Here is a 144179-nt window from a genome sequence, read left to right on the forward strand (position 1 = left end):
TGGCCAGGGAGCCAGAGGCCAGCTTGGACGGGGGTGCTTCAAACTCCGTCTGGGAAGGGAGTGGCAGTTTGAGCGGGGTGTGGGGTTCCTTAGCCCAGGAACCCACAGCTGCCCGCCCTGTCCCAGATGGTGGGCAACCTGGACACCTTGGCACCCCACCCCGCCAGGGAGGCCCGCGCCGCCGTGGCAGCAGGGACCTTACCTTGGCCGTCCTCTGGGCCCCGAGCTCCCTGCTGCAGGCCGGTGCTTGCCTCTAGCCCAGGAAGCGGCACTCCCTTTGGGCAAAAAAGAAAAAAAAAAAGGAACAGAAAAAGAAAACCTCAGTGCTTTTCTAGCCCAGCCGCTTCTCCCGAAGGCTCCTGGTTGGTGTCGTCTTGCCTCTGTGGGCACATAGCCTTCTCCCTCTAGCAGCTTACTCACTGGTGTGGAGGCGGGGGACCCACACCAGAGCACGTCCTGTGGGGTCAGGGGTCCGAGGCGCTGGCTTGAGCACCAGCCTGATCAGAGGCCCCGCTGTGTCCTGAGTATGGGCGAGCAGAGCCCTGGGCAGCATCCTTCCCAGAGATGCACCCGTGAGAGCTCGGCGGAGGACACACGTAGGTGCTGACGGGCACTGCACCGAGAGGGACAGAATTCCTGGTAGGAAGCTGTTTCCTTAGTGCCTTAGTGATTAGGGCTGTCAGAAGAGGAGGCAGCCCAAGCACCATCCGGTGCCCCCGGCGGGTTGGCTTCCATCCTTGGACCACCCCCTACCCTGGCACCCTGCCGTATCTCTGTCCCGTGGACTCAGTGGGGCCTGGGTCTGTCTGAGCTGGAGCTGCTCCTCACCTGCTCAGGCCAGGCGCCTGATGTCCTTTTCCATAGCACCCATCTTGGGGCCTGGGCGGGCCCAGCATCAGTCAGGATGAACTGCTGCCAAATCCCTCATCCCCAGTCTCTGCCATCTCCCCTGCGGTCCACTCTCACACACACACCTGCTCCTCTCACACACACATGGGGCCACACCCGGCGCAGAGCCACCTACCTGCCCAGGCCAGCCTAAGCCAATCCAGCCTCGTTCTCCAAATGCCACTCTGACCCTAGGAGCTGCTCATTTACAGAAATATCCCTTAGGAGGTGAGTTCAAAGCCAGCCCGGGAGGACGCCAGTCAGCATGGACCAGACTCCCCTTCTCCCGACACCTCCAGAGGACAGGCAGCCTCATCACCATATCTGCTGTTGCACTTTGCCGGCTGACATCTCTCCCCGGCCCCTCAGGCCCCCACAGCGTCTTCCATATCCTTAGCGGGTGGCGGCAGACTCGTGGCGGGTCCCATCTTCCTTGGAGCCCCAGGTAGGGAGGGGAGAGCTAGAAGGGGCGGGACTCAGGTGCAGCTCCAAGTTTCCAGTTCCCCAAATAATCAGTTGCAAAAGGGAAGGAAGAAACCTCCAGGCCAGCGGTGACTCAGTGCCCGTGGGCCGGCTTAGTCACCTGGATGGCTGCTCCTGGCTCCTGGCACATCAGGCAGGGAGCGATGTCCTCCCCCCTGCTGCCGGCAGCAGGCTGTCAAAGGGAGCATGGCCAAGGAGCCCCAGCTGGCCCAGGGCTCCTGGCGAGCGGCACTGGCAGGCTCTGGCCTCCACCCCAGCCGCACACGCCTCCTCCACGGAACACCTTGGCTCACTTTGGGATTTCTCCATTAAATTCTCAGGCATCAACCCGCTCTCGTTTGGGGCGCCGAGCTGCTCCAACGTTGCTTGGCAATTTTGATATCGTCGGAGGTTGCCATGGGGAGGAGGGTGATGTCATTGACACAAAAAACCCACTGAATTTACAAATCAGCTGGGGCTGGAGCTATTTATAAAAAACACGTTTTTTTCCTGCCTTCCTTTACTGAGGGGGAGGTGGGGGGAAGGGCTGCCTGCCCAGCTCAGTGCAAGCCTACCTCAGCCCCTGGGAAGCCAGACCTCCCAGGCTTCCCACCCCCACCGCTGCAGGATTCGGAATTCGGGGTTGGGACCTGGCTGCCCGGCCACAGCTGGCTGAGCTCGCCTTTAGGGGTCTCGGCTGGTTTTGCTGTGAAGGGTGAGAGAGCGGCACGCAGGGGGTGGCAGGCAGCATGGGCCCCGGCCTCCGGGGTCGGCAGGGACCCTTTGTTTCCCAGACCCTGATCAGAAACAGGGGCCTTTGCAGGTGGGAACTTGAGCTCCCCAGGGGCCAGGCAGAGCTCAGCCTTCTACAGGCAGAGTGCCCTCCCGGTCCCTGGACCCACCTGTCCCCTCACTGGCTCCTTTTCTTCTCCCAGTGCCCAAACCCAGTCTCGGCCCCTGCTCCCCTCCCCTACACTTGCCCACACTCCCGCTGGAACACCATCCTCTCCATGGCTTTGACCATCAAGCTGGAAATGCTCACTCCAGAGCCCAAGTCACAGCTGCCCCAGTGTAGGCACCACCCTGACCTGCCAGTTCCCGTCCCAGTGCCCACTGCTGCTGAAGATGGAAACCCACCGTTCCCCTTGACGCTTCTCACCCCCCAGCCCAATGTGGCACTAAGCTGTTCGTGTTATTTTTGAAAACTCTTTCATGAATTTTCTTCCATAGGGAAACAACGTGGTGTTTGGTTAAAAGCCCAGGTTCTGAGTTTTTTCTCCTAAGTTCACATCCCAGCTTTACCATTCATCAGCTGAGTGACCTTTAACGTGTTATTCAACCACCTGGACCTCTATTTCCTCATCCATAAAATGGGGATGATTTCACCTGCCTACAGCGTTGTGGGAAATAAATGAACAAAGCTCCTGGCACAGGAACTGCTCATCCGGAGAGCTCAGAAAACATCAATGTTCTCAGCTTTCAGCTTCATGGCTGTGCTCGTTTTGTCGCTCATTCTTATCCACACACCAAACAGCAGCAGGTCAATCTTCCAAACCATGACTCCAGTCACCTCCCATGTAACAGTCTCAGGTTGCACACACAGACATTTTGATTGGACTGCACAGCATTGGACCATGTAGCATTAATCATAAAAACTCAGTTAGGTTTTCTAATGACCAGCCATCTTGAGCAGGAAAGGGCTTTTTTTTTTTTTTTTTTTTGCGGTACGCGGGCCTCTCACTGCTGTGGCCTCTCCCACCGCGGAGCACAGGCTCCAGACGCGCAGGCTCAGCGGCCATGGCTCACGGGCCCAGCCGCTCCGCGGCATGTGGGATCTTCCTGGACCGGGCATGAACCCATGTCCCCTGCACCGGCAGGCGGACTCTCAACCACTGCGCCACCAGGGAAGTACCTGGAAAGGGATTTTTTGACAGCCATCAGGTAACTAACTCCCAGCACTGATGAGAAGTCTGGAGAATGAAGTCCAGGACAGAAGCCAGGCAGCCCTGAGGTCTCTAGATATCGGACCTAACTCCACAGTCTCCACGCTTCCCCCACCTGGACGGAAGGTGCTCCCACCACGCGCTCCACCTGATGCACCTCGGCACCTGGTCCAAGAGCAGGGGGAGTCTGGTTGGAGGCTCAGGTCACATGTCCACCTCTGGCCTGGCGGAGGGGAGGGTAGCCTGGTCAAGTGTTCCCATTACCCACATGAGGTGGGGAAGAAGATTAGGGTGCTGGAGGCCAAAAACCAGCCAAGGGTCACCATGGGTCTTGGCTACTTTTTCTCATCCTTTAAAATTCCTGAGCATGATAATCCGTCATTGTCTATTCTGTTAGTCTTGTCTTCAGGGACTTCTGAAAGCTGATGCCTGCACAGACTGGAACTCGTTCCTCTACCATCATGTTGCATGGCTTCTTGATTTGGTGAGGACACCTGCCAACCTAGATCCCTTTCCTCACAGCTTGTAGAAAAGGGGGATCTGCCAGCCAATGGAAGAAATCCTGCAAAGCCTTGGCTGCCTGTTGTAGAAGGCAGTTGGCCAGATGCCTGTGTTCTTGGGCCAGTGGTATGCCCTGCGCCCTTCCTTATCCCAGCAGAGTCACTTCTGCTAATCCCAGCAGGCTGCGTTCTCGAGGGCAGGAAACCCAGCATGGTGCCCGCTACATAGTAGATGACTTTGCAAACTTTGTTCAATGAGTGAATGCATGAAGCGGTTCTGTGCTCTGGTCACCCTTACTTGGAATACAGTGAATCACGGCTGAAAGGGACTCTAGAATCATCAGCCCTGCCCCGCCTTCTGCAGGTGAGAAAACTGCAGCCCCCAGAGATTAAGTGACTCAGCAAAGCCACAGAGGAAATTAGAGGCAGAGTCAGGACTGCAACTCTGCTTTCCTCCTCACAGGCCCGTTGTTCCCTTTGCGGCCCACGCAGCCCGTTCTAGGTCAAGCCCCGAGTGTGACATATCTGTAATTTAGTCCAAGGCAGCAGCGGTGCTGTCACTGTGGGCATTTCTGCCTTTTACTCTTGGCTCCCAGAAAGTGGCAGCATGTGAATCAGCCAAAATGGTGTTTTGACAATTACTTAAAGTCTTTCACTTTACTCTCCATTTTGCTTTTGAAAATAGAGATATACTTAAAGCCTCAAAAGCAACTTGCCTCGTCTGTACCATTTTGGTGAGTCAGGTTCCTGCTTACACCGAAATGTCCCACTGCATGGTTTAAACAAATCGTCTGGGGATGGGTTTGGAAAGGCCCTCTAACAGCGAAGTCCTCACATTTTCGTAGACGCATGCTTCCCCGGCTTTCCTTAAGAATAACAAGTTTCAGAAACAAAGTCTAGGGTTCCAGCGTGTGGGAAAAATGCCTTTTTACTGCCAACTTTTGCTCGATCTTTAGATTCTTCCCCACACTTCCCGCCCCCCTTGTGCTGTGTGTATAGAGGGTGCTTCACGCGGGCCTTTCTGACGGCTGTGTGGGCCTGTCTCCACCTGCCCACACTCTTCAGCATCTCTCGCCGCAGGGCCAGGAAGGGAGGAACAGGTCTGCCTGCCTTCACCCCCTACCATCCCAAGCTGAGGCAAGCTCCAGAAGGGCAGGGCTGGTATTAAGGGGCAGGTATTGTCACTGGGGCCTGTGTCCTGCGTTCCAGGGCTGGTATTACCTCAGAGGTGCCCCTCAGCCCTGGGCCTCCAGGTAAGAGGCAGGGGCCCCACCTTCAAGAGGTTTTTCCAAATGGCTTCCCGCAGGGCAGGTGGGGTTCCCAGGGAGCAGATGCCTCCAGAGAACCCACCCACCCTCCAAGGTGGTGGTAGCAAAAGGGAGAGTGACCAATCGAGTCCTGGGGGTGGTCCTCAGTGGGAAGGAAGCATCAGGGCCTTGTCAGACAGGGATGCTTGGGCCCCTTCTGTGCCTCTCCTCCTGCCCTGCCCTTTCTCCCTCCTGTGGGTGTGGAGGGGGCAGGGAGGCCAGGGTAATCGGGTATTCTGGTAGGGGGCAAGGTATGTGGAAGACTCCTGACAGGGGGCTAAGAGTGTGACTGGCAGAATTCTCTCCACCACGCTCCATGGAGTAGGAGTGCCTGCCGGGCTGCGTATTCGGGAATTTCTCCAGGAACTCTTCTTCAACAAAAGCAAATTGGAAAAGCCCAGGAGTTATTACTGCTGCCGGCCAACGGCCTTGCTGCCCCGCCACTGTCCCGCTGGCCTTGATCAGAAGGCCCAACGCTGGCCCTCTGCCTAGAAGCAAAGAGGGAATGATGAGGCCTTCCGGTAGCCCAGGCTGGGCTGCGGAACCTGCCTGCACGCTGATGGGCAGGGGAGGTGGGGAGGAAGCCAAGGGGCCGCGGCACAGGCTGAGGGAAGACAGGTTGTTCCCTGAGAAGCTGGTCTAGCGTCCCCCGTGCTTCCACCCCACAGTGCCCCGGCTTCTGGGGCAACTGGGGGAAGCAAGAAGAAAGGGTAATAGGGTCGTGACCAACGGGGAGACAGACCCAGAGAAGATGGCGGAGTTAGCAGATGGCCTGGGAAGCAGAAGGTGGGCACCGCTTCGTATGGTCTTCCCTTCTTGCCCCGTTTGTCACAATGCTGCTGGGGACATGAGGGAGGGAAGCGTAGACCTGAATCTCATCAGGATTCAGAGTGATCCTGGCTAGGGTGTCTGCTGTTAACCTCCAGGGTTTCCTCTCTGGAGAAACAGGATTTTTCAAGTAAGTGAATAGGGAATGGAATTCTTTTTCCAGAATCAGGTCTATGGAATTGTGAAAATTCCTGGTTTCGTGAGACGGAGGTGGCCACAGAAGAAAACATTTTTATCAAGTATTCACCATGTTCCTGGCATAGAATGGCTAGGCTCTTTCCACCTGTTAGTTCACTGAATCCTCAAAACACCATGGGTTTTTAAATTTTATTTTATTATTATTATCCCAAATCGTATAGATGAGGAGTCTGAGGCTCAGAGTGTTTAAATAACTTTCCCCAAATCAGCTAGGAAGTGGCAAAGCCAGGATCTGTGCCGAGGCAGGAACTCCCTGGGGAGCTTTGGCATGACTGTTTCTGGGAGACACTGCACAGACGGCTGAAGGGAGCCACTCAGTTGGGGTCTGGCCACAACATGCTCTGACGGGGCTGAGTGCTGCCTCTGGCTGGCTTTCACTGCTGTGCCACAAGGACAAGGCCTTTAGACTTCAGGGGGGGAGTCAGCCCTCAACGCCCAGAAGTTCAGCTGCTGGCAGCAGGCCCAGCAGCAGCATTTCCCATAAATGAGCCTTCCTGGGAGCTGCCTCAATGGGAGGGGCTGGCCCCCCCTCTGTCAGAGCAGGGAAAAGGAGGGACTAGCAGAAACTGGCTGGGACAGTTCAAACTTCACATGAGACACAGTGAAAAAGAAAAGCCTTCTGTCAGGGAAATGGGTGCTCCCTCTTCACTGTGGCACATAGAGCCTTAGAAGTGAATTAGGCTGGTCTCCGGGGGGCTTTAGGGGGTTGACCCTGAGGGGTTAATGGTAACATGAGGGCTGGCTCAGAGACTGGTCAGAGCAGAGTTACAAACTGCAGAGTTCCAAGTACACAGGCCTTTGCAAGTCCAGGCCCAGTCCCCCAGGAGCAGAGACTTCCTGCCACACCTGAGCTTCAGCTGCAATGAGCAAAGGCTAGTGATAAATCTGGCAGCACATGTGATGGCAAAGCAGCAAAAGGACATATATGGAGGATTCCCACTGTGTCAATGACTGGCTAAAAACTCATTTTCTTGAGCACATATTATAGGCTATGCACTGTGCTAGGCCTATGCCACAATAACTCATTAAATCCTCACAACAATCCAATTAATGAATCCATTCAATAAATATCTACTGAGTGCTTGCTGGGTATGAAGCTCTGTGCTAGGTGCTGGGGATAACTTCATGAAAAAGACAAGTCTCTGTCCTCATGAAATTTACAATCTATGTGAGAATTATTACTATCCCATTTCAGAGGTGAAGAAACGAAGACCTCCTGAAGTTAACTTACTTGCTCAGGTCACTAAGTGACAGGGCAGGGGTCTGAACCCAGGCAATCTGTTTCAGAGTCCAGGATGCTATTTTCCTATCAAGTTCTGCCTTCTTTCTTCCCAGCACCACCCATGCAGCAGACACTACTGGTTGCCTCTCTAAATCCATCTCATGTCCCTTCTTACTTGCTGGAAGAAACCCAACTTATTTGGATGTATACTCTTCTCCTTCCTGTGTGCTCAGGGAAGGGCCCCTCCCCAGCACCAGCCCTAGGGGTGAATCTTGATTAGTTTAAACCAATCTTGCTAATTCCCTTCCTTTTGCCAGGGATTGGTTTAGGCCCTAGGCATGTGACAACCGAGACAGGAGTGCAAGTTTGCTGGGAGAGTTTTTGGGAAAAATTTCCTTGTGCTGTTCCAAGTTGTAGAGCTTGCTGTGGTAGCCAACTGGGTTCTAGAAGGGGACCAACCTGAGGACAAAAGCCAACATGCTGGGGATGGCAGAATAGGTGGAAACAACATGGGTCTTCCATGAATTGCTGGGTTCAGGCTGTTATGTGAGATAACAGATATTCTTACCTTTTATGCTAGTTTCGATTTTCTGATTTTTGCAGCTGAAAACTACCTGATACAGACCAGCTCCAATCCCTGCCATGCCCTGATGGCTCCCAGGACACCCTAACCCATGCTGACCCTCACTTCTTCAGTGTTCTAACACATCTGCTCCATTTGCCTTACCTTGAGATGTCCTTTGACTTCTCTCGATATTCTCTTGGCTTTTAACCTGTAATATCCTGTTCTGCTAACTAAATTATAAACTCCCTGAAGGGAGAGAGCATGTCTTACATTTCTTTATATCCTTCATGGTGTCTGTCATTAAATGTGGAGCCCCAGTAGAGTTTAAAAACATTCATTGGCTAAACATCTTTGCCACATTCCAAGAGATTATTTGCTGTCCTGAAGTGGGTAAATGAACATGTATCAACAGAGTAAAACAGGAGTCAATAGGTTGCAGCTGGAGGCCTGAGTGAATGTCAGGCATCTCCATTGTAGCTTAGATTCCACGATGGATTACACCAGCTCCGGCTGCCTCCTGTGCCCGGCTCTGGGTTGGCTGCTGGGCAGACAGAGACAAATCCACCGCTTGCCAGGAGCCATGAAATTTTCATGTTTAGCAACTATACTGTGTTATTAATTCTCACAACAGCCCTTTGGGGTAGAAGCCTCAGCACTAATTTATAGATGGTAGATTTGCCCTGATCAAGAAGCCAGTATGGAGCAGAACTGGGGTTGGAGCCCAGGTTTTCCAGTTAATGAATCGAATTTATAGGGCTTCCTATGTTCTGTCTTTCATTTTTCCTACTAAGCAAGTGGTCACTTTTTATCCATTGGCTCAGGAGAGGGATGTAGCAGAGGATAATACAGAAATAGTTCTGAAAGCCTAAGCTCTAGCAGCAAGTCTCAGGAAGAGACTAAATGTCTTGGCCTTAAATGGGGTGAGTAGACCCTGCTCCCTAAGTCAGAAAGTGCTTCCCCTGGTGGGGGAGAGGAGTGAGATACATCTGCAGGTGGCTAGAGGGAAGGGATCTGCATCTTGCTTCCCACTAATGTGGGCAGCAAGACCTGCCTGTTACGTACTGTCAGAGCAAACAGGACCAGAGGCAGCATTTAAGATTCCTGTGCTCTGAACATGGCACAGAAGCAGCAGAGAGCTGTGAGCCAGAGACCACCTTCGGACTAAAACAGCCTTGTGGGCCGAAGACGGGACTAGACGGACCTTCCTGATAGCTTGGCTTATCTTGAGACTGTCTTCTTGAAGTACAAATACTTGGTTCCCTGAAGGTCACTCCCAGTAGAACCTCATTTCCCCTTTAGATTAGAGAACACCATGTTTCTTTCACCTACCTTTATTATATTATAGATTTAGCTGTACTCTGTACTGTAAATTAATTCAAAAGACAGTAAGGCTCCAATCTAGCTGGGATTCTAATCTGCTCAAGAGCTTTCTAGAGAACTTTAGACCACATTAGAACTAAATCAATACAAACATCTACAAGCATCTGTACTAAAAGCTTTATTTAGTTCTCAAAACTTTGTAAAGTAGGCACTCGGGTTATCCTCATTTCATAGAGGACAATACTGGCTCAAAGAGGATAAGTAACTTGTTCATTGTCACACAGCCAGGATTCAAACCCAGGCATTCTGGCTGTAGAGGTAGCATCTCTAACCATGTTATTAGCATTTGGTTTGGCACCATAGGCAAGGGGCCATCTCAATACTGAGGAGGTTCTAGCAGGCCCTGGGCCTGTGAAGTTGACCCCCTATAATGTGAGCACCACATGCAAGATGTAACTAGAGTATAAAAAGACAGTTCCTGTCCCAAAGAGCTCAACTGAATTAGAGAGGTAAGGCATGTACATGTACCTGTCCAAGGCAACTGATGATACAATGCAGGCAGGTGTTATGGGGCTGCCCCACTGGCCTACACCACTGGTCCACAAGCTAGGTAGGGTTCTGGATGTGCCTGCTTGGGCGAGTTCTGAGCAAGTGGCTTCCTTATCTGTTCAGTGACAGGGTAGTTGATCAGGAAGGTCTCTCCCAGCAATGCTAGTTAACGTCTGTCTGCTCTGCCTAGCTCCTATTTCTGTCTGCCTGATCCCCTAGATTCACTGGGACTCGTTGACTTACTGTACCACACATGTACTCACCCTTAGCTGTCTCATTTCCTGGAATGAGCCAGTCTCACTGAAACTTCATGTGTCATCCTTGTCAATATTTTTATCACTTTATTCTAGCATTACCAGATTTATTTTTCAATTTTATTTTAAAATGCAAAAGCAAATGTATGTTCGTCTTTTCATTCACAGATTTTAATGGGTATTTGTTTTTATGAAAGCCATCCTTAATTTGTTAATTGCAGGACTGAAGCAATTAAATAAAACGCATCACATGACCAGGCCAGGAAGATTAAACTACTTTGAAACTGCAGCATACACTGACTCACGTAACTGTTTCGAATGAATGTGAGGCTGAATTATACACACACGGAAAATAAAGTACACATTTTGATGGAATAATCATACCTGTGAAAATAACATTTAATTTTGAAAAGAGTAAACAGTACAATGAAGTGTATCGTGATGTAAGGTCAGCAGTCGATTACAAGAGAAGGTTAAAGAAACATACACAAAGTGACACACTAGAAATGAAAGTGAGATTATGATTCCAGGCATATCTACAGCCTAGGATAGATTGTTCCCCCCTCACCAAGACACTAATACAGCTAGTTTTTGAACTTGTGGCCGCTATTTTCCAACATTTTAATTCACTACTTATTTTTTTAACTCACTACGTATTTATTAATTCACCACTAATTTCTAGGACTATATAAAATTAATAGACATACAGTCCTTTGTTCACAAGGGGTTTGAGAACTAGCAGTGTGACTGGACAACCACTGCTCCCCATGGAGAAACCAATTTGAATTTAGTGGACAACACTGCTAGGCAGCTGAAAGTCTGACACAGGAGCCTCTAAAGAGCAAGACTACTGGAAGTAGTATGTTTTGATGGGAAAAAAGTATGTTTATAGACATTTAGCCTGAGTTCATCATTGTTTGTTCCTTTCTTAATCATACAATGTCAGTTTGTGGAAACTCAAGTTTTTATACGAAAGCCATAAAATGTATTTTGTTTTGAAAAAAGTCAAGTTTTATGTAATTTAATCCCTTGTTCACAGACATAGGAAGTTGTAACAGTAGGAAGATGATAATTTTAGAAAGCGTACCTTGAATAGAAACATTATAAAACATTTGAACATGTATGAATTTTTAGCATACTAAAAATAGAAGTTTAGATATATTATCTTCAATAATTTAAAACTGTTTTCACGCTCTCATTTTAATTCCAAATTAATCTTGCTTTTATATTTGGATGATAAAGTCTCCCAAATTTCCCACTATAAAAACACCTAACACATATTAGGCTTTTTGTTTTCTTAATGTAGAGAAGGGAAAAGATGACAAAACCATAGCCCATAATTTCTTAGCCTAGATTATCCCATAGACATAAAAAAAAGTGATCAGAATGTTCAAAATGCTCAGAGATGCACAAATTGAAAAGTAAAAGCCTTTATTCGTTCCCTTCTCCACCCTACTCTCCTCAAAGGCAACCACTTTTTCCCCTCAGCTTTTTTTTTTTTTTTTAAACATAAGCTGAAATGTCTGGAATTCAACTTTCAAAGCCTAACTCAGGTTCTGCCATCTTTACGGGCTCATGCCAGATTGGAAGATTGGGCACCAATCTTCTTGGCACCAATGCCAAGGCATCCCTGCCATCTACAGAAATTGTCTGACTTCACCTCTGCATTAGTTCCAGGACTCCTCTTTTCGCAGGGTCTGTCACGTGGATTATCCCTCTGGGACTAATGAGCCTTGGAAGCAGGGAGGACAACTGTTACAAACAGTGCTTTATCTTTGAGCAACTGTGCCAATGCTTCTTTAAGATAAATTCTTAGGAAAAATTTCTCAGCTGAAGGAAATGAATATTTAAATTAAATAAACATTGCCAAATCACCTCCTAATAGTGTGCCAATTTGCACTCCCACTAATAACATGAGTACTTCTTTCCCCTCACCCTCACAAACACAATTTTCAACCATTTACTATCTGAATGATGAAAATGTCAGGTTTATTTTGCATTTTATTTAATTAGGAATGAGAGTGAACAACTCACATGCTGGCCACCAAAATGTTTTTAGTGGATTGTTCATGCCCTTTGTCTATTTCTACTGGTTTTCAATTTTTTAAGAGAATTCTTTGTACCTTAGGTAAAATAGTGCTTTGACAGTGCTCTAGGCACTGGGGTTAAAACAAGAAACAAAGTAAATCCCCGCCCTTAAGGAGCTTAAATTCTAGTAGTGGGATACAGGGGAGAAGAACAATATATATATATATATATATGCTATGGAAAAAATAGGTGATAGGTGCTATGGAAAAAATAAAGCAGGGTAAAGAGGGATAGAAAGTAACAGCAGAACATCAGTGTGTGTATGGGATGCTATTTTGTACAGAATAGCCAGAGAAGGCCTCTGATAAGGTGGAGACCTGAGAAGACATCTGAAGGGGAGTAGGGGAGTAATCCGTGTGAAGTTATGGGAAAGAACATTCCAGGCAGAAGAAACAAAGCGAGACGTTCATAAAGAGGGAAACTAGTTGGCATGTTTAAGGACCAGGAAGGAGGCAGGCAGGCTACAGTGGAGTGAGAAAGGAAAAGAGGAATCAGGCAAGAGGTGAGGGAATAGCAGGGTTAGACCTGGTAGGGTCTTGCAGGCTGTGAGAAGTCTTCCGATTTTGTGCTGTGTGAGATGGGAAGCCATTGGAGGGTTCTGATTTGACTGGAGGTGGGTAGGGGAAGCAGAGAGACTAGTTATGAGACCTTGAGATAATGCAAGTGAAAAATGATGCAAACATGTGGCAAGTAATTTTTCTTAGTTTGCATTTAGGGTTTTTCTTGGGGGGGGAGGGGAGAGACAGGTGACTTTGTTAGGTTTTATTTTTTTATCTATTATAGTAATAAATAGCAATCTTCCTGGATAAATCTTGGTGTTATGTCACAGACAAAAAATTACAAAGTCATCTACTATTTTATATTTTCAGTTTTTTGCATTAACATTTTTGATCTAAAGTTTTTTTGCAGGTAAGCTGTGAAACAGGAAAGACCACTACATATGGCTGTGCAATTTACTTACAAGGGTACCAGGTTGAGAGGGTAAGTGGGGACTGAAATCCAGTGAAGCTATGGTGCACAGGGAGGTACTGAATCCGCTAGAGGAAGGGGCCTTTTTCTAATTTGTACAAAGGTGCTGTATGAACTAGTGGTGGCGCTGGTGAGAGTTCAAACTCTAATCCATTATTTCAATACCAGTTTTCTGAAATGCCACCTTTACCCTATTAAATATTCATAGGTTCTTGTGTCTTTGGTGGAAACAAGAACCTCATTAAGGTCGAAGTTTGCCATATTAAAAAATTTTTTAAAAACGCATCTTCCTCACTAGGGAAATCTTACTTTTATGAGCCAGACTGGAAGTGAATTTGGTATAAGAGTTGGTGCAGCTGGAGGAAGAATTCCTCTTTTCCAAATGCAACAGACAAGAAGCATTTCTTTGCTGTCTTTGCTTAAAGATTTTAGCCTGAACACAAGAGTCATTTCAAAGTGCTTTGTGCTAACCCTCTGAAAGGCTTTCTTATCTACCTTGAGATAATAGCCCAACTAATAGTCTAAAGTCCTAATGAAAAAGGAAATCTTTTTATCTCCAGATTCAGGTTTGGCATCAGTTAGAGCACTCTGACTTGGGTGGAAGGTTTCTTGTACAGCTGTCACAGGGGGATGAAGGTTCTAACAGTGGTAGAAGATTAGTGGATGTACACTTTGTGAATGGTGAGGCACTATATATTCCATGGTCTCTTTTCAAACAAAAGTGAAGATTCTGTCTTTTCAGCTATGTTCTTTTTCTCAGGTCTATCATTAGGCTATTTCTACCTTAGTGAGACAAGAAATAAGAACCATTTGAAGCTTCAGCCAACAAATAGAGGCTTCCGCTTCCTTCTCCCAAGACAAACAACATAAAATATAAGGAAAACGGAAATGTGCCTGCTTTGTGGTTTTATGCTCAGGCAAAGAGAAAACAAAGTCATCATAGGTCCTAACTGGTCAGGTATTATTTTCTCCCCTCTACAAAGAAAGGTCAGGATTGGAGGGGATGGGGAAAGGAGGAAGAGGTAGCAAAATAGTTGCAAGTTCTCTAATAAATTAGCTTCCTCAGATTTTCCTCCCTCTCCTCAGAGTGGACTTTCAGAATCAAAGCTTTATCTATAAAGCAGTGGTTTGTCAGTCTTGCCGTCAAGGTTGCTGAAAAATTCACTAGATGGTAGCTAAGCCTATGTTGAGAAAGAATCTAAATTTACCATCCAGCCTCAAATGACTTTATGTGTCAAAGAGGTGGATTGAGAAATGAGGAGAGCAGAGGGGTAGATGGGTTCGATTACATAAAAGATACAGATTTATAATTTCATATCCTTAGTTGTACGAGAAACAAACATGAAAATGTTTGAAAAATCATATTTTGGTTAAGAGCAAAAAATTTCTAAGTTGCTTATCCTTCAGAGCCAAGTCATGTTTCAGTGCTTCAACTATATATGCTTAAATATTTTTAGCTGAGATATACTTAGAATCTTCTGCTTTCCAGCAATCTTAGAGCAGTAACAGTGACAACTAGAGTGAAAAAAAAAATCAGGCAACAGCATAGAGGCACATTTGGTAATTTTGATATTTTGATATGAAATAGTTAATTTTCATTGCCCTTTTCTACTAATTTCCTTCCCTATACCCAAGACCTGGTGTAATTCATGCTTCTGTTTAGCAGTCTAATACTTCATTTAGACCTATTCTCTCCCAAATGATTCCATGCTTCAAAGTCATCTTTTTATTCTAAAATTCTGCCTCTTCAAATCTTCCAAACAACAAAATCTCCTTCTATTCCTTCATTAACTGTGCCCCCACCAAGTCATTTTGCATGTAACAGAATGGTAATTATTCCATTTCTGAAAGGTTGCTAAAGCCCATTCAAAACCTTTTCTTTTCTAACTTGCACAGCCCTAATCAAGAGACCAAGTAGCAGCAGCACTGCTAGATTATACAAGTAGACCAAGGGGCTTGGTGGATAAAAAATGAAAACATTAAATATAATAAAAACAAATAATTTTGCCCCTTGAAATTTAAGAAAATTTGGCCTTGTGGAAACCATTTTACCTGCTTTTCAATCTAGACCATTTAGTGGAAGGTCAGGAACACCTAAAGGAATGGTTGGCTATTCTGTCTCGTTACAATCCTATCATAACAGTTCCAAGTCTAGAATATATACATTTCCATGGTAAAGTAGCTCCTGTCTGCAAAATCAGGCCTTTATTACCTTAGTCAGCAAAAAGTAGATGAGATGTTAGAAGCACAAATTTAACAAATACTATTTTATTATTTACAAAATACCTAGTGATCATAAGGGTACAGGTCACAAATTACAAACAGGAAAAGCACAGGGAAAAGTTGAGACAAATGCATTAAATGACAACAAAGTACCCATTAATATGGAATCCATTTAGAATAAAACAGTTCTTTGTTAAAGTTAGACAAGGCCAAGAGGAGGTACCTTGTTGAGTAGAAAATGCCAGTTACCTAGAAATATACTTCTACCAAAAAGCAGAAAAGTGTTAGTAGTGTACCTTAATTAAATCATAGCATATACAGGTCCAGTGTTCCACAGTACCACCATTAGTTTTAGGCAGGAATCTGCGAGAGACTTGACTGCCTATCTTGCTGTAAGTGGAAAGCCCCAGGACTGATTAACTTCCCTACCTTCCATAAAGCTTTGTTCAGGTGACTTTGGAATGTGGTGTCAAACACCCCATTCATTTCTGCTGCAAGTTCCCTCAGAACAGACACTGTGGACTCATCACTGGCATTCAGAATCCGCACAAAGAATTTATTCCACAGTTCACCACCTTTTAGCCTAAAAATATATAAAACCATTTTCATCAAGATTAGGCATATAGGAGTTAGAATTCTTTCTGTGTTTAACTCAGTGGTACATTTATGCACCAACATGATTTAAGGTAATACCTAACTCTAGGGTTAGAGATCATTCAAGTAGTGTCCTTTGAAAACCCAAGGTGAAACTACAAAAAAAAAAAAAAAAAAAAAAAGAAGAAGAAGAAAGACTACCATAGTGGGAAAAGCCATAATATAATGCACATAGAGGGAAAGAAAATCTTTCATCTGAATCTATAAATTTCCTCCATGTACTAAGATGCAGCATTTCTCTTCTACAAATAGAAGAAAGACAAATTTTGACTCCTCTCTTCTGACTTTCCTAAAGTCTAGGTCATTAGAAAGACTACAGCTTCCTCTCTCCCCTCGCCCAGTGGTTTATTATCTTCACAACCTTCTCAGAATCCTAAGCTCAAGTGAAGAAACAACTGCTTAAGTCTATGATGTTCGCACCTTTTTTTTTTTTTTTAAAGATCAGAGAAGCTTCTATTATTGTATAAGGCAAGGCTGTTAGGCAACCCCACCTGACTCCACTTGCTTCTGTTTGTGTAAGACCCACCTAGGACCATAACCAACTGGAGATAACCTGAATCTATCCTATATGCCTTACATTATATTTCAAACCTATTTTGAAAGTACATGTTAGAGACAAATAAGACTGGCCAAATTCTGAATTAAATAAAGAAAAAAATACAATTCAATTGTTGGGAGGGGAAAATGGAGGTGAAGGGGTGTTAAATTTTCAACACTGATTTTTCTTTTAACCAAAGAACGTATCAGTAAGTGATAGATTGGTAAGCTTATTCTGCGAAGTTAATAGCTATGATAAGGTAAGGGAGAACATGGGATATTTAATAAGTATTATGAGCAGGCTTGAGGGAGTACCAATGTTCTGAGACCAAGCAGCTGTTATTAAGAGAGCATTTACTTCCTCACCAAGGAGATTCAGTTCTCTGCTTTGGTTTCACCCATTCATTAAATAAATAATAGCCTAAAATTAGTATGTAATTTAGAAATTTAACTTTCTTCAAGAGATGCTTATTAACTTTTGAAAAAAGCTATTAAAAAGGGCCATAAGACTAACACCAACTGGTTAGAAAATTATTCTCATAAAATGTTTCTATTAAGCCTTCTAAATTGAGAGGCTTCCATACTCTAGTCACGGTTTATATGTCTATGATACATCTAGGTCCAGAATGATGTCCTGAAGTCCAAATAGCTTGATTCCCATTTTTAATTAACAATTCCTTTGTCCTGCACAAGGTGCTCCACTGATACTCTAATGAAAACTGGTTAAAATTAATGAAATCATGGCATTTGGACTAAGAAATCAAGGCTGTCAAAGCAGAGAGAGCACCCAAGATAAAGAGAACATTATTTGGACAGGCAAAGACCCTGAAATCACCAATACTTACTCAGAAATATTTTGGCTAAGTCTCCAGAGGGACCCATCCCAGAAGACCTGCAGGTGTTCCTTGAACAATAGTAAATGTGCTAAATCTGCTATACCAAACAGATCTACCTGAAATCACAAAAAGCACCATCAGCTAAAATCATTCTCTGCTACTATCATGGCAATTTATTTATGTAGGAAGTTGACAGGTATCATAGTGCTTAGCTAAGTTTATTTTATGATGTACATTTTAGTATACTGTTCCTTATCCTTACAGTAAAGAGAGAAACTCCCCAAAGAAGTGATCAGTAGAGCCAACTCTAGGAATTATCCTAGAAGAAAAGATGACAAATATATCTGGACTGTCAAATTCAAATTTGTACACCTACTAAATTTGCATGGCCTCTAGCTGTGATCTAAATGTGTTCTAAATGACTAGTTCAGGGCTATGTACATATTCAATCAGCAAAATGCCATATATCCAGAGCTGAGTCAGAAGGGATTTCTGAATATAATGCCACCATATAAAACACTTTATATTTGTCCTAATGTCTTTTTTATATACATTATTTCATTTAATCCTCCTAAGAATTCTGATGTAAACAGAGCTGATTATTATCTTTATTTTACAGAGAAGATCACAGAAAATGATTTACAAAAGACAACACAGGTAAGTGGTAGAAATGGCCCTGACACTTGAGTTACTGAGTTAGTCATGTGTCTGCACGTGTATGTGTAAATTCTTCAGTGTTGTGACAGAAAAATGGTACATTTTACTTGAGTTGGTGATATTTGAAAACTAGGTCATCTGTTCCAGGAGAGACAATATCAGTAAACACTAGCTTTCATGGCTTATTTAAGTAAGAAAGAGATTAAGAAACCCTCTCCATATTTGCTCAAGCTTGTTTTACACTTACCTGGTAGGGAGAAGAACAGTTAGCCAGGATCTTTTGTCCTTCCAGGATCTGTACAGTCCGAAAGCCGCTGAGGTTAAAAACATCTAGCTGTGCCCTAAGGTCAACACTGTAGGAAAAGTCCACTATCTTCAAAGCTTGATTGTTCTTATTACAATCATAGGGATCGTGGATTCTAAGCCCAGATGTAAGAGAAGGAGATAATAAAAATAGGCCATGAAAGAAGCTGCATAGCTGGTCTTAAAAAAAAAAAAAAAAAAAAAGAAAGAAAGAAAAAAAAAGGTACTGCAGGTGTGCCTTAGCTATGCCAATAGCTCCCTCCAGTGGTTAGTTATGAAAATGCACCTGTAAGAGCAGTGGCAGTATCCACCCAACTGCGGAATGTTAAGCTGAGTTTAGTGACCCAAGCTATATCTAAGCCACAGTGCATGGCCACCACAGAACATTTATCAAGTTTCCATATTATATAAACTAAATACTGGAAGTAGACTTCAGGCCTCTGTCTTGCACTGTACATATTAACATGTATAACAGCAATGATTTATACACTGACAAGAATTATGATGGAGGAAATTAAGCTTTGATAGATGTCACAGTCTTTCTTGTTTACTATTAGATTAGGCTTTCCGAGTGTCATTCAGATCCCTCCTTCCCAGAGTTTAACTGAAAACAACATAAGGCTGTTTTGTGGTAAAGTGATACCTTTACAAAATACTGTAAACCATCCTGTTTATATTAAATTAATACCATACTCTGTCTTCCTCTTATATGTAATTCCAATCCTGTTTCCTTACAAAAAAAAAAAAAGAGAAAAGAACTTTATAGCACTAATTCACTATTGATTTTCCTCAGGCTTATCTATTCCACGTAATAAAGCTATTCTCCAAAGAGATATAGGAACTATTTATGTGAGGAAAAAATGGATTATTTTTGTGTTCCTTCTGTTTCTCTGCTTTCTCAGTTGGTTTTTTCAAATCCCTGATTGATATCAGTGGCAGGTCTTATATTCCTAAATACAGGCTTTGATTAATCCTATCACATATACCTCCAGAGCACAGAATGATCTATTTTACTTTAAAATTTATGATTCCTTACTACAACTTGTTTTTGGCCATCATAAAACTATAATTCCCAAATATTTTCAAAACTTGGGAGAGGTAGGAAAAATGTTTCTGAGAATAATAAAAAGAAGCAGGAAGGTCTCCTAGCTCTCTAATCATCCATTCACTGTTACCCTGGGCAAGACATTCCACTTTTCTGGATCTCATTTTACACACACACACACAATGTAGAAACTGCATTAAATGATTTCAAAAGGCTCTTTCACACAGACATAGAGAATAGACTTGAGGACATGGGGAGGAGGAAGGGTAAGCTGGGATGAAGTGAGAGAGTAACATTGACATATATACACTACCAAATGTAAAATGTAAAATAGATAGGTAGTGGGAAGCAGCCGCATAGCACAGGGAGATCAGCTCGCAGCTTTGCGACCACCTAGAGTGGTGGGATAAGGAGGGTGGGAGGGAGATGCAAGAGGGAGGGGATATGGAGATATATGAATACATGTAGCTGATTCACTTTGTTATACAGCAGAAACTAACACAACATTGTAAAGCAATTATACTCCAATAGAGATGCTAAAAAAAAAAAAGGCTCTTTCAATTCCTTGTGAATCTATATGAAATTTCCTATCAAATTTGAAAAGTTGTGACAAAGTAAAAGGCAATGTCTCTTCAACACTATGTGTTTTCCTGGAGTCCTCTAGTGACTGAGAGAAGGATATTTGAATACACAGCATACAAATGCCTAATCCCAAAAAGGCTTAGAAAATCTCTTTGCTTACAATTTCCATGAAAAGTCCTGAGAACTCTAGCACTATCCTCTGAAATTTCAGTGCTGTGAAATAGAACGAAAATAAAAACTATACCAGGGGTTCTCACATTTGGAAACATATGGGGAGATATTTGGTGATCACAATGGCTGGGGGATTGTAACTTGTGTTTGGGCGAGAGGTAGTTACGGGGAAATAGATATAAAACATCCTGACATGCTTGGACCAGACCTGCACAAAGAATTATCTCATCCAAAGTACCTGTGGTGCCCTGGATGAGAAATGCTGCTGTATTATGCCTGGGGAAGCCTTTAGGACTCTGCCATCTCAGGAAAGAAGGTAGGATGCTCTAGTTTTTTTGGTTATAATTGCAGAAATACATTGAAGGTTCTTTTAATTTCCATGCCAACTATGATTTAGAGTCTAATTCAGTTTCTTCTTACAGAATAAGTAGTCAGGAGAAATGTAAAGAATGATTCCAGCTTTTAGTGTACACCAATGACCTCAGAGAGAAAGTTAACTGCTTACCCAAGTCACAGGCTTGGGGCAGACAAAGCGTCTTTAAACCAGACTGCTTCACTCAAATACCATGAGATCAATGCCCATTATTAGACGGGTGTGTTGGTCCTCTAGTCCTTTCCATAAAACAAAAATTGTTGAGCATCTTTGCCTTGTTTATGCCTCAATGTTGTCTGTATTTTCTCAGTTCTTAGTATTTGGGCTTCATTTCTTATTTCCTGCTCTGTGCTCACCCCTTGAACCTGATGGCTAAACTGGATTTAATTTGAACACTAAGCCCCTTTTCTCAGCATGGTTTGCATTTGTACTCTGGTTTTACCTACTTCTCTTGGCAATTACCTCAATTTGGTGTGACTTAAGCTTTGGTCTTTGAAACTGAGCAGCGCCTCAGTTTTGTTAGCATCCTTGCTAGCTCTGCACTGGCCCCACACAAAGAAAGACTAGACAATCTACTTCACATTTCCCCAAATATTCACATTTTACATCTCTTCTTGACAGGAATCATCACGATAGAGTTGTTAATTCTTTTTTTCTGAATTTTTTCCTCAACGTGTTTTTTTGTTTGAATTCTTTTAAACTATTCCCAGTGACTATTGACTTTTTAGGTAGCAAATATTCTCTTAATGTACTGTGTTCATTAATATGGCATTTATCAAAAGGCAAAAGAGAATGGCAACTATCCATGTTTTACGACAAAGCTGATAGAATTATAAGAGAATGAAAAGGACCAACCTGTTTCTAAGAATCAGACTCCTTGGACTCAAGTCACCATGGACTATTTCTGCTTTGTGTAGTTTCTCCATCATTGTCAAGAGGTTATAAATAATCAACACTGTCATTTCATGGGTAATAAATTCACTGTATTGAAGAAGATCCTGGAAATAGAAGGATAGAAAACTATTTCTTAATTTGGGGTGACTTATACTCAATACCTTGCTTACCGCTGCCCTGTACTCTTCCTTGTTGTTCTCTATTAGAATGTCGGCTCCTTTGTAGGTTGGGTTTTTGTCCCATTTTTAATAATGCTGCTCTCCAGTTAGATTGTTTATAAGGATTTAATGAAATAATGGATGAAAAGCATCAAGGGTGAGCCTGGCCCATAATAGGTGCTCTATAAATGGTAGTTTTAAAATACCATCATTCCAACCATTTTGGAGAATTTGTATTATCATCAAAATTGCAGCAAAACCATCACTATGTTGTACACCTGAAACTAATATAACATTGTCTATCAACTATACTTCAATTTAAAAAGAGAGGTGACAAATAAAAACCTCAGAAACACTAAACTAAAAAAAGGCAGTAAAACTTTCTTAAGAACATTCCAAAGAATAAAATGATATATTGTGGGGAGTTCCCTGGTGGCCTAGTGGTTAGGATTCTGGGCTTTCACTGCCAAGGGCCTGGGTTCAATCCCTGGTTGGGGTACTGAGATCCCGCAAGCCGTGTGGTGTGGCCAAAAAAGATATAATGTGTTTGGGTTCCAAAAATGATCCAGGGGGAAAGTATAGATAAGACAAGAGTGGCAAAAATAGACCTCTGGTTTCCATTCCTCACATAAGGAGCTTGGAAGTTACCACTGTCCTAACATGTAAAAAGCTGAGCCAACTGAAAAATCAACAACCTTTTAGGATCTGTAAGCATAGGGGGGCCCCACATTTTTGTGAACTTTACCTCTAGGAGCCAGACCAGGTTCTCACAGTAAATATCACAGAAAAATTCCCCTAGTGCTTCCAGCAGCGGGAAGGGAAAAAAGAACCATTTGAAATAGGCCACAGCACTCTGTTCTTTTTAACAAGGCCTGCCTTCAGGGGAAACTAGTTAACCAGAGCCTAACCTGCTGGGGCATTATCAGAGCCTACCTGACCTGGGGAAGGGAAATAAACAATTCCAGCCCACTCCAGCCATCTTGTCCTACCTAAGCCGGGTGGTGGGGGGTATGGGGGTAGGAAACTGAGAAACTTGTGAAGTTCACAGTCCAAAGGCATAGGCTCGCTGCAAAAGACGATGAATCATAGCACTGTACAACACCTTCCCTCCCCTCACACCTTATGATCATATTACTGAAGGCCTATTTACAGTAGTTCCTTTTACCCAGTACATCATGCCTGGCTATCAAGAAAAAATTACAAGGCATACCAAAAAGCAAAAAATGCAATTTGAACAAGCATCAAAACCAGATATGGCAGCGATGTTGGAATTATCAGACCAGGAATTTAAAACAAAAGTGGACATGAGCTGGTGATTGATGGTCACAGTTAGATGACCAGGTCATTACACAATTCTGTCTACTTTCATATGTTTGAAAATTGACATAATAAAAAGTTAAAGGAGGTTCTTGGTCAAAATAACTTGGAAAAAGAAAACAATGCTTTTAACTCATAATTTAATTGGTCTATTTCTAGAAGATTAACAAGAATTCTGTACTAAATTCCTTTGCTAAATGGAGCACAAATCTCTCTACTTGAGGACTTTAAATGATATGTTTTCCTATTATTGCAAACCTGAAGGGTGAAGCAGTTTATATATTGGTGCCAAACAATACAGCCATCTTGGTATTGATAACAGATACACAAATTATCACACTCCTCATTCAAACGTTCCTTTAATTTGAAGTTGATATAAAAGTCCCATGGGACAGGTTGAGAAGATACCTGTAAGAAAATATATTTTAAAAATAAGAGTCATTAGAATCTATGGTTATCATTGGCAGAATGAAAACATTCCCTCCAGCCCTTCCTATATCCCAACAGAAATAACAGTAACGGGATATTTTAAAAGGTAGAAATCTATAATAAAGGATGGAGCAGCAGGAAATTCTGAAAGCTGGAAAGAGAATAGTAAGAGGTAACAATCCACTTAACAGACCCAAGAAAGCTGATTCTAGCAATGGAGAAAGCTGAAAGCAACCATATTTATACTACAAGACCATCTCCCTATAATATAAAACTGGTGGTACTAATTACCTATAGAAGTAAGGGTGAAGGTGGAGCTAAAACAGGAGTGGTTGAACTCCGTAAAGAGAACATCAGTCCCCAGATTCCCCTCCTGCTCCTGTAGCCCAGCCTAGCAACTGCCTCTCTCTCATTCTTGAAGACCAGAAGTTTATTTCTAGAGAATATAAAACAGAAGGGCTCTGGACTAGAGGACACCACGCATTGAGGGTGGGAATACCATATGGAGAAGAGGAAAAAGTTTATTATATGTCAAATGTTAACATGCATCTTCCTGCCCCTCTACTCTCCAGACTAACTTCCCCATGCAGCTTTCAGGAGGCTAGCAGCCAGGATTACATGTTCTAGGCAGAAAACCAGAAGTTTTCTCTGAGGAATCTGCTAAGCTCAAAAGACCCAAAGATCGAGGATTTTCCAACAAAATGACCAAGTGAGATCACTGTACAGCGAAGCCTACAGCTGTCAAGGTCCCACCATATAACAGAGCTTTCAAACTGGCTTTCTAGCAACCCACACTTAAATATGAAGAGACAGCCAAAGACTTGAAGAAAGCCTCTAATATGAAAGACAGAGATCAAAACAGACAAAAGGAGGGCTTCCCTGTTGGCGCAGTGGTTGAGAGTCTGCCTGCTGATGCAGGGGACACGGGTTCGTGCCCCGGTCCGGGAAGATCCCACATGCCGCGGAGCGGCTGGGCCCATGAGCCATGGCCGCTGAGCCTGCGCGTCCGGAGCCTGTGCTCCGCAACGGGAGAGGCCACAACAGTGAGAGGCCCGCGTACCGCAAAAAACAAACAAACAAAAAAAACAAACAAACAGACAAAAGGAAACAGATGATGCAGGGAGAAAAAAAAATTAAAGTATCATTAATATACTCAGAGATAAGGAATATTTCATCTTTGAAATGAAGAACAGAATGCTACAAAGAAAGAACTCTTAAATACATGATAAAAGAAATGAAAAACCCAGTAAAAAGACTGGAAATAAAGTTGACAAAACATTCAGAAAGTAAAGCAAAAAGACAGAGAAAATAGGAGAAAAAAAGATAAGGTTTTTAAAGAATCTGTCCAGGAGACCCCAAATCCTAATAAAAGGAATTCTAGAATAAGAGAACAGAAAAGACTGGGGGGAAGAAATAATTTTTTTCTTTGAAGATAATTTCTCAGAACTGAAGGAGTCTCCAGATTGAAATGGCCATCAAGTGCCTAGCATATGGGTGAAAATACACTTTTACCAAAGCATGTAATTGTGAAATTTCAGAATGCTGGGGACAAACATAAGATCCTACAAGGATCCAGAGAGAGGGGAAAAAAAAAAATCACACAGAGAATGGCAAAAGATTTTAAAAGTAAGGTTAGAAGCCAAAAGCTAATGGAGCTTATCTTCAAAATTCTAAAGAAAAAAAGTTTTGAACCTAGAATTCTAATATCCAGCCAACCTACCAATCAAATAAAGATGTGGAATAAGAAACTTTTTGACATGCAAGGTTTCAAAATATTTACATCCTATGCATCCTTTCTCAGGAAGCTACTAAAATATGAGGACTTAAACCAAGAAAGAAGAAGAAAATGGGATCCAATGTAACTAGGCATTCAATATAAAAAAGAGGTCATGTGAATCCCTGGGATATTGGTGAATGGAAATTTCAAGGTAATATAGTGTGTGTGTGTGTGTACACGTGTCAAGCCTAGAATGTAACTTGTCCAGACTGGAGTGAGCCAGAAAATTTCAGATGTCCTCAAAAAGATAAAAATTGATGTAACACCTGACATGTTTGGACACATTGAGAGATTTACACAATACCCTCTCATTTCTGATATCTCATCTTGGCATATAATGGTGAGTGATTTCTTTATGTATCACTGACTTTCCTATAAGGAAGCTTATAGGCTATGAAAAGGATCTTATAGTACCATGGGGTCACAGTTACTACTTCAACCAACATTATTTACAAAGAAATTGAAATGACAGAGAATCAGTCCCACCTTTATTATGGTTAACTCTGCAGAGTTTCTTGGCGTCACCCAGAATAATTTGTAGTCTTCACATATCAGGTATTGTTGTTTAATGCAATAATCCTCATTATCTGTTGAGAAGGTTTGATTCCATTTCAAAATCACTGTGAATATGTATAGCCCCCCTAGCTTTTACTTCCTGGCTTAAGGGCTAAAGGCACTCACTTTATATTTGCCAGTTAGTAGCATCTAGAATACTTTTCAAAATCATTTGTTAAAAACTGAAAGAGGGGATAAAAAAATTGAAAGAGGGGAAGACAGAATTCCTATTGTTACTGGGACATGAACTTATCAATGTGTCAACTTCTATAATGTTGTTTCTTACATTCTAGAAATATTGATTGTACTTAAGCATCAAATTCAAGTACAAATAATCACTTATTTGTATACTGTCATACACAAAAGGACATGCATTCAATGATACTTACCTAATTCAATTTCCTTCTCTATTTCCAAATTAGGCATTGGTCTATCTTCTACAATAAACTCTGTAGAGGTACTCAGCTCTGGTAGGGATTTTAGTAGTTGTCTGCGATACTGTGAACACCAGGGTGACTGAGTAGGGCTGTCTGGGGGGAAAAAATGTTGAAAAAAAATTATCCCAAAGCTTAAAATGGGTATTATAACAGAGGAGGGGGGGAAAAAAACCATGATCGCATGATCAATACTGCTAACCTAACAACACTCATCTATCTCAGGTCTTTATGGTACCGAATTCAGTTAGTACTCACTTATTCTAGAGATTTCACAATTTATGGCAACTTTTCTAGAGAAGAAATACTTATACCTCGGTTTGCTCTGATAAATAAGTGTTCACTGGACATAGATATAGATATTTGTTTACAAATGGTATATATGAACCTACCTGCAGTCTCACTAGTGAGCTCCAGTTTCTCAGGAATTTGAAGACATTTGATGGAGGAGGTGCTTGTAACTGAGGCAGAAGATCCAGAGAACCCAGAGGAGTGTGTGGCTTCACGGCTGTCTTCAATAATTGGGCTGAAAGAACCACAGATGAGTCAATCCTCAAGGGGGTAATTTATATCAACTTATCTTTATTATACTTTTATTTGCTATTCAATAGTCTCAATTTTAAAGTCCATTATTTTCCTGAAAAAAAAAAAGATTCATAATCAGAATCTAGGTTACTTTATCTACTCTGGTTGAAAAGCAATGCCAAGCATTAAATTTATGTTTTATTAACCTAATCTATAGGAAATGCCTTATTCTACGTCTATTCTAAACTGACTGAGAAAAACTAAGACACTAACTTCCTTCCTCTTTATCCATTCTTTGGACTTTTTAACTCTTCAATAAGCAAAGGTCAAGAAAGAAAAAGGGAAATTATTCAAGGTGAATACATGCTAGAAAATGTGAAAAAAGTTTGAAAATACAGTTTTAAAAGCACAAAATGGCAAATTAAAGAACATTCCTGGGCTTCCCTGGTGGCACAGTGGTTAAGAATCTGCCTGCCAATGCAGGGGACACGGGATCGAGCCCTGGTCCAGGAAGATCCCACATGCCGCGGAGCAACTAAGTCCGTGCGCCACAACTACTGAGCCTGCACTCTAGAGCCTGCGAGCCACAACTACTGAAGCCCGTCCTGGAGCCCGTGCTCCGCAACAAGAGAAGCCACTGCAATGAGAAGCCACGCATCGCAATGAAGAGTACCCCCACTCGCCACAACTAGAGAAAGCCCGCACACAGCAATGAAGACCCAATTCAGCCAAAAATAAATAAATAAAATAAAAAAATTTAAAAAGCAGCTTGCTCCTTAAAAAAAAAAAAAAAAGACTATTCCTAAAACTGGAATAAGTTTGTTTAAATCAGGTGGCTTTTAAATATGGGGAGATCACAAGCCTTAGTCCCTCTCTATGCCATTCCCCTCTCTTCTTTATTCATTTCCATCTCTCTATCAAAAGATACTTAAAAAAACATGTCTCCAGTGGAGTCAAGATGGCTACCAGGAGGACGTGAAATTCGTGTCTCCTCACAACTACGGCACCTACCAGGAACTGGTGGGGGACCACAGACATCTAAGGGGACGGGAGGAACCCCCAGCCACCGGGTAGGATGTGGGGCATGGGCAGAGTGAAGGGGGAAGAGAAGTGGATGGGGACCGGACTGGTGCCCCTGAGGGGCAGCTGGGGGAGGGTAAGGGATCCCACCCTGAAAGGGGGGAACTGGGGAACCATTAGGAGGGCAGAGGATCAAAAGGGAGCATGGCCAGGTTTCCACTGCCCACTTGGACCCCCAGGAACCTGCTGAGATCCTGGGCCTGATCCTCTGCCCACTGAGGCCCTCTCCACACGTGCGGGTCCTGAGGGAGTGGGAGGGAGGGAAGGGGGAGCAAAAGTAAAGGTCGGACTTCAGGGACCAGCACCCCTGAGGGGTGTCTGGGGGAGGAGGAGTTCCTACACCCAGCAGGACCCACCCATGGTTAGGGATCCAGTGGCCCAGTGGGGGGCGGGTGGGGGACACCCTGGCAGAGACCGTGGGGGAGGGGCATGAAGAAACAGAAGGTAACACGGCCAGTGCCTTCCCTGTCCACTTAGGCACTGGGAAGCCTGTTGGACTCCAGGGCCTAATCCTCTGCCCTCAGAACCTCCCTCCTGCCCCGCAGAGCCCAAGCCCTGCCCCTACACCCTCACTCAGGGCCCTACCTCCAAACTCCCGAACGCCACACTCTAGAGGTCCTTCTTTCCACGTGCTGCCTACCCCCTTCTGTGCAGGTCCTAAGCAGAGGACCCGCCCCACGCCTGAACGTCGCCCCGCCTAGGCCCCACCCCATGCTCAAACGTCACCCCCATGCCCTAGGTCCTGCCCTACCCTAAACCCCACCCCCGCCTAAACTCCTCCCCCATAGTCAAGGCTTTTTTTCTTTTCTCTTCTCCTCTTTTAGATTGGGTTCTGTTTTACCTTGTTGATTCACTGTTGTTGATTCTTTTATATTTTTATTTTTCCTAATAAACCTTTTATTATTCTAATTTTATTTTATTCTTTATACTTTGTTAGTGATCTCTCCTTTTGGCTTCTTCCCCACCCCACCCCACCCCTTTTTTCCTTTTTTCTGCTGCGGTTTTATTTTACCTTGTTGCAGTTGCTTCAATTATAGTTTATTTTTCCTAATATATTTTTTATCTTTCTAATTTTATTTTTTTTTATTCTTTGATATTGTACTGCTCCTTCTTTTCTTTCTTTCTTCCTTTTTTTTTTTTTTTACCGTGCCACAAAGCTTGCGGGATCTTGGTTCCCAGGCTGGAGGTCGGGCCTGAGCTCCTGTGATGGGAGCTCCGAGTCCAAACCACTGGACTAACAGAGAACCTTAGACCCCAGGGAATATCAATGGGAGTGAGGCCTCCTGGAGGCACCAACACCTGGATCTATCCAACTGCCTGCAAACTCCAGTGCTGGATGCCTCAGGCCAAACGACCAGTAAGACAGGAATACAACACCACTCATCAAAAAAAAAAAAAGAAAAAGAAAGGACAAAATAACTTGTTACAGACGAAGGAGCAAGGTAAAAACCTACAAGACCAAATTAATGAAGACAAAATATGCAACCTACCGGAAAAAGAATTCACAGTAATGATAGTAAAGATGATCCAAAACCTCGGAAACAGAATGGAGAAAATACAAGAAACATTTAACAAGGATCTAGAAGAAATAAAGAGCAAACAGTGATAAACAACACAATTACTGAAATTAAAAATACTCTAGAAGGAATCAATAACAGAATAACTGAGACAGAAGAATGGATAAGTGAGCTGCAAGATAAAATGGTAGAAATAACTGCCAGGGAGCAGAATAAAGAAAAAAGAATGAAAAGAATTGAGGACACTCTCAGAGACTCTGGGACAACATTAAACACACCAACATTCGAATTATAGGGGTCCCAGAAAAAGAAGAGAAAAAGAAAGGGTCTGAGAAAATATTTGAAGAGATTATAGTTGAAAACTTCCCTATCATGGGAAAGGAAATAGTCAATCAAGTCCAGGAAGCACAGAGAGTACCATACCGGATAAACCCAAAGAGAAAGATGCTGAGACATATATTAATAAAACTATCAAAAATTAAATAAAAAGAAAAAATACTGAAAGCAGCAAGGGAAAAGCAACAAATAACATATAAAGGAATCCCCATAGGTTAATAGCTGGTTTTTCAGCAGAAACACTGCAAGCCAGAAGCGAGTGGAAGGACATATTTAAAGTGATAAAAGGGAAAAACCTACAATCAAGATTACTCTACCCAGCAAGGACCTCATTCAGATTTGACAGAGAATTTAAAACATTTACAGACAAGCAAAAGTTAAGAGAATTCAGCACCACCAAACCAGCTTTACAAAAAATGCTAAAGGAACTTCTCTAGGCAAGAAACACAACAGAAGGAAAAGACCTACAATAACAAACCCAACAATTAAGAAAATGGTCAAAGGAACATACATATCGATAATTACCTTAAATGTAAATGGGTTAAATGCTCCAACCAAAAGACACAGACTGGCTGAATGAATACAAAAACAAGGCCCGTACATATGCTGCCTACAAGAGACCCACTTCAGACCTAGGGACACATACAGACTGAAAGTGAGGGGATGGAAAAAGATATTCCATGCAAATGGAAATCAAAAGAAAGCTGGAGTAGCAATTCTTATATCAGACAAAATAGACTTTAAAATAAAGACTATTACAAGAGACAAAGAAGGACACTATATAATGATCAAGGGATCAATCCAAGAAGAAGCTATAACAATTGTAAATATTTATGCACCCAACATAGGAGCACCTCAATACAGAAGGCAAATGCTAACAGCCATAAAAGGGGAAATCGACAGTAACACAATAATAGTAGGGGACATTAACACCCCACTTTCACCCACGGACAGATCATCCAAAATGAAAATAAATAAGGAAACACAAGCTTTAAATGACACATTAAACAAGATGGATTTAATTGATATTTATAGGACATGCCATCCAAAAACAACAGAAGTGCTCAAGTGCTCATGGAACATTCTCCAGGATACACCATATCTTGGGTCACAAATCAAGCCTTGGTAAATTTAAGAAAATTGAAATTGTATCAAGTATCTTTTCCGACCACAACACTATGAGACTAGATATTAATTACAGGAAAAAAACTGTAAAAAATACAAACACATGGAGGCTAAACAATACACTACTAAATAACCAAGAGATCACTGAAGAAATCAAAGAGGAAATAAAAAAATACCTAGAAGCAAATGACAATGAAAACATGACAACCCAAAACCTATGGGATGCAGCAAAAGCACTTCTAAGAGGGAAATTTATAGCAATACAATCCTACCTCAAGAAACAAGAAAAATCTCAATTAAACAACCTAATCTTACACCTAAAGCAATTAGAGAAAGAAGAGCAAAAAAACCCCAAAGTTAGCAGAAAGAAAGAAATCATGAAGACCAGATCTGAAATAAATGAAAAAGAAATGAAAGAAACAATAGGAAAGATTAATAAAACTAAAAGCTGGTTCTTTGAGAAGATAAAATCGATAAACCATTAGCCAGACTCATCAAGAAAAAAAGGGAGAAGACTCAAATCAACAGAATTAGAAATGAAAAAGAAGTAACAACTGACAATGCAAAAATACAAAGGATCATGAGATATTACTACAAGCAACTCTATGCCAATAAAATGGACAACCTGGAAGAAATGGACAAATTCTTAGAAAAGCACAACCTCCTGAGACTGAACCAGGAAGAAATAGGAAATATAAACAGACCAATCACAAGCACTGAAATTGAAACTGTGATTTTAAATCTTCCAACAAACAAAAGGCCAGGACCAGATGGCTTCACAGGCGAATTCTATCAAACATTTAGAGAAGAGCTAACACCTACCCTTCTCAAACTCTTCCAAAATATAGCAGAGGGAGGAACACACCCAAACTCATTCTATGAGGCCACCAGCACCCTGATACCAAAACCAAACAAAGATGTCACAATAAAAGAAAATTACAGGCCAATATCTCTGATGAACATAGATGCAAAAATCCTCAACAGAATACTAGCAAACAGAATCCAACAGCACATTAGAAGGATCATAGACCATGATCAAGTGGGGTTTATCCCAGGAATGCAAGGATTCTTCAATATACGCAAATCAATCAATGTGATACAACATATTAATAAATTGAAAGAGAAAAACCACATGATAATCTCAACAGATGCAGAAAAAGCTTTTGACAAAATTCAACACCCATTTATGATAAAAACTCTCCAGAAAGTAGGCATAGAGGGAACCTACCTCTACACAATAAAGGCCATATATGACAAACCTACAGCCAATATCATCCTCAATGGTGAAAAACTGAAATCATTTCCACTATGATCAGGAACAAGACAAGGGTGCCCACTCTCACCACTATTATTCAACATAGTTTTGGAATTTTAGCCACAGCAATCAGAGAAGAAAAAGAAATAACAGGAATCCAAATAGCCAAAACAATCTTGCAAAAGAAAAACGGAGCTGGAGGAATCAAGCTCGCTGACTTCAGACTATACTACAAAGCTACAGTAATCAAGACAGTATGGTACTGGCACAAAAACAGAAATATAGATCAATGGAACAGGATAGAAAGCCCAGAGATAAACCCACGCACATAAGGTCATCTTATCTTTTTTTTTTTTTTTTTTTTTTGCGGTACGTGGGCCTCTCACTGTTGTGACCTCTCCCCTTGCGGAGCACAGGCTCTGGATGCGCAGGCTCACGGGCCCAGCTGCTCCGCAGCATTTGGGATCTTCCCGGACTGGGGCATGAACCCATGTCCCCTGCATCGGCAGGCGGACTCTCAACCACTGCGCCACCAGGGAAGCCCTGGTCACCTTATCTTTGATAAAGGAGGCAGGAATGTACATTGGAGAAAAGACAGCCTCTTCAATAAGTGGTACTGGGAAAACTGGACAGCTACATGTAAAAGAATGAAATTAGAACACTTCCTAACACCATACACAAAAATAAACTCAAAATGGATTAAAGACCTAAATGTAAGGCCAGGCACTATAAAACTCATAGAGGAAAACATAGGCAGAACACTCTATGACATACATCACAGCAAGATCCTTTTTGACCCACCTCCTAGAGAAATGGAAATAAAAACAAAAATAAACAAATGGGACCTAATGAAACTTAAAAGCTTTTGCACAGCAAAGGAAACCATAAACAAGACGAAAAGACAACCCTCAGAATGGGAGAAAATATTTGCAAACAAAGCAACTGACAAAGGATTAATCTACAAAACATACAAGCAGCACATGCAGCTTAATATCAAAAAAACAAAAAACCCAATTCAAAAATGCACAGAAGACCTAAATAGACATTTCTCCAAAGAAGATATACAGAATGCCCACAAACACATGAAAACATGCTCAACATCACTAGTCATTAGAGAAATGCAAACCAAAACTACAATGAGGTATCACCTCACACTGGTCCGAATGGCTATCATCAAAAAATCTACAAACAGTAAATGCTGGAGAGGGTGTGGAGAAATGGGAACCCTCTTGCACTGTGGGTGGGAATGTAAATTGATACAGCCACTATGGAGAACAGTATGGAGGTTCCTTAAAAAACTAAAAACAGAACTACCATATGACCCAACAATCTCACTATTGGGCATATACCCTGAGAAAACCATAATTCAAAAAGAGTCATGTACCACAATGTTCAATGTAGCACTATTTACAATAGCCAGGACATGGAAGCAACCTAAGTGTCCACTGACAGATGAATGGATAAAGAAGATGTGGCACATATATACAATGGAATATTACTCAGCCATAAAAAGAAATGAAATTGAGTTATTTGTAGTGAGGTGGATGGACCTAGAGTCTGTCATACAGAGTGCTGCAAGTCAGAAAGAGAAAAATAGATACTGTACACTAACATATATATATGGAATCTAAAAAAAAAAAAAAGGTTCTGATGAACTTAGGGGCAGGACAGGAACAAAGTCACAGATGTGGAGAGTGGACTTGGGGACATGGAGAGGGGGAAGGGTGGGCTGGGACGAAGTGCGAGATTAGCACTGACACGTATACGCTACCAAATGTAAAATAGATAGCTAGTGGGAAGTAGCTTCATGGCACAGGGAGATCAGCTTAGTGTTCTGCGACCACCTGGAGCGGTGGGATGGGGAGGGTGGGACGGAGATGCAGGAGGGAGGGGATATGGGGATATACGTGTGCATGTAGTTGAGTCACTTTGTTGTACAGCAGAAACTAACACAACACTGTAAAGCAATTATACTCCAATAAAGATGTTAAAAAAAAACAAAAACATGTCTCTAATTGCCTATTTGAAATTAGCATCAACCTACTCTACCATTATTTTAAGCTCAATATTAAAGGAAAAATAAATGCCTCGTCTCTATCAATCAGGTACACTTTGCTGAGTTTTCTCAAAGATACCATAACCAGCAAAATTTACTTTTAACCCTTAGAATCAAATCAGTTACTAAATCCCATTAACACTTTATCTGGAGGAGCCCAGCTGTCAGGTAAAGCACTTAGCACAGTACCCAGCAGGTAGTAAAAGCTGCATAATTGATTGCTATAACTGACAAGCACACACAGAATAAGGAAGCCCTCAAACAACCTGATTTGTACAACCTATAATCACCAGTCACCTCAGCTTCTTGATGCTGAGAGTTGGATTGTAGATAGTGCCAGAAGCAGTTTGCTGGTCCTCAGAAGTCTTCACATCTAGGTCCTCTTCCTGCAACAGTCTCTCAGGATCAGAAGGGAGATCCTTCAAGGATATTATCTCATGAAAAGGAGTGGATGCAAAACGAGCTGCTCTAGCGAAGTCACAAGTGTCTTCTGGGTTAGGACCAATAGTTACATTCCTGAAACCTGTGATAATAGCATCCTCACTCAAGGGCTCAATTCCTGTAAATTCATCCTGAAAAACCACAAAAAACTTGGCTCAAACATTTCAGTGAGCATATGAATGGCCTATCTTTTTTAGTGAAAGAGATACATATTAGATAAGTGATTTTTAACACAGGGTGCAAAAGTATCATATCAGAATCTCTAGAGAAAGACAAATTTAAAAAGCACATCATTACATTTGAGGAAAAAGGTTTTGTATTATGAAAACAGCAAATTATATTTCATCAAAAAATACACTGCGAGGATTCTCCATACAAAGGAAAAATACTGGACAATGTTTTTTTCCCAACCAATTTCACCTAGGAACTAGAGGACTAATGCTATTTTTCTTCTGGCTTTGGCCTAAATATGTTCAAATAATCTGCTATCCTCCTTGCTTTTAAGTCTTTTTCTTTGACAAATGTTTAATTTCTATTTTATTTCTTAAAGGTAATTCATGAGCATGGTAGAAAATATGGGGAAAAAGTATAAAATAATGGAAAACATTTAAAATACGCCTTTGTCTTTAAAAGTAATACAGGTATATAGTTTTAAAAAGTCAACTAGTTTAAAAGGATACATAGTGAAAAAGTCTCCTTTCCACACTTGATTCCCCCTGACATCTCCACTCCAGTTACTACTCCCCAGAGGCAACTGCTGTGACCATATGCATCTGGTAGGATACATGCACAAGCATATTCTATGCATTTAAAAAAGAGGTTTAAAAAAAATAAAAAATAGGGCTTCCCTGGTGGCGCAGTGGTTGAGAGTCCGCCTGCCGATGCAGGGGACGCGGGTTCGTGCCCTGGTCCGGGAAGATCCCACATGCCGTGGAGCAGCTGGGCCCGTGAGCCATGGCCGCTGAGCCTGCACGTCCGGAGCCTGTGCCCCGCAACGGGAGAGGCCACAACAGTGAGAGGCCCGCGTACCGCAAAAAAAATAAAATAAAATAAAATAAAAATAAATAAAAAAAATAAAAAAGAGGTTTTAAAACAAGTGAAATTATAGCATCTATGCTAGTCTATATTATTCCTTCTCATTATATTTTTTAGTATATTTTCTGTGATATTAAAAATTCTTTAGAAACATAATGGTAACATTGTGGGTTTATCAGAAGTTGACCAAATGTTTTATGTTATCCCCTGTTTTTCACTGTCATAAAACTATTTTAAATATTCTTGTAGATTTAAATCTTTAAGAATATGTTAACTTTCTTAGGAATAATTCATAAAAGTAGAACTATCAGGTCAAAAAGGTAATTGAACACTAAGAGTCTTTATACATACCGCCTAACTGCCCTCAGAGGGACTGTACCACTTTATATATTTACCTGAAGTACACAAAAATGCCTATTTCATTTAACCCTTATAGATACTAGATATTAATTTTCTAGATCATTACCAATATGATATATACTCTGAATTTCTGACTCAACATTATTTAGTAGAGGTGAGATACATCTAGAAGAAACAATAAGTGAAACTAAAAAATTGTAAGATTAGAGTAAAATAGATGTCTGCAGTCTAAGAATACATTTTATGCAAATTCTACTTATGGCCCTATTAGTTTAGACACTTAAATTTTTTTTTTTGTAGGGGAAAGAATCCTGGTAGGTACCTATTAACAAAATTCAAGTAAAAGGTTTAAGACAAAAAAACTAGATTGAGATTTACCCCTTTAATAACTTAGTCCATCCTTGAACAGCTGAACCTAGAACCACTACCTCCAAATCTAGCCTATCCATCTATTCTCTGGTGGTATTCTCCAGAACACAGTATGTAAAACTTACTCTTCCACATCATTATCTTTTCATAGCAGTCAGTGGATTACCTATATTAGAATTACTTGGGAAACTATTTAAAACAAATAAAAATACATGCTTGGGTTTTATCCCTGGAAATTCCAATTCAGTATAGTTGGAATGGGGCCTGAGCACCTATAGTCATAAATGGCTCCCAAGGTTCCTCTGGGTTGCTGGAAATTTTCTGTATCTTGACATGGGTGAAGACTGCATGGATATTCACATATATAAAAATTAATATTTGTGCAGTTTATGAATATAAAATATACCTCAATAAATAAGTAAACAAAAACATGTTTGAGTCATTCCCTAGGATGTGGAGAATATACTGTTTTAAATCACTGTAGCTACTGATCATGTCTCCCCTTAAAAGTCTTCAGATTAAACATACTCAGTTCCCTTCAATCTCAAGACAAGTTTCCAGATTCTGGTTTAAGACTTCAATGAAATGTCACTGATAAAGTTTATTTACTTTGTCTTGAATGTCTACACAGCATCTTTTTCTATCCTAAGTATTATCATGTCAGTAGTCCACAGTGGTTAAAATAAAACATTACCACACACACACAAAAAAAAGCTTGGTTCACATAACTCTTTCATTGCCAAAGTTTCATAAACATTTTATAAGATCTTTGGCTTTCAAGGCAGTGATTTTTCCCTACTTAAAAAAATTGAGATATAATTAACATATCAAAAACTTCACCCCTTGGGCTTCCCTGTGGCACAGTGGTTGAGAGTCCGCCTGCCGATGCAGGGGACATGGGTTTGTGCCCCGGTCCGGGAAGATCCCACGTGCCGCGGAGCGGCTGGGCCCGTGAGCCATGGCTGCTGGGCCTGTGCGTCCGTAGCCTGTGCTCCACAACGGGAGAGGCCGCAACAGTGAGAGGCCCGCATACCGCAAAACAAACAAACAAACAAAAACAAAACAAAACAAAAAACTTCACCCTTTAAAAGTGTGCATTTCAGTGGTTTTTAGCATATTCATAGGGCTTTGCAACCATCACCACTATCTAACTCCAGAACATCTTCATCACCTTAAAAAGAAACACCATATCCATTTGTAGTCACTTTCCAACCCACTCTCTCCCTAATCCCCTGGAAATCCCTAATCTACTTTCTGTCTTTATGGATTTGCCTATTCTGGACATTTCACATAAATGGAATCATACAATATGTGTTCTTTTGTGTGTGGCTTCATTTTAGCAGTGTTTTCAAGGTTCATTCATGTTGTAAGATATATCAGTACTTCATTCCTTCTTACGGCTGAATAATATTCCATTGTATGGATACACAACATTTTGTTTATCCATGCATCAGTTGACGAACACTGGGTTGTTTTGTTTTTGGCTATTATGAAAAATGCTGCTATGAACATTCATGTAGTTTTTTGTGTGAAGATATGTTTTAAATTCTTTTGGATATATACCTAGGAGGGAATTGCTGGATCATACGGTAACTCTATGTTCAACATTTTGAAGAACTGCCAAACTGTTTTCCAAAGAGGATGCATCATTTCACATTCTCACCAGCAAAGTATGAGGGTTCTAGCTACTTCCCATCCTCACCAACACTTGTTATTTTGTCTTTTTGATTATAGCCATCCTAGAGCATGTGTGCAATATTTCACTGCGGTTTTGATTTTCATTCTCTGATAACAGGTGGTTTTGAGCGTCTTTTCATGTGCTTATTTCAAGCCAGTAATTTTCATTTTAACCCTAAACTTTTGTGAGAATTGAATGAAACTATCCACTAGTCCATTTATATAAACTTAGGGATATTTGCTCCTTACGCAAACATCTGGAGACACATCCTCATTTGAGGTGATGCTTTCTGAAGTTTTGAGAATTGCAAGGGGTCTTCGTTGGGCTAAAACCCGTGGGGGATCTGCAGAAGGACTGGAAAAAGACATATTTCATTTAGCAATTTTTCTCTTAACATAGATAACAGTAACCTCCTATTTCATCCTCATTTATAATAATAGAAAACTTTTAATTGTCAAAACAAAACAAAACCAAAACCCCCCTCAAACCTGATAGTCTTTTTTTCTGAAAGAAGAAATTCATCAAAAATGGAGAAAGGTACACTGGAACCTATAGAAAGAGAGACTAAATTTACACTCTTAAGAGTAAATGCCCTACTCTTCAAGACAACTAGGTCAATTAACATTTTTGCTGTTTGAAAGCAGAAAGACAATTGTTTATCTTTTATAATAAATAATTTCAAATATATAAAAGTAGACATCATTTAATAACAATTACCTAAACATGGATGATCTTGTTTCATCTTTATTTCCCACTACTACTCCCCCAAACCTAACCCAATTCTGGATTATTTTGAAGCAAATACAAAACACCGTATCATTGCATATGTAAATATTTTAGCACATATTTCTTAAAGAGATAGCCTCTTTTTAAAAAGCATAATCTCAAAACATGATCATACCTACAGAATTAACAATTTCTGTATTCAAATATCCAGTCAGAGGTTTCACATTTTACCAAAACTTTTTAGAAAGTTTGAATTAGGAATGCAAAGTAGATTCATATGCTGTGACTAGTTGAAATGCCTCTTAAATTGCTTTTATTTTATAGGGTTTTTGTTTTTGCTATTAATTTTTTATTTTAGAAACTGGGTTGTTTGCCCCATAATGCTGGATTTTTTGCCAGTTATATTCTGTTTCACATGTTCTTCTATGCTTTGCATTTCCTATAAATTAATGGTTAGAATTAGAGGTTTAATCAGATTCTACTGAATTTTTAAAACTACTTATAGATGGATATTCATGTTTCTACCACTTTTAACATGTTTCTGAAAAGACAACAAATTTGAATATAAAATAGCTTTAGTTTTAAACTTTCTCCCCTCATTCTTCCAAAAAACCACTTTCCACTCTTGGCTGCTGGGTACTACTGATATGCTTAGCTAGAGTACATTAACTAAAGTGGAAGATTATTTTGTAGTTAGTATAAATTTAAATTACATTTAAACCAAATATTTTAAAGCAATGAGTTATTTTATAAAAATATTCTTTCAAATGTCTAACATATCTTGAATCATATGCTTATAACTGAATTCCATGATTCAAAGATAACAGTACCTTTGTCCCTCTCTCTGCTTTCTTTCAAATCCTTTTACCACAATCAAGAGAAGTATTTACACTTATTACATAATGCATTTATATCAGTAAGTTCTTCATGAGATTGTCAAATAAAACTCACTTTTAGAATGAGGCTGTTCTTGCCAAATGTTTTCTGCAAGTGAAGTTTCCCTGTGAAGAAATTTGTTTTAAAACATGTGCTTAGTACCCACAGAAAGAATTATTTAATTCTTAAAAGTCCAAGAGGTCTTTTTATTAAATATAATCTTCTTCACTCTAAGATAAAGAAAATATTCTAGTACCATTAAACCAAATTCTTTAACATAGAACCTTCAGTCATTAAAATTGTCATAGAATTATATTTGATAACAGATGTTAAGTTACATTAAGTTACATTAACAGTATAAGCAGATTACAAAATGGTAAGCTTTCATTTTTATAAAACAAAACCAAAACAACAAATAAGAAGAAATATACGTATGTTAATACTAGTCATCTCTTGGTAGTAGAAATGGGTGGTATTATCATTTAAAAAATTATTTGATTGTTTTTATAAGAAACATGTATATTTTTTAATGGAAAAAAGCCAGCACCCAGACCTCCCTCATCAGCATCAAAGCTTATGTTGTGACAAAGACTTGTAAAAATCATGTCTCAATACTATAAAAGTTAAGGAGACTTCAAGTCACTAGAGAGTCAAAGGTTGGTTCTAGATGCCCTCCTATAAGCACCATCCCTCCCACCAATGCGGTCCTACCTGGCACAAGAGTTTACTGGGCAAGCAGAATTGCATAGAGCCATTCCTGGTATTTCCTGAGACTCTGAAACAATTGGCAGTTCAGCTGTAGACATCTTCTCTTCTTGCTATTTGCATTAAATAAACAAAATCAATGTGTCTCTCCTATGTAGAAAATGCTACCTATTCTCAAGTTTTAGTGCCAAAATTAACTTTACTATACTCTTCCCCTAGACATATATTAACCATATAAAATGCCTGTACCACAAAAGTTCTTCCCAATAATTTATGTTCCCAGTATAAACTGGTACTGTTGTACTCAACTGAGTAGTGGCAAGGAAATAAATACACACTAAATTTCTTTAGCTAATCTCATTTTAATGGAACATAACTAGAATAAAAATCTAAAGTCAGAAGTAACAGAATAGTGATTTAGAGTATAACTAAGAAGTCAATAGTCAATAAATTGCATCACTTATATGCTGCAAATTCCATTTGAAGTCACCTGTTAAATTACTTTCCTGCTCAACTTTACTGATACTAATAGTGAAGAAACTATCAGAAACTGAGTGGGTCTGACAGGACTTTTTACTTTCTATATTTTTATATTGTTTAAATTTGTTTCAATAAGCATTAGTTGTACGTATTGAAAAAGAGAATGACCTGATCACTTGCTCTTTCTTGCTGAGTAGTTTGGATTTCTTTTAGCTTCTTCTCCATCTCTTCAATCTGCTTCTGCATTTCTGCTCTCTTCTCTGCACTGGTCAGTAGCTCAGCTAGAAACAGTGAAGTTGGCTGAGGCATTACGCCTCATAGCAATTTATCCTGTCAAAAACTGTCTTTGGGGCTCATGTCCTCAACGTATGTTAATATTACAGATGAGAATGATACAAATGGAGCAAAGCCCTCAACTTGAGGTCTAGGTCTCTATTATTTTTTTATTTTTATATATATTTTTTGCGGTACACGGGCCTCTCAATGTTGTGGCCTCTCCCGTTGCGGAGCACAGGCTCTGGACGCGCAGGTTCAGTGGCCATGGCTCACGGGCCCAGCCGCTCCGCGGCATGTGGGATCTTCCCAGACCGGGGCACGAACCCATGTCTCCTGCATCAGCAGGCGGACTCTCAACCACTGCGCCACCAGGGAAGCCCATGATCTGACTTTTTAAAAAAGATAATTTGCTGTGAATAAAATGGACTGTGTTAAGGCCAGAATGAGGGTAGAAAGTCTAATTGCAGTAGTCCAGCTAAAAGACTGTGGTTTCGATTGAGATAATAATAGGAGTGGTGATAAATGAAAGATTTATGAAATTTTTTGGTGATAAAGTTGATAGGCTTATTCATTAGATGTGGGGGAATGGTAAGGTAAGAGGGATCAGAGATGACTTCTGGACTTTTTTTGGCTTGAACCAACTGCGTGTATGGGGATGCCTTTTATTGAGATAGGGAAGCCTGTGGTACATTTGCATATTGGGGTGTGGTTTGTGACAGAAATCACTAACTTTGTTTTTCTTTAAAATTTGTATTTGGCTGCACCAGGTCTTAGTTGCAGCATGCAGGATCTTCCCTGCGGCATGCGGGATCTTGTAGTTGAGGCATGTAGGATATTTAGTTGCGGCATGCAAACTCTTAGTTGCAGCACATGGGATCTAGTTCCCTGACCAGAGATCGAACCAGGGCCCCCTGCATTGGGAGTGCACTGTGTTAGTCACTGGACCACCAGGGAACTCCCAGTAACTGTTTTTGGTTAGGTTGAGTTTAAAATGTCTATTAGGATAGCCAATAGATGCAGGCAACTAAATGTGAGTCTGCGGTTTAGGTAAAATGTCAGGGATGGGGATATGAATTTGAGAGTCCATGACTTGAAAACAGTATTTAATCTATTACCTAAAGATAGCTGTTGAAAGAAAAGATAATTGGGATACTTCAGAACTCTCCCCTGGGCCTCAGGAAGAGGTCCTGAATGAGAAGAACAGCAGTAAAGGAAACTGAATGGGAATACACATCAAGGAAGAAACCAAGAGAAGCATTTCATAAAGTAGTATTTCATCAACTGTGCCAAATGAAGCCAAGAGGTCAATAAAGATCAGGACTGAGAAAGAGCCATAAGATTTGGCAAAAAGGAGGTTTCTGGTCACTGTGATCACTGGAATAGAAGAGATGCTTGAGGAAATAATAGGCAGCAAAAGAAGATTACAATTCTCCCCAAATTTTGCTGTGAAAGAGTATAAAAATGGGGTAGTAGCTAGAGAAGAATATGAGGATAATGGAGATTTTTTTTTTTTTTTTTTTTTTAAAGAATGGAGACATTAGAGTATATACGTATAAATTAGTGAGAATGGTTTAGTAAAAAGGGAAAATGCTGGAAGGGGAAGAAAAAAGGGCCACTCCTTTGATAGGAACAGAGAAACATTAATTTTTTAAAAAATTTTATTTATTTATTTACTGGCCATGTTGGGTCTTCATTGCTGCCCACGGGCTTTCTCTAGTTGTGAGTGGGGCTACTCTTCGTTGTGGTGCACAGACTTCTCATTGAGGTGGCTTCTCTTGTTGCAAAGCATGGGCTCTAGGGGCACAGGCTCAGTAGTTGTGGCACACGGGCTCAGCTGCTCCCCGGCATGTGGGATCTTCCCAGACCGGGGCTCAAACCCGTGTCCCCTGTATTGGCAGGTGGATTCTTAACCACTGCACCACCAGGGAAGCCCCAGAAACGTTAGGTTTAACAGAAAGAATGAGTGTATAGGTACAGATTGCAGATATGGCAAATTTGGTGGAAGAAAATGGAGTTACCATTACATTCCTTCTATTTTCTCAATGAAATTGGAAACAAGATTATAGGTGAGGAGGGAGAGGGATGCAGATTTGAAAATATGAAAGAAAATTAAATTAGTTGTTTAGCAGAAAGAAGAAATTCACCTACCAGGAAACTAGAATGATTGTTAGGCACTGGTAAATGCTCATTTGAGATTTGTGGTCAAGAATTTAAAATGACTGGACAGCTACATGTAAAAGAATGAAATTAGAACACTCCCTAACACCATACACAAAAATAAACTCAAAATGGATTAAAGACCTAAATGTAAGACTGGACCGTATAAAACTCTTAGAGGAAAACATAGGAAGAACACTCTTTGACATAAATCACAGCAAGATCCTTTTTGACCCACTTCCTAGAGAAATGGAAATAAAAACAAAAATAAACAAATGGGACCTAAGGAAACTTAAAAGCTTTTGCACAGCAAAGGAAATCATAAGCAAGACGAAAAGACAGCCCTCAGAATGGGAGAAAATATTTGCAAACGAAGCAATGGACAAAGGATTAATCTCCAAAATATACAAACAGCTCATGCAGCGCAATATCAAAAAAACAAACAACCCAATCCAAAAATGGGCAGAAGACCTAAATAGACATGTCTCCAAAGAAGACATAACAGAAGAGGCACATGAAAAGATGCTCAACTTCACTAATTATTAGAGAAATGCAAATCAAAACTACAGTGAGGTATCACCTCACACCAGTCAAAATGGGCATCATCAGAAAGTCTACAAACAACAAATGCTGGAGAGGGTGTGGAGAAAAGGGAACCCTCCTGCACTGTGGTGGGAGTGTAAATTGATACAGCCACTATGGAGAACAGTATGGAGGTTCCTTAAAAAACTAAAAATAGAACTACCATATGACCCAGCAATCCCACTACTGGGCATATACCCAGAGAAAACCATAATTCAAAAAGACACATGCACCCCAATGTTCATTGCAGCACTATTTACAATAGCCAGGTGATGGAAGCAACCTAAATGTCCATCAACAGATGAATGGATAAAGAAGATGTGGTATAGGCTTCCCTGGTGGCACTGTGGTTAAGAATCCACCTGCCAATGCAGGGGACACAGGTTTAAGCCCTGGTCCGGGAAGATCGCACATGCCGTGGAGCAGCTAAGCCCGTGCGCCACAGCTACTGAGCCTGTGCTCTAGAGCCTGCAAGCCACAACTACTGAGCCTGCATGTCACAACTATTGAAGCCCGTGTACCTAGAGCCTGTACTCTGCAACAAGAGAAGCCACCGCAATGAGAAGCCTGCGCACCACAACGAAGAGTAGCCCCTGCTCACCGCAACTAGAGAAAGCCCACGCAGAGCAACGAAGACCCAATGCAGCCAAAAATAAATAAATTTATATATTAAAAAAAAGATGTGGTATATATATACAATGGAATATTACTCAGCCATAAAAAGGAACGAAATTGGGTCATTTGTAGAGATGTGGATGGAACTAGACACTGTCATACAGAATGAAGTAAGTCAGAAAGAGAAAAACAAATATCGTATATTAATGCATATATGTGGAATCTGGGAAAATGGTACAGATGAACTGGTTTGCAAGGCAGAAATAGAGACACAGATGCAGAGAACAAACGTATGGCTACCAAGGGTGGAAAGTGTGGGGTGGGATGAACTGGGAGATTGGGATTGACATATATACACTAATATGTATAAAATAGATAACTAATGAGAACCTGCCGTATAGCACAGGGAACTCCACTTCGCTGTACAGTAGAAACCAATACAACATTGTATAACAACTATACCCCAATAAAAAAAAAAGAATTTAAAATGAGACCAATACACACAGCTGCGTTTTTCTCCAGCTACATTTAAACTATCAATACTTGGATGCAGGTACAGAGTGTGAGCAGAGAGCTGGATTTAACCAGGGTTGAGGTTCTGCCAGGTGAATACAATATAGTGGATGATGTAGGGAGTAGAAAGTAAGATATGAGCCAGGTGCTTAGTCAGTTAATGAGTGATAGGGAGTGACTAAAAAGTCTGAGGTGAGAACACTAAGGAGGCTCAAGAGGTAGAAAACAAAAATTGGAAGACATGAATCCGAAAGAAGCTTTTTGAAGGAGGGGGAATATGGTTTGGAAGTAGCAATGGGAAGAAAGGATAACAGCCTTGTCTTTAGGCCCAACCTGTGGCTTCCTCATTTCTCATATCCCTACCTGAGAGTGAAAGTCTGCAACAATCTTTGAAGCTAGTTTTCAATATAAGAAGAAACCTCTTTCTTATAGGCATAAGGATTTATAAGAGTACAAACTAGATTCAGAGACAAGTTTAGGAAACGAGTATTAAAATATCCTCAAAGGTCAATACTTCTTTTTAACTACTCAAATCCCAACTAACTGTAGCTCAGGTCCTTCTTTGGCTAGTTGAGAATAATGTACTATTTTACTTTTATATACTTGGTATAGCTAGAGCCTTCCCTTTAGGAAACAGTAGTTTTAATCTAAGTACCTAGTTCCTTTCCCAGATCATATTTGGCTACTCTGCTAGCATACTTCTTTGTTGTGGTGGTTCCCACTTTGAAAAGCTTTACACAACCAGCTCCTTGCTTTTTAACCATTCCCTGTCTCCTACCTAGACACGTAGATTCCATTTTTCAATGTATTATTTGAGCCCAGAGCACTTCTGTCAACCTTGGAAGGCACCAGTTGATGTAACAAATAGGGCAATTCCAAACGTACAATCTGCTTTACAGACGTTTGCTTCTAACTTGTCACCTGGAACTCTGAAATATTTTTTTCTCAAACAAATTATAAGTGATGGTTAAGTTTCCCAGCTAGCCTTATGAATGCCACATCTCCTTAAGTGAGCTGAGCTGCAATAGTAGGTTACTCTGGATGCCTGTGTTTTAAAAAAAAAAAAAAAAAAAAAATTCTTCTTTCTTGGTATAGATCCTAGTCAAAATGTCTAAATGAATGAAATTTATTTCTGGACTCTCCCCTACCTCCTTTTCTGTACTCTCGCGCATCTTCTAATGCCTTAAGCTCCAAATGCTACACTTCCCTACTTTCAGCCTATTCTGCACACCTCTTGCCCCCAAGTACTTCTAGGTTTCAGAATCAGAACCACTTCCCACTTCCCCCAAATTCCCAGTTTTTCAATTTATAGTGAAGCTTCCTTTAACTTAGAAAGAACATAATGTCTTTAATAAACAGTACACATAACTATCATCTAAATGAGTGAGTATGTTAACCTAAATAAGCCCTGGGAGAAATTTCAGCCGAAGTATCAAAAGTAAAGTGAAATATTTAGGAAATGTTAGGAAAAGCACTCTGTCTGCCAATTGCAGGGAAATTATGAATTGGTAATGCAGTTCCTTTACTTTTGAACACAAACTTAGTTGCTTAATATTTTTCCTCAGGGGTTTCATGGAAAGCAACAATGGAAATTCAGCCTAAATGGAGAAACACAGAAACCATACAAGCATCACATAAAGGTACACACAATGGGGTAATTTTCCTCAGACTTAACATATCAACTCAATCTTCCTACAACTAAGTTATTTTTACAAACTTGAACTAGATCAATACAAATACCTTCTCTTTGCTCTTTTAATTTCTTCCGGAAAACCTCAGCCCGGATCTCCTCAAAGGAGAACTCCCCCACTCCTGCATAAATCTTCTCCTTACAATACATCATTTTCTCTTTCTTCTCCTCAGACTCTTGCTGAAGGCTTTGAACTCTTTGCAGGAGATCTCCTTCTTCCTTTCCAGGCTTTCTTGTGCTTAGAATGTGGTTTATACTGGGTTCAATTTTACATGGTGTCCTAAAAGAAGCAAGATAATTATTATTCACCATACAGATCAAATGAGTTATTTCTTACGTTTTGACAGAACACAGGGACAATGTCAATAGTGAGGCTATATGTGATCGATTCCAAAAAAACAGAAACAAAAAAGACTGAGAAAACAGGCTAAAAATAATTTACATGGTCCATCAACAATTATGTTCTGAGTACTACTATGATGAAGAAGGAAATTATGTGTAAGTTAGGGTCATCATATAGCTTTTATTACTTATAGGTAAAAATAAATCTGAATACCATACCTTTTTTAAAGGAGGTAATATTTTTATTTTTATTAAAAAATTGTTTTTATTGAAGTATAGTTGATTTGTGTGTTAGTTTCAGATGTACAGCAAAGTGATTCAGTTATATATATATATATTTATATATATATTCTTTTTCAGATTCTTTTCCCTTATAGGTTATTACAAAATATTGAGTATAGTTCCCTGTGCTATACAGTAGGTCCTTGTTGGTTATCTATTTTATATATAGTAGTGTGTGTATGTTAATCCCAACCTCCTAACTTATCTCTCCCCTTTGGTAACCATAAGTTTGTTTTCTATGTCCGTGGAAATATCTAAATCAAAGCCAGTGTATGAAATGAAGTTAACTTATGCAATACAGCCCATTTTCCATTGTTTAGCACCCCAAAGAATTAGAGTTAGGAATATAGCATTTAGGGAACTGATGATGTGAAATTCAATGTTCTCAGCTGAGGGGGAAGAATGAGAGTGGTAATATAGGTTTGAAAAGAATGAAGCATAAAGCACCTCAGTCGGGACAGGGCAGATGTTCTCAATCCGGACAATGGATCAGAATCACTTATATATCTTTTATTTTCTTATGTACCTTTTTACAACTAAAGATACCTGGTCTTCACCTCAGATACACTAGATCAGAAACTTCAATGGCCCAAGCATCTACATGCTTAAAAGCCTTCCTCAACTTGCTCAACTGATAAAAGACCCTATGAAAATCCCACACAAACATCATACCTAGCATATACGAAGGGTTATAGCTTAGTTATGAGGAAACTCTTGCAATGGGGCACAAAATATGACCTAATATTAGAACTCCACAATGTTACATATTAGACTGAATCTCAGACTGCCTGATTATTTAATCATCATCTATCATATTTTTTCTTATAAACAGAAATGCCAAGGGTAGGGAAGAAAAAGACATCCAGAAAGAAAAAGCAGGTTACGAGGAAAAACTGCCATAATTTCTCATTACTGTCAATAACAAAGGTAGAACACCTCATTTAAATCACAGTGATTGTCTTTGACTACAGCAATGTAAATATAAACCTATCGAGTTTATTCCTTAATAATACTAACAAATAGTCTTTTAGCCCTAACATACTCAAAAAAATATAGATGTAAAGGAAATAAAACTTTGGTTTACCTTCATCCCCACAAAGAAGAAAATGCCTTTGGGAACTAGGATAGGTGCCCCTGCCCACTCTTCATAATTCCCACCTCAAAATATCTGGAAACCAAACTCACATAACTGGCTGTTGTGCAGTCTCTTCCACATATGGAGTAAAACTGGGAAGCACAGAGGGTACAGCTGTCATAGAAGCTGTATTGCCACGAGGCTGGCGATGAAGAAGAAAACTAAAATTACCATGGTTTTACATTGACACAACATATGCAGACCATGCCTAATTATTCAAGAGGAATTAAAAGAGATGCTAAAAATACTCCCCTACTCTAACTCTGAAGTCTTTGTTATGTCAACAAATAAACTGGATCTAAGAGTCCTTACCCTGTATTCCAAAGGCCTGCCTGTGTTCCAAGGGCCAGCTTGCAGCTCATTCTCTTTGGCCCTGGACACAGGAGGTGCTATCCATGGCTGCCCTGTAGGCCTAGATGACTCCGCTCCAGAAGGTTCATCAGCATTTTCATCAAAAACAGTAATTCTAGAATTACTTTGCATCTGTTGAGGAACTGGATTTTGGAGTCCTCTGTTCTGCCTTGGAGCTAAGAGAAAAATATTAAAACTTCATGTAAAATCTTTAATTATCAATTTAGATGCCCAAGAAGGTATACCTACTTCCTTCCCAAATCAAGGAGATTACTTCTACTACCACAGAATCAGAAATTTTTTTAAATAATAATTTTAAAAACCTTAATGGATCAAATTAGTAATTTTAAGTCCAGTCTGTATGTTACTTGTACCCTACCTCTTTTCCCTCACCTGTAATCTTTTATGCATAGATGTCCAAAAAAAAATTCTACATCTTCCTTCAGTCATCATTCTAACATTGCCTAATTTTACCAAACTAACTTAATCTTAATCTTCATCTTTCAGTTTAAAACCTTCTCTCAATGGAAATCAGTTGAAATGCACTGAATCTAGACAAAACAAATTAGCCCACTTATTAGTGGTATTCTCTTTAGTGGGGCTGCTTATTAGAATCAAGCTTCATCATGATCTGGATGAAATATTCTTTAAGACTATATTCCTTATACCCTAATTCTCAGATCTCCAAGGAACATTCTGAGTATTAATTTTTATTTATTTTTGGCAGCGTTGGGTCTTTGTTGCTGCACACAGACTTCTCATTGCAGTGGCTTCTCTTGTTGGGGAGCCCGGGCTCCAGGGCGCACAGGCTCTAGAGTGCAGGCTCAGTAGTTGTGGTGCATGGGCTTAGCTGCTCTGTGGCATGTGGGATCTTCCCAGACCAGGATTCAAAACCCATGTCCCCTGCATTGGCAGGCAGATTCTTAACCACTGTGCCACCAGGGAAGTCCCCATTCTGAGTATTAAAAGTTGATATCAGGAAAGGGATAAGAGATCTTTTAAAAATCTGGTCTACATGTCTAACTGCTATAAATTTGGTTAATAATTATTTATCTTTGTACCTTCCACTCAATTTTGCTGTAAACCTAAATTTCCCTAAAAAATAGTGAATTTTTAAAAAAGCTATTACCGATCATCTTTAGGTATACAAAGAGAGCCCAATTTCTGACCCCTCAAAAGCTGAAGACCAAGTTAAAACATTCTTTGAGGATTTGGTACATGTAAGCTTTACTTTGATAATACTTGCTATATTATTGCATATATTCTTTCAACTAACAACTAAAACTGAGAAACTCTAGATGCTCCCTGTATATTAGGTTAGGTTTTTTTCTCTCTCTCTCTCTTTTTTGCATTATAAGGGCCTCAGAATGGGTTTTTCTTAATTAAGAGACAAAATGCTGACATGTTTTAGTGATACTGCACACTGTGATCTCAGTTCTCCTTAGACTTTTCTTTTTTGCTACCCAGTACTCAGAACAGAAGGACAATGTCCACATATATATTTATACATGTTCTCCTTACATAATTTGCCTACCACCTGAGACTAAGAGCTTCCCATAATAACATTTAACAAACTTACCCTTGAGAGCACCTCCTACACGGCTGATTGGAGCTCTTGCTGTCTTTTTCCCTTTGCTTTTTAGTTCAGCCAATGTGCTTCGTTGTGGTACAGAAGTTCCAAAAACTTCCTCCTCCTCTTCTTTCTCAAGTGCCAACAGAGTTTGCCGAGACACTCGAGCTTGGAATTGTCTAAAGTAAGAGAATGGACAATTAACATTTGGTGAGATGAACACTACTCACCAGATTCAAATTTCTTAATTTGTTAAACAAGGGCGAAAAGTGGGATAGGGGAAGAAATATATACAAACAGCCAAAAGAAAGTGTTTACTCTCTCAGGAATAAAGAAAGCCACCTTGAAATCAGAAAAGGTTTTGGCTAGAATGATTTAGCTCCCCCTCTGTATGTCCAAATTTGACCAATTAAAAATACTCTGAAGAGCACCAGTAGGTTGATCTCAGGATCAGATCAGGATGTCTAAGATTAAGATCATAGAATTTATTAAGATCAGAGTTTCCCATCAACTTTTTAAATTCACAAAATAGTTGAAAGAGTAAATGAGCACCCATATACCCTTTACCTAGATTCACTAATTGTTAACATCTTGCCACGTCTATTTTTATCGCTGCATGTCTTTCTCTCTCTACATAGAATCCCCACCCTACACCCTACCCCACCATTTTTCCTGAATCAGATGAAATGAAGTTGCATCCAACAAGACATTTTACTTTAGCAAAGCTGGCAGAAGTTTGAAGATTAAACTTCCTGTGCTGCTGCCCAAGTTTCAAGCATTATCAAAAGAGTAAAAAAACTGAATAAACTGCAAATGCTGGCCAAGATGGAACGAGCTCATGATAGCTTCTCTCTCTCTCACTGATTAGAATTAAAAACTCTAGACAAAATACAAGAAAGCAACTGAGGCCTCTGAGACATAAACAAAAGCAAGTGGACTGTGGAGAGGGGTCAAACTTGAAGAAACAACCCACACAGGGCTGCTTCCTGGTTTTGTTTTCCCCTTCATCTCTTTTCCTTACTTTGAATTGTTACACTGGTGGTGTGGGAAGCTAAAACTCCTAGAGAAACTTCACCTTTCTGGCCAGAGGACTGGGAAAACGGGACTCTGAGGGCCAATGAGTATGGGAGAAACACTGGAGAGGATGAGCTGAAGAAAGGGATCTCCTAATTCTATACATGAATTGGCACAAGCTCTGGACTCACCCCTGAGCTATGCATACACAGGGCAGACCCAAAGCAGCAGAGAAAAGGCTTTGAGAATTGAACTATAGTATAAACCACTGCCCAAGTCCTAGACTAACCCCAGAGCAACAGACACATGGGACAGACCCAAAGGTCTTTGGAAAACTGAACTGACACTGGAACCACTACCCATATAAGATGAAAAAGAAATTATGATATCTGAAGGTTAGTTACCCAATAAGACAAAAACATCAACATTCTCCAGAGAACATCAACCAACAGGACCTAGAGTCAGATAATTCAGGATAAATGTCCAGGATATAATCCAAAATTATGTCACACACGAAGAACTGGGAAAATGTGACCGATTCTCAAAGGAAAAAAAATCAACAGATACAAATATCAAATGACCCAGGTGTTAGAGTTTTCAGACAGAGATTTTAAAGCAGCTATTATAATGATGCTCCATAAAATAAAGGTAAAAACATTTGAAATGAGTGGAAAGATAGTTCTCAGCAGACACACAGAAAGTATGAAAAAGAATCAAATGGAAATTTTAGACCTGAAAAACATAGTATCTGAAATAAAAAATTTACTGGATATACTCATTATCAGAATGGAGAAGACAGAAAAGAGTAAATGAACCTGAAAACAAATAAATAAAAATTGGCCACCCTAAAGAACATAAAGAATAAAGGTTAAAAAATTTTTTTAAATGAACAGAGCTTCAGGGACCTGTGGGACAATATCAGAAAGTCTAATATGTGTAACTGAAGTCCCAGAAGAAAAGGTATAGACACGTTTTTTTTTTGTTTTTTTTTTTGCGGTATGCGGGCCTCTCACTGTTGTGGCCTCTCCCGTTGCGGAGCACAGGCTCCAGACGCGCAGGCGCAGCGGCCATGGCTCACGGGCCCAGCCGCTCCACGGCATGTGGGATCCTTCCGGACCGGGGCACGAACCCGTGTCCCCTGCATCGGCAGGCGGACTCTCAACCACTGTGCCACCAGGGAAGCCCTAGACACGTGTTTTTAAAATAATGGCTGAAAAAAAAAATAATAATAAAAAAAAAAATAATAAATAAAATAAAATAAAATAATGGCTGAAAACTTTTCAAATTTTGTGAAAGGCATGCATTTACAAATTCAAAAAGTGCAGTAATCCCCAAATGGATTAAACATAAAGGTAATCACACTTAGACACATCACGATCAAACTGCTGAAAAGCAATGTTAAAGAAAAAAATCTTAAACATACCCAGAGAAAATCAACACATTACAAAAAATGGGGAAGAGCCATTCAAATGACTACAGGTTTCCCATCAGAAATCATGGAGTCCAGAAGACAGAAACATGTTAAAAGAACTGTTACCCAGAATTCTACATCCAGTGAAAATATCCTTCAGGAATGAAGATGAATAAAGACATTCTCAGATGAAAATAAAACTAAGATAATTTTTTGGCAAAAGACTCATTCTAAATGAATGGCTAAAAAAACCCCTCACTGGGCTGAAAGGAAATGATACCAGAGGAGAATTTGGAATTTCAGGAATAAAGAAAGAACAAAAATGGTAAATATAAAAGATTATTTTTCTCCTAAGTTCTTTTTTTTTTTAATTTATTTATTTATTTTTAATTTATTTTATTTATTTATTTATGGCTGTGTTGGGTCTTCGTTTCTGTGCAAGGGCTATCTCTAGCTGTGGCAAGCGGGGGCCACTCTTCATCGCGGTGCACGGGCCTCTCACTATTGCGGCCTCTCTTGTTGCGGAGCACAGGCTCCAGACGCGCAGGCTCAGTAATTGTGGCTCACGGGCCCAGTTGCTCTGTGGCATGTGGGATCTTCCCAGACCAGGGCTCGAACCCGTGTCCCCTGCATTGGCAGGCAGATTCTCAACCACTGCGCCACCAGGGAAGCCCTCTCCTAAGTTCTTTAAAATATGTATGGCCGATGAAAGCAAAAATTATAACATTGTCTGATGGGGTTTTCTTTTTTTAAAAAAAATTTATTTATTTTATTTATTTATTTTTGGCTGTGTTGGGTCTTTGTTGCTGCACATAGGCTTTCTCTACTTGCAGCGAGCAGGGACTACTCTTCCTTGCAGTGCGCAGGCTTCTCATTGCGGTGGCTTCTCTTGCTGTGAAGTACAGGCTCTAGGTGCGTGGGCTTCAGTAGATGTGGCACGTGGGCTCAGTAGTTGTGGCTCGTGGGCTCTAGAGCGCAGGCTCAGCAGCTGTGGCTCACGGGCTTAGCTGCTCTGGGGCATGTTGGATCTTCCCAGACCAGGGATCGAACCCGTGTGCCCTGCATTGGCAGGCAGATTCTTAACCACTACACCACCAGGGAAGCCCCTGATGGGGTTTTCAATGTATGTAAATATAATACATACAACCAGTATATCAAAAAAGTAGGAAGTTAAAGAACCTATATGGTTATAAAGCTTCTATATTTTACTTGAAGTGGTAAAATATTAACTCTAAGTAGACTGTGAAAGGTTAGATATGTGTATAATATACCCTAGAGCAACCACTAAAAAAGTAACAAAAAGCCAATAAAATAAATTTAAATGAAATAATAAAAAAATTCAAATAATCCAAAAGAAGATAGGAAAGGGGCAACAGAGGAACAAAAGACAGAGAACAAACTGAAAACAAATAATAACAGATCTAAATCCCCCCAAATTGATAATTCCATTAAAATGTTCTAAATATACCACATAAAAGATACTGCGAGAACTGAGAAAAACACAACACCCAACTCTTTAGTGTGTAAGAACCACTTTAAATATAAAGACATTGACAGGTTAAAAGCGAAAGGAGCAACCTGATTAAAAAATGGGCAGAAGACCTTAAAAGGCTTTTTTCCAAAGAGGAAATGCAGATGGCCACAAGGCACATGAAAAGGTGCTTAACGTCACTAATCATCAGGGAAATGAAAATCAAAACCACAATGAGGTTATCACCTCACACCTGTCAGAATGGCTATCATCAAAAAGAACACAAATCACAAATGTTGGCAAGGATGTGGAGAAGAGGGAACCCTTGTACACTGTTGTAGGAATGTAAATTGCTGCAGCCACTATGGAAAAGAGTATGGAGGTTTCTCAAAAAACTAAAAACAGAACTACCATATGACCCAGCAATTCCACTCCTGGGTATATATCCAAAAAAACCAAAAACACTAATTTGAAAAGATAAATGCACTCCAGTGTTCAGAATAGTGTTATTTTCAATTGCCAAGATACGGAAGCAACCTAAGTGCCCACCAACAGTTGAACGGATAAACAAGATGTGGTATACATATACAGTGGAATACTACTCAGTCATAAAAAAAGAATGAAATCTTGTCATTTGCAACAACATGGATGAACTTGGAGGGGATTATGCAAAGTGAAATAAGTCAGAGAGAGAGACAAATACTGTATGATATCACTTATATGTGGCATCTAAGAAATACAACAAACTAGTGAATAAAATAAAAAAGAAACAGACTCACAGATATAGAGAACAAACTAGCGGTTACCAGTGGGGAGAGGAAAGGGAGAGAGGCAACATAGGGGTAGGGAATTGGAAGGTACAAACTATTAGGTATAAAATAACCTACAAGGACATATTACACAACACAGGGAATACAGCCAATATTTTATAATAACTATAAATGGAGTATAACCTTTAAAAATTGTGGATCACTATATTGTACGCCTGTAACTTTTATAATACTGTACATCAACTATACTTCAATAAAAAAAAGAACTTCCTTTGTTAAAAAGAAAAAAGTAAAAGGGAATCCACACAAAAACCTGTAATGTGAATGTTTATAGCAGCATTATTTCATAGTTGCCAAAAAATAAAAACCTAAATGCCCAATAAGTGATGAATGGATAAACAAAATGTGGTATGTCCATAGAATGACATATTATTCAGCAATAAAAAGGAATGAAATACTGACATATGCCACAACTATGTTCATCTATGATGAACCTTGAAAACATGCTAAGTGAAAGAAGCCAGTCACAAAAGACCACATAATGTAGGATTCCATTTATGTGCAACGTCCAGAAGAGGCAAATGCAGAGAGAGAAAGCAGATTAGTGGTTGCCTGGAACTGGGGTGAGTGGGAATGGGGAGTGACTGCTAATAAGTATGGAATTCATTTTGGGGTGTAAAAATGTTGTAAAATTAGATTGTGGCAATGGCTGCACAACTCTAAAACTGTTAAAAAAAAAAAAAGTAAAGAAAGGAAAAAGATGTACCATGCAAACTAAAGAAAGCTGGACTGCCTATATCAATATCAGATTAAGCTGACTTCAGAACGAGTATGATCAGGGATAAAGATGAACATTAAATAATGATAAAGGGATCAATTCTAAATGTGTATAAACCTAACAAGAGAACTTCAAAATATATGTAGCAAGACTGATATGAGCTCAAAGAAGAAACATAAATTCACAATAAAAGAGGGAATTCCCTGGTAGTCCAGTGGTTAGGATTCTGCGCTCTTATTGGCGAGGGCCCAGGTTCAATCCCTGGTCGGGGAACTAAGATCTCACAAGCCACGCGACAAGAAAAACGAACAACCAAACAAACAAAACACAATAAAAGAAACTTCGAAATTCCTCTCTCAGTAATTGACAGAACAAGTAGACAGAAAATCAGCAAGGATACAGAAGACCAGAACAGATTACCAATCAACTTGACCTAAATGACATTTACAGAACATTTTACTCCAAAACAGCAGAAAAGACATATTTTTCAGGTATACAGAAAACATTCACCATGATAGACCATATTCTGGGCCATAAAATGAACCTTAATAAATTCAAAAGAATCGAAATCATACAAATTATGTTCTCTGATCATAATAGAATTAAACTAGAAATCAGTAACAGGGAGATATCTGAAAAATCTCCAAACACGTCCTAATTAAACAATACACTTCTATATAACCCGTGGATCAAAAGGAAGACATAAAGAAAATTAAAAAATATTTTGAACTGAATGAAAATGAAAACATATTATATCAAAATTTGTGGGATACGGCTAAAGCAGTGTTTAGACAGAAATTTTTTATATTAGAAAAGAAAGTTCTAGAAATCAGTGCTTTAAGTGTCACCTTAAATTAGAAAAAGAAGGGCAAGTTAAACCCAAAGCAATCACAGAGAAGGAAATAATAAAGAGCAGAAATTAATAAAATTAAGAGCAGAATATCAATTAAGAGAAAAATCAATGGAACCCAAAGCTGATTCCCTAAAAAGATCAAGAGAAATCAATAAACTTCTACCCAGACTGACAGAGGAAAAAGAGAAGACCAATATCAGGATTATCAATATGAAAAACGAAAGAAGGGGGGTTACTACATAACCTACAGACATTAAAAGGATAATAAAGGAATACTATGAACAATTCTATGTCCATAAACTCATCACTTGGATGAAATGGACCAATTCCTTGAAAGACAAAAACTACCAAAGCCCACTAAGAGAAATCAAAGATCTAAATAAATGGAGAAATATACCTTGTTCATGCACAATATTCATCAAAATCCCAGGAAGCTGATTCTAGAATTTATACACAAAGTCAAAGGAACTAGAAGACTTAAAAAGAACAGTTAGAAGACTCATATTACCTGATTTCCAGACTTACTATAAAACCCCAGCAATCTAGATAGTGTGATATATACCAATGATAGACAGAGATCAATAGAACAAAACAGAGTAACAGAGATAAACCTATACAAATATGATCACTTGCTTTTTGACAAAGATGCAAAGGTAATTCAATGGAGAAAGTCTTTTCAACAAGTGGCACAGGAATAAATGGAGGCTCATATGCAAAAAAAAAAAAAAAAAAAACAGCCTTGATATCTTCTACAAAAATTAACTCAAAATGGACCACAGGGCTTCCCTGGTGGCGCAGTGGTTGAGAGCCTGCCTGCAGATGCAGGGGACGCGGGTTCGTGCCCCAGTCTGAGAGGATCCTGCGTGCCGTGGAGCAGCTGGGCCCGTGGGCCGTGGCCGTTGGGCCTGCGCGTCCGGAGCCTATGCTCCGCGGCGGGAGAGGCCACAGCAGTGAGAGGACCGCATAACGCAAAACAAACAAACAAACAAACAAACAAAAAACAACCACAAAAAAACCTTCAGGATAAAAACATAGGAGTGACCTCTGTGATCTTCAGCTAGGTGGAATTCTTAGGTATACCAAAAGCATGGTCCATACAAGAAATAATTGTAAGTTAAACTTCTTCAAAATTAAAAACTTTTGTTCTATAAAAAACACTCCCAGACTTAATTTAAGCTGGGAGAAAAGATTTACAAATCACTCATCTGACAAAAGGCTTGTATTTAGAATATATAAAGAACTCTTAGGGCTTCCCTGGTGGCGCAGTGGTTGAGAGTCCACCTGCCGATGCAGGGGACACGGGTTCGTGCCCCGGTCAGGGAAGATCCCACATGCCGCGGAGCGGCTGGGCCCGTGAGCCATGGCTGCTGAGCCTGCGCGTCCAGAGCCTGTGCTCCGCAATGGGAGAGGCCACAACAGTGAGAGGCCTGCGTATCACAAAAAAAAAAAAAAAAAAAAAAAAGAACTCTTACAACTGAAATGCATTATGCTAAATGAAAGCAGCCAGAATCAAGACTATATACTGTATGATTCCATTTATATGACATTATGGAAAAAGCAAAACTATAGGGCTGGAGAATACATCAGTGGTTGCTAGAGGTTGGGATTGTGAGTAGGTGTTGACAACAAAGGGATAACGTGAGGGAATTCTATGGAGTGATGAAATTATTCTATATCTTGATTATGGTAATGGTTACAAGTCTCTACTCACTTGTGAAAACGTATAGAACTGTACACCAAAGAGTACATTTTACAGAATGTTAAATGGAAAATATTTAAATATGTCTTTTAAAAAACTGAATAGTAATGAAGTTAACTTGCCAATCCATAGAGAGCACTTTATTCAGATGCAAAACGATTGTTATTAGTTTTAACAAGTTAAGACAAGCTCCAGAGAAGCAGTTTACCGGTGCTGGGACTGCAGTCTTTCCAGTGGTTCAGCCTTCTGTTGAATCCCTTCCTGAAATATCACATCTGCTTTCTTAAAGTTTTCTCTAGCTTCATATTCTTCAGCCCATGAGATATAGAACTGAGCAAGTGAAATGCCAATTCCTTGGTTATGTAAATAACTGTACATATCCAAAGGTTCATTGCATAAATGACCCTGTAACAAATGAAAAGCGTTAGCAGTTAACCAATTTCTCTTCACTTACTGAGTGTCTATTATGTGCCAAACAATCATTGGAGATACTATATGTAGTTTCTGCAACGAAAATAATATATCTATTATAATACAATGTTATAAGGAATATATTGGGAGGACCTAAAACATAGACAAAAGTAAGAGTTTAATTTGTAAGAAAAAGAGATAGGGAGGAAAGACTTTAAGGTATGACATTTGAGTGTGGTGCTTAAGGAAGAATAGACTTACATAAGGTAGACAATGGAAAACGAAGGGCATTCTAGGCAGAGAAAATAGCATAAGCAAAGACACTGAAGACTAGAAATTTGTAGGTGTGTAGGCAAGACAGGAGTTTGGGGAAAAAAGGTCTGAACAGTCTTGAAAGTCAAGCTAATCAATTTTAAATATACTTGGTAGTCAATGTTATATGTGTTGGGGTAGGAGAGCTATAAGCAAAGAAATGACATGGTCAAATCTATATTTTAGAAGGGACTTTATAAGACCAGATACAATGTAGATAATTCTAGTAGCAAGAAGGGGAGGAGAGAGGGATCACTAAAAATCCCACACCACTAACAGTTTTATGTATTTTCTTCAGTCTTTGTTTTTCCCTTAGGGAAAAAAAGGAACATATATCATTTTACCCAGGATAAAAGGATTTTACAGTTTTAATCATAATTAAATGTTTTTATTCCATTTGACAGTGCATCATTCATTTTTCCATGCAGCTACTTACTTTTCATTATTATTTTTAAATGGGTGAAAAATGTTCCATCTAGTAGATCTTCCATCATTTAATTATTCCCCTATTTTTTGGATAAACCACTTCTAATTTTGCCTAATATAAATAATTGTATAATAAATATCTTTAAGCATACTGCCTTTCACAATTTACATTATTCCCTTAAATTCCTATAAGTAGAACTATGTTAAAAAGTAAATTGCTTTCTAAGATGGTTGTACAAATTTAAAATGTTAGCAGTTATTCCCAAATATAATTTCACAGATAATACTTATTTTTAAAAGTTTCTCCTTTCATACAGAAAGTAGCATTTCAGTGTTCTAGTTAGGAGCTATTTTACTACTGCAGAGGATAACATTTTCTCCTGTTCATTTACCATCTGTCTTCCCCAAAAAGGTAAACTCCACAAAGGCAGAAAACATTGCTATCTACTATATTCAGGTCCCTACCCAGGGTCTGGTAGAAAAAGGCTGAAAAAATGAAATGTTCCATTTATATCTTTGACAAAAACAATTAGTATTTTATACTTTAATTTTGCAGTAATTTAGTAAATGCAGTTTTTCTGCTTATCCAAATTAGAGATGTTTTCCCATATGTGATGGTGTTTCAAGCAAAGTTATAATTCTCAATGCATTATCAGTATAAGATCCAGTCCTCGATATCTATTACTACAAAAATAAAGCTTAAAATTGACTGCACTTCGTTAACGGCTTTCTGAATAGCTGTGGTACAGCATGGGATAGCCAATACAGATCAGGTTATTCCAGACTGCTGAATGAGATCACTTAAGAAATAACATAAATATCAATAAAAGGATAAGACGGTGAGATTAATAGATTCAAAAGTTAAACCTATCTTTTTGGTAACCTTAAAAAGCCAAATTAAAACAATTTTACATTTTTAACTAAAAATACTGGATATTTTCTAAGAACAAATTTTTCCTTAGCTAGATTGTAGTTATCCTTTATAAAAATAACTCTGGGGCTTTCCTGGTGGCCAATGAAGGAGACACAGGTTTGAGCCCTGGTCCGGGAAGATCCCACATGCCGTGGAGCAACTAAGCCCATGTGCCACAACTACTGAGCCTGCGTGCCACAACTACTGAAGCCTACGCGCCTAGAGCCCGTGCTCCACAGCAAGAGAAGCCACCACAATGAGAAGCCAGAGCGCTGCAACGAAGAGTAGCCCCTGCTGGCCGCAACTAGAGAAAGCCGGCGTGCAGCAACGAAGACCCAACACAGCCAAAAATAAAAATAAATAAAATAAAATAAATTTAAAAAAACCCTCTGACTGCAGAAATCTTTCTGCAAAGCAAAAGAGTAGTGTGAGAAACCCACCTTTACTCCTCTTGACTAAGAAAGACAGCAAAATAGTTTCATATGGACCTTATTTTCCAGGTGCAAAGTTTAAATTACTGCTGATTACTCTAGGGCTGATAATTTGAATTTGACGAGACCAGTCCTTCTCAGATTACCTGTGGTGAAGGAGACGGGGGTGGGGGGGTGGGGGGGTGGTGTGTGTGTGTGTGTGTGTGTGTGTGTGTGTGTGTGTGTGTGTGTAAAAGTTTCCATTCCGTCGCTGATTTTTTTTCCATTGCATTCATCTACTGGTGTATCATAAATTACCACAAATTTGGTAGCATAAAACAATTCAAGTTTACTGTCTTACAGTTTTTTGAGTCAGGATCAGTTGGGTTCCCTGTTCAAGGTTTCACCACACTGAAATCAAGGTACTGACTGATATTTTTTTAAAATACAATAAAAAGAGAAGTCACCAGAAAAATGAGGTTGTGCTTAGATGTTGTGCCAATGCTAAACTGTTAACAAAATTTCTAAATGCTTACTCTCAATTTTTGTACTTATCTTGAACAGTCTACAGACCATTCTTTCAGGAGTATTGGTTTAGACTATGTCTTTTATTCTATGATAATCACTGCTTTTCAGTACAAGCACCAGGTTAACACAAGTGAACAGAGAAATTATTCCAATTGTTACTTTTAATAGCTCCAACTAAATATAGTCATAGAAACCTGAGATTAAAAGTCACTTTAGAGGTTTATTTAGTTCAACCTTCTAATAAATCACACATAAGAATATTATATAGAATAGAATGAAGAACAAAATCCATTAGTATACCACCAGGAACCACAGTCTCCATACTAACAAATCTGTTTAGAATTCTTTGTGTGCCATCCTTTGTTATAAATTCCCCTAACTACTATCCCTAAGGTAATTTCACCAACTTGTATAAGGATGCCAAGATATGTCAAATGTCCTGCAGAAATCAAGATAATTATGTCTTCAGGATTCACCTAACTTCCTGTATTAGTAACTATTTGAAGTTTAAGTTAAGTCCTCCCCAAGAGATATATTTTAGCCAGAAATCTTATTAATTTCCAATGTCAGTATTTTATCATATTACAATGGTTGTAAATATTCTGTTATTTAGAATTATCTAATTACTTATTTTTAATAAATTTTTAATTTTAAAATGTATTTTTAATTTTTAATATATTTTATTAAAATTTTTTTTATCCAATATCTAATTCTGTCATCTAAAATTCTATTCTAAATATTTATCACTTGCTTTTTTTCTAATCTCTTTTAGGATAAAAGCAATGAAATTAATGTCCAAGAAACCCTGGCCATAATTTTTACAAAGACATTTTCATAAAAAAATCCTCGAGTGTTCTTAAAAGAACTACATGTCAAGTAAGATAGTACAAAGTGGTCAGGTCAATATTTTTAATTGTAGCAACATACTAGGTGAAAGAAACCCAAAGACAGATGAAAAAAAAACGTGACTTTTTTTTATGGTGAAGATTCAAAAAATGGGAGAAAGGGATACCAGAATCACCTACAAAAGCTTTTCCCCAAACAATCGTACTGCTGCCATGTGTTGGCTCCTACACATCCTCCCCCAGTACAGTTGCATGGCCCAATGATGTTTAAAATCAATAAATAACCCACTCCTACAGAGAAATAAGACAGGCCTTATGACCACTTTTAAAGGGATAAAAAAAACCTTATAGTAAAATCCACCTCTAAAGTAGAAACAATTTAACAAATATTGAATATTTATTAAATGTTTAGTATCTACTGAATGGCTCAGTTTTTTGGTGTACAAGATACCTCTAGAGAAAATCTCTTGGTTTAATATTTTAAACTCAGATGGCACTTGAGAAAGACTTACCAGCTTAAGCCAGAGACTAAGAAATCGAGGATCATTATAATATCGTTTTTCTCCTTGTAGTGCTTCTACAGCTCTTTCTAATAATGTTGACATATTACTCTCCTTCCCGCCCTGAGGATAGTTCTGCTCTGTCCAGTTAATATACCTGAATGAGAAGAGAGGAAAAGAATATTTTTCAAGTTTAACATTATCTTGCTCCAAGACCCATTCTGGACTTTTTAAAGCAGAAATATCTAATATACTGAAAATGTTTATTTAGAGGTCCTCAATGACATGCCCTAAGCCTGTATACCTCAAACTTTTCCAAATATTGCTAACATATACCTGTGGGAAATAATGGGGATGGTGATAGACAGGTATAGCTCACAGTCACACCTCAGGAAGATACACTATGATTATTCTGCTTATCTGTGTCTGCAAAACACTACTCTCTACTCTAACACACTGCTCCACACACCCCAGTTTGAGATGCCTGGCCATAAGGACTCACCTGTTAAGTTTCTATGGCCCTTGTTAAATAAAAAGACTCACCTATCCCAAACATCCAGTGGGTCATTTCCAGCATAAAATCGAATTTCAGATTCAAATGCCCTGAAATTTAAACAGAAAATGTGAACATAAGCAATAGTGATAAAAGCCAAATGAACAAGTATCACCTTCATTTTTTTTCTTTCTTTCTTTTTTTTTTCTTTTTTTGCGGTACTCGGGCCTCTCACTGTTGTGGTCTCTCCCGTTGCGGAGCACAGGCTCCGGACGCGCAGGCTCCGCGGCCATGGCTCACGGGCCCAGCTGCTCCACGGCATGTGGGATCTTCCTGGACCGGGGCATGAACCCGTGTCCCCTGAATCGGCAGGCGGACTCTCAACCACTGCGCCACCAGGGAAGCCCTCACCTTCATTTTTATTCATTATTAAGTGTTTACTATCAACCTAGATAAGTGCACTGGAGTTTGAGGGTTTATTAAACAGAAAGAAAAAGAATAGAAACAATCAGGATTCTGCCTGATAATATAACAGGAGAGATAAAATATACAGAAATTAGAGAAATTCCAAGACAACATATAGAAAAGAAGTATTACACAGCAGTTTAAATCTCTGGAACAAGACTCCCTAGGTTCCAGTGCAGCTCTAGTAATCACTAGCTGAGTAACATTAGAAAAACTATTTAAACTGTTTTCAGTTTCCTCATCTATAAAATGGGGATAATAATACTATCTATCTTATTAGGTTGACTAGTCTTAAGTGTAGTGTTTAGACATAGTAAGTACTCAATAAATGACAGCTATTATTTTATATGTATCTGATAGTACTGAAGAAAAACTAAACACACATACATACAGATATATATAGAAATAAGAATCTTAAGGTTAAAGAAAAATTCCATGGGTAACATTAGAGAAGAATTAGACCACATATAAATTGGAGGAATGCTTCAGAGAAAGTGTGAAATATGACTTTGTAAAGAGCTGGGAAAGCAGAGGGCTAAGACTAAGTTAAGACTGACCCGTTAGAATAGAGGGGAAGTATTGGGTAATAAACCACAATTTAGATAAATGCTTAATCAATAAAAACTGTATAAGGGGTTATGTTTGACATAAAGAATAGTCCCTCACACAAAGGAATTTATGCCCTAATAAGAAAGCAATACATAAATGAAAAATTAATAACACAGAGCAGTATATTACAGTTGCCAAGAATGGATAGTAAAGGCTTTATGAAGTCAAAAGGAGGTATCATAGAAGCAATCTTAGAAGGTGGGACTCTGAAGGAACCATAAGATTTGAAAGAAAAAGGGAATTTTCCAAGAGAGAGGGAAATCAGTATTGAATAAAGTTGTCAAAATGGGACAGTTAACCCAGAGGGGAATTAAGCTATAACATAAAGTCAGTATTGGGAATAAATGGAGATATCTGGAGAGGTAAGAAGGGAATGTTTTAAATGTAAATTTAAAGAGTTTGGATTCTACCTGTTCAAACCAGTAGTGGTTCTTCAATTGGAGACTACCTTGAATATGCTAAGTAAAGATTTCAAAAAGACTAGTCAGGTAACACTGAGACAGGCTGGGACCTGGGACCCTTTGCTGCAGTGCGGGCACCTGGACAAAAGTCTCCTTGTGCAACAGAATACAAAGAAACTATAAGGGACTAAAAATAACTGTGTACATTTGCAGTTGGGGCAAATTATGAACAATAAGATCCAAAAAGACCAAAAACCCACCACTTCTGAGGTTTCAGGAACAAAAGCAGAGTACTGCTAATGATCCCTGCACACAGCACCAAGGGGGTGGGCAGATCACCCAAGTCACCCCTCTGGCCCAACCCTTGGATCCGCTCCTACCCTCACCCCATTTAAGAAACCAGATCGCCCCAGCTCAGGGGAACCTGTTATTTGTTTTTGCTCCCTGCAGCACGAGTCCCAATAAAGCCTTCCCTGAATTTCTGGTCTGGCCCCTTATCAATTTCTATTGAGTAAAGAGTCCAAGAGCCCTGGGTGGTAACAACACTACAAGAAAAGGAAAAATTAGAAAAGGGTACACAATTATGTAGCTAAGGGGACACAATTATGTACACTACTGATAAAAATCAGCAACCCTCCAAATTTATCTATGGATTCAATGCAATCTAAGCCAAATCCCAGCAGTCTCTTTTCTAGAAACTGAGAAGATGATTTTAAAATTTGGAAAGGCAAAGGACCAAGAATAGCCAAAACTATTTTGAAAAAGAACAAGAGCTGGAGAACTCACGCTACCTAATTCTAGTCTTTACTATATAAAGCTAATCAAGACAATATATAATTGGTGAAAAGAAAGACAATTAGATCAATGGAACAGAATAGAGAGCTCAGAAATGACCCACACATATACAGTCAAATGATTTTTGACAAGAGCCCCAAAGCAATTCAATGGGGAAAGAAAAAAAAAATCTCTTCAACAAATGGAGGCAGTACAACTAGATATTCACGTGGGGGTGGGGGTGGATGCGGAAGACCTTTTACTCCAACCTCACACCATACTCAAGGATAAATTTAAACATAAAGCTAAAACAATAAAGTTAGAAGAAATCACAGGAGAATATCTTTGCACCTTTGGGGCAGGAAAAGATTTCCCAGAGAAGATACAAAACCCACTAAAAGAAAGACACTAATTAATTAAACTTCACCAAAATTAAAAACTTCTGGACTTCCCTGGTGGCACAGTGGTTAAGAATCCACCTGCCAATGCAGGGGACATGGGTTCGAGCTCTGCTCTGGGAAGATCCCACTTGCTGCGGAGCAACAAAGCCCCTGTGCCACAACTACTGAGCCTGTGCTCTAGAGCTCGTGAGCCACAACTACTGAGCCCACGCACCTAGAGCCCATGCTCGGCAACAAGAGAGGCCACTGCAATGAGAAGCGCATGCACCACAACGAAGAGTAGTCCCCGCTCTCCGCAACTAGAGAAAGTCCGCGCGCAGCAACAAAGACCAAATGAAGCCAAAAAATTAAAAAATTAAAAACTTCTGCTTGTCATATGGTACTGACACAAAAACAGAAATATAGATCAATGGAACAGGATAGAAAACCCAGAGATAAACCCATGCACCTATGGTCAACTAATCTATGACAAAGGAGGCACAATGGGGAAAAGGATATACAAAGGGGAAAAGACAGTCTCTTCAATAAGTGGTGCTGGGAAAACTGGACAGCTACATGTAAAAGAATGAAATTAGAACACTCCCTAACACCATACACAAAAATAAACTCAAAATGGATTAGAGACCTAAATGTAAGACTGGACACTATAAAACTCTTAGAGGAAAACATAGGAAGAACACTCTTTGACATAACTCACAGCAAGATCTTTTTTGATCCACCTCCTAGAGTAATGGAAATAAAAACAAAAATAAACAAATGGGACCTAATGAAACTTAAAAGCTTTTGCAAAGCAAAGGAAACTACAAACAAGATGAAAAGACAACCCTCAGAATGGGAAAAAATATTTGCAAACGAATCAACGGACAAAGGATTAATCCCCAAAATACATAAACAGCTCATGCAGCTCAATATTAAAAAAAACAAACAACCCAATCAAAAAATGGGCAGAAGACCTAAATAGACATTTCTCCAAAGAAGATATACAGATGGCCAAGAAGCACATGAAAAGCTGCTCAACATCACTAATTATTAGAGAAATGCAAACCAAAACTACAATGAGGTATCATCTCACACCAGTCAGAATGGGCATCATCAGAAAATCTACAAACAACAAATGCTGGAGAGGGTGTGGAGAAAAGGGAACCCTCCTGCACTGTTGGTGGGAATGTAAACTGATGCAGCCACTATGGAGAACAGTATGGAGGTTCCTTAAAAAACTAAAAATAGAACTACCATATGACCCAGCAATCCCACTACTGGGCATATACCCAGAGAAAACCATAATTCAAAAAGACACATGCACCCCAATGTTCATTGCAGCACTATTTACAATAGTCAGGTCATGATAGCAACCTAAATGCCCATCAACAGACGAATGGATAAAGAAGATGTGGTACACATATACAATGGAATATTACTCAGCCCGAAAAAGGGACAAAATTGGGTCATTTGTAGAGGTGTGGATGGATCTAGAGACTGTCATACAGAGTGAAGTAAGTCAGAAAGAGAAAAACAAATATCATATATTAATACACATATGTGGAACCTAGTAAAATGGTACAGATGAACCGGTTTGCAAGGCAGAAATAGAGACACAGGTGTAGAGAACAAACGTATGGACACCAAGGGGCGAAAGTGGTGGTGGGAGTGGTGGTGGTGGGATGAGATTGGGATGGACATATATACACTAATATGTATGAAATGGATAACTAATAAGAACCTGCTGTGTAAAAAATAAATAAAATTCAAAAATAAAACAAAAACAAAAAACTTTTGCTTGTCAAAAAATACCACCAAGAAAATAGATAGCCATGGACTGGGAGAAAATATTTGTAACACATACATTTGATAAGGGATTTGTATACAGATTATATAAAGAACTCCTGCAATCCAATTTTAAAACTAGGCCAAATATCTAAACAAATGCACCACAAAAGAAGATATATAAAAGGCCAACAAGCAAGTGAAAAAGTGCTCACCGTCATTAGTCACCTGGGAGATGGGAAGCAAAACCATAATGAGGTACTATTATACACTCACCAGAATGGTTAAAATGAAAAAAAAATGACCACATCAAATATGGGAGTGGATTTGGAGCAAATAGATTCTCATACATGGCTGATAGGAGTGTAAAATGTTACAACGTCCTTGGAAAACCAGCAGTTTCTTAAAAAATTAAACATACATTTATTCTACGACCTAGCAATTCTATTCCGAGAGAAATGAAAATCTATGTCCACAGAAAGCCTTATGCAAGAATGTCCATAGCAGCTTTATTCATAAAGCACATAATTAGAAAGAATCTACTTGTCCATCAACTGAATGGATAAACAAATGGAATACTACTCAGTAATAAAAAGGAAAAATCTACTGATACATGCAACATGAAAAAGGCTAAAAAACAAACTGAAAGAACTGTAGGATTCCATTTATATAAAATTCTAGAATAAACAAAAGTAACCTATGGTGATAGAACTCTAATCATTGGTTGCTTCATGAGGGAGAGGAAGACTGATTGGGAAGGGGCATGAGAGAACTTTCTGAGGTAATAAAAACGTTCTGTGTCTTGAAATGTCTTAAAACTAACTAAAAATATGAGCATTTCACGGCATGTAAATTATACTTTAAAAATAAAAATCACATGGGCTTCCCTGGTGGCACAGTGGTTGGGAGTCCGCCGCCGATGCAGGGGACATGGGTTCGTGCCCCGGTCCGGGAGGATCCCACATGCCGCGGAGTGGCTGGGCCCGTGAGCCATGGCCGCTGAGCCTGCGCGTCCGGAGCCTGTGCTCCGCAACGGGAGAGGCCACAACAGTGAGAGGCCCACGTACTGCAAAAAATAAAAAATAAAAAAATAAAAATCACAAATCCCTAGTAATTGACTAAATAAAATTAGAGTGAGAGGGCAGTGAGGTAAGATCATTCAGTTGAGTTTTGGTACCATTAATCAAAATGGAGTAGAAAAAGATAGGTCATTTATGAGAGAAGAGATTCAGTATTTAATACATTAGTGAAACATTTATCTAATTATGTTACAGGTAGATAAAAAGGCATTTATCGATAGAAGGCAAGTAAGAAATGTAAATAGTAGTTAAACAATCCTGGAAAATTTGCATATGGAATGAGAACGGAGGACAAAGAACAGAAACTTAGGTAAAATGCAGTAGGAAGCCAACAAGAAAAAAGGAAGAGTAGTTAGTGACGTGGAAGAACTACTACAACATCACAGAACCAAGAAGCTTTAAGAATAGAGCACCATCTGTGAAACAAAACCATAAAATTCAATGCTTTTAAAGATCTAAAGAGATGAACACGGATATTCACCACATTCTATCAAAGTTATGATAATTTGGGGACTTCCCTGGCCATCCCATGGTTAAGACTCCGCGCTTACACTGCAGAGGGTGTGGGGTGGATCCTTGGTCGGGGAACTAACATCCTGCATGCCGCGTGGTACGTCCAAAAAATTAATAAAATAAATAAAGTATGTATAAAAAATATGACAATTTGCCTATAATATCAGAATTTTGTCATGAGATTGAAGGTAGAAACTGATACTTTACTTTTTTGAAAAAAGCATATTTATCAAAACATTTGTCAGAGGAGAGTAAGTTCCATAGGTCCATTTGAATAATGCAGTGGTATTTTTCAGCTTTTCAGTATCCTGAGTTTGTTAAATTCAGTTTCTCTGAGGTTTACATTTTCTTTGGAGACCACTATTTCTTTTTGGCACATTCTCGAAAATACTTTCCTAGAAAGTTAATAATTTAGTACACATAAAAGATAGCAGATTCACTCTCCCTCAGTACTCAGAATCCAAAGAAGCAATTTCATTAACTGATTACTCTCAAAGAGTTCATTCTGCTTAGGGATCCAGAATGACATAATACTTTTGTGAAATATTGTAAAATGATACTTGCTTTACTTATCAGTTCCCCCTGTATGAGAAATATTTCTATTGATACAAGAGTTTGGCTGCTCCACAATGAAATGAAATCCTATAGCTCTTGTTCGTAAGTGCACTTGAGATCTTTAGATAGCTGTTGTGTGATGAGAAAGCAGGAGGGGAACAGATTCTCATCCTACCAGCTTTTGAAGAGTAGTTTAGTACTCCTCATGCCATACTGCACGGGTCCACACCCACATTACCTACCAAACTGGGGATGAATGATGACAGGTTGAGCCCCAACCATTCTACCTACCGTTTCTGTTGCTGAAGAGTAGTGTTACAAGCAGATTCTTGCTGTGCCAGTGCTCCCTGAAGTGTGGACATGATCCGCCCCTGCCTTAAAGGTTGGACATTTTCTTTACTCAGCTCCCATTCATCTCCCTCCAAGGACATGACTTCACTGCGAAGAGGGAAACAAAAGTAAATCTCATACCAACACTGAGTTATTATAACACTAGATTATTGTAAATGTTTTCAGAAAAGTGATCATGATCTTTGGGTTGAATATAGTGGGTTGGCACGTTAGTAGTGTTATTATACTCCTAAGCTTCTGAGCCTTTCTGTGACCTGGTTTCCAAGTTTATGGCTATACTATTGCCTAATGGAAGAGAGAACATGGCTAGGGTATTGTGAACAATATTATAAGAAGAAAGTTTATGGCAGGAAGAAAAAAAGGGAAAAAAGTATTATAAATTTGGTAAAGTAGACAAAAAGCAGTTCGATGCCTACCACTGAATGCATCATCTAGTTTAATTTAAAATTAGTATCGTGTTTATCAGACTAACACCCCATGTTTCAACTGATGACTTAAAACTGAAGTTTATGTATATGGGTAGCCAAGAGCAGAAGCAGACAAAAATAGTTTACTGGTCACAAATGGCTCCCCCCATTCTAGCAATTCTATGGGGGGAATCCCCAAAAGTTTTTTGGAGGTAATCACCACAAAGGGTATGTACTCTGAACTTCAGAGCTCTGCAGTGGTCGAAGAGAAGCTTACTTCTGGGTGAGGGACACTATTTCTGGGTTTAAAACAGATAGGCGGGGCTTCCCTGGTGGCGCAGTGGTTGAGAGTCCGCCTGCCGATGCAGGGGACACGGGTTCGTGCCCCGGTCTGGGAAGATCCCACATGCTGCGGAGCAGCTGGGCCTGTGAGCCATGGCCGCTGAGCCTGCGCGTCCAGAGCCTGTGCTCCGCAACGGGAGAGGCCACAACAGAGAGAAGCCCGCGTACCGCAAAAAAAAAAAAAAATCCAGAAATTAATCTCTTCTCACCATCTCCACTGTCTCCAGCCTGGCTCAGGCCACCATCTTCTCTTGCCTGGAATATTTCAATAACCTCTAAACTGGTCTCCCTGCTTCCACCCTTTTCTACCTTTAGTCTTTTCAACACTGCAGCCAAAGTGATCCCATTTAAACACATGTCAGATCATGTCTTTCCTCTGCTCAAAACCTTCCAATAACTTTCAACTACAGAGTAAAAGCCAAGTCCTTACAACGCTTGCATCCTCACTTTTACTTTGCTTCCTTTTATTCTCTGGTTCATTCTGCTCCAGCTACTGGCCCACTGCGCCTCCCTCCCGCAACTCTCACCCTCCAGCCTTTGTACTTCCCCACTCCCGCCCCCAGATCTATGCAGGACTAGCTCTTGAGTTTTCTTCAAGTCTTGACCCAAATGACACCTTCTCAGTGAGGCCCTCTGTTCAAAACTATCGAAAATTGCACCCCCCAAGTGTTTTATTTTTTTAGTACCGACCACCATCTAACTTTTAGTTTATTTATCTTGTTTATTGTCTGTTGCCCCTACCCTCATCCCACCCCAGAACTTAAGCTTCAGGAGGGTAGGAGTAAGAGTTTATATATGTATAAATAAGGAAGAGCAGCCAGCATGCAGACAAGGGCTTTTCAGACTTCTAACTATGCTACTAGCTTAATGCTAGCATCTACCATGTGCTGAGCACTTACTTGGAGGCAGTTACTTTACAGATACTTTGAATTCTCCCAGAACCCGGCATGGTAGCGTTAATAGCAGCGTTTTCCATATTAAGACGTGTCCAAGGTCAAAGAGCTAGCAAACGTCTGGGCTGAGGTACCAACACAGACCACACGACAAATTCCAAGCTCTTTGGCCCTGAGAGCTGGCGTCCCACAGCCTCCTTGGCTTTGAAGCTGGATGCAGCATGATTCTCACGCGCCCTCACTCCACTGAGGTCGGTGCTAACCCTGCTCTGCGCCTTCACCTCCACCACTTGCGTCCGACTCCAGCAGGGAGGATCCGGCCGGGCCTGCTCTTCTCCTGACCGTGGCGGCGCTCTCCTGGGCTGCTCTGAGCGAAGCCTCTGTCACCTGCCAGGCACCCTCGGGGCTCGCAGGCCCAGCTCCCGGCCGCCCTTCTCCGGTACCTACCTCGGAGCACCCGTTTCCTTCTGCATCGCCGCCATCCTGCATTCCCGGCTCAGGGCCTCGTCCAGCCGCAGGCCTTTCTTCAGGGCCGCAGACCGCCTGGGCCTCCTTCTGCAACCTGCCCTTCGAGGTACTGAAGCGACCGGAGGGCGCTCCCGAAAAAACCACGCACCTGACTCCCTCGCGAACCAGCCACCTCAAGCCCTCACGCCAGCCGCCAAGTTTCAAATTTAACGGTCCCGCGCCGACAACGGGCTACGCCCCTCCGCTCCTCCGCGCTCGCGCCTCCAACCCAAGGAATTCTGGGACTTGTAGTTTATTCCGGGTTTAGTCCACGCTGTCGCGGTGCATAGTGGGAGTGGTAGTTTCCGGGGGACTGTGGCTGTCCAGGTGCTGCAGATTTAGGAAGTGTAAATTCTCTCCAGGTGCTCTCTGTGTCCAGGCTCTAGAGCTAATCTTTGAGCCTAGCGAGGGACATTTTAAGCACCAGGATTCTCTGATGTCATGAGCATAGTGAGATATCTTTGAGTGCTTGCGCTTGGCCTGACTCTTTTCTGGGGTGGCTGGCCAGGCTATGACCACCCCTCTGCCCCAAGTCTCACACATGTCCTGAGCTCTTAGGGCGGCTCTGACCCAGCTGTTTCCTGCCCCACGCTTGAACTGAGAAAAGCCGGATTTTAGTTCTGTAAGAATCGTACCAAATGTGCAACCTTAGGCAAGCCACATAATCTCTCTGACCTTCGATTTTCCTCGTCTATAATGCGGTGATATTGCGTTGCTTTCTCTGCTGCACAGTCCCACACAGAAAATGCAGCTATTGCACAGCTCCCTAGGTTTTACCTCTTTTCCCCTTCAGCAGACCAGCCTCCACTGTTCTGATTTCCTAAGGAAGAAACTATGGTAGCCTCAGATGTGGCTGGGAAGCTGAACAAGCCCAGCTACACTGGAGTCCTGAAAGGCTCTCTAGAGCCCTTAATAGCTAAAGCACACCATGAATCTCTGAGGGAGGGGGTGTACTCTGTTTTCTAATGCTGCTCTAAGAAACTACCATAAACTTAGCAGCTTAAAACATCACAAATTTATTACTTTGCAATTTGGTAAGTCAGAAATTAGACTCGAGTTTCACACTAAACAAGGTGTTGGCAGGACTTTGTTTCTGGAAGGCCTTCAGGAGAATTTGTTTCTTCTTTTCCAGTTTTTAGAGACATTCATGGGTATTCCTTAGCTTGTGGCCCCCATCCTCATCTTCAAAGCCAACAACATAGCATCTCTCTGACCCAGTGCCTGTCATCACATCTCTTTCCCTGACCACAGTCAGGAAAATCTCTCTGCTTTGAAGGACTCATGTAATTATATTGGGCCCATCCATATAAACTGTCTCAGGGTCCTGAACCTTAATCACATCTGCTAAGTTTCTTTTGTCATGTAAGTTGACATATTCACAGGTTCCATGGATTAGGAATGCACATCTTTGGGGGCCATTATTCTGCCTGCCACAGGGAGTGCTAAAATATGTTGGCATCTCTAAACTTATTTGACCATAAACCTTTTCACACATCTTTCAGAACAGATTTTGGGCTCTTTGTGTTTTAACAGTAGGTCCCAGGAGAAGAAAATTCATAACGGAATAAATCTTTTTTTTTTTTTTTTTTTGCTGTGTGCGGGCCTCTCACTGTTGTGGCCTCTCCCGTTGTGGAGCACAGGCTCCAGACGCGCAGGCCCAGCGGCCACGGCTCACGGGCCCAGCCGCTCCGCGGCATGTGGGATCCTCCCGGACCGGGGCACGAACCTGTGTCCGCTGCATCGGCAGGCGGATTCTCAACCACTGTGCCACCAGGGAAGCCCCGGAATAAATCTTAATGGTGGAATTTCAGGTACAGTGGGAACTGGTAGCATTTGGGGACTAGCAAGCCTCTCATTTTCACCCATTTATATGCAAAGCCATACCTATGTGCATCAGTGGCTGTTAGAGGGATTTAGGTGTCAGAAAATCTATGATCTCTTGCTTGGTCTTGTGGAGATGTGTGTGTTCTTGATTGTCAAAGGCTGATTTTCCCCAACTTTGCCTTCATGGGTTATGCAAAGTCCTACTTTAGCAGGCTAAACGCTACAAAGATGAAAACCTCTGGGTCTCCAGGGAACCCTTGGACAAACTGCTTGTTTACTGTGCAACCACAGGAAGAGAGAGGGACTATCTGGGGGTGGGAGGAAGGTCAAGAGAGACCGAATGAGGGTGTGTGTGTTCAGGGCCTTAAGGAGACCACATCTGGCAAAGCAGCATCACCAAGCTGGCCTTTACCCCAGCAACAGATCAGCCAATCAGAGCAGCAGCTGCGTCTTTTATTTACCAGTGATGAGGTAGAAGAACCAATGAGAAGGAGGCATAATAATCCAAACCATCTTGTGTTGCCAGGAGGAAGGGAGGTGAAGGGTGAAAAGATGCATTAGCCCCAAGGCTGGAGGCTACTGGCTGCTGCCTAGTTGCATCTCACAGTAGCTGTTATTACAGGGTATTAGGGAATCTCCTAGGGGCTGGGTCTCTCTCCAGTTCCATGGAAACTTCTTTCTGAACTCTGTTTTTGCTTTCCTGCAGAACCACCCTAATTTTCATGGGTCTTCTCAAATCATTGGAAATTGCCTGACCCAGAATGTCCACACTGATATATGTAAAAAATATACACACTGAACAAGAAGATATCAGTTATCAACTTTTCTGCATCTGGCAGAAAAGGACCAAAAGGTCAGAATGGACCACAAGCTGAGAACAGAAGCAGTCATATGGCAGGGCTGTTAAGATACAAGTTAAGACGTAGAGCTAAATAAGCTATGTTGCTAATAAGAAGTACAAAATTAGGCTCTTTTGCCCTGGAATTAGGCTGACCAGAGTTTTGTGCTCCAGGGAGGGCTTGAAGAATCTAGAAGCTTCCCAAATATTCATCATTGTGCTCAATTTGCACATGAGCTGATTCAACCTCAAGGAAATAAAGTGTCGATGAGAGTCAGCTATTAAGGAAGAATAGAGTAGGATCTGAATGCTGCCAGCTTCTTACTTCAAGCCCAGTACTCTGGGCGCCACAAACCTAAGCTCTAAATTAAGGGATTCAACCTTAATTTATGTTTAATTCATTCAACCCAAGTTTATGTTTAATAAACGTCAGCTTCTGGGTGCCAAATTCTGGGGGAGGAAACCAGCATCATACGGAGTGGGAGCCTCCACTTACCCTAACATGTATTTACCTGTATAACAGGTATTTCCAAAAAACTATGGGTGGGGCCCCTGGCAGGCAATTTTGTGTGCTTTTGAGGAAGAAGAATGGTGGAACCACGGACTTGGGGAGAACTGGAATGGGGAGGGCCACTTGATATCTGTCTTGAGCAGCGACCCTTCCTTGGCCTGGCCCCAAGGGCCCCTGGACTTGTAGAGAGAGGGCTGGTAGGCAGAGGCTGTAGAAGTTGGTACTGTGTGATGCTGGGCTCCACCAGCTCTGGTGCCAAGGGTACAGCCCAGCTCCAGCATCTCAAGTTCTGGCCATTCTGAAAACACTGGGAGGCCACTCCCGGACTCGGTCATCAGCACCCTCACAGCAGGATGCAGCAGAGGGGACATACCCTCCAGTGGCCTCAGAGGTAGAGGCCATCAGCCAGGAAGCTAGAGCAGGAAAGGAAGAGTATGGCGGATACTGGGTGGTGACAGTGGGGAATGGACTGGTTTGTGAGCACCAGAGCTCTGGAAAACACCCAGATGACCTGGGGGAGGCTTTGAAAGGGAGGCTGATTCAGGGCTGCATGTATAGCTGTTCAAATTATGCCACAGGGCTTCCCTGGTGGCGCAGTGGTTGAGAGTCCGCCTGCCGATGCAGGGGACACGGGTTCGTGCCCCGGTCCGGGAGGATCCCACATGCCGCGGAGCGGCTGGGCCCGTGAGCCATGGCTGCTGAGCCTGCGCATCCGGAGCCTGTGCTCCGCAACAGGAGAGGCCACAACAGTGAGAGGCCCGCATACCGCAAAAAAAAAAAAAAAAAAAAAAAATTATGCCCCACCCAAGAGTGCCTGGCCAGAGGCATGAATGGAGACACTTTTTCCTGCTTCATTCACTCAGAGTAGGCACTTAAAAAAATTCATCTGCCCAGAGGGGCCTCCTTTTCCTAATTCACACAAATTACTGTGTGTGCCAGATCATGACCCTGGGCCTGGAGATCCTATGGAAGAGCCAGTGGAATTTTCATTACTCAAGTTCATGTGGCTCCATAACATTGAGGCTTGAGGAATGAGTTACGTACTGGTCTGTCCTTATTCGAGGAGGTATTGATGCCATGACAGGGGGACAACAACTGGGATGGCACTTGGCAGAGCCAACCAATATGGAAAACTGACAGGAAGATGGAGTGTGTAGGCGTGGGTACCCCACCTCCCATTGCTTGTACACCTGGCAAGCTTCCTCGCTCCCTCTCTCAGACGTTGCCTCCTGGGGCCTGGTGCAGACCGTGGAAAGTTTGCTTCTGACATTCTGAGGGGCCCAGCTATGGGAGACATTCTGCGGATCTGGGCTATGCGCTGCTTTTCCAAGAAATGGTCAGAGGTCAGAGGCCCCCAGGCTGAGACAGGATGAGATGAGTGGAAACAACTTAGTTTGGCTGAATGTGGGAGCCAAGCATGGAAATGTTTGGACTGTACAGTGAGAAGTGGCCATGGCTAGATGTGAGGTGATTCAGAGAATTAAGTGAGGTGACAAGCTATCTGGCCTCTGCTGCCACCTCCACCTTTTCCCCTGAAGGCTGTCCTTTTTTGATCCTTGCTTGGAGGTGTGGGTCCTCTCAGGACTGGTCAACATTCTTCCTTTCTTAAAACAATTCTGAGACTGAGGGCCAGTGGTAAACCAGAGCAATGTTAGATGAACTCTTCACATTTCAGAATCCCAGGTTCACTCCTGGGCTAGAACATATCAGTGATAAGAACCCCAGGCTCTTGAGCCAGATCAAAACCACACAAGCTTCCTTTCTCCACAGAGGTCTTCAGGACGTGTTGCCTCTGGGAAGTTGCAATGTCTTTCTTGCAACACAGGCTCCCAAACTGAAGGCGGGAGAAGAGAATCCAGGGACAGGCAGAGTTAGAAAAACATCATCTCTCAACAGCTAAAGACAAAAGTGACAGCTAAAGACAATCTGATCCTGTTTCTGATTTTCTATCCAGCCCCTTTATAAGGAGTTAGAGAAGGCAGTGGGCATGCCAAGAAAAGTGGCAGGGACGTTTGCCAGCTGTGGTCCTTGTGATTTCACCAGGGGACCTCTGATATTCGAAAGGCTGGCTTCTGCCAATTGGGAGACGTGTGTCTGGAACAGACAGACCCTGGCCATATACTACCTATGGCGGCTGTCATGGGGAGGACCCCGCCTCACAGTCAGGTATGAGAGAGGCTCAGGCCTCCCATCTGTTGGTGGCAGTTTCTTTCTCAACTGCCAACAGATATTGGACCTGCTGGCTCCTCCAAGCAGCCGAAGGCTCTGCGTTCCTCCTTCCTCCGTGTGTCCCTCGGAGTGTAAGAGCCATAAGGCAGGGTGTGGCAGTTCTGGCTCTTCATTAAATTCCCAGGACCTGGCCCAAGGCAGGCGCTCAATCAACACTGGTTAATTGACTGACTGACAGAAGCAAACAAAAGAGAAGAGCTTTTTTTTGTTTGTATGTTTGTTTGTTTAAACATCTTTATTGGAGTATAATTGCTTTACAATGGTGTTAGTTTCTGCTGCATAACAAAGTGAATCAGCTATACATATACATATATCCCCATATCTCCTCCCTCTTGCGTCTCCCTCCCACCCTCCCTATCCCACCCCTCTAGGTGGTCACAAAGCACCTAGCTGATCTCGCTGTGCTATGCGGCTGCTTCCCACTAGCTATCTATTTTACGTTTGGTAGTGTATATATGTCAATGCCACTCTCTCACTTCCTCTCAGCTTACCCTTCCCCCTCCCCACGACCTCAAGTCCATTCTCTACTTCTGTGGCATGACCTTGGTAGACCAAGTACTCCAGGATGTCCTTCATTCACTCAACAAACACTTTATAAATATATCATGTCAGGTGCTGTACCTGACAGGTATGGACACATTTTCATATAAGTATGAAAAATAGCACAAGTCCTATGCTTGAAAAAACAATCTATAGCATGGCAGCTTATGAGCTAAAACCCAGCATGTGCCTAGAGTTAGGGGAACTCAAAAGAGGATACAGTTCCTTCCTCTGCTTGGGGGCTGGGAGAAGGGGAGGTCAGAAAGAACTTCCCGAGAGGGGTGTTGGAAAATGAGTAGGAGATACTGGAAGGAGAGGAAGTGGCTTCTAGACAGAAGGAGCAGCACAGGTAACGTGCTTCCCTGAGAAAGAGAGAGTGTGCAGGTGTCTGGGGGGCCTGAAGGTAGTCATAATGGCAGGAGCTTAGGAGGGGTATGTGGACCTGGCTGAGGATGCCCCCACTCACTGCACCTGGCAAATGGCAAGGTTGGAGGGCAAACCCAGCCCTTCCTGCTCCAGCCTAGGGCAGGCGTCCAGCTGCAGTCTGGAAGCTGGATCTCTTCCACAGAGCTCTCAGGTTTCCCAGCTACTGAGCCACCTATTCCTCCCGGCTCTGGGAAGGGCCTGAGGATCCCTCTCCCCCATCCCAGGTGAGAAGGAGGCAGGGCAGGGCACAGAATGGGCACCTCGCCCACCTGGATGCCTTCCCTTCCTCACCTCAGACAGTTCAGACAGGCCTTTCGGATGCCCACCTGTTGTCATTTATTTGCTTTATCTCGACTAGGCCACTGAGGCTGCCAGGACCAGGGGGGACTGCCCCAGCTGGTCTGACTGGTTGGGCTGCAGTCGCAGCTCTGTCTCTTGCACAGGCTTCTGTGTCTCCCCGGCTCCCCTCCTCTGCTCCGCCCCTCCGGCTCTGCCATGTTCCCATTGGCTGGGGTGGCTCCTCCAGGGCCAGCGCTCCTCAGCTGGTACCCTCCACCCCTCGGGGATGTGGTGAGGAGCACTGCGATGTTTTAACTTCTGCATCTTTCCTTGCCTCCTGGACCCATCTGTAGACTGAGGCAGCCCGCTGTCGGGCAAACTGTCCATACTGCAAGAAACACTCCCCTCCAGGGGTTTGTACCCTGAGGTGGTTCTGCTCCTCAGAGGTCATCTGGAGGGTGAGGGTAGCTCTGATTGCCTTGGAGACCAAGGAGCACTGTGTGGGCATTTAATGGGGATGGGGCGGGAATGCCCTGTAAAGCAGGGGACAACCCAACAGAACAATGGATTGTCCCCCCCAAAAGGCAGTAACTTCCCTTGTTGGGAGACCCTGCTTCGGGGCCCACCTTATTCACAGGGTGCAGTTTGTGTAACCTCTGCAGCAGGGCTCGTCACACTTCATAGCGCATGAATCACCTGCGGATCTTGTTACAATGCAGATCCTGACTCAGTAGGCCTGGGTCCGGGCCTGAGAATCTGTATTTCATATGAGTTCCCAGGTGTTTTTCACACTGCTGGTTCAAGACCACACTTTTCAAAGCAAGGCTTTACAGCACAAATGTGCATGTCTTTTCTTTTAAGGAGGGCATTTTATCTGCAGAATTTGTTGAACTGGATATTGCCAAATGTTTGTTTAGATTAGTGGTTTTCAATGGGGAGTGATTTTTGCCTCCTTCCTGAGGGGACTTTTTTTTTTTTTTTTTTTTTTTTTGCGACACACGGGCCTCTCACTGTTGTGGCCTCTCCCGTTGCGGAGCACAGGCTCTGGACGCACAGGCTCAGCGGCCATGGCTCACGGGCCCAGCCGCTCCGCGGCATGTGGGATCCTCCCAGACAGGGGCACAAACCCGCATCCCCTGCATCAGCAGGCGGACTCTCAACCACTGTGCCACCAGGGAAGCCCCAAGGGGACATTTTTGACTGTCACAACTAGAGGAGCGGGGGCACAGGTGCTACTGGCATCTAGTGGGTGGAGGCCAGGTATACTGCTGAACATCCAACAATGGACAGGACAGTTCTGCACAACAAAGAATGATCCAGCCCAAAATGTCAGTATTGCCAAGGCTGAGAAACCCTGGCTTAGATAAAATGTTAAAACAATGAGAAATATATTTGTGGGTGATCTGACTTCATAGCAAGTTGGTGACTCCAGCCACAATGCTGTGAATACGTGTCATCCACTGAGTCTGGGGCCCCTCTGAGCATAAGCACATCCAGCCAGTTGGAAATCAGAAGCACTGGGTTGTGGTCCTGGTGAGTAAACTCTGGTAGTAGGTGTAATAATTCATCAGCCTTGGAGAGCCAATTTTTATATTTTTAAATAAATTTATTTATTTTATTATTTATTTTTATTTTTGGCTGCATTGGGTCTTCATTGCTACGTGCAGGCTTTCTCTGGTTGTGGTGAGCGGGGGCTACTCTTCATTGCGGTGCGTGGGCTTCTCACTGCAGTGGCTTCTCTTGTTGCAGAGCACGGGCTCTAGGCGCGTGGGCTTCAGTAGTTGTGGCTCGCAGGCTCAGTAGTTGTGGCGTGGGCTCTAGAGTGCAGGCTCAGTAGTTGTGGCGCACAGGCTTAGTTGCTCTGCGGCACGTGGGATCTTCCTGGACCAGGGCTCAAACCCGTGTCCCCTGCATTGGCAGGCAGATTCTTAACCACTGCGCCACCAGGGAAGCCCTGGAGAGCAAATTTTTAAAAAATCTATGGAGGGTAGTGGGTGGTGGGGAGAGGGATCGGATGAAGGAGGAGCACATATGTAGAGGTGGCTGTGGTCCATATTTTAGTTCTAGCACTGGGTGTTCATGGGTGTTTTTTATATTATTTTGAAATAAACAATTTATTAAACAGAAATAAACACAAAGTTGGGCCACGCCTGGATCGGTGAAGAAAGAGAGCCATAGACAAAGGATTGTGATTAATCCAATGTACCTGGGGTTAAAAAAAAAGGTGAACTTGCAGGGTCAGTGACAAATAATAAAGTGATACCATTATATTCATGGCAAAAATATCTGCGAGGGGGAGAGAATGTGACAGGTTAAGCAAAAAGACAAAAGTAGGCACCCTGGGAAGATGCCCCTTGCCTTGGGTCTGACTCTTTCCTTGCACGGGCAGAGCGGAGGGGGGTCTGGAAGGCGCGGGAGACAGGCTCTTCCCTCTTCTGCTCAGTTTTAGCCATGCAAGGACTGTCTCATGGGGTATCACAGTAGAAGGTCAATGCCTCCAGGCCACATCCTGACAACCTGCTGCCCAGAGGTGCCTTCCATCAGGTGCCCTGGTCTGCCCTCCGGGAGCAAGGTGTCCATCCCTGCCCCAACCCGACTCTGAGATCCACAGCCTGGCTGATCATGCTCAGCTATTCTGCGAGCCAGACACAGGCAGCTGATGGTGTTTTCTCTGGCAACTTTCTGCGTCCCACAATTCCCCAGTGTCTTTATGTCCCCTGTGTTCCGGTTACCCAGACTCCTAGCTTCCTTTCTATTTCTTGCAGAATCTCAGTTAGTCCCAGAATACACAATTCACCTTGCTTCAGACTTTCTTTCCTATCCACGTCAACACTGACCTCCCCTTTGCCCCTTCCTCCAGACACCTGTCTCTGAGGACCGCTATTTATAAACACCAGAGAATTTTCCTCAGTGATGCTGATGGATTTTTTATTATGATAACATCCCCATGTGGTTGTATGCACATTTTAACAGGAGATATCTGCACAGCTAACACCTCAATCCAAAGAAACAACTCCAGAAGTGGGAGTTCTTTGGTCTATGATGGGAGTTAAAAATCGCCGAGTGTCAGAATGAGAAGAAGTCTTGAGATCTTCTAGTGCAACTCTCTCAATTGACGGACGAGGGAGTCAAGGTTCAGAGAAGTTATTTGGGGGCTTCCCTGGTGGCGCAGTGGTTGAGAGTCCACCTGCCGATGCAGGGGACACGGGTTCGTGCCCCAGTCCGGGAAGATCCCACATGCCGTGGAGCAGCTGGGCCAGTGAGCCATGGCCGCTGAGCCTGCGCGTCCGGAGCCTGTGCTCCGCAACGGGAGAGGCCACAACAGTGAGAGGCCTGCGTACCGCAAAAAAAAAAAAAAAAAAAAAAGAAGTTATTTGCTAGAAGGTCACACAGTATAATGGGGGCAAAAGTGACAGCACAACCCAACTCGCATTCCTTTATTCAGTCACTCGCTTAGTCACTCAGTCAGCAAATCCTTATTGAGCATTTGCTACTACATGCCAGGCACCAACTGCGCGATGGGGTCACAAATAGGGTGCGATCCTTGTCCCAAGTCACACCGAGCCTAGCAGGTGACTACAGCCTAGGGGGAAAGAAAATTGCAATACAGTGGGGTCAGTGATTCAGCAGAAGTATCATATTCGGCTTGGACACCTGGAGGAGGGAGAGAGTAATTCTGAGGAAGACTTGGCAGGGCAATCTTCTGACCTTGTCTAGGGTTTCTCTCCATAACTCTCACCAAAGGGGAGACCTGGACGCCAGACGGAAACTTGGAGCTACTCCACGGTGACCAGAGAAATGATTGTCTAAAATAATAGTAGTGATGTGTAGTGAAAGGGGGCACTTTTAAAAATTATGCTTGGGGCTTCCCTGGTGGCGCAGTGGTTGGGAGTCCGCCTGCCGATGCAGGGGACACGGGTTTGTGCCCCGGTCCGGGAAGATCCCACATGCCGCGGAGCGGCTGGGCCCGTGAGCCATGGCTGCTGGGTCTGCGCGTCCGGAGCCTGTGCTCCACAACGGGAGAGGCCACAACAGTGAGAGGCCCGCGTACCGCAAAAAAAGTAAAAAAATAAAAAATAATTATTCTTGGGTAGCAGTTGTATATTATGTGTTGGCATTGTCCTAGGCAAACCCGGACACAAGGTCTTCCTAACTCTGGGGTGGTACCCATTGGACCCGACTCCTGCCGGCCCTCCATCATGCTGGGGGATTGCAGTCTAGGATAACTTCTACCATTCTTAGCAGCCAAGTGGTTCTGCTTCTTGAGATTGAATCACCAGGCGCACAGTCCTGCCTACTGGCCTCTGAGGATGGCCCAAAAGCTGATAAACCAATCCTTCTCGCCCCTCACCTTCCACCCCAGGCAGAGGATTTGCCTCTCTTCTCTTTGTCCCTCATACCTTGCAGAGGGGGTACAGGGATGATTCTATGAGGACTGTGGAGCTGTCCTTGTTCACGATCTCAGCTCCAGGGAAAGGGAAGCACTGTGGGCTCTTCCAGAGAACACTGGGCCTGGGTTTGAGTCTGGTGTTTTCTTACCTTAAAGGGAAGGTGTTTGGATCCTCTACAGCCTTACTAATCAAAGAGTGGTTTACATTGTAATTAGATCTCCAGGTGATTCAGTAAGGTTTGAGCACACTGTCTTAGGCATTCAGCATAACACTCTTTAAATGTTGGCTTGAGCCAGGAAGTGGGTATACAGTATGGATGGTTAGAGGCAATGCAGTTTTGAAATGACATGCTTTGTGAGTCTGTTTTACTGTCCCCATTAACCATAAGCTCTTCAGGGTAGGGATTATGTAGATTTCACACATTCCTCCTCAGCTCATATTCCATTGCCATTGCCCAGGAAGGACAGAGCCTGGTGTGTTGCCTTGGGAACCTGTTTTGTTTCCAGTCACCTTCTCTTCTGCCTCTGATGAGTAGATGCCAGCAGAGGAGGAGAGATATCAGGTGATATGGAGGGTTAGCAGCCACCAGTGGGAGGGGGACCTCAGCACAGAAAGAGTGTTTATGATAATAATTTATGGCAATGGTAGCTCTTTCTCCTCCCCTTCCTAGCCCCTGTCCATCAGCTGCCTTCTCCTCTTTCACCTTCCAGCCCTCCTGGCTGCATGGTCAAGTCCTCAGGGACATCTTGAGCCCCTTATTACACATTCTACATCAGCTGTGAATTTTTAGTAATAGAAAGGGCCATGATAAGGCATCTGGTGCCTGGTTTTGTTACTGCTCACGACAAGCTGCAGTGTTTGGGCAATGCCCTTTCAGAGGTCTCAGGCCTTAGGCTCAAGCCAGGGAAGAGTGAGCATATTCCAGATTTGGCACTCCATGGATAGCCAACTCCTTTGGGGACACAGAAAGAAAAATTGGGAGTTGCTCTGGAGAGGAGCCACAAGTTAAAATAAGATAGTGAGGGAAGGTCCCCTTAAGAAAGTGATATTTGAGTAAAGATATAAAAGTTGTGAGGAAATGAGCCATGTGGATAGCTGAGGGAAAATTTTTCCAGGGATAGGGAACAGCAAGTACAAAGGTTCTGAAGTAGGAGCACGTCCAGATATTAGAGGCCCAGCATATGGTTTATCTTGATAAATGTTCCATGTGTATAGAATATGCTTTCTACCGTTATTTTATTTTATTTTTTTTTGCTGTATGCGGGCCTCTTACTGTTGTGGCCTCTCCTGTTGCAGAGCACAGGCTCCAGACGCGCAGGCTCAGTGGCCATGGCTCACGGGCCTAGCCGCTCCGCAGCATGTGGGATCTTCCCGGACCGGGGCACGAACCCATGTCCCCTGCATCGGCAGGCGGACTCTCAACCACTGCACCACCAGGGAAGCCCTCCGTTATTCTTCTAGTGATTAATAAATATCAATTAGATTAGGTTGGTTGATAGTATTATTAAATTTTCTGTATCTTTTTCAGTATCCTTACTGAGTTTTTGTCTACTGGTTCTACCAATTACTGAAAAAGGAGTGATAAAATCTCCAACTACAATTACTGATTTATTTTTCCCTTTAGTTCTATCAACTTTTACTTTATGTATTTTGAAGCTTTGTTATTGGGCACATACACATTTAGGATAGCTATTTCTTTTGAAGAATTGATCCCTTCATCTTTATAAAATATTCCTGCTACCTTTGGCAACACTCCTTGTCCTGAAGTCTACTTCGTTTGATATTAATACAATCATGTTTGCTTACTCATGGTTAGTGTTTGTGCGATGTATCTTTTTCCATCCTTTTACTTTTACATCCTTTACTTTGTCTTACTATTTAAAGTACATCCCTTGTGATTATCATACTACATAAGTCAGACGGAGAAAGACATATCATATGATAGCACTTACATGTGAAATCTAAAAAATGATACACATGAACTTATTTACAAAACAGAAACAGACTCACAGATATAGAAAACAAACTTATGCTTACCAAAGGAGAAAGGGGGGAGGGATAAATTAGGAGTTTGGGATTAACAGATACAAACTACTATATAAAAAATAGATAAACAACAAGGTCCCACTGTATAGCACAGGGAATTATATTCAATATCTTCTAATAAACTATAAGGGAAAATAATCTGAAAACAAATATATATATATATATATATATATATATATATATATGAATCATTTTGCTGTACACCAGAAACTAACACAATATTGTAATCAGCTATACATCAATAAAAAAATAAAGTACATCTCTTGTAAACAATCATTGTTAGATCTTACTTTTTAAACTAGTTTGACAAGCTCTGCCTTTTCTTTGGCATGTTTAGTCTATTTACATTTAATTCAATTATTGATATAGTTTGGGTTCAACTCTACTATTTTGCTATTAATTTCTATTGGTTCCATGTGTTCATTGTTTCTTTGTTCCTCCTTTCTTCTGGATTGATTGTTTTTTAATATCCCATATTGTTGCCTCTATCTCTTTTTAGCTATACCTCTGTTTTGTTTTCAGTGATTGCTCTAGGGATTGTGATATGCATCTTTAACATGTTGTAGTCTGTTTTGAATCTATATTATACCCCCCTGCAAATAATGTAAGACATTTATAACATTATGCTTGCATTTACTTCTTCCCATCTTTTGGCTATTTTATCAACTATTTTACTTCTGTATATGTAAAAAAATACCATAATACATGGTTACTATTCATGTTTAAACAATCGTCTTTTAAAATAAATTAAAATAATTTTTATATTTACCCACATATTTACCATTTCCAGTGCTCTTCATTCCTTTTGGTAGAGCTAAGCTTCCCACTCATACCATTTCTTTTCAGCCTGAAGAACTTCCTTTAGTATTTCTTAGAGTGCAGGTCTGCTGGCAAGGATTTCTCTCAGCTGCTGCTTACCTGAAAATGTCTTTATTTCTTTTTCACTTTTAAAAGCTATTTTTCTTGTGCTTCTAAAAGTGAAAAAGAAATAATTCTAGATTTTCTATTTTTCTTTCCTTATATGTCATTCCATTGTCTCTTGGCTTGCATTATTTCTAAAGAGAAATTAGTCAGCATTCTTATCATTATAATATTCCTTTTTTCTCTAGCTGGTTTTTATCTTTGGTTTTCAACAATTTGACTATGACGTTCCTATGTGTATTTTATCCTACTTGGGATTTGATGAGCTTTTTGAATCTGTAGGTTGCTGCTTTTCATCAAATTTGTAATTTGGGGGCTACTATTTCTTTTTCTTTTTTCAAAAAAATAAAGTTATTTATTTATTTTTGGCTGTGTTGGGTCTTTGTTGCTGTGTGGGCTTTCTCTAGTTGCAGCAAGTGGGGGCTACTCTTCGTTGCAGTGTGCAGGCTTCTCATTTTGGTGGCTTCTCTTATTGCAGAGCACAGGCTCTAGGCACACAGGCTTCAGTAGTTGTGGCACATAGGCTCAGTAGATGTGGCTTGTGGGCTCTAGAGTGCAGGCTCAGTAGTTGTGGCACACAGGCTTAGTTGCTCTGCGGCATGTGGGATCTTCCTGGACCAGGGCTTTAACCCATGTCCCCTGCACTGGCTGGCAGATTCTTAACCACTGTGACACCAGGGAAGTCCCTGGCTATTATTTCTTCAGAAATATTGTTGAAACTATTTGTCCTCCTCTCTTTTCTGGGACACCAATTACAGATGTTAGACTACTAGATATCATCCTATAGGTCATTGATACTCTGTTCACTATTTTTTTCTCCCTTTGTTTCAATTTAGATTAATTTTGATAATTTCATCTTCAGGTTTGTTGATATTTTGTTCTCTAGTGTCCAGTATGCTATTAAGCCAATCCAATGAATGTTTTTTAAAATTTATTTATTTTTATTTTTATTTTTGGCTACATGGCGTCTTTGTTGCTCTGTGTGGGCTTTCTCTGGCTGCGGCGAGAGGGGGCTACTCTTCGTTGTGGTGTGCGGGCTTCTCATTGCAGTGGCTTCTCTTGTTGCGGAGCGCGGGCTCTAGGCATGCAGGCTTCAGTAGTTGTGGCACATGAGCTATAGAGCTCAGGCTCAGTAATTGTGGCACACAGAGCTTAGTTGCTCCGTGGCATGTGGGATCTTCCCAGACCAGGGATCGAACCCGTGTCCCTTGCATTGTCAGGCAGATTCTTAACCACTGTGCCACCAGGGAAGCCCCCAATCCAATGAATTTTTGATATCATATCATATTTTTCAGTTTTAGAACTTCCGTTTTTTTTTTTGAGTTTACATTTCTCTCTTGAAATAACCCTTCTATCCACCCATTATAGTCATCTTTTCCTGTGAACACTTTCACATATTTATAATAATTGTTTTAAAGCTCTTATCTGCTAACTCCAATAACTGGATCATCTGTGGATCTGCCTTTCTTGATTATGTGTCACATGTTTCTGCCTCTTTAATCAGTTCATGTTTTTTTAAAATATAGTATTCCAGAAATTTTGTATAAAAGAACACTACAGGCTAATATATATATGTGTGTGTGTGTGTGTGTGTGTGTGTGTGTGTGTGTGTGTATTTCTCAGAAAGTGCAATACTTTTCTTCTGTCTAGTGTTTGGGCTGAGAAGCAGACCATTCAGATGTCTTCTAGGGTAGACTTGAGCTGGGGTTGAACTGCTTTTTCATTATATTGCATTCTAATTAGTTCTGATTAGCCTAGCCCCCAAACTTCTGCCTCATTTTTATGTGTTAGTATTTGAGGTGAGAGTGGGTAGGCTACAGTTTCAGATATTTTTAATCATCTTTGGACTTAACTCTGGCAGGACCCCGGAATCTAAGCACTGTGAAAATGTGCAGGGCTGTGCTATTCTCTCCAGTGCCTCATCTGCTGCCACTTTTGTGGCAAAATTCAGGAGGGGTGTGTGTGTTGGGGGGTGTTTGTGGAGAATTACTAGGCCAAATGATCTGTTTTTACGCTGTGGCTCTTCCAGATTCCAATATGTCATGCCAGCCCACGATACAGCTCAGCTGATTTCTTCTCATCCCTACAGAGTCTCTGTCTATGGCTCGCTCCTCCACATGATTGTAGCCAAACTGGGTACACCCCCAGGTAAGTAAGCTGTTGTGACTTTCTGCACATTTGTGAAAGACTTGTTTCTTCCTGGAATTCAATTCATCGAGGCTTCCATGCATCCACTGCTCTTTACTAGCTCAGTAGAAAAGTATGATTTTAATTTTGTCTGTTTTTTCTTGTTGGGACCGTGGTAAGCAAAAGCTTTCCATATCTTTCTACATCTTAACTGGAAGTGGAACTCTCCTAGATGTTAGAGGAACAGCAAGAAGGTCAACATGACTGGAACAGAATGAAGGAGTAGAGGAAGAGGAGAGGAAGTCTGAGAGGTAACCAGGAGTCAGTCTGTGCTCAACTTTGTAGGCCATTGGAAAGACTGGCTTTTACTCTGAGTGAGATGGGAAGCAATTGGATGGTTTTGAGCAGAGCATGACACAATCTGGTATGGGTTTTAACAGGATCCACTCTGGATGCTGGGATGAGAATAGACTATAAGGGGCAAGAGAAGCACTAGGGAGGCTAGTTATTGCAACAGTCCACACAAAGGTTAATGGTGGCTTGGAATAGTGGTAAGATGGTGAGAAGTGTTAAAATCTGAATACATTTTGAAGGCAGAGCTAACAGGGTATACTGACAGATTACATGTGAAGTAAGAGGAACTGATGACTCCAAAGTGTTAGCCTGAGTGACCAGAAGGATGAAGTTGCTGGTTGCCATGGGGAAGTTTGAAGAAGAGCAAGTTTGTTGGAAGTACTCTTTAGCCATCTAAGTACAGATGTTGAGGAGGCCCTTGATCTGCAGTTCAGGGAAGAGAAAAGCGTTGGGTTTATACACTTTTTTTTTTCATAAATGAGTGTGTGAATGCAATAAATCACATCAGTCTGGTTTAACATATTAGTAGCTAACATTTATTGTTTACTCTGCCAGGCATTGTACTATGTTCTTACAAATGTTAACTTATTCAGTCCTCACAACAACCCTAAGAGTTAGGTTCTATTATTATTATCCACGAAAGGGAGGTATGTTAGTTTGCAAGGGGTGCCATAACAAAATGCCAGAGACCGAGTGGCTTAAACAACAGAAGTTTATTTTCTCCCAGTTTTGGAGGCTGTAAGTCCATGATTAAGGTGTCAGTCAGGCAGTTTGGTTTCTCCTGAGGCCTCTCTCCTTGGTTTGCAGATGGCCTTTCCTCTATAGACATGCTTCCCCAGGGTCTTCTGTGTATCCTACTCTCCTCTTTTTACAAGGATGCCAGTCAGATTGGATTAGGGTCCACTCATATGACCTTATTTTAACTTAATTACCTTCTTCCAAATATAGTCCCATTCTGAGGTGCTGTGAGTAAGAGCTTCAACATATGAATTTTGGGGTAGGAACAATTCAATCCATAAAGGAAGTATAGAGAGATCACGCAAAGTTCACAAGGTCACACAGCTAGTAAATGGTAAAATTAGGATTTGAATTCAGCAGGTCTCAGTCACAGCCTACTTTAACATAGTCTATATAGTCTCCTAGTAATGATACATCTTGGTATAGTTTCTTCTCCACCTGTAATAGCTTTTCATACATGTTTACAATCCCTTATCTGAACACTTGGGGCCAGACAATATGGTGCATGTGCCACGTGTTTTGTTACCACCTCCAGCAGGGTCTGGGCCAGCACTCCATTAGTAAATGTTTTGCTAATTTGGCAGAAAAAATGTAGTATTAATCACCCTAAATGAGATAGGAATTATGAATAGTTTCACACCATTTTAATAGGATTTGATGCCAAATGACTCTTTGTTTAAGATTTTGGAGCATTGGGCTTTCAGAATTTTGGATGAGGGATTGTGGACATGCACCTGGCATTCTCCTCACTGTGGCGGTAACTATGCTTCTTAGTAAGTTTTATACCCCACTTGCTGATTCTGCTTAATCGCTTATGAGGCACACTGCACTAAAGCAGTTTGTCCCATGATGACCAACTGAACACGTGAGGTGTGAAGCCCCTGTGGGAGAGGGGAGTGGAGGGAAGTAAAAAGGGAGGTTTTGGCCCATGGCTTTGGTCAAAGGAGGAAAAATCCCTTGGTCCCCGAGAGGAGGTTGTGGCTGAATTTTACCCCAGAGAAGGTAAAGCATCTCCTATAGGGGAGGCTACAGCTCCTTTTTCTTTTTTATTTATTTTTTTATTTATTTATTTTTGGCTGTGTTGGGTCTTCATTTCTGTACGCGGGCTTTCTCTAGTTGTGGCGAGCAGGGGCCACTCTTCATCGCGGTGCACGGGGCTCTCACTGTCGTGGCCTCTCTTGTTGCGGAGCACAGGCTCCAGATGTGCAGGCTCAGTAGTTGTGGCTCACGGGCTTTGTTGCTCCGCGGCATGTAGGATCTTCCCAGACCAGGGCTTGAACCCGTGTGCCCTGCATTGGCAGGCAGACTCTCAACCACTGCGCCACCAGGGAAGCCCTACAGCTCCTTTTTCTAAGACTTTCTTCTAGCAACTGCTACATCTTTTTTTTTTTTTAAGGTAGGAAAAGATATTTTTAATACATTAAGCACAAATATTCCAATGTTTTAAAATAGACTACAAATATTTATGCAAGGAAAAAGACTGGGAAAAATACATTATAATGTTAACTGCAACTGCTGCATCTTAACAGGACCTTCTGGATACTCCAAAAGAAGGATTCCAATTGTGGGATCTGCAGGCCTCAGAGAAGGCTGTGGGAACCCAGAGTTTTGGGGACACTTCTCACGTCATTCCACATTGACAACTGCCATCTTGGTCTAAGTGTGGACAATCCTGTGAAGAGAGAAGGTAACTTTAGCAATGCCATGTGGGTGGCTCTGGCCTAAGGGTCATGCAGGATCTAGAGACCTTACTCACGGTTGGGCTCTGACCTCAGGAGACCAGATAACTCAATGGCTTAAGGGCACAGAGCTCCTTGAGAGTGGAATATGAGGCCAGAGGTCAGACTTCCTCCTAACCCTGAGAGGCTCAGGCCCAGCTGTGGATGCTGGCATACATGCTGTCCCCTCCCACTTCCTCCAGGCACTGCCAGACTTCTAGGGCAGAGTTCTGAGTGACAGCTCATTAGATGCAGAGAGCCAGTGGAAATCCAAACTTCAGAACAATCTGTCTGGCTTTGTCTGGGGCCAGACTGGTCAGCAATGGCCAGAGAACAAAGGGCTCTGCAGAAGAAAACAGTGTGAAACTTTAATGGTGTACTTTAAAGGCAGGTGTAATGGATCAGGGCCAAACTCCACCCCACCCCCCAAACCCCCGGCTCCTAGGTTTGCTCCTCTGCTTGCCTTCCTGGAGATTTCCTTACAAGGCTCCATGTTGCTGGCATGCTCCTACATGTCTGTCCCACTGAAGGTGCTGTGCATATTCTCTTGGGGGTGTGGGCACTGCCAAAGGGATATGTGCCTGGCAGGTCCCCTCCTCCCAGACTGGGGAGCTCCCTGCAGCCTGAGGATCTGGTGGGGCTCAGGCCTGTGTTAACTCGGTGCTGTCAGGAGAGCCATGGCCTGGATCTGGAGGGAGAAGAGGGGAGGGCAGATGGATCTGGATCTGGAGGGGGAAGAAGAGGGACGTTAAGAGCGTAGAGAGGTCAAGGGAGAACACTAGGTCTCTGTGGCACTCTCTGGCCTCACTTCAGGGAGACCCCAGAGCAGTAGCTGCTTCTGGGCTGTAGCACTGTCCTGCCCTGCCCTGTGGTCATGCCACCTGCTTCACAGGCCAGCTTGTAATATTAGGGTTGATTGCAATCACCACTGGGCACCCGAATTAATTCACTGTGCACATTTGCTTAAAAGTGTATGCAAATGTATGCAAATAAGCATGACATCTGTGGCTATCCCAAGAGGCTTGGTGTTATTTTTGTTCAGGTTCCCTGGCTGGGAATGTGGGGTTCATGTGGGGTTCACGTGGGCTGGGGGCATTTAAAAGACGGGACCATTTCCTTCTTAAGACAGCCCATTTTCCCTGTACTTCCCTTTCTTCTTTCTTTTAGAAATTCAGCCCTAGACTGTGAGAGAATGGAGAAATGTGAACCCAAACCCAAAATTGAAAGCCTAGAAAAAAGCCCCAAGTCCTCATGGGAATAGGTACAGCTTGTAATGCACTGTCTCCCCTGTGAAGAAATAGGGTCACAAGATTGTCACATTATTTTTTACAATAATCATTTTGGAATTAAAATAAATTATGTTCTGCAGTTTGAGTTTCTAAATTATGTACTGAGAATGCAGGTTGTCACTGAAAGTGGATTAAACCACAAGTTTGCTGCAGCCCTGGCTGGAGAATTACCAGAGCGGTATTTAACACGTAAATCTTACCCTGTTTTTTTTTTTTTTTTTTTTTTTTTGCGGTACGCGGGCCTCTCACTGTTGTGGCCTCTCCCGTTGCAGAGCACAGGCTCCGGACGCGCAGGCTCAGCGGCCATGGCTCACGGGCCCAGCCGCTCCGCGGCACGTGGGATATTCGCGGACAGGGGCACGAACCCGCGTCCCCTGCATCGGCAGACGGACTCTCAACCACTGCGCCACCAGGGAAGCCCCTCTTACCCTCTTTTTAACGAGTAATATCTCTGAAAGACACAGACACTGAGTTGCAGAGACACTGGTGGCTCCGGGAGGTCACAGAGGAGACTCAGGCAGCTGACCTATCATACCCCTCCTGCTCCTTCCCTTTTCTGGGAAAGGGAAGGGAAACTAACATTTCCTGAGCGTCCATGTAATCGGCACCAGGCTAAGGACGTGCACGTATGTCATCTCATTTTTAATCCCCAGTTCTTATAAACAGATGAAGAAACTAGGACACAAAAAAGTTAAGTAACTTATAAGGGGCACAGCAGGATTTCTTTGTGTCTGAGATTCCAAACCACACCCTTTTCCACTACTAGCTACTTCCCTAAAACGGCCTGTGGCAGAGGAAGCTTCTGCTTTACTGGCAGGAGACTGGTGGCTATTCTTGATAATTGCAGGCAAGGCTAAGGGCAAATATCTGCTGCTTCCAGAGGCCATATCTTGCACAACCACTTATATAGGATGACACATGGGCTCTAGGCTACCCTGGCTTCCATTTCACTTCCATACTCGGCTGAGCTCCACACCAGGTTCTCTTTCTGTCTGAGAAGGAGTCTTGGACTTCGAAGGCACCAAAGATACACCAGGTCAGGCAGGGTGTGGCCAGCATAAATGTGGTGAACACGCCTCATCTTGGGACAATCTGGATCAGGCTCCTCTGGTGCACGATTGGGGCTGATGAAGGATCTTTCTTGTTTCATGAATAAGTTAAGGATTTGGGTGACATGAGACCCTCTGTGTTCAAGGCAGACCTAGTCCTCCAGAGGGAATTTAACACGAGTGATTAAAAATGAACATCAGGGGACTTCCCTCGTGGTGCAGTGGTTAAGAACCTGCCGCCAATGCAGGGGACACGGGTTCGATCCCTGGTCCGGGAAGGTCCCACATGCCGCGGAGCAACTAAGCTCGTGCGCCACAACTACTGAGCCCGTGTGCCACAACTACTGAAGCCTGCACTCCTAGATCCCGTGCTCTGCAACAAGAAAAGCCACCACAATGAGAAGCCCGCTTGCCGCAACTAGAGAAAGCCCGTGCATAGCAACAAAGACCCAACGCGGCCATAAATAAATAAATAAATAAATAAATAAATAAATTTAAAAAAATGAACATCAGGCTTGAGCTTTCAGTATCTGTTCTCTGGGATGGCAGTCCACCTAAGGGGAGGGGAACAGACTGGATGCATTGTTCCACACCCCCCAGCTCAAGCTCAGGTTAGAGAAGAGGCTCTGTTTTCTCTTCTTGTAAGGCAGGTTTGGGAGGAGGGGACATAAGACGGAAAAGGGGTATTTTAGGGCCTCTTCCACAACCTGCATTAGTAAGTGTATTAATTTTAAAGGTTGAATCTTCATCTCTTCTCCTTTTTAATGCAAGGCTCTATCTAGAGGCATAGTCCTAAACTCCAGATGTACATTTGAATAATCTGGGGAACTTTACAAAATTCTAAGGCCTGGATCCCATCCCTAGAGATTCTAATTGGTCTAAGGGCAGCATGGGCACTGGGATTTTCTTTAAGCTCCACAGGTAATACTAATGTTGAAAACCACTACATCCAAATCACCTGGAGGGTTTATTAAACCACAGATTGCTGGGTCTCACCCTCTGAGTTTCTGAGTCAGTATGTCTGGGAAGGATATCAAGAATTATTAGCATTTCTAACAAGTTCCAGGTGCTGCTGTTGCTGCTGGACCAGAGACCACACTTTGAAAACCACTGTTCTAGACAGACTCTTAAGGTGAAGGCAACTGTTAATAATAATAACTACTACCACTTATTGAGTACTTACTATATGTCACTTAACACTTTGGTGTTAAGCATTTTACATATTATAGCCTCATTTATTCCTATAGTAGTCATACTCTATATAATAATTTTTTAGGTATCTTATATGCTGTTTTTATAATGCTTCAGTTATTTTGTGTGTGCTAGGTTTGACTCCCTAACTGGAACATGCACCTTCTGAAAATAGGGTCAAGGGTTTTTCCATTCTTCTTCTGGATTTTCTTTCCCTAGCCTATGGTTGTCACACAGTGCTGAGCACATAGTAATAGCTGATTTCTTGAGCATCTGTTATGTACCAAAGCACTCTGCTAGGTGTTTTGTATAATTTATTACAATTTCTACTTCCCAACAACCACCTGAGGAGGCGCTATAATTATCTCCATCTGACAGGTGATGTAACTAAGTTCAGAGAGGTTAATTTACTTGTCCCAAATCACCAGTAGGTGCCTTTGCTGGAATTTGAATGCCCATCTGTCTGACTCCAAAGTTTTCTTCTTACCTTTTGGTTTCTTAACTGAGTCACAACATTATCTCTGGCCACCTAATTAAATCCCCAAGGAGTTCTAGCTCCCTTTTCAGTGGTCCCTGGGCATGACAGGAGTGGAGAAGTGGTAGGGGTGGGGGTCTTGATGACTTCTGGGATGCTGGCTAGAATGGCAGGGAGGGAGCTAACTAAAAGCTCCTTGGCCCCTGCACCTTTTATCTCCTCAAACCATGATACCTGGCACATAGTTGGTACACAATAAATATATATTTACTAGAATAGCACTGATGGTCTCTACCTTATATTATAGTACTTGGTTACATACTGTTTTGTGTTAATGTCTTCTATCCCTTCTTCTGTGTAAATTGTATCTCCTCAAAAGAATATAACAGCAAAATACTAGCAAACTGGGACTTCCCTGGTGATGCAGTGGTTAAGCATCTGCCTGCCAATGCAGGGGACATGGGTTCAAGCCCTGGTCCGGGAAGATCCCACATGCTGCGGAGCAACTAAGCCTGTGCACCACAACTACAAAGCTTGCACTCTAGAGCCCATGAGCCACAACTACTGAGCCCATGTGCCACATCTCCTGAAGCCCGCACACCTAGAGCCCATGCTCCACAACAAGAGAAGCCACCACAATGAGAAGCCTGTGCACAGCAACAAAGAGTAGCTCCCACTCACCGCCACTAGAGAAAGCCCGTGCACAGCAATGAAGACCCAACACAGCTAAAAATAAATTAAAAATAAATAAACTTATATTTAAAAAAGACTATCCAACTGATATTAGCAACACATAGAAATGATTATATATGAAGTGGAATCTGTAAGGTTGCAAGGTTGGTTTAATACATAAAATCAATCAATATAGTACTCAATATCAATAAAATAAAGGACAAAATCACATGAACATCTCAATAGAAACAAAAAAAGCATTTGACAAAAATCCACCAAATTTTCATGATAAAGACCCTCAATAAACTAGTAATAAAAGGGAACTTACTCAACCTGATAAAGGGTATCTACAAAAACCACACAGCTAACATCATACTTAATAGTGAAAGACTAAGAGCTTTTTGCCCTAAGATCAGGAACAAGATAAGGATGTTTATTCTTGTCACTTCTGTGCAACATTTTACTGGAGGTTCTAGCCAGGGTAGTTAGGCAAGAAAAAGAAACAATAGACATACAGATTGGAAAGGAAAAAGTAAGACTATCTCTATCCACATATGATCTGATCTTGTAAATAGAAAAGCTCAAGGAGTCCTCAAAAAAGAAACAAACAAACAAACAAAAACTATTGTACTAATAAATGAATTCAGTAAGATTGTAGAATACAAGATCAATATACAAAAATTAATTGTATTTCAATGCTCTAGCAATGAACAATATGAAAATAAAATTAAGAAAATAATTGTATTTCTACCAAACGTAAGGTAGATAGCTAGTGGGAAGCAGCCGCATAGCACAGGGAGATCAGCCCGGTGCTTTGTGACCGCCTGGAGGGGTGGGATAGGGAGGGTGGGAGGGAGACGCAAAAGGGAGGGGATATGGGAACATATGTATATGTATAACTGATTAAATTTGTTATAAAGCAAAATAAATTAAAAAAAAAAGAAAGAAAATAATTGTATTTATAGAAGCACCAAAAAATAAAATATTATACTTAGGAATAAGTTCTTTTAATGTGTAAAATGTATACACTGAAAACTATAAGACATTGTTGAAGGAAATTAAGATCTAAATGAATGGAAAGATATCCCATGTTCATGAATTGGAAGACTTAATATTGTTAAAATGGCAATATTTCCTAATTAATTTACAGATCAATGCAATCCCCAATCAAAATCCCAGATGGCTCTTTTGTAGAAATTGACAAGTGTATCCTGAAATTCACATGGAAATGCAAGGGACCAAGAATATCCAAAAGATCTTGAAAAACAGGAACAAAGTTGGAGGACTCACACTTCCCAATTTCAAAAGTTACTATACAGCAACAGTAATCAAGATAGTGTGGTACTGGAATAAAGGATAGACATATGAAAGGAATAGGGCTTCCCTGGTGGCACAGTGGTTAAGAATCTGCCTGCCAAGGCAGGGGACATGGGTTCAAGCCCTGGTACAGGAAGATCCCACATGTCGTGGAGCAACTAAGCCCATGTGCCACAACTACTGAGCCTGCATGCTGCAACTACTGAAGCCCATGTGCCTACAGCCTGTGCTCCGCAACAAGAGAAGCCACAGCAATGAGAAGCATGCTCACCACAACAAAGAGTAGCCCCAGCTCACCACAACTAGAGAAAGCCCACGTGCAGCAATGAAGACCCAATGCAACCAAAAAGTTAAAAATAAAATAAAAATAAATAAATAAAAGAAAGGAATAGAATTGATAGTCTAGAAGTAAACCCTGGACATTGATTTTCAACACAGCTGCCAAGACCATTCAACAGGGGGAAGAATAGTCTTTTCAGCAAATAGTGTTGGGACCCCTGGATATCCACACATAAAAAACTGAACTTAAACCCCCTTTTTAATACTATATACAAAAATTAGCTAAAATGGAGCATAGGCCTAAATGTAAGAGCTAAAACTATAAAATTCCTAGAAGAAAACATATGAGTAAATCATTGTGGCCTTGGGTTAGGTAATGATTTCTTATAGATTTTTTTTTTTTTTTTTTTTTTATTTATTTTTTTTTTTTTAATTTTTTTTATTTTTTGCTTTATCACAAATTTAATCAGTGACACCAAAAGCATAAGTGACATAAGAAAGAACAGACAGGGCTTCCCTGGTGGCGCAGTGGTTGAGAGTCCGCCTGCCGATGCAGGGGACACGGGTTCGTGCCCCAGTCCGGGAAGATCCCACATGCCGCGGAGCGGCTAGGCCCGTGTGCCATGGCCGCTGAGCCTGCGCGTCCGGAGCCTGTGCTCCACAACGGGAGAGGCCACAACAGTGAGAGGCCCGCGTACCGCAAAAAAAAAAAAAAAAAAAAAAAGAAAGAACAGACAAATTGAACTACATCAAAATTAAAAATGTTTGTGCTGTAAATGACATCATCAAGGCAAGAAGTAAAAAGATAACTAATAGAACAGGAGAAAACACATGCAAACCTTATATCTGATAAGGGACTTATATCCAAAATATATAAAGAATTCTTACAACTCAGCAAAAAAAAGACACATAAACTAATTTAAAAATGGGCAAAAGATTTGAATAGACATTACTTTAAGGAAGATATACAAATGGCCAATAAACCTATGAAAACATCCTTAACAGCATTAGTCATTACTTAAACGCAAATCAAACGCACAACGATTCTCCAAAAGATTAAACATAAAGTTACCACTCAACCCAGCAATTGCACTCCAGATGTACACTCAAAAGAATGGAAAACATGTATTCAAACAAAAACTTGTACATGAATGTTCGTAATATCAAAAGGTGGAAACAACTCAAATGTCCATTAACTGATGAACAAATGAACAAAATGTGATATATCCATGCAATGGAATATTATTCAGCCATCAAAAGGAATGAGGTACTGATACATGCTACAACATGGATGAATCTTGAAAAGATTATGTTAAGTGAAAGAAGCCAGTTACAAAAGACAACACGGTATATGATTCCATTTATATGAAATGTCCAGAATAGGCAAATCTATAGAGACAGAAAGTGGATTAGTGATTACTTGGTTATTTGGGCTGGGGAGTGACTGCTAATGCATATGGAATTTCTTTTTGGGGTGATGAAAATGTTCTAAAATTGTGAATGTTTTAAAAACCACTAGATTGTACACTTTAAATGGATGAGTTTTAGGGTAGGTGGATTATAACTCAATTATATCTCAATAAAGACTATAAGGGCAGGCAATGAGAAGGCAGGCAGGAAATGTGTCTTATACCTCATGGCCTCTCTAACACTCCTCAGATAGTCTGAGGCACATAGTACATGCTCAATAAATACTCAATGTAAAGGAGATAGTTTCTTTGCAGAGAAGAAGCAATAGTGATTCCAGTTAAACCTGTTGGGGATGTGTTAGAAATAGGAAGAGACCCTCCCCCCGCTGGCCCCATTGCCAAAGAATCAAAAGAGATCAAATAAAACAAGGTCCCCAAAACATAAGACTAATTTTTTTTAAGAAATCACATTTCAAAGATAATGACCCAAACTTTGTTTCAAGTACAAAGAAATGGAATACAGAAGCTCTCTGCCTACAGGGAATATTTGAACAATAAACATTTAAGCAAAAACTTCCTTCCTGCAGACAAGGAAACTGGTAAACTCCAGGAATGCTTTCGTAGGGACTACATTCTAAACCCAAGATTGTTTTGTTCTCCTCCCCTTTGAGAGCTTACCTAGTCCAAAGGCACAGTGAGGGTCATAGTCTGTGACCCTGTCTTGGAGCTGAATTAAGCTGGGAAGTAGTTTCTCCCTAAAGTCAGTAAGAATTTATGCCAGATGCTTTATATAGAGGTCAGTTTTGTTTATTTTATTGTGAGAGGGATCAGGATTGAAAAACTGATTCTACTCTGAAGCATCTGGGAATTTTTCTCCAGTTATGAAAACCAGGATTGATCCCGATACTTAGTTTCTTCATTACAAGTTACATAGTCTCAGATGATGCTTAGGAGTTTATATGAAACCTGGAATAGGCTGCATAACCTGGTCTGATCTGGGGGAAGAGTTGAGAGTCCTTGGGTTCCCCCTTCATTCCATAGAGATTATCACATCTAGAACAGGTTTAATGACCCTGAATCCTTAGGAGAGAGCCTGAAATGGTGCTATTGTTACCCAATTTCATGTTGCAGTTTGACATTTCTTTAAACAAAGTAAACCAGTATTGGTAATTTAAGGCTGGGCTGGTCCTAAAAGAACAACTTGATATTTATTCAAATCACTGATTTTGGTGTCCTAACCCCTGCCAAGGAGTAAGTCAGGTTTGTGGTACAAAGAGCATCTGAGAGCTGGGAGAGATCCATATAGGGTCACTGGTTTAGCATAGCTATCTCTCTGGGTGAAGAGACAGTAATAACTCCACTCGTAGAGCTGTTTAAAATGTCACTCAGACTCAGGCAAACCACTTTCAAATGGGGATGATAACATGAAAAGAAGCAGCCTCTCAATTTTTCCGTTCCTTCTCTGAGAGGCACCAGCATCTTCGAACTGGAGACATCTCAGTGGTCTACGTGAGGACTTTGGATGGATGCAGCTTAGATATATGGTGAGGAGTATCTTGAAGTGAATAAACAGATTCATTCTCATTAATTTGTATTTCAACATTGCTGTATTTTCTGCTTGTCTTTAATGACCAGTTATGAACGTAATTAAATAATACATGACTAAAAGTAAAACAATGTAAAGTAAAATAAAAATAAAAATTTAAAAAGCAGCACACAACCTCCACACGGGATGATTTCCACTAAAATATTGAGCATTTTATGAGCCCATGAAGGGCTGACTGCTGTTGCTGTGGCCGAAGGCGAGGCCAGAGAGAGGTGACAAATGCAGGAGGAAAGCAGGGTAGGAAGAGAGATTAAGGAGACAGATGCTGCATGGGGGAGAGGGAGAAGGAAGTTGGCAGAGAGGGAAAGGAAGCCCAGGATGGGCAGAAGAGGAACTGCAGGGGCAGGGATCTATCCTCAGTTCCAGAAGATTCCATGACAATGTAGGGAGGGCAGCACAGCCCAGTGCAGTGTGTCTGCCTGTCTAATGGGCCTGAGACACCACACCAGAGACGTCCTGGCTGTGTTGGTGGGCTCTTCAGCCTCTTCCTCTCGCTGGCCCACCTGACAGCCCACGTGGCCCAGACGTGGGCACTCATCCTTGAAAGGCAGATGCGAGGTAATGGTGGCTTCTGGGACTTGTCTGCTGCATCCAAGAGGACTTTTTCTTTGAGCCCACGGGATCTCTGATTGGTCCTTGGCTGGGAAAGCCCCTTCAGCCTGACCTCCCCTCCCCCCATCCAGCAGCGTTCAGAAAAAGGATGAGAGGCCCCTGTTGGTCCCGTACAAATCCCATCCAAGCAACAAACCACAGTCCTCTGTCCAGACATGCACGTTAGCTTGAACCCACGGAGCCAGCGCAGGAGTAGAAGATCAGGTAGTGTGCTTAACGTATGCAAGGAGAGAAGCAGGAACTGAAAATGTGCCCCAGAGCAGAGGCTGGGCTGCTGGACCGCTTCCTGCGGGTGATGCAATCGCTTCTGCTGCAGGTGGTGGCAGTGGTGGGAGTGTTTGCAACGAAGAGAGGCTGGAATTCACCTCGCTAGGCTGCCTCAGGCTTGGCCTTCCTGTTCTGGGGGCACTGGGGACGGTGTGTTATTGAGGGGGAAGGGGAGTGAATCCTGCCTGTGGGGAGGGGTTGGGTGTGTCTTTAAGGCCGTAGATATAAGGGGTGTGAGTACTGGCTTCCATGCCAGCCAGATGTGACCTTAAATCAGGGTTCTGTTGCCTGTCTTTGGAGAAGGGGCCTTAGCTTCCTTGAATGTAAAATGGCACTGATGGTGATAGATCCCTCTTGGCATTGTTTAGGATTAAATGAACTGTCTTTTGCCATGTGTCTGGCATTCAGTAGAGGCTCAATAGGTAAGAGTTGTTTTGATTATAGCCCAGGGACCTAAGGCAGGATTGGGATAAGAGGCTGGTGTTGCCCCTCCTGAGCCAACGTGTTTACTCAAGTTATGCCACCTCTGAATCTGTAAGGGCAAGGATGTAAATGTGAGTGTTGGAGGGTCACTTGTTGATGGCAGAGCTGGGAACTGAACATCTAGTCTGGAGCTCTTTCTACTCAACCTGATGATAGGTGGGCTTTAGGCACAGGGAAGTGGGGCATCAGGCATTTCCAGGATGCTCTGTGCAAGGAAAGGCAAGACCACTTCCAGGGATGCTCAGCCTCCCTGGGAAGCGGGTCTCCCTTAGCTTGTGCGGTTGCAGCTCTTCCTGCCATACCCTCCTCCTGCCCCCAGTTTCTCTTTGAGCTTGTGTGTAGGTGTGCTGATGAAGGTTCATGTGTGGGAAGAAAGGGTGCAGATATGCTCAAGGATCCCCCCCAGGGATTGTATCTGCACCTTTAGCCCTTGGTGTGGAGCCTAGCACATGACAGGTGCTTGGTAAATGTTTGGTGAACTCACATCTGGGTGAGTGAGCCCCTTGTTCATTGTCAGACAGTGGCCTTCTCCCACTCCAGGACAGCAGGGGCAGAGGGCTTGGCTGGGAAACAGCTGATCCGACTCACTTCTCAGCCCAGAGCCTCTTGAACACCAGATTCAAAACCTGAGAGGCTCTAAGCCCAGAAAGAACGGGTCCCCAGCTCTTCCGGTGGCAGGTTTCCTTAATAGCAATTGATTGTTCTCTGGCCTCAGCTGGAAATTTCTGAGATGTCCTTGCCAGCCCCAAGGAGAAGTATGCACTAACATACTAATGTAACTTTGCCCAGGAAAGAGGCTGCATCCTGGGGGATGTAGAGTAAAAGGAAGAGTATTTTGATTGGATTTCTTCATTCCTTGGCAGGATAAAGCCAACTTCTTTTCCATGGGCTGGGCAGGCTGAGTCCTGGACTGGGCAAGAGTTGAGGACACTTCCCGAGGGCCATGCTTGTAGTTTTTCTGTAAATTTGTCTCCACAGACTTAGTAAATTCCGTCATGTGCCAAGCCTGGAAAAGGGCGGTCTGAGGGTACCAAGATGTTGATGCCTTCACCTTTGCCTCCTGAGAGGAGCCTCTGCTGGTGAGAAGAAACTCAGGTAAGGCCAGCCATGCTAAGTGGCCAAGACAATGTAGATAGGACATTTATGGAAAATCTTCCACTGCAGCTTTTTCCCCACTCCCCAAACACAGAATTATATATATTTTCTAAATGTGGAGATGTACATTCATTCACTCATTCAGCAAATATTTTTTGAGTATTCCCCAACACAAAACTATGTGTTGCCTGTCATAAGCATGTGATCCCGGACTTCACCTAATCTTTTATGTTCCACTGGGCTTTCGCATGGTAGCCTCAGTCTCTGCATTTCCCTTTACATCCAGGTCTCTGAATTCCCAAATATTTTCTCTTTAGCGCCTGCTTTTTTGATTCGAATCCCACTCTCCAGTGATTGGTAAGGAGTGAGTTCACTGACTAGGAAATCAAGTCTCTCCACTTACTCAATTAGCAGAAGCCAATCTGTCTGTTCTGGTAGATTCCACCCCCCCACCCCCGCTCCCCCCTACGCCACACATGCATGCATGCGCGCACACACACACACACACACACACCTCTGCAACTCAGAAGAGAGGGTCTATTCCTTTGCAGACAGATGGAATGATGCACAGAGAGATAAATTCACTCTGTTAGAGCAAGTCCAGCAAGGGAGGACACCAAGCCTTCCAGGTTCCTGGCCTTTCTTACACACATGATCCCTCCCAGAGGGAGTTAAGAGGCAAGAGGGTCGAGCACTCTGGGTTCCTCCACCAAGACGCCCACCTTACCCATAAATCAGTTTCCAATCTAACCCCTCCCTGGGGGTTGAGTTACAAACCTCAGTAACCCCAGGGCGGCCTGCCTGGTAATTCCTATTATTCAGCTGTCAGCTGGTTTTTTAAAAACCTCCCTTCCCAGTGATCCCGTTACCAGAGTTTTAGAGCCCATTCCTTGTCTCAGAGAGAAACCCTATAGCCAGGTGAAACAATGGAGGGGGCTCCTGCCTGCTTTCTACAGGGAGCTGGGTTTTCTCTTCTGCTGAAAGCAGCCTCCCCTTAACTCTTTGCATTCCCTCCCCGATTGTTGGCAGAGTTGTGCTGCCTCCCTCTCAGGCCTCCAGACGATGCCTTTCGGAGTAACTTTGCTTTTCTCTGGGCAAAGTTTTGCCTCCTAGAGCCAGCATCAGTTAGCAGAGAAGAAAAACAAGCTGGGGCAAGGAGTTGGTAGAGAGAGAGAGAGAGAGAAGAGATTCTTCAAAACAACTGCTGCTGTGGCTGCAAGGTACATTTGCTCTGAGCCCAGTCACAAGTCCAGGGTTCTTCTGTTCCTAGGGTGCTGCTCTTGGTAGGGGGCTCCGAGCCCAGATCTCCAGCCCAGCAGGTCCTGACATTGTGGAGTCTGCCCTGTGCTGGAAGGAGAGAAAGGGCACAGAGGGAGGGGTCTGCTTTGACAGTGATGAGAAGTGGGGAGTGAGGCTTCTGACCTCCCTGACCCCTTTATCCCTGACAGTGTTTTCTGGTCCCTCCGGCTCAGAAGGCTGGGCCCCTGCTGCTTGACCTTAGAGGCTGAGAGCACAGGAGGCCGAGCCACGGGGTGTCCTTCAGAAGGAACCCGAGGGAGCAGGCTGGGAAGGCCTGGGAGAGAGGCCTGAGAAGAAATGTCACTAGAGGGTGTGACCCTTCTATCTTGCAACCTGCCCAGATCCACTAAGATGATCCCCCCTGCTCCCCAGCCTCATTCCCCTACAGTGGTGGATTTAAACCTTTTATAGAGTCACAGACCCCTTTGGGAAACTTTTGTAAGCTACAGAGCCACTCCCCCACACACAAAAATATCTGTGTGAACCCACAAACACCATTTAGCCAGTTTCAGGGGTTCACAGACCCTAAAGCTGAGGAGACCCTGGTGAGTCCGGCAAATACATGGATCCCAGGTTAAAACGTTTCTCTATCAGCTTCCTTGCCTCGTGAACCCAATTCCACCTTGCAGGGCTATGGTGAAGCAGACAGAGCTTTTGCAGCGCAGGTGGGCCAGGAGAATCAGGATGACCCGTGCCCCCTGGGGCCTGTGCTGCCCCAGAGGACAGACTCAGAGCTGGTTTGTCCTTCAGTTCTATTCTTGACCCTAAGTAATGCCCATAGGCCCAACTGGCCTGCCTGAGATACTGGCCCAGGAGGAGAGCCACTAAGAAGAGTAGGATGCATGGAAGGAGGTGTGTGTGTGGCAAACATGGTGAGGGCTCCTCAGTGCCCTGCATGGAGGCTGGGCTTGGTCTTCTCATCTGCCCACATATGGCATGAGTGCTAGGTCACCCTGACCAGCTCTGACACTCCTTCTTGGCCAAGCCTCCTGGTAAAATAAAATACCTCTTTTTGGCTCCGGCACCTCTTTTTTTTTTTTTTTTTTTTTGCCGTACGCAGGCCTCTCACTGCCGCGGCCCCTCCCGCTGCGGATCACAGGCTCTGGACGCGCAGGCCCAGCGGCCACAGCACACGGGCCCAGGCGCTCCGCGGCACGCGGGATCCCCCCGGGCCGGGGCACAAACCCATGTCCCCTGCATCGGCAGGCGGACTCCCAACCACTGCGCCACCAGGGAAGCTGCTCCAGCACCTCTTTCTGGACATCTGTCAACTTCTGTGGGGACTGGGCTGATGGCCAAGCTTGACTTTTCCCCTTTTCCTTTTTCCTTCTTCTCCATTCTTTTGGGGACAGTTTTTCCTATTCTAGCAACCACAGCCCTCATGCCTTGTCCACTCTCTTTCAGGTACTCTTTGAGGGAGCTAGGGAAAGAATGGGTAGGAAAAAGGTACAAGGAGACTTCAGACTCCACTGGGTTAAGAGTCCCAGCTCCACTTAGCTTAAATCTGTCTGAGTTTACAACCCAGAGAGAGCATCTTGGTGGTCAGAGCACTGCCAGTCCCCACTGTGCCCTGGGTCAGGTCCCATCATTGATCACCTAATCTGTTGCAGGGACTGATCCCTCTCGCTGATTTCTGGTCTCTTCGTTTATCTTTTCTCAAGTCCAGGCTTGGTCAAGTGAGTCATCTTCTATAAAATCTTTGCTGGCTCCCCTTTGCCTCCGGAATAAAGTGCAGACTCCCCAGCCTGCCATTCCAGGGACACTTCTGTAATCTGATCTGAACCTCCCTGCCCATGCCCACCCTTCCTCAATCCGGGTGTGCACCCAATGATCCTGTCCTCCAGCCTGCCCTTGCTCCCTGGACAAGTTTTCCAGTTCATCTCTTTATCCTGCTCAGGCTAGGTCTTGGCTATTTTATCTGGCTTTCCTGATTGAAAAATTGCCCCATCCTTCGAGGTCCAAGTCAAAAGCCACCTCCCTGAAGCCTTCCCCAGTCTTTGCATTCTAAATTTTTCTGCATTCCCAGCAGTCGTTATCCCTGGCATTAACACATTTCATGTTGCTTTCCATTATTTTCCGGTCTACTTCTCTAGGTAGGTTATAAGCTCCCTGAGGGCCGGCACCAGGTTTCTGTCACCTAGCCCAGTAGCTGGCACAATGTAGGTGCTCAATAAATGTTTGTGAAATAGCCCAGAGACTCCCTTGCTGATAGTTTGCGGTCTGCAGGACACGTTGCTTTCCTTGCAGCCCCAGAACCATCTCTGGGTGCTGCCATGAACAGGACGCGTGTCAACTGCCCAAGCAGCCCCTGCATTCTTGATCTCTCCTCTCCTCGGCCAGATTTAATTTTGTTTATGTTGACTATCCACGCCCAGTCAAGAAGAGGACATGAGCGTCCCTTTGGATGTGTTTGATCTGAATGTTACTCGGTAACAGTGTCAGACACACGTGTTCTCAACCTTCCTACAGCTTTGGGGCTGGAGTTTTCTTCTGACCTGCCCAGCAGCCGGGAGGATGCTTTGCCACTCCCCGCTTCCTCCTCTTCCACTCCCTTTCTGGACGCGCCAAAATTATTCGGCCCCTTGAAAGAGAAGACAAAAGTCACTTTGGCGTCCCCTATCTCCCTCCTAATAGGGAGGACTCAAGGGCTCTCGAGTGCTTCCGGTGCCGGCTTTAGGAACCGAACCTGCGTGGGCGACGGCGCTCCGATTGCGTTTCTGGAGGAGGTCGGAATTTGGCTCGGCCCCTTGCAGTGTTTCCAAGGGAAGGTTCGTACATTCGTGACCGTCCCTGGCAGCCGCCCAGCCCGGGACTTGGGGTTCCACTCGCCATTGGCCAGCCGTCGGTGTGACGCGCCAGAGGCGGGGCCTCATCAGCTGTTTGCGGGATGCCCCGAGCGGGCGTATTTTGGAAACAATACCGCGCGGTGCAGAGTGGCCTCCACCCGCGCCAGCCCGCCTGCCGCCGCCGCCGCCGCCCCTGCCTGCGCCTCCCGCCTCCCGCCTCCCGCCTTCCGTCGCAGCCCGGTGAGCGCCCGGACGGCAGGGGGCCGGGCGGTGTTGGATCGCACCTCCTTGGGGAAGCGGGGAGAGGATCGCGCTGCGCGTGGGGGCCCGGGAAGGGTTGGGCTGCGGGCGTCTAGAGTGACCATGGACTGGGGCGCTGGGGTATGGGAACGGGGTACAAAACCCACATCTAAGTGCGCTGCTCCACGAAGGAACGTGGGGGTAGTAGCATTTGAGACTCCAAGGAGTTGGGTCCAGGTGGGCAGGGGAACCTGCGGTGCACTACTGAGCAGACCTGGGCGCTCGAGAATAGCCCGGCCTCTGGATCTGACTTTGGGGTAGGGCAGGGAGTTGTGGGACGTCCTGCATCCCTGCGGAGTCTGAAGGCTCCTCTCCTTAACAGCCGGGCTTTTTCCCTCCTTCCCAACTGAGTTTGGGCGCCAAGCCCCCGAGTGCTCATCACGCTGGACCCTGGCGCGGAGCCCTGGCATCACGACTCGGAGGCCGAGATCCTCTCCTGGAGTCACCCAGGTCTGCAGTGTGTTGTGTGAGTGCGTGCGTGCGTGCGTGCGTGTGTGTGTGTGTATGTATGTATGTATGTGTGCGTTGCCAGATTTTAGCCCTCGTCGAGGTTCAGAATGTCTAGCTACTGCTTCTCCTAGGAGAAGGAGTCTGACTTCAGCATCCCTGTTAGAGTCCTTAAGGGCTGGGATGGCTCCAGCAGGCTTTAGAGCCCCTTGCTAGGAATAAAGACTTCCCTAGTAGTGCACTTAGGAAGTGCCCTTCTCCTGCCGGTTTGCACACCACCTCTTCAGCTCAGGGGAAGGGGAGAAGAAGGTCTCTTTACTGTATCTCAGTTTACACTTGACCTTGTCCAGCACCTGTCCAGAGGCTCCCACCTGCAGAAGAGCCACCTGCAGTTTCTGTGGAGAGTGGGAAGGGTCCCCCTCAGGCTTGCAGAGCCACACCCTCTGGCTGCACCTCCCCCACTGTCCAGTCCAGGCAAGGGTGGAATTTGGGGCTTTGCTGGGAGCGGGTGGGGGAGGTGATAGGCTTCAAAGGAAAACCCAAGACAATGACTCCTGACTGTGATTGGCTTTGGAGGGCCCCATCTTAGGTTGGGATTGCCAACTTGCAGAGAGGAGGTGGAAGGGCAGGAGGGGAGCCCCTGCCAGGTGACTGGCAGGACAGCACTTGGTCCTTTCAGCGGGAAACCTTGTTTCCTGGTACTGATAAAGTGTAGTTCTCTCACTCCCCTTTGGGAAACACTGTCCAGAGAACACCATGTGCCTGTTTTGCCATCCAAACGGGCATCTCCTCGCTGTCCAGGGAAGAGGGCAGGATAGGGACCATAGATAGCTCAAGGGGGATGGAATGGAGGGAGGGTTGAAGCAAGCACTTCAGAGAGCGCTTGCATTTGAGAAAGCCAAGATTTCTGAATTTAACTGAGCTGCCTTAAATACTTTACCAACCCACAGACCATTTGGCTTGTTCTTCAAAGGCAAGAGACTGGGAGACAGAATTCCCAGGGGACCTCTAATTGACTCTGGCAATGACAAACACTGTCTCTCTGTATCCTTAACCATTCAGGTGGTTGCTTTTCTGGCTGCCTCAGGGACCCTAAGGGGTTCCTGGTGTGTGTATAAGGGGTTGGCTTGGGAGCTCAAGATGCTGCATGGCTCCAAGCTCAGACTTCCAAGAGCCATCGGGTGGAGCAAGTGGAACTTCTTTATCACCAAGAAACTCGTGTCAACAACCTGAGGAGTTTAGGCAGCGAGTGAGGTCACAGACAGAGGGCTAAATTTCACTTCCTTCTGTGAGGCAGGTTGTACCAATCTCAGGTTCAACGCTGGCAGGAGTGGTAGGTTCTGGGGAAAGATTTGAAGCTGTGGAGACTAGTGAGTAGACTGAGCTGGGGTAGGCTGGCCGCTTTGCTGGATGCTGGACCTCCCCTCTAGGCTAAGCTGTGGTGGGCAGACAGCTGTACTCTGCTGAGAGGGCAGCTGCAATGACTAACCTGGGTTTTTCTCCGCTCTCTCTCCCAGGACACACTCTTACCACATCGTTCAGCCTGTTTGTTGTGTTGAGCAAGCAGGGGGTGGAGACTAGGGTCTTGGGTAGGGCTTAGCAGGTTTGGAGGGAACCTGGGCACCCTAGGACTGCTGGCTTTTGTTTTTGCTGCTGAGCCTGGAGCTCAGCTCAGAGTGAGATGAGAGTTTGGTGGTTACTCCTCAGGCCAGTGAGTGAGTGTGCGTGTGTGTGTGTGCGTGTGTGTGTTGTGAGCACTGTGTGTACAGCCAGTCACAGCGCCCTCTGCCCTCCCACAGCTACTCACAGAGGCTAGTCTTGTTGACATTTCTCCAGGTACCCTGCGTGCTTGTAGCAGCTGATCATACCCCTCTATGGCTCAGAGTCAATAGCAGTCAAACTGCATGACCGTGACCAGCCTGGGTTAGAAGAAGAGGCCGAGGGGAGGGAAGGTGGTTCTGAGTGGGCCCAGGGAAGAAGCGTGGAGAGTCTCAGAACTGCGAGGCAGCCCACATTTGGGGGCAGTGTCACCCTTGGCAGTGCTTTAGCTCTAGGGTTGTCTGTCGTCAGTACCTGACCCCACTTCTCCACATAAGAAGGGGGAGCAGGAAAGAAGGAAGGGGAGGGGAGTCCTTCCAGGTATAGCCTGGGTGGGGGCAGCCTCCCGGATACCTGCATTGCACCCTAACAGGGGAGATGGAGCCACCCCAGTGTGTGGAGGAGCTGGAGGATGATGTGTTCCAGCCAGAGGATGGGGAGCCGGGGACCCAGCCTGGGAGCTTGCTCTCTGCTGACCTGTTTGCCCAGAGCCAGCTGGACTGCCCCCTCAGCCGTCTGCAGCTCTTCCCTCTCACGCACTGCTGTGGCCCTGGGCTTCGACCCACCAGCCAGGAAGACAAGGCTACCCAGACTCTCAGTCCAGCCTCCCCAAGCCAGGGTGTCATGCTGCCTTGTGGGGTGACTGAGGAACCCCAGCGACTCTTTTATGGTGAGTGCTCTTAGCCTCAGGACTCCTCCCTTAGAGACTGGGGGAAAAGAGGGGACTTTCCCTCCCCAAACCTGCTCTTTGCTATTTCCTTCCCCAAATTGAGCAGCAAGGGCTATCGATGCTTCAACTCTCACCTGCTGCTTCTCTGCTTGTTACTGTTCCTCACCTGTGCTCCTCAGGCCCCAAGCAGGGCAGATTGCCTTGCCATTCTTTCTGCTCTTTTGTCCCTTCCTGGAAGGATCTTTGGGTCCATGGTGTCTCCTTGGGTTGGAAGAAGGGTACCTGGGCCTTGGCCTTTACATCCTGTGGCCTGTTGTGTGGCCCAGCCCTTTGTGTGGTGATAGTGATGTACCTTCTGTAAAGTGGCTGACGCTGCGTGGGGAAGGCTGGGGGATCTGTGACTCGCTGTTAACACTGAAGGGAAAAACCCAGCCTGTTCTGGGAGGGTAGGTTCCTGAAGGCAGAAGGTGGCCCCCAGTTGTCACTTGGGACTTTCTGTGCTTGGAAGGGGAACTGGAGAAAGAGGTTGGGCCTGCCTGGGCTCAATGCCAGCAAAGGGGCTGTTTCCAAGGCTCAATCAGACAAGACCCCTTCATTTGTGGGCTTCAGTGGTTGGTTTTATGAGCAATCTGCCTTCCTCTGGCAAAAGGGCAGGGTTAGACACTCAGTCTGTTTTCTTCATTTAGCACAAAGCTTCTGGAGAGAGGGCCGAGGTTTGGAGGCTATCTTGCTGTGTCTGACGGAGCAGATTGAGGAGACGCTGCAGTTATTCCCAGAGGGAGCTGCCCTATAGGACAATTCTGGCAAAGTAGTCCTGGCAGGAGTCTGAGAAGATAGATAAGGCAGGCGGGGAAGAGGGAAAGATAAAAGCAGGCCGGCGGGCGCCCCTAGTGGCAGCTCTTGGTAAGTGAGGCGCGCAGGTCTAGAGGTCTGGCCTGGGGCTGCCTCCAGAAAAGAACTTGGCTAATCTGTGGCTCAGAGGAGTCCTCTCTCCGTGTTTTTTGTGCCACTGCCCAGAGCTTCAGGGCCTGAGACCAGCCTTCCTCTGCTGCATTAAAAAGCGAAGATACTTCTTGCCTTTCTCGTTCTCTGTCCCCTTGCTTTGCTCAACCCAGGAACTCTGGAGAGCTGCCTCCAGTGCTTTTCCAGAAAAGAGCTTCAGCCTGCTGCTACTATATGAGGGTAATGAATAATAAACTGTGGTCAAGCGTAGCTGGGTAAATAAGGACAGAAGGTTGGCAAGTTCACCCACACTTATTACCTTTGCCATGGCACTGCCGGTGAATGGAGGACTGAAGGCAAGGCTGGGACCATTCCCTTGTCTTCTCCAACATCAGCTTTCACACTCTTGGGCAGCAAGCAAGTCAGGCTGTCCACATTTGGCAGAGTGCCCTGCTAAAGGCAGACTAAGTTCCTCTCCTTTCCCACACTAGGGTCTGCCCTCGGCCCCAGGTCTCGGCCAGGAGTGGCAGGCATGGGGAGGATGGGGCAGCTGTGGAGCATGCTGAGATGTGGGCCCTCTGTCTTTGCAGGCAATGCCGGCTACCGGCTCCCCCTCCCTGCCGGTTTCCCTGCAGGCTTGCCCCTTGGTGAGCAGCCCGCTGAAGGGCAGTGGCAACATCGAGCAGAGGTACAGATTGCCCGAAAACTTCAGCGCATTGCAGACCAGTTCCATCGGCTTCATATGCAGCAAGTAGGCATGGGGGACTTTTGGGGGGGGGTGCGTCTGCTGGGGCTGGGGGGCTGGGGCCTGCCTCAGCAACTTTGTCTCTGCCAGGCCCCAAGGATAAGGTCCCAGAGTTTTGGCCTCATGCTATTGTGATTCTCGTGGACTGGATGGGCACTCTTGCCCTCACCTCTGAGATACAAGTTGTTTATCTGCCCACTCTCAGCTCAGGCTCCAGGGAGATGCTACGATCCCTCCCAGGGGATGGGATAGCTTTCTGCAGCCTTGATTGACAGACTCTCTCTTCTTGAGGCCAGGGGTGGGAGATGGTTCCTTACAGGCCTAAGGGGAAGATTTTCAGGGTGCTGAGGAAGACTGGACAGTCGGGGGTGCCTGGCTGCGGTGCAGTGTAAAATGGGTAACCAAGGCCGGGGATGGGCCTGAGTTGGGGAAAGTGGTGGAACCGGTTGTAACCTGACACTTTCCAGCTGGGGAGGCCGCTTCTCATTGTCTCTGCCTGGGAACCGGGGCCTGGGACTCTGGAGTGTGTACCTCAGAGAGTCTCTCCAGACCAGCGGCCGGGCGCTCGGCCGGGCGCTTGGCCGGCAGCCTGGCACCAGCCCCGCCAGGGCGGAGCATCGCGTGTCAGTGGAGCATGCGGCAGAGCCCATCAACAAAGGCGGCGGCTGGCGGGCTCGTGCTGGAGGAGCCCTACGTGCCATGGGCTGGAGGCTGCCCTGCTCTGCAGCCGCTGTCTGGGCTGTCCCCGGGCACTTAACCCTTCCTCTCTGGGCTGACTTTCTGGATGGCTGCCAAGGTGGGGAGAGGAGCCTGAGGCTGGATCCCTGCTAGTACAACCACTGCTGAAGCGAAGGCACACCACCTGGAAGTGAACACATTTGCTACCTGTGGGACAGTGTCCCTGGCCCAGTCAGCTGTGTGTGTGTGTGTGTGTGTGTGTGTGTGTGTGTGCGCACGCGCGCATGTGTAAGTCTATATCTGACTGTATATCAGGAAATCAAGAGAATAAATAATCCACCATGATTGGGCAGACCCTGAGGTTAGATGGGGAACTTCAGGTGACCAGAGGACAGCTATTGGTAATAGAAGGTTTGACTTGGCCAGCACCAGGGGGAAGAGAAATTGACTTTGGATTTCCTGAGAACAGGCCATCCGGGGTTAGATATGGTGAGTGCCCCTGTCAAGGGGTTCTTAGGGAAACTTGGGGCTATACCTGGTCCTGGTGGCTCTCCCAGTCCCTCAGGAAGGGAGGGTGGCCCTATGCTTAGATAATAAGGCAGCCTAGCCACCTCCTCTGGCTCCAAGCTCCAGCCCCTATTCGCTCCTTTGATTTTTCTGTGGAGACTTGGCTTAGAGTTTCCCCTTCAGTCCATGTATGGATGCACTCTGATTCTTGATTCCTGCCTCTTGGCCTTCTTCCTGCCCATTCACTCTGCCCTGGTTGTGTAGGCCTGTGGTTGGCCTGAGCTCGCAGCTTCCGGTCCCGGGGCTGCAGCTGATAGAGGACACGGTGACTGTGGGTCTCCCAGGCTCGTCTGGAGAACTATCTGGAAGGCAGTTTTCTGCGTTCCCAATGGCCCTGATCTCTCTCAACTGTTCTTTCCCAGAATGTTCAGCCATCCACGGGTGAGCCCCTGTGGGCTTGGGAGCAGGCTGGGAGGCCTCCCTTGCCCAGCTGAGCCCTGGCACAGGACCAGAACTCAGCCCAGGGCCCTTTCTTCCTGACTCAGTTCCGCACAGGAGAAACTGGCCCTGATCCCAGGTCTGACCGTGCTCTTTGCTGCTTGCTATCATTGACCCCCGTCCAGGGCTGTCTCTTTGAAGGCCTGGTTCAACTCCATACAAGGTGCTGTCCTCTTAGCCAGAGCCTTCCAGCTGGGGAGGAGGAGGGGCAGAGCCAGAGGAGAACTGGAGGAGAGTCTCCCCTGCTCTGCACCTCACCTCTTACTGGTTCCTGACTTCCCTGGGCCCCTCACCATCCTGCCAGCTACCTACTCCTACCGTGCAGTGGCAGGAGGCTGGCCAACGAGGCCTTTCTAGCCAAGAGCTGGTTTCCCCAAACTTTCCATTGCAAAGAGCCAGGCTTTTTGTCCACTGGAGTCTTCTTGCTTTTATCCCCCTCCTCCCTGCTCGCCCTGCTCACTTCCCTAGGAGCTCGTCCTGTGGGAAGGGCCGGGGTAAAGGCTATGGGCACATGGAGAGCTGGCACGTGTAGGTCCTTTTAGCAGCTAGTTTTAAGAAATGAGTCATTTCTGAACTTGATTATGATATAAACTAATGTCTAAATATTTCGTATCTACACAATACTGTTGTCACTCTTACATTCTTACCCTTCATCTTCTTTCCCTATTCCTTCCCCTCATCTATGCAGACAAGGAGACTGAGGCACTGGGATGGAAGTAATTTAGGGTTAAGTCTCTAGGCTTCAGATACAAAGTCAGAAGGCCCAGGTTTGAATGCCAGCTCTGCTACCTACTAGACACCGGGAAGTCTCTGGCAGAGCCTGTTTCCTCTTCTGTAAATTAGACCTAATGCCAGAGAATCTGATCGTGAAGATTCAGTGAGAAAATACTACGAGAGTTCCAGGCACACAGTAGGTATTCTTTAATGCTTGTTTTCTTCTGTCTCTCTATAATCCTGATTGTCCCCCATATTTGTTCTTGTCAGTTCACAGTGCATTTCCCACCCCACCTGTCCAGCTGGTCCCTGAGCAGAGCTGCCTCCCGTGAGCTCCCGCCCGTGAGCTCCCTTCTACCTACCCTGTCCAGAGAAATCAGCGTCAAAGCTGTTCAGTTGTGGGTCTTGGCCTTGTACATTTCTCCTAGGAGAATAGTGGTCAATCTCCATCACTGTGGGCTGAGTTTAAATAACCAAGAAAGACAACCCAAAAGGCAGTAAGAAGGTTGAAGGAGCCTGGCCATCTCTTCTCTCCTCAGGTCTGGGATTGGTGTCCCAGGGCCAGACCATGGCCATGGGTTCCCGACTCCTGTAGGGAATGTGAGCTCCTGCCTTTTGTACCTGGTTAGGGACCTCAGTTACTCTTTTTCTGTATGAGAGGAAGCCTTCTCCCTGGGAGATGTGGAGCACAGGGAAGGGTGTGATAATGGTAGTGTGTTGTAGGATGGCTTTATGGCAAAGTGAGTGCATCAGCATGACTCTAGATGCAACATGCTCCAAATTCCCCCTGGTGCTGGTTTTTGTGGGCCATAAGCCCTCCCAGCATGTTTCTCAAGGAGCTTGCTGGATGGAGCTCTAGGCTGGCTACCCAAGTTCAGGTCAGCCACCTGTTTAGGGTGGTTTCTCTGGGCAAGGAATTGGAAGCAGACGATCAGTGCCAGCGAGGTGCTTGCTGTCAGCGCTTTGGGTCTCCAAAGCAGCAAGAGACTTTGAGGCAGAGTGAATGGAGGTAAAAGCCTTTCCAAACCTGGTCACACACCCCCAACTTCCTCTGCCTGGGTCAGGAGTGAAAGATTCTCCTCCTTGCTCTTCTGTGAGCCGCCCAGCTGTAGCAGGTGACCTCTGGTGGTCTGCTGACTGTGGCCTACCTTGACCTTGGCTCTGTGAGGGTGCCCTGGTGTTTCTTGTTTGCCCAGCTTCTACAGGGAAGATGGCAGTACAGGTTTGCTTCCTCCCTGAGCTCAAGGGATGCTCTGGCCAGAAGGTGAGTCCCAGCTTCTCTCCATTCCACCTGCTGTGGTCTCCTCCACCATGAGCCAAAGAGTGGACAGAAGCTGGTGTCCCATCCCCTTAGGAGAGTCTCCTGTCCCAAAGGCACCATCTTGAACGTTGTGAGAGATTTCTGGGCGATGTTAAGAAGGCAAGAATCCTAAAAAAAAAAAAAAGAAAAAAAAGTGGCTACTGTAGACAGTTGCATGAGTAAAGCTACAGGAGGATTGGAATTCTTCATGTTGGAAGTGGCTTTTTCACTTGGACCAGGAGTGGCTCCATTCAGAACAGTCAGATTTGGAAATTCCCTGAATAATAATTAGACTTTCTGGAAAATGACATCTGAGAAAAATTTCAGCCACTCAGTTGAAACCATCTTTAGTTGCAAGATCACAGAAAGAATCCTGGACTTAGAGACAAATACGAGTTCAAATCCCAGCTCTGTCACTTATGAGTTCTGTGTTCACAGGCAAGTCATTTAACTTCTCCGAGCCTCGATTTCTCACACCCATCTTGTAGAGTTGATGTGAAAGCCCTTTGGAAATTGTAATATGTATAACTATTAATGCGTGGACAGTTTAACACTTGAAAATGGGTTAAAAGCTGATCTTAGGATTTTGTCCTTCGGGAGCTCTTTTGGAAGTTGTACCCAAGGTGGTGTTTGCATGGTTTATTAACTAGTGGCCTCTCCGCCAGCAGCCTGGATCCTTTGTTCAGGGAGCTCCTAACTACTTTCTGACCCTTTGGGATGCTCTCCTTGTTGGTGAGTGGTTTTCTGGAGCTCAGACTATAGCTAATAAAGTTGTTCAGGCTCTAGATGGGACAGCCCTGGGCTGGAGCCCCAGAGATCCTCCCTAGAGTGAGAAGGGTCCCTACGGAGCCAGCCTGTGTCCCCGGAGTGGAAGGTCCCCCTCGGACATTGCCTGGGGAAGAGTGAGGCTTGGGGAGGGGCTGTGGAGAGCGCTGTGCGTGAGAGCCAGAGCCAGGGCTTGGGGGCCCTGTGTTTGCTCTGTGGCTGGCTCTGTTTATATCGCTCACTATATTTAGCTTCTGAGTCATCAGCGTGGCTGAGTAGAGCTGAGTTCTCCACACAACTCTGCACCTGACTGCTCTCTCTTCCAGGAGAAGGGCCTTGTAGTTCCGAACAGTTCATTCCCTCCCCACCAAGGCAAGCCATGGGGATGGGGTTGGCTTTGGGTTTTTTTTGTTTTTTTTTTTCTTGGAAGGGGTGGTGATGGGAGGGAGGACTTTGGGGGAGGTTCTAGAAAAGAGGGATAAAGAAAAACATCTTGTTTGCCTTTTGATCCAAGTCTGGCAACCAAGAGGGCATGTTCCGTGACCAGTACAAGAACAGCCGGTGTGCACGGTGAGGAGGAGGGTCCGGCCTTCTGTGCTCAGCTTGCTTGTCCTGTCCAGGGACTGGTCCCGGGCGGGATGAGAACAGCCAGCTGAAAAGGCCCCAAGTTGGGAGTTGGGGCCATGTGGGGATCCTTCTCCAACGTCCTGTGGACCCACAGCAGACCAGCCCCCTCCTCAGTCCCCTCTCTCCCTCATTTTTGACCAGAGCACACATACCCCTCTTCCCCCCTGAGTTCTTAAGAAGTTGCCCATTAGTTTGATGGGGCTGTTCTCAGACTGGGGGAGACAGAGCCACCTGGGGGAAGCTGGGTAAGGGCCTCAGTCCTTCCCAACTCCAGGCCGTGGAGGTGCAGCCCATGGCTCTGGGGACATGGGTGGCAAACACAGCCCTATCCCCACACCCCCAGTGGCTGAAGCCGGTGGCTTCCACCTATGTTAGAGGAAGCCCTCCTGTCTTCGACTCAGCCAGCCCCAGGCTGCCCTTTCTTCCTGGGAGAAGTGATTTGTGTTTCTATTGTGGCAGCTGGTGGCTTCAACCTCCTGTTAGCGCTGCTGGCTGGGCTGAGGAAGCTCTTGTCAAGGAGGATTATTTTCCTTTTTCTGTTTTGCCACGTTGCTCATTCCTCAGGTGTCTAAGTCAAAAGCAATCTGGGACAGTGGGCCAACGGGGCCCAAGGGGCTGCCCCGTGGGTCTCAGAATCCCTTGCCCAGCTTGGCAGCCTGGAATTCTGAGCCCGGCTGCCTCTGGCTGCCATGGCCCATCTCACAGTGCAAAGTCAAGGATTTCCTCAGGACTTCATGAGCCTGCCTAGAAGATAGTGCTCCTGGGGCGGGGTGCTTTGAGCTGAGGGTGTTGAGGGAACTGCTCAGCAAAGTGCAGTCGGGCCCAGGTTTCCCTTGTCCTCACCAGGGAGTGGGGAGCTGCCTGGGGCAGCCACCGCCTCGATGCTTTACGTATACTTTTCTCATTTAATCATCACAGCAACCTTGTACTTCGAGACCCCATTATCCCCATTTTATTGGAAGCTGGGGCTCAGAGAAGTGGGATAACATGCCCATGTTACACTGTAAGTGGCTGAGCTGGGAGCCATGCAGATCTGATTGATCCTAAAACCATGGTCTCCCCATTACGCACCCCTGCTCCTCAGCAAGCGCTGCCCAGAAGGTGAGAATCTGACGGAGCTCCCACTTACTGCCCGACCCTGGCTCTGCCTCCTTTAAAACTGAGTTCTGCGTTCTTGCTTTTCCCCCCTTCAGATTGTAAAATAATCGAGGACAAGCCTTACAGCTTGCTCATTTCTGTGCTTCGTAACTCTTAGCTCAGTTGGGTACCTGATAAAAGTTTGCTGAATCAAACAAACATCTTCCCAACTTCTTTCATGCGGAGTTTTCCTGAAGTCTTCCTTAGCTCTGTATTCCTTTTCTCAACAGCAAGGCTTTGTCCTTCAGCCTTGCTGTGGCGGGTTTAAACTTGACGGGGGAAAGGGAAGAGGTGAGGTAGGAAAATGGCACTTTATAGAGAGTGTATCTCCCTGTAAAGCAGGGTAGATACAACTCTGCATTTTAAAGAAACTGAGCATGGTTTCAGAAAATGATCTGAAGTTATCATTTCAGGCCAGTTTTAGCTTCATTTCTGTTTGATCTTCAGTTAGCGCTGCCTCTGAAAGGTTTATTTTTTTTCTGGTCCACAGCATCCTTACTAAATAATGATCTGGAAACAATTTCTTTAAACATACTAGGGGAGCAGTTAGGTGGGGATTCTCTTTGAACAGTTAATACCATTTTCATAATGTGAATAAACACACTGTAATATTTTAGTGAAAGAACATAGCTCTGGAGTCAGAAGTCAGGGGTTTGAATCACCCCCTCCCAACTAACTTGCTTGGGGTAACTTTTCTGAACCTTTGCTTCCCCATCTGTAAAATGGGATTGAAAATAATACCTGCCCTTCCTATGTCCCAGACCTTTGTGAGGAGCAAAAGAGACAATAGGAAAGCATTTTAAGTATGCGATATAAATTGCTATCTGTTTGGTAAGTTTGCATTTTGTGTGTTAGTTTCTTTTAAATCAGGGCTACAGTGTAGCTTTGCTCCTTCCTGGAATTCTTTGGGGGTGAATTAGCTCTTGCTGGAGCATCTGGTACACTGGTGACACACAGAGTCCCCAGAGGGTGTGAATTGGGTCCGAAGGGGGAGAGACAGAGGGAGATTCTTATCTGGGGAGGGCAGGGAACACTCTTTGTGCTTAGGGCAGAGGCCATGTGGGATGAAACAGAGTTTGATTTGTGTAATCCAACCTTGTCAGACACCACAGCCAGCTCTTTAAAAAAAAAAAAAAAAAAAACCTTTTACTAGTTGGGCCTCTCGAGGCAAGAGGCTGATCCTATCACATCAAGCACATCTTTAGACCTGGCCAGACATCAGTTGTTCCTGGCTTCAGACAAGTGGGTTATCTTGCAAGGCTGACTTTGCTATAGTCAGTCCAGCGTGCTTGTTGAATACCTACTATGTGCCCTACGTGTTCCCTGTTATCCAGGACGAATGATCCGGGTGTTCAGTTACAGTCCCTTGTGCACAGGGGGAGTGACTCAAACACTTGTCAACTGACTGCCTCCATCCCCTGACCACAGAAAGAAAGTGGGACTGAAGGAAGAACCCTAGATCTCTCATGCCTGGTTGTGCTCTCCTAACTGAAGAGAATATTTTTTATCCACCACGTTAGGGCCCCTTCCCTTGGGGCATTCACCTCTATTCTTTCCTTCCACGTCTTGGTCCTACCCTCTCGGCTCTGAATTTGAGAGCTCTGGTGTAAGCTTAAATTCCCATCAGCTTCCTACCTCCTGAACCCCAGTCTCCTACCCCTGAGGTTACCCTGGCTATGCATTCTGGGAACCCCCATTCTTTGCAGGTTCCCAAACTTTGAGGGGTCCCAAGCCAGCCTGGGAGAGCTGAGCCTTGCACCAGGGGTTTGTACCCACTGATCTCAGTCTATGCACTGGGTGCTGTGCCAGGTGCCTGAGAGTCAGAGGCCAAGCGTACCCGTTCCTGGCTCCCCCTTCCTTCTCCCCTTCTCCCCCTCTCCTGGAAGGATCCATGTGCTCTGGTGTTTCGGTGTCTGTGTACCTCGTCCTGTTCGGTGAATGTTGATTTCCTTCCTTCTTAACTGTTTCTCTCCCTGGCCTCCCTTCAAGACCTTTTTCTTTCCTTTCTAGTCAGGCACTTTTGTTTAATTTTTTAAAAAATATTTTATTTACTGTTGTTCCTCAAAAATCAAGGCATTCTTTGATTCTCTTGCTATGTGGCAATTTGGTTTCCTTTCAAAAAAGGGCCTTCTGGGGGCTGCCCTGTGGCAGGAGAAGGCTGACTGGGGTATGTGTGGCATTGCTTGTGCTCAGAGAAAGGGTCGCTGGGGCAGTAGATGGTTTCTCGGGCCCTGTTCTTGCTGGTCGCATGGCTGCCAAGGCAGCCAGCTTGACCCTGTACTAGGCAGCCTGTTCTCCAGGCCCACCCAGACCCTCCGCCAGGCTGACCGAATTCAGTTGTTGGAGCTCTGAGTTATAGTCCTCAAGGTAATTGTGGATGACAAACTCCGAATCACCAAACGTTAGGGTTGGAAAGCACCTCAGTGGTTTCCAAATGCCTGTCTGTGGCCTGGCTGCCTCAGAAGCACCTGGGCAGGATTTACCTCCGGGTTGGCCAAGTCATTACTTTGGTGGGAGGGAGGGAAAGAGACTAAAGAAAATACCAAATCATGAAATGTTTTCTTCTAGGCTATAGGATCATGAGTGATTTTATTTTCTCCTCTCTAATTTCTTGTATTTTCCAATTTTTCTACATCACTTTTGTGACTAAAATAGACAATACATGCTACTTCTGATTTTTTAAAAATGTCACTCAGGGAGCACGTTCAGGACACAAATTCCTGGGCCCCTTCCCTGAAGATTCTGCCCCAGTTGGTCTGGGTGGGACCTGGGGACTCTGTATTTACAATAGCACCTCAGTAGATTCTGTGATGCAGTCGGGTGTGGGAACCACTGATCTAATACCACACCTGCACTTCACCTATAAGGAGACTGAGGACTCGGACAGGCTGGTGGGAGACCCCAGCCTACCAGGTTCCTCTGATTCCTGGCCCGGGGAGCCACCCACTGCCCAGAGTGCCTTCCTGGATGATTCAGGAGCCCGGAGGCCTGTCCCAGGCAGAGGCACAGAACCTAGGTCCTTCCTGAGGCTGGGCCTGTGTGCACCTAGGTCTGTCTGTGTCTCCCAGCAAGACCTCAGCCTTCCAGTCTGACAGCACTGTCTGGCCCGCAACTGCGTCTAGGTTCCCCAACACCCACAATGATTGGAGTAAGGATGCTTCCTTGCCTCATCCCCAGAGACCTCAGGGCCCAGGAAGTTACCCAGGCAGCAGGTGGCCTCCATGAGGGGAATGTGGGGAGAAACTGAGGCATACAGGGATGGGATTGGTCCAGGCCCCAGATGATCGAGTTGTGATCTCCCTTCCTTGGCCCTTGAGCTGTTTTGAGATGATTTAGAGAAGGGGAGGATGGAGGGTCTGCTTGGGTGTAAAGAAATGTATATGGTGGCGCTTGGAGCATAGTCGTAATGGGTAAGGACATTGCCCTAGGGCCAGGTGGTCTGGACTTAGCCCAGTCCCTGCCACTTACTAGCTATGTGGCCAAGTTACCTAACTCTTTGAATGATCTCATCTGTAAAATGGGCATGATGATACATACCCGCGTCATAGGGTTGTTGAGAGGACCAAAGGAGTTTAATGTGTGACCAGTCCTTCTCATACTCTAATGTGTCTTCAAGTCGCCCGGGCATCTTGTTAAAAATGTGCATTCTGATTCAGTAGGTCTACATTTCTAATAAGCTCCCAGCTGATGCTGAAGCTGCTGGTCCGTGGACCACATTTTGAGAAGCAAGGATGTAAAACACAGAACCTGACACGCTCAATTTACAGTTACTGTCAGGATTATGGTTGTTATTGTTACTTGGCCTTTTCAAACAGGCACCCGAGGAGCCTCGGAATTCCAGCAGACTGGCCTCCCCAGAGACCAGTCTTTTCCTGGACTTTCCTCGTATTCCACCCTATGACCTTTGCACCTGTCCTGGGTAGCAGCTGGGGAGGGGAAGCAGAAGGAGGGGGTGCTGTGCCCAGCTGCTGCAGGCCGGCCTGAGTCTTCAGGTTTGCAGCTGAGTCCATTTTCATGCTGCTTTACCCTAACCAGATTTTGTTAAGCCGGGTGTGTGTCCTCTTTTTACTTGTCTTTGTTTACAAAACATGAGGAAGCCATCAGTCTCCCCAGTCACAGTCTGCCAGGCCTCCGCTGTGGCACACCCCGATTTCCCTTCCCCTCTGAGCAGGAGCCTGTGCCTCCCACTTTCTGGGTTGTTTTCCAGTCTCCCCTTCTGCGGGGGAAAGAGGAATGCTATTGCTACAGGTATGGGGTGGGGGGAATACCTGACAGGGCCCTGAGGTCAGCCTCAGTTGACATGTCTCCTCTCTTTGTGGCCTCAGGCAGGGTGACAGGGAACCCGGCGAGGTTCCTGCACAGTTGCCTGGGGACAGGTCAGGGAGGCCAGGGCGAGACGTCCCTGCAAAGCTCTGGGAATCCAGGAGCCCTGGGCTCAATTTCCAGCTCTGCCACTGACTTGCTCTAGCCTCTTCTCCTCTGACTAGGAGTTGCCTGGTGGGGGCCTGGGCTGTAGTTAAAGACAGCAGGGGCTCCAGCTCCCTTACACACACGCGCGTGCGCGCGCGCGCGCGCACACACACACACACACACACACTTCACATAAGCGTGCTTGCTGCCTGGGCCACTGCGGCAATCCAAGTCCAGCCTCTGTGCTGGCTGCTTTTTTGCACACTAGGTTCTTATTCCCCTGTCCACTGAGAACCCCGTGGAGAGGGCCCCAGCCTAGTCCTCCTGCCCTGGCAGATAAAGAGAGAACAAAGACCGCCTCTTCCAGCACCCCTCAGTGCCCTTTGGACCTCTGCTGGCCCCTGGGAAATGGTACCTGTGTGGGCGGGGCACCAGCCACAATCCTGTGAGCCACTGACCGCTGACCTTTGCCCCCAGCTTCTCTGCCTGACAGTAGGACCTGGGATAACCTCCAGAGAGTAGTGTGCATTCTTTGTTTTTGTTTTGTTTTCAAGTATGTTCTTGCTTAACGTTTAATTGGCTCCAGTCAGTAGGAAAGCGCTCCAAGAGGGATTATTTATGGCTTACTGTCAAGAGCAGCTATAAAAAGGGCAGCACGGAGCTGGAGATGCTGGGAAGGGAGAGAGGGCGGGCGCACAAGTGTGTGTGTGTGTCTGTGTGTGTGCGTGTTTGCACTGGATGAAATCAGATTTTTGCTGCCTCAGCAGTGTGGTTTAAATGGAAGATTAACCCTTTGACCTTCACAGTGTCAAATCACTTGCAGATGGAGGCTCCCCCGCTTTTCCCCCTTGTTTTCTGTGTTACTTTGGAGTTGGGGGAGAGAAGGGGGCACTTCTTCTCTTTCTTTCTGAAGAAAGTTTGTTGTTCATGCAGCTGAGTTTTGCGGGGCTCAGGAGCCAATCTGATTAAAAGCAGCACTTGGCTAAACTTTGGAAAATCCTGCAAGCAGGGGAAAAAGTTTAATCCTCTTGTGCACAGTGCATAAAGAGCCTGGTCTTTTCTTTTTAATGTTCACACTGCAATTGTATTTGGAGAACTCAACTATCTCGCCCTCATCGCCACTTCTCTCGTCCCTCCCCCAACTCCCCCAGTTTGCTGTCCTGATGGCATTAAAGTGCCGCCCCAAGACGTGTGGATCTGAACTTTGATTGGAAATGATAAGGAGTCGTGGTCTAAGGCTGCGTTTAGGAGCTACGTTGTTCTGTTTTGTTTTCCTTTCAGCACCAGCAGAACCGAAATCGTGTGTGGTGGCAGATCGTCCTCTTTCTGCACAACCTCGCTTTGAATGGAGAGGAGAACAGGAATGGGGCAGGGCCCAGGTGAGGCTGGGCTGCCCTCTTCACATGGGGCACCACGGAAGGACATCGGCGAGGACTGACACTGTGTCTTGTGAAGTTGTTGTTGTTTTGTGTTTTTATTTTAAAAATTTCTCTCTGTGTACATAAGACATACCCAAGCGGGACCTCTTTCCCAGTTCAGGGCCTCGACCAGGAATGGGGCCCTTTGTCAAACACTGTTGAAGTAGAGGCTGGTGTGTCTGTGATGTGGGACCTCCCAAGGGCTCGGATGAGTAGATCCTTCGGTCGTCAGTGGTTGAAGACAACCAGGTAGTGATGTACTCCGGCGAGTGGACTGTAGTTTTCACACAGGAACTTATTTAAGAAATAGGAGACTGGATTAGACCCCTGGTTCCACCAAACCGATCAGCCTTCCACTGTGGATGGGGCCCAGATCCGACGGGTCACACTGCTTTAACCCACCAGGGCCTCAGACAGGGCCTTTCCAGCTGCGTGTGGCAACTTCACTAGGTCGGTCAGCCAGCTCCATGTCTGGGTTCTCCTTGGGCCCAGCCATTGCCCACCCCAAGGGCTCAGGGATTCTTGCCCAGCCCCTGTCATCTCCAGCAGACCTCAGGGAGGGTTGGGTTTCTCCACGGACCCCTCAAATGTGCCGCAAAAATGAACCAAACTTCTGGGTAGGCCTCATGTCTGACTTGGTCCTACTTGGAAGCCCCAGGATTGGTCCTGAGGTGCAGAACCACTGCCCCCTCTGGCTGCCTGGGACTGGCTGGGTGTCAACCATGGATGAGCCAAATAGCCAGTCAGTGTGCTGTAGCCAGCAGCTTGTGCCTTTGTCAGCTCTTGTTTTGAAAGACCCAGCCAACAGACGGCGTCCCACCCCCAATAGCAGCTCTCTAGCACCAGAAGGGACAGGATTGCATTGCGGTGGCTCTGGGAAACGAGGCGGCCATCCCACCTCTAAGAGTCAGCCTTGAGGAACCCAGACCCCTTGGTTTCCTTGGAAACCACATACCTCCTCCCTTTTATCCCCATTCCTTTCTCACACCTAGTGGGATACAGGAAGAAGCCAGCACAGCGGCTTTGTCAGCTGAAATGTGTCTTTTAGAGTAACAGACAGTGATTAGAGTGCGGAACTGTCAAAGCTGGGTACACACTTCCTGTCTTCCTTCAGCTTCCAGCCAGGCCAGAAAGGCATGCTCTGGAACTCAGCAGGATCACAGATGCCTCTGAACTTCTTCCCTTCTCTCCCTGCTGTGGCACTAATGGAGAGAATTTAAAGCAGCCAGTCTGGCAGCTCTGAGAGCAGACACAGGGAATCTGTTAACCTAGAAATTAAATTATCATTTTTGCATCTGTGAGAAAAGTTAACATTGGTGCTAACGGTGAAGCAAGGCCCAAGGAAAAGATGGCTTCCCTGGGCAGAGAAGACCCCAGGGCGACCCAAGGAAATTGGAGGAGTCCTGAGTAGACTCTCAAATCTGAACAAGCCCAAGCTCCTCTAATTCTGCAGAGAGAAGGTCTTTGTTACCGTTGAAGGACACATTGACCTTCCTGATGTACGGTCAGGCAGGTTGTTCACTGCACAAGGCCACCTGCAGAGGAAGGTAACGGAAGCTAGAATCCAGCCCGTGCTCTGCTCACTAAGCTGTATGCCCTAGTATAGGGCTATGTCTGCTTACAGGAAGGGGTGCCTTTCCTAATTTGCACAAAGGTGCCCTATGGGCTCACAGTGGCTCGGAGAGGGACTTCAAACTGTATAAGCCTTGGTTTTGTTCTGCTTGGATGTTCTGGAGGTATTACCTATTGTTGGACAGAATTATATTCTCAGGGTGTGTACCATGGTTTGTCTGCTAAGAAGATAGGTTCCGGCCTACAAGAAGGAACCCAGGGAACAGGCATGAAGACTGGCGCTGGGACACGCTGACCATTGTGAAATCCAGCCTTCCCTGTGTGTCTCCACACCATTTTTTGACGCGCATAGGACATGTGTTGTTTTTCCCTCTCCTGGACCAAGGCTGTGATGGGCAGGCTGCTGGTGTATCTTTGAGTGGCACACACAAGAAAACCAGGATTATTTCTACCAGCCACTTTTATCTACTCTCAGCAGACTTTCCACATGAGCTGAGTGAGAGAGCAAATAAATGGTCCAGGCCTTGGTGCCGAGGCAAAGCCATCAGCTTCAGAGACCTTGCCGGGCCTGGGTGGGATGTCCTGTGGCCTGTCCTGAGAACTGAGCGCAGAGTTTGAGCAGCTCAGCTGAACATCGCGCCTGGGGCCGGGTGGAGGGTCATCTGACTGCACTGTCTCCATCTTCTGTGAAGCCAGGAACTAACTCACTATCCTAAGCAAGCCAGGGCAAAATGTACAATGCCTCTCCTTCCCCTCCCCCCAGAACCCAGGAGGTAGAATAGCCCCAAGAGGAAGAGAGGTTCCTCCTGGCTGGCTGTTTTTAATTGGCCTAGTGGTCTAGACTGGCCCCTTCCCCCTCTGCCTGGTGAGTTGGTCTGAACATTCCTCAAGTCCAACCTCAGGACACATGTCCCTCCCCCTGGGCTCCGTCTCCCCATCCCCCAGGAGCTTGGCTGTCTCTAGTTAGGGAGTGGAGAATCAGATTTAGAGGGAGGGACAGTCTGACCTGGCTCCTGACCTGTAACCAACAGAAGACTTGTGGAGCTTTTGTGGTTTGCTGAGGGTGGGGGTGGGAGAGGGACTGGAAACCGCCCTCCCCAGTAGGGATGCCCTGGAGGAGGGGAAGCCTGATATTCAGGGTCAAAACAGCCCTTCTAATTCAGAACCCCAGAGTAGGGGATTCTGGAAGCCGGTAGAGAGAACTGGGGAGGGAACCCCCTCAGGCCCCCCGTCTGACTCCCCCAGAGAGTTGGAGGACTCAGCCGGGCCTCTCTGCCCACTTCAAAGTCTGGGCTGCTGGAGAGCTGCCCCCCGTGGCCTTTCCTTGCTCAGTCCGATGCAGAAAAAGACCACCTCCCAGCGCCCTCCACGAGCCCCTAGGGGAGGGGGTCTGTGTCGGGAGCTATGTGGCAGGCACGTTCCGAGCGCTCAGAGGGGCCCAGCTGACTTGTCTCTCTGTCCCCAGTGGCCCAGCCCCATCCAAGGATGGGTCCGGCCTGGGCGTGGCAGGGAGGGGGTGATTTGGGGTGATCCAGCCAGGGCCTCCACTAGGGGCTGGGGAGCCACTGTGACTGTCCCAGTCAGCAAGGAGCACGTGGAGAGCTTGCGAGCTTGTCTCGTTTGAGGGACCTGATGCAGTGGGGTAGGGCAGGTGAGAGCCCGCAGAAGAAGGCACTTCAGCTCTGCGGGCTTCTGCACATTAGTGCTGCAGCCCAGGCTGGAGGAACCTGCGGGGTCCCTCTGTGTGTAGGTGGGGACACCTTGGTGAGAGACCACCCTGGCCAGACTACGTAACCCATCAGTCTGTGAAGCCTCCTGGGGACAGTGTGGGCAGTGGGTTCCTCAAGGCTGGTGGGGACTTTGAGCCTTGAGGGAACCGCAGAGAAAGACGCGCTCTTTCATAGAGGCGCCAGCCTCTTGGGCGGAAGGTCCTCGGAGCCCTGCAGGCTCCCGGTTCGCACTGCTCCACTCTGTGCACAGGAGGCCAGTGCCTCTCCCTGCTCTGTGAGCATTGCCCAGTGGGCTGCCCCATCCCTGGGTCCACAGGGCCTGTCCGGGGAGACCCAGTGAGAATGTAGCATTTTGTCCCTCCCAGGATAGCTGTCCTGGGTTCTAGGCACTCTGCCTCTGGGAGAGAAACAAGGAGAGAGAGGGAGGGGTTGGGGACTCATTGTTTTTAAACCTGTACAGAATATTCGGCTTTGTGTTCTTCACATGCATATATGTGTGTGTATCTTTTCCCCCATCAATTGGTACAGTTTTTAATAAAACCATTTAAAGCAAAGCTTGTCTTTTTCAAGGTGTAGTAAAAATACAAGGGGATCTGTTGGTGGATTAGAGACTCCCAACTTGCTTCTCAGCTGCCCTCCTGAGTTACCGTCCGGGACCCCCGGCTTTTGTCAGGACTTCCTTTCCCCTCTTGGGGTTGTGAAGAGCCATTCTAACCACACAGTAAGCAGCACAGCAGAGGCCCCATGAAGTGGAAAAACATGGGCTTTGGATCCAGACCTGGATTTGGATCCGGTTCCAGCCTCCACCAGCTGAATGATCATAGGCAAGTTGTTTAACCTCTCTGAGCCTTCAGTTCTTCCATGTGTAAATTACAGCTGTGCCTGCCTTGCAGGATTAAAGGGAGTGTGTACAAAGGACCTGCCCAGGGCCAGCCCTCAGCAACTGGCAGCCTCTGTGACCAAAAGTACCCTGGTGGCCCCTCTGCACAACCCCCCACCCCTGTCAAGCTGGGGTCCGCTTTCCTTTTGTCGAGGTAGCATCTCATGAGGTAGGCAAGTTGTAGGGGGACTTCCTGGCTTGTCTTTCTTTGTGGATTAGCAATGTTGTCTGACTCAAAGGGGTAATTTAAAGCGCTTGACAGAGTTCTAAAAATCCTTGGGAAAAACCACTCCTGGTCCTATCAGCAGTAAGCTGTGAACTGGAGGGCCAGCTCGCTGTGCCAATGCTGGGCCCCCATACTTAGGAAGCTGTCGGCTCTCTGAGGACCAGCCTTCCACTCTGGTTCCTAGCCTTGTAGAGAGTGGGAGCTTGAAGTGATGTCAATTGTCTTGTCTGACCTCTTCATTTTATGGATGAGAAAACTGAGGCCCAGAAAAGGGATGCAGTTTTCTCTTTGGGCTTTTTAAATAGCTGAGTCAGTCAGAGGGGGGCTTACCCCATCCATCTTGGTTTCCATTTGGAAATTGCAGTGCTCTTGCCCAGATCTGCGGGGAAGCCAAAACTTGTCTGTTTTTAATGCCAAATAACTGCCTCTTCTCCTGTAAAACATGGCACTTCTAACCACTCTATATTTGGACAGAGAGGTTTATTTTTACTGGAGTGTGGTAGAAGTGGGGCCTGGTGCCATGTCCGGATGTTATTCTACATTTCACATGCAGGGTTGTAGTTGAGCCTGTGAAGCAGCTCCTCTGAGGTTCGCAGGGAATTAGGTGATTGTGATAGTAACGGCTTTCTTTCAAGTCATCTGTGCCTACTTTGGGTGAGGCTGCACTCAGTTGCCCGGCTAGAAACCTGAGACCTCACCCCCTCCCTTCTCTCTCGGATCCCTCCAGAGGAAGTCCAGTGAGAAGTTAAAGGCACAGCTGCCCAAGTTTGAACCCAGGCGCTGCTGTTTGCCAGCTGAGCGGCACAGGGCGGGTCACACAGTCTCTCTGTGCCTTGGTTTCCTCATGTGTAAAATGAGATGATACTAGTACTCACCTCATAAGGTTGTTGGAAGCATTAAATGTGTGAATATGTGTAAGGGGCTTAGCATAGTGTTTGTTACATGTTAGTATTTAACTAAATGTTAGCTCTTAATGTTATTAATAATATTACTTTTATTATTATTTTTTGGAGGCAGCTGATCAATAAGCTCTGACCACTCTTTCTCTCTCTCTTTGTTTTTTTCTTGGCTGTGCCACGTGGCTTGCGGGATCTTAGTTCCCTGACCAGGGATCGAACCCGTGCCCCTTGCAGTGGAAGCGCAGGGTCCTAACCACTGGACCGCCAGGGAAGTCCCAGCTCTGACCATTCTTATCCAGAAATATGCCTTGCACCTATCTTCTGTCTATCTCTGCCACATTGTTTCTTTGCCTGGACAACTGCAGAGCCCCTACCTGGTCTCTTTGCCAGCCTTGTCCCACCCACAGTGCCTTCTCTGCTGCCAGGGGACCTTTCTAAAAGACAGACTCCCTCCCATCCCTTCCCACTGGAAAACTTGCCCTACTAGATCCGTTCCACATTCCGTAGCCTGCCTCTCCAGCTACCCCCTTGTATGAGTATTCTGTATGTGTATCCTTATATTTGTATTCTGTATAACATGTATCCTTATATTTGTATTCTGCATAACAAATTATCCCAAAATGTAGCCGCTTAAAACCACCGACATTTATTATCTCACAGTTTCTGTGGGTCAGGAATTCAGAAGTGGCAGCCCACGGTGGCAGCATGTTGAGAGGCTAGTATTAAGGTGGAGATGCCTGGAGCACCCAATCAATTTACACTATATAAGCTCAGTGAGACCGGTGCGGGGGTGGGGATGCAGTGGTGGGAGGGGAGAGAGAGAGAGAGAAACGTACGTATGATGTAGTGCAGCAGACCTGTCTCTGGCCCTGCCCTCAGTGCACATGTGGTACCTGGCGTGAGTGGGACATGGGAACATGCATGACAGCCCTTTCTTGACCTCCTATCGCACCAGCATCTTCTCCCTCAAAGATACGTTTTTCTAGTCCAGTCTGGCCCTAAATGTCAGTGGTTTCCTCGGCTGTTCAACTGAGGCAAGAGAACTCTCTTCCAACCTGAAGGAAAGCTGGCTGGCTGGGGTTTCCCTGAGAAGTGATCTTGTTCTTCATGGGTGTCTGACAGGACTTTCAAGGGCAATTTTCACTTCCTGTGATTTTGGCCTTACAGGAGGTCTTAGAACCAGCCCCTGCGGAAAATGAGTCTCCACTGGACACTGAAACCAGCCATTCTGCCCTCAATCCCCTGCTTCCCTAGAGAAGTTTTTGCCCTCCTATGTGGGAAGGCTCCACGTGGAATTAGAATTGGAATCGCCCTGAAGGGAGGGTGAGAGTAAGTGATGTAAGTGATATCCTGTCTGGCTGCAGCTTTGCTACCATTTAAAGACTCCATGGTACTCTGCAGGCAGATCTGTCACTAGTGTTTGAACTAATGCTGAACCCTGCCTGTGAGAGAAGACAAACGAGGTCCATTGAACGAGCTGACGGCCTTGGCTGAGCCCCTCACCAGGACGCCACTGTAAGTCCACGTACAGATTTGGAAAAACACATGATCCTTGCCCTCAACATTAGGTCCTAAAAGAAAGCCAGTTGCTATGAAGCAGTGGGAAGCCCACCTGACTGGGATTAAGGAGACTGGATTTTTAAGCTGACTCTGTCACTAACTGGCTGATTGACTTCAGGCAGGGAAGTGACTTCACCTCTCTGGTTCTTGATGTCCTCATCTGTACATTGGGGTGGGACCAGCCTGCATATCTGTGACCTGCCCAGCATTTTCTTCCATCGTTTCTTTATTGGGTCTTGAACTCTTTTAAAAGAGACTCTGCTGAGACTGTATACGGATCCCCTCCTCAGGAGATGGCACAGAATACACAGACTGAAGAATATTTCTATAAGATTTCAGGCAGTTTATTGGGTGTCTTTATCTGTCACTTGGTCTCCAGGTTTAAGGACTCTGAGGAAAAAAGCAAAAGAACGAGGACTGCAAAAACTCAGAAACCAAAGCAAGCTCTTTCCTCATTCTGCTCCTGCCTTTGCTCATCCCACCAGAGGTGACTCCCTCCCAGACCCCTCACCCTTATGTCCAACATTAAGGAGGGCAGCATAGTCCCTGGAAGCACTATATTTACTCTACTGCATTCTTGAATCCAGAGATGCCCATTTCTCCATCAGCACACAGGGGGGCTGAAGCTGTGACAGACGTCTGTTCCTTTTGGAGGCCCCCGCCTGGGTAGGGGGTGTCTTTGTGGCCCTTCTACCTTATCTAGCTTGAAGGAGGACAAAGAGCCTGGGTGCCTTCCTATAAACTCAGGGAGGAAAGGGGCTTCTGATGAAGGTGTCTTGGGATCGTGCTGAAGGAGCTAGTGGAAGCAATTGGATGCTCCCGTGGCCCTGGGAGACCCAGGGGCCATCAAGGTCAAAGACCTGGGAACTTTGGGCACCCCTGTTAAAAATTCTTGCTTTTCACCTGAGTGAGCCCAGGGTTCTGCTCAGTGATTCTGTCTTTGAAGTGGAGAGGGTTCAGTGCCCGGTAGCAACCTCATTTCTAACACATCATTACATTTGCCCAGTGCCCTTGAGCACCACGTACAAATTTTACAGGGACTGTACACACACACAAACACACACTCAAGTGGGCTGAGTACTGTTTTAAACAGTGACCACAGTCTGGTAGATCAGCGCCGAGTCTGGTAGATCAAACCTGGGGTCAGTGAGCCTTTGGCCAGAGCACTAAGGCTCAGTACTGCCTCAATATGCTGCTGCTGTTGCCATATACCTAATTTCAGTGATCCCCCTCCTGAAATGTAGAGAAGAGCTGGTGACATTTCATCAACTGGGGAAATTGAAATGCACCTGTAAGAATGGATGTCATTCCATCAGGACCACCTCTCACCGCTGGCAGCCACCATTTACCCAGTATGTTGATCAGCATTTTCTTGATTAGCATGTGAATGGCTCTGTGCTTGCCTGGGAAGACTCTTGGTGGCAGGAACTGGTCTGTCTCATTCACCACTATGTCCCCACTATCTAGCAAAGAACCTGACACTTGCACGATGCTCAGAAATCTTTGTGGAAGGAAGGAGTGACAAATAACAATGGGAGGAATGGAATGAGAACTGATGTGACGATGTTCAGTGAGATACGCCATCCTCTGCCATATTTATTTCTGAACTCCTCCTGAGTCCCGTGGGTCCAGGCTTTAAGTGGAAAAATGAATCTTGTTTCCTTTTCCTCCCCTGCCAAAGTCTGGAAGTCAGATTTTTGCAGACTTTCAGGAAACTTGACTTGCTCACTTCAGTAAGATTGAATGCAGTGATTTCTGGGCAGAGGTGGGGTCGGGGAAAGGGCACGCCGGCCCTGGGCAGGCGGGCTGTGAGCAGTACAGGATGGTGGGCGAGGCTCAGTGTTGGCCGTGATCAGAGCCCAAGCTCACCAAGTATCCGTGGGTCCCCAGCACCTTGGTGAATGATGCTGCCGTGGGCTGCTGGTGCCTGAGGGTGCAGCCAGGGTGGGCTGAGTCAGCAGCCTGCCAGCCTTCCTTCTGCAGAGCCAACCCTCCTCCTCTGGAGGAGGGGCAATGAGGGGGAGATGTGGTCCAGGCTGTCCTGTTGTCTTCTCTGGTTCATCCCAGCCATCCAGGATGAGAAGGGGGTGGAGTTGGGGGGAGCATTGGCACAGGAACAGCCTGCAGTGTTTAGACGTTGGGACTCCAAGGAAGTTCTGTCGTATGATCTAGCAAAAACTCTCCTCATGGACACTGCTCTTGCTTCCAGTTGCTTCAGCCTGCCTCTTCTCCACACTGGCTACAAGAGTACTGTGTCCCTTTGCAAGCCAAGGAAGCTCTATTTATTTTTTTGAAGTTGTTTGCTCTACCGTGAGCCACAGACAGAAGCTCTCCCCACGGAAGCCTGGGAGCCTGACACAAAGAGTTAACCTCCCTCCAGTGGCATCCTATTAGACCCTTGAAACCTGTGTCAGCGCTCTCTTTCCCCGCTCCCCCTGTGTTTAGCCTCAGGACTGCCAGTCGCTTGCTCCTTGCACACAAAGGCTTCTCTGTTTCTGGCCAGGCTAGAGTCACATGCTTTCACTCTTAACCCCAGAGCTTTAAAACTAAACACCCACCCTCTTTGGCCCCGGATGACCCTGTTTACGTCTGCTGAGCCAATTCCAAACAGCAACAGTAGTGAAACTTCTGTCCGGAGAGACTTCTCCACTAATGGTGTAAGAGAACAAATCTTCCCTTTGTATAACATGAGGACTTTAAGAAGTTTTGGGAAATGACTTAGAGGGAAACAAAAAACAAAAAAAAAAAAACCCCAAAACACAAGCAAGCCAGCAGCCTGCCCCAACTTCTCTATTTTCTAAAGTGTCTCTTACCAGAGACCCCAGGGGCTCGGGATAAAGCTTGCAAGAAACAGAAAATGGTTAGCAGAGTTTTAACAGCTGAGAGAAAGGACATTCTGGATTTTCTTTTTGTGGTCCTACTTTTTAAAATTCTTAAGGAAAGGGATATTATCTTTCTTTTTTAATTTATAATTTTTTAATGAAAGACATTCTCTTTGCTCCATGTCACTGATGATAGGAAAGAAAGATTCCCTTCCTTGGTTTAGGGGAGTGACTTGTGAAGCTTTAGAGGCTTCTGGAGAGGAGGGCTGGACTGATCCATTTCAAAGTTCTGGGTCAGAAGGACTTGCATTTCTGTTTTTCCCTAAAGATTTCTTTTCGTTCAGTCTTTGTGTTAGCCCATGTTAGCTGTGAAGGAAGTCAAGTTTCCTTTGATTGTTCTTACCCTGATCAAAGTGGTAGAAGTTGAAGGGAAAATACCAGAGCCTGAAATTGCTGGTAACACTGGAGGCCCAGATTAGGTATTTGTAAACAGTATAGATAACAGAAATGATCAAGTGTCTGTTGGTCTCATGTCCATCCCCAAAGAAAGCAATGGAGGTGGAGCTCAAGGAAACCAAGTTCTGTGTCCTAGGGGTCAGTGAAATTCCATAAACTGAGAGTGGCGGATAAGTTTCATCTCTAGTGATGACACTGAGAAAGTGGCAGCCACCTGTGTTGGGAAGGATTCTGATGCTACATCTGGACGTGGCAGAAAAGAGTGCTACGAGCAATCAGCACTGTCTACTGGGCATGGGCGGAGGAAACGACAGTACATGTTTGCTGTCCCTGTCTTAGTGCAATCTCATAAAGTTAGATTATCGTATGTACGTAAAGATGAATAGAAAACAGTCAGTCCCAGAGAGGAAATGGCAGACGGCATGGGAGAAGACATAGTAATTATGGCAAAGACAGTGGTGCTCACTAAAAACTGTATTTAGTCCTGCGTATTAGGGGGGCCATGTGACAATTTCTGAGCAGTGAAATAGAAGCAGAAATGCTGTGTCACCTCCAGGCGGGGGTAGAAAATATGCGTGAGCCATTTTTTAATTCTCTTCCCTTGTTCCAGTGATTGAGGAGGACTCTTGTTCCGGGTAGTGCAGCTACAGCATGGTGTAACCTTTGTCACCCTGGGTCCCTGAGGGCTATGTGGAGCAGAGCCCCTGGCCAACCTGGAATGAGCACATAGCTTAAGAAAGAAAGAAGCCTTTTTGTGTCCACTGCGTTCAGAGTTACTTTATTACTGCAGCATACCCTAGCCTATCCTGACTCACATAGTTACCAAGGGGGGAACATTTTCCTTTTCTTTTTTTCACTTTCTGCCCACATTTGAGATCACTATTTCAAAAAAATGAAACGATAAAGCTTTGAAAATCAACTCTGGTGTATATGAGTGTTGCGAGTCTGGAAGATTCTGTTTGAAGTAGGGATTACAATTCTGCAATATATTGAAACTGTATGTGAAAGCAATTTGAAAACAATATACAAATATAGTATATTTCAGACATAACTTCCAGTACTTACTCTAGAAATAGTACCATCACTGCCTGGGGCCAGAGAGGATGGTGAGAAGTATCACTTATGAGCAAGAGAAGAAAAGTCTTCAGATTCATGAAAACACTAATGTTGGGATATTTGGGCTGGAGAAATCTAGATATAAAAGGTAAAAGAGACCTTGGTAATTTAATCATACGTCAAAGGATTTCTTAGGAAAAAATGCTGAGTACCCCTGACTGCAATTAACAAAGTATTTCCATGGCAGGATCTGTTCACCAACCTCTCTCAAAATGCTTGCACAGGGGCTTCTCCCTGGTGGCGCAATGGTTGAGAGTCCGCCTGCCGAAGCAGGGGACGCGGGTTCGTACCCCGGTCTGCGAGGATCCCATGTGCCGCGGAGCGGCTGGGCCCGTGAGCCATGACCGCTGGGCCTGCGCGTCCGGAGCCTGTGCTCCACAACGGGAGAGGCCACAACAGTGAGAGGCCTGCATACCACCAAAAAAAAAAAAAAAAAAAATGCTTGCACAGAGGGTTCAGTTTACGCACTTGTTAACCACCAGCCTTGTTGATCCGTTTTCTTATTTTCTTCTCAACTGCTGTTCTTCCTTATTCCTATCACAACGATTAGTACTTGTACTACAGTGCAATTGCCCAATCTATCTTTTCTCCTCAGTTGCCCACTTCCCATTCCCATAATTTCAGAGCTTGGTGCAGTGTTCACTGAGATTATAACCATTTGAGGTTTTGCTCATTCTTCTTAGGCTCTCTAAATCTTTGCATCTCTGATGATTTCTATAAGTGCAACATCTGGGTCAGAGATATCAGGAATGCTAACTGCTATATTATATAGCACACAACCCCCCACCCCGCCCCCCGGCCCTGGCCAAATCTCAAAGGCTTAACACAAAAAAGTTTATTTCTCACTCACACAGCTGCCTAATGTGGGTGTTTGATGGGTGATTCAGGGATCCAGGCTCCTTCTAGCTTGTCACTCAGCCAACTTCAGCATGTACCTTCAAAAGCCACTACAGATGGGGAAAGAGAGGGTGAAGAAGGCACATCTGCTTCTTAACATCAACTTGGAAATGACACACACCGGCTCCATTCATTTCCCTTTAGTGAGCACTAGTCATACAGTACCACGCTTATGCAAGGGGAGCTCGGGGATAGAGTCCCCGGCTGGGTGGGCACTTCCCAGCATCACCTGCATGCTATGGAAGGGCACATAATTTGTGCACAGCTCACCATTTCTGGCCACAAAGGGTATTCCACGTCCATTTGCATTAATTCTGTGAGGAAAGTCCCCAGCACTACTGGGTCATACGATTGACTAAGGTGGCTAAAATTTCACCCTGTACTCCATTCCTCTCCTCACCAGGCTCAAAGTGAATCACTTTGATTCTGATGGTGTGATTTTCCTGCCCTGTGTACCTCTTTCCCCTTCCGCTTTTACTAGGCAGCTTGACAGTCTTGCTTAGAGGAAATTTCCACCCTTACTCCTCTTCCCTTTTGGGGGGTGAGAAGTAACTTTTGCTGAGTGCCCTCATGTGCTCCTCTGTCCTTCTCCTGACCCACGGTGCCTCCCCTCTTTCTCCAGAGCCCCAGTAGATATTCCTCCGCCATTGGAATCTTCCCCACAAGGCTTATTCTTTGGAGCCTCTCTGGAAACCAGTTCCCTTGACCCTTTTGGGATTTAGATTTTTCAGAGAGTGCCTCTGCTGATGCTGGGCCTACTGTGCACCTTGTCTCCTGGCCTGCTCACAGCCCTACTTATATATTCCTGTCCCCAGCTTCGGGGACAGTGCACAGGCTGCATCTAGCTGGCTTCAGTGCTGATCTGGAAGGGTAGACTCGGAGCCCTGGGCTTGTCCTTGGGCCTGGCAGCCTCTCCTGCAGTGAGTGGTGATGGCTGGCATGGGAACGGCAGGCAGGCGCTTCTACCCCCAGGTCCTGTTGACCCATCTTAATAGAGGACGAAAGAGGGAGAGCAGGGATGGAGGCGTGACATTAATTGTGCATGCACACTTCCCTGAGCACTGTACTAGGTCTTCTGGAGGAGTTAGATTGGTTCAGTGCTGAGCAACACGTATGCCTCTGGAGAACCGGGAAACTCCCAGTCGGGGCTGGGAGTGCCTGCCACACATTCTGGGCTCAGAGGCCCCTTCCAAGACCCCTGGGATCCAAGGTTCTTCCTAGTGAATAGCTTCCCTGGAAAGCTTCACCAGCAGGAAGGCAGCAGGTCAGGCAAACCCCTGTTGGTCACTGGCCCCTAGGAAGTATGTCCAGAAGCAAGTTATGAACAATTCATCACCTTCTTTCAGAACTGGTGATGCAGGTGCTCTTATGAGAGGTGCTAATGTTCTTCCAGCCCCAGGAGCTCACTTTCCCTCCTTCTTCCTCTCTAACCCTCCGAGTGTCTAACTCCATAGGAGAGCGTTGGCAAAGAGACCCCCAAGCCAGGGTGTTGGCTGACCTCTGACCTGCCTTGTGCTTCGGATTCTCCCCTCCCCGCCATACCTGTTTTCAGGATAACCCTCAGGAATGAACCTTTTTGGGGGAGGGAGGGAGCGGGAAAGACACCAATTTCCTCGAGAGAGGTGGGGCAGGGGAGACGCCGAGAGAAAGCTGCTCCGTCTGGAAAGGAAGCCAGAAAGGAAGACAGAGTCTCTTTGAACTTCTCCCCCCAAGCTGACAGGAAAACTGCAAAAACACCATCAGACTGGATCAGGATGCGAAGGCAGCAACCAGGAAGGCATGGCCCCTTTGAAGGCTGCCCGCTCTGCGTGAGGCATGCTTCTGGAGGGGAACCCCAGCTGGTGTGGTGAGCAAGCCTGGCTGCTCAAACTGACCCCAGGCTGGAAACAGGCTCACAGTGCCGTCGGGTTCCTGGCATCACCAGAGCCAGAGGAAAGGGGGGATGTAAGACATAGATGCCGATGAGCTGTCTGGGGACAGTGGAGGATCCGGGGAGCAATGCAGGGGCCGGCGGCATAGAAGGAGAGTTAAGCGAGGGCAAGACCATCCGGGGTCCTGGGGAGATTCTGTGCTGATGAGGCCCAGCAATGAGGGACCTGGATGCGGAGGGTCAGCATTGGCCTCAGGCAGGGGGACTGGTGGGTTGTGAGAAGAACCTGATATGTAATTTGTGGGACCCGGTGCAAAATGAAAATGCGGGCCCCTTGTTAAAACATGATGAAAAAATTTAAGATGGTGACAACAGACTATTAAACCAAGTGCAGGGCCCTTCTAAACATGTCTGGGGCCCTGTGTGACTGCTCGGGTCACACACCCATGAAGCCAGCCCTGGGTGTGAGGTTATCCAGAGTGAAAGGTCTGCCATCTCCTGTGTAAACAGACGCCAAAAGGATGAGTCCAGGCTGTAGAGGTGAACGGCAGGGTGAAAAAAAAAATCAAACTCCCTGAGGAGTCTTTTGGTTTTAAAAAATGTTAGGGAAAAGTAAATGCACTCCATTAACAACACGTTTTTAACTTTTTAACAGGCCTTCTCATTTCTAAAACCATATAACAAAGGTGACAATTTTATGAGCCAAGTTATGTATAGCACATTTTATGTTACTAAACGACCTAAGTGATTTTTGTAGGTCCTCCAAGGACACTAAAAAAGTAAGTGTAGTGAGGGAAAAAAAGAATTGTATGTGTTTCTATTTCTCCATCAAATGTCCATATTTCTTTTATAGAAAAGTCATCTCTCCCACCATTCCTCTCTTCCTCCCTTTGTCCAAAATGTCTGGACATTTCTCATCCGGAGTCCAGACTAGTTTGTTTCTTTTTTTTTTTTTTTAATTTTTATTTTATTTTATTTTTTGGCTGCGCTGGGTCTTCGTTGCTGCACGAGGGCTTTCTCTAGTTGCCATGAGAGGGGGCTACTCTTCATTGAGGTGCGCAGGCTTCTCATTGCGGTGGCTTCTCTTGTTGCAGAGCGTGGGATCTAGGGCATGAAGCCTTCAGTAGTTGGCGGTGCATGGGCTTAAGTTGCTCCGCAGCATGTGGGATCTTCCCGGACCAGGCCTCGAACCCGTGTCCCCTGCACTGGCAGGCGGATTCTTAACCACTGTGCCACCGGGGAAGTCCCAGACCAGTTTGTTTCTTACTTGTCAGTGCATCTGTCTTTCATAGTTCAGAGGCTGCACGTCCCCAGTGTTATGAGAGCTGGCGTCATTAGGTGGATCACACATCCTCCTCCCATCCCCCCATCCCCTCCCATCCCCCATCCTCCCATCCCCCATCCTCCCATCCCCCCAGCCCACCCACTCTCAGCTAGTCAGTCATTGCACTATCAGGCTCCGTCTGAGAACAGCTCACGGAAAAGTAGCGGATCTGGTCCCAGAGCTTGAGGAGGGAAGCGAGGGAAACTGAGGGTTAGAGGGAGAACTAGAGGTGGCATGAGAGCTCACTGCTTTTCCTCTGCTCTTGGAGGTCTGTTTCAAATGCCTTTCTCACTCCCCATTTCAACCTCTCTCTCTGGGTAACGGGTGGGGCAGGATTATCATTGCCTCCTGGTCTGGGATGCACCTGCGCACCTGCAGCTCTGAGGATGTGGGACCATTAGGCCGTTGCAGGACCTGACCTCCTTGCTCTCCACCTGGGGCCTCAGGAAGCAGGGACTGTCACTCTGGGCACATAGCCAGGTGTTTTCTCTCTCTGGGCTTTTTTTTCTGGAACCCTCAGGGGAGAGATGGACTAACCATCCCCTAAAATTTGGGGATTCTGCCCAGTGGAATGATCTCTTCCCTGATATCAGGCCAAATCAGCAAGTCTGTGAGACCAACAGATCTCCTCGGAATAGGCTCAGGAGCCAACCTGAGATGGAGACACACGCAGGGATGAAGGGTTATACTATACTTCACTGCCCGGGGGAGAGCATCCAAAGGGAGTCTGGGAGCTAGAAGTCAACTTAAAAAAGCAAAGAATTTCCCTTCCCCCCAGCTAAGCCCCGCTTGTAAACTGCAGTGCGAACAGCTTCGTAGCAGCAAGGCTTGAGACAGAGCCCTCAGGGTGGCTCCCCTGCCTCCCCTCCCATCCCACTTCAGGGTGGGGTTTCTGATGTGGAGCAGAGCCAAGTGGCCCCGCAGGGTTTTCGAGGGACAGGAAGAGAAAGCCTCCATCTGGAGAGCAGAAGCAGGGGCTGCTTCACCTGCTCTTCCCGCTGACAGACACCAGCCAAGCTGAGCAGCTTCCTTTAGTCCTCATCCTCGCTGCTGTCCCACCCCCTAGCCCTCACTCCACCTCCACCCCCCACCCCTGGTCTCTGGGGCCACAGAGCAGCCTCCGAGGCAGCCTGGGGCTGGAAGAAGAGGCTCTATCAGGGACAGTCCCGTGGGCAGGACCAAAGGTCAGGGCCGAGGGTCTGGAGGCTCAATGGGCGGCCCTTCCCCACTGGCAGTGACGTAGCTGGCTGGAGCCCGGCCAGCTGGTGGCAGCGGCCCCCCGGGGCAGGCCTCATGCCCTCGTGGCCAGGGTGACTGAATCTGCCAGCTGTGGGGCCCGCCCGTGCCAAGTCTGCCTTGGCTCCGTCTAGTCGTAATCGATGCTGGCGCCGGGCCAGGCCCCCTGCCAGCTCCAGTCACACTCGGCTAACGCCAGAGGCCCAGCCCATTAACTCCTAGCCAAGGCCCATTGTCTGGGTCCCTGCCCGGTGGTTTATTTACTCCAGGGCTGGACAGCGGGGGCTGGGAGGAGGTGACCTGGACGGCAGGCAGGGCGGAGGGGGAGGGAGGGGCGGAGGGCTGGCTGAGCCCAGTGGGCCGGGTGGACAGGATGGCGGCATCCAGAGCCCCAGGGCAGGGCATGCTGGGGAGGAGTTTTTGTTTGTTTTTTAAGTTTTTTTTGTTTTTGGGGGGCCACACCAAAGATTCCCTGTAAAGGCAGAGCAGGACAGATGCACTTCCAGAGGCCGACCGGGACCTTAGGGGTGGGAGCAGGCGCTGTAGACACTGGACCCATAACTCCCAGACAGTGGCCTTCAAGTCCTCTAAAGGAATTGTTTACATTACATACCCTCTTGTATTTATTTATTTATTTATTTATTTATTTTGCGGTACGCAGTCCTCTCACTGCTGTGGCCTCTCCCGTTGCGGAGCACAGGCTCCGGACGCGCAGGCTCAGCGGCCATGGCTCACGGGCCCAGCTGCTCCGCGGCATGTGGGATCTTCCCAGACTGGGGCACGAACCCGTGTCATCAGCAGGCGGACCCTCAAGCACTGCGCCACCAGGGAAGCCCCCTCTTGTATTTTTTAAGTTGGCATTTAAAATTTTTCATTGCGAGTTTAAATAGTTCCAAAGGATATCCTTTCTAGCATTTTATGAGCATTGATTTGTTTTCACTTTCCATGTGCCTTCATTTGATTTTATATTAGAGCCATGAAAATTCAAAGAAAAATGGATATTGACACTTCAAAACAAAAAATTTAAAATCTCTTTTAAATGTCCAGTGGAATCTAAATATCATAGCAATTTGATATCCTCCATTATCCATTTAAAAAATAGGGAAGCAGATTCTAATTTTTCAACAACTGGAAGTTTACATTGTTTCTTTGCCTCCATGAGCTTGTATTTCCATTCTACTCCTGTTATAGATTTTATCCTAATATAATGTATTTTTTATGATTGAAAATCTTCTATTGAGTAATATATCAATAAAAAATTTTAAGTTAAAACTTCCTTAGCTAACAATTTTTGTTATGGTTTTAGTTGTTGTCACAATGATTAATACTTGATTGATCAGAGCCATGTAAATAATTATAAAATTTGATAAACAACTGTTAAACGTAAAAAGTAAATTTTATTGGAAATATATCTTTTAATCAGGTGGCAGGGGCATTTTCTTCCCAATTAGTGCATATATATGTGAACGACTTTGACTTACTGCTAGACTGAAGGTTCAGCATCTATTTCATTCCCACGTTTTATTTTTATAGATTTATTTATTTATTTGTTGGTTGGTTTATTTTTGGGTGTGTTGGGTCTTCGTTGCTGTGTGCGAGCTTTCTCTAGTTGCGGTGAGCAGGGGCTACTCTTCGTTGTGGTGCACGGGCTTCTCATTGCGGTGGCTTCTCTTGTTGCGGAGCACCAGCTCTAGGCGTGTGGGCTTCAGTAGTTGTGGCACGCGGGCTCAGTAGTTGTGTCTCACGGGTTCTAGAGCGCAGGCTCAGTAGTTGTGGCGCACGGACTTAGCTGCTCTGCAGCATGTGAGATCTTCCCAGACCAAGGCTCAAACCCATGCCCCCTGCATTGGCAGGCAGATACTTAACCACTGCGCCACCAGGGAAGTCCCTATTTTTATAGATTTAAACATTGAGAAACATTTTTCACATAAGTAAGTAAATATATGGAAACCAATGAGTTTTGACATAGGAATGTCATTCTTTGAACTTCTTCCAAGTTGTATGCCTAATATCATTATTATCATATTGTTTTTAATGATCTGCTGACAGTTTGATTAGCATCTGCTTCAATTTTGTTGGAAGCAAAGATTGTAAACCACCTGACTTACAAAAAGACTTGTTACCCCATCCTGAGAGTTCTCATACCTACACCACAATGCAGTGCCCACAGTGTGGGTCAAAATGGGTGAGCGGTGTAGCTGTCTCTCTTAAAGCCCTCTTTATGAGAAAGGGGATGGCTTGTCTTAGGTGTATTTTTAGGAAGATTGCTTTTAGGAAAGAGAGCATAGAAAACTGAGGATCAGAAAATGGATTCTCTTACACTTGATTCACAACTCCTTTTGAGCACTCCTGGGGTATGATGCCCCAATTTCATGACTAAGACTGAAAATTTACTTGGGGGTCAGAACGTAAATTTTGACTCTTCTGCTAGGAGTGAGCTCAAAAATAGATATGATTTAAACACACAGATGCTTGTGGCCAATGCTCCAATTCATGTTACCGAGGCCAAGCTCCTACTGCTTGCCTCACAACAGGCCAATCAATCAAGAGACGAGGTGTTGGGGTAAGGAATAGGAACTTTATTTGGAAAGCCAGTAGACTGAGAAGATGGCAGACTAATGTCCTAAAGAACCATCTTCCCTGAGTTAGAATTCAGGCTACTTTTATACTAAAAGGGGAGGAGGTAAAGTCAGGATTCCCCAGATTCTGTAGCGGATGTGTTAATTTCTTTCTTCCTGCAGCCATTCACAGGTGGGTCTGGTTGGGATGTTTCCTGTGAGCTAAACAAAGGTATTTTAGCTTAACACTCATTACCCGGGAGGCAGGGTTCCCAGAGATGGGCCAGTAGGTATAATTTAAGCTTATAGGCAACATCCCTGTAGTGATTAACTAGTGGTAGAATACAAAGGCTCTTCCCTATTACATTCACAGCCCTCAGACTGCCCTTAGCAGAGCTAATCTCCCTTTAGTCCAGCCTTCCTCAGGATCCCAACTGCAACCTGCTATTTATTAATACATTAATTGAGGGTCCCCTGAACTGAGGGAAGAAAGTAGCTGGAGGCTGAGGGAGACCCTGTTCATCAGTTAGAAACATCAGTCTATATCAGGGACCTAGAGAAGCGGTTTCCAGCCAATCAGCAAAAAATTGAGGGGCAGCCTCCCCAGATTTTCATATATTTATAAATTATATACATGTAATGCTGTCAATCCCTACATTATGTGGGTTAAATTTTATTTTAGCAATTAAAAACAAAGTTTATTTATTCCCTACCCCTAGTGGATTGTCGACTTCTTTGTAACCCAGTGCTCTAGAGCTTTTGCTCCAGGGCATCCTCAAAGCCCCAGGGAATGTGTGGGGCTGGGGTAGGAGGTGGCACTGGAATCTTTGCTCTGGCTTCTCAAAGGCATGGCGCTGTTCAGTCCTTCAACCAATGTTTACTAAGAGTACGTGCCAGGTGCTGTGCTGGGGTCTGAGAACGCAAAGTGACATGCTCTTTTGTTGTACAACAGTGTGAATATAATTAACACTACTGCACTGTACACTTAAAAATGGTTAACATGGAAAATTTTATGTTATGTGGTTCTTTTCCATACACAAAAAAGACAGTATCTAAATAGATTATAGAGTAGTAAGGGAAACAGAGAATTTGCTCATTTGTTTATCTGGCAACTTTTCATTAAGGAAGTGCCAATCATGTTCCAGGCCCTGGGTAGGTGCTGGGGAGAAGCCTGTAAGTAAAACCAGGCACAGTTAGTCTCTTATGGAGCTGACGGTCCATGGCCAGGAAGGAATGTACACCTGCACTGCCCGATACAGTAACTACTAGCCACGCA

At 44.4% G+C, this 144179-nt stretch overlaps 2 protein-coding genes across 2 annotated transcripts; one reads left to right on the forward strand and one right to left on the reverse strand.

Annotated features, from left to right (window-relative positions):
• Positions 1-15355: 15355 nt before the first annotated feature.
• On the reverse strand, positions 15356-72106 carry BUB1B (BUB1 mitotic checkpoint serine/threonine kinase B). The gene is made up of 23 exons (XM_079699864.1): positions 71951-72106; positions 69802-69948; positions 63000-63059; positions 62469-62613; positions 58320-58516; positions 50125-50294; positions 48507-48721; positions 48245-48336; positions 46486-46715; positions 40771-40883; positions 40129-40235; positions 39493-39542; positions 38304-38364; positions 38064-38169; positions 34230-34504; positions 26431-26564; positions 25994-26134; positions 25536-25636; positions 23102-23251; positions 21330-21472; positions 18248-18419; positions 17353-17459; positions 15356-15899 (listed from the first exon to the last, which is right to left on the reverse strand). Exons 1-23 carry the CDS (start codon positions 71983-71985, stop codon positions 15668-15670), a joined length of 3183 nt encoding a protein of 1060 aa, XP_079555990.1. The 5' UTR covers positions 71986-72106; the 3' UTR covers positions 15356-15667.
• Positions 72107-106882: 34776 nt separating this feature from the next.
• Positions 106883-123919, forward strand: BMF (Bcl2 modifying factor; the record flags this gene model as incomplete). Its single annotated transcript, XM_079701180.1, is given in 9 exon segments — positions 106883-106954; positions 106956-107010; positions 107404-107442; positions 107445-107531; positions 109720-110016; positions 111549-111709; positions 123621-123718; positions 123879-123900; positions 123902-123919. Coding segments are annotated over 9 exon segments (849 nt in total).
• Positions 123920-144179: the final 20260 nt, after the last annotated feature.

This window comes from Hyperoodon ampullatus (genome assembly GCF_949752795.1).
Source record: "Hyperoodon ampullatus genome assembly, chromosome: 3".
In the NCBI taxonomy this organism is placed as follows: domain Eukaryota; kingdom Metazoa; phylum Chordata; class Mammalia; order Artiodactyla; family Ziphiidae; genus Hyperoodon; species Hyperoodon ampullatus.

Excerpts from the sequence above, each read along its gene's own strand:
- BUB1B (XM_079699864.1), bottom strand. The coding sequence starts at position 71,985 with ATGGCGGCGATGCAGAAGGAAACGGGTGCTCCGAG. Across the intron at positions 62,614-62,999 it reads CCACTGGATGTTTGGGATAG|GTATATTAACTGGACAGAGC; the intron begins GTGAGTCTTTTT and ends CTTCTCATTCAG. Across the intron at positions 39,543-40,128 it reads CCAGTAAACTCTTGTGCCAG|GGAAACTTCACTTGCAGAAA; the intron begins GTAGGACCGCAT and ends ATTTCTTCACAG.